Here is a 144,179-nt window from a genome sequence, read left to right as displayed (position 1 = left end):
ATGAGAATACTCTATGAAAAGTCTTTTTTTAATCCAAAGTTTTTAACAAAGCCAGTTTGCATAGTGAAAAGAATCGAGAGTCTTGTTATTCAAGAACAGAATCTCATGAACGTTGCTATCTGGTGGCTCATCACAATGCTTCAGTTAAATGAATCTTTTCAAGGAACCACTCAAGGCAAAGTTTGAAATGAAATGTGTTTACATATCTGTAGACAAACAATTTTTGTAGTGATAAGTGTTTCCACCAGAACTTTCTCATGCGCCATTTTAAAAATGATTTCGTGTTGTTTTTACTGAGCCTTTACTGTCAAAAACCAGCTTTCATCACCAGACTGGGGCCTTCTGTTCAGCATTTTTAGAGCAGTCAGGGGTGAGGGTATGGGACTCCCATGCCTGCATTAATAAATTGCCATTTGCCTCTGCACTACTCTCCATTGCTCCCTCTGCAGCAACAGATCATATACTGATAGTAAATCAGATCCAGTATGTTTTCTTAATTTTAGTTTTGGGCTAATCTATCTAATAGTAAAAACATGTGGTCTAGTTTTGCTTTAATTCTGATCTATATAGCAGGAATCTGATCACCAAGGGACCAGTGGAGTCACACCAGGTCAAGTTCTTTACCTGCACAGAGTTAATGTGGAATCTATGTGAATAATAAGGTACTGCTTTATATTATGTTATGTCATTTTTATAGGAATAACACCAATAATAAAACTTTGATATTACAGCAGAATTAGGCAATAAATTCCAGACAAGTAAAAAAACCCAGACTATGATATAGCCAAGATACAAGAAAGCTGATCAAAATAATTTTGGTGTGAAATCAGCTATCCCTTCATATGAATTTGGCAGAGTTTATGTTATACTAAATAACATAATAAATACTAAAGATGAATACTAAAGATAGTATTAAATACTAAAATTAAATACTTAAATACTAAAGATAGTATTTTAAAAATGTAATCCTTGTAAGAACTTTGCTTGTTAGACACCTGGTAAGCCATGCATCATGAATATCAGTGTGACGATCATGAAAACTGAGGAAAAAAGTTATAACCTTTATAATGGGAAGTTGCTTTTGTTCTGTATTTCATCTGCTTAGATAAAAAATATATGAAAAAGCAAATCTAGTGCCATGAAAAAAAGAAAAAATTGGAAGGAATTCCTCACTGAATGTTTTCATTTCTGCTTTCAATTGAATTTTACAATACTTCCACCTATTTTTGGAAGCCTATTTCAATGATTTCAACTTGCTAGAAACTACATTTTAAAATTTTGTGGCTCTTTCTCTGCTGTCAAAATAGCATACTACTTTGTTTCCTGTGTTTTATAAATCTGAGAGAATCTCAGGGTCATCCTGAGGCAACATGAGAGAATATAAAAAAAATTTTATAGCCTGGGGGTAAAAAAAAGCCTTTCCCAAATCAACAGTATGTTAGGGGATTTCTGCTCCCTAAAGTAACATTACTGTTTATGCACTCCTGGCTAAAAGTTCTTTTTTACTTGGCCTTAGGAAGAGTGCATAAACAGCAACATTGCTTTAGTCAGAAGGAATTAATTATTGAAATCAATTATTGTTCTTTCAGACTACTGCAATCAGTCCACAATGACTTGATGTAAAAAAATAGTTTTCTTGCTTGCTGTTTTTGTGAAGGTCAAATCAAATAAATCAAAAAAAGCAGGTTTCTGGCGTAAGACTTCTATTCCTTCTATCCCCATAGATTTTTTTGGCTTTTACTGTGCATAGTGTTGTGTTGGCAGGGAGTGATAGTCACACTGGTTGTAGGTAGAAAGCAGGTATTGTTTTGGTCAGCTACATTATAGAATACAGCCTATTTTTATCATACAAAACCTTATGAACCCAAATTTACTTCTACATAGCACTTTTACAGTATTCAAAGGCTTAAAATCTGCAATAAAATGCTCCACAGACCTACAGTTGGGGTTACATGCAAACACAGTGTGAATAAGAGAGAGAGCTGGGTACTGTTCAAGCTCTCTCACATGACACAGGATGCCCCAGGGAAGGCATCCAACATCTGATTTATACCAGACCAGAATCTGGCCCTTTGTTTCTTACTAAGGTCACTGTTTTTCTTTCTTTGTTGTGATTAAAGGTATTTCTATCTTATTTCTCTTGCCATAAAAACACTTTTAGTGAAAGAGAAAAGTCTTTTTCCAGCTGTATTTTCTAACATACTCTTACCCACTGGGAAGACTATAAAGCACCCATGATTTTAAAGTTTTCTCTTTAATGTAAGTTAAACTACTGTCTTCTTTGTTACCTTCTTGCTTATTTTTTAGCTCCCTAGAGTCCATGCCTGTCTGATGTTATACTTTAGGCCTTAAAAAATACTTCTTCTGAGTATCTAACTTTTTCTGGAAAAGGTGACTCTACATTTAGAGGCTGCTCCCAGAATGGGTATTTCCTGACACCTGAACATTAACTGTCTGTGAGCAACACATGGCTTCTTCAAAGATATGTCATAGAGGGCAACAGCCAGAACTTCCTGCAGTTACCAAAATACCTCTGTGAGCAATATTGGTGCAGGGTTTTCAGATCCCGCTAGAACTTGAACTTGCCGCAGAGGACAAGAGGTAACAGCACACATGCTACTTTCTTGTAAAATTCAGGAGGAGCTCTGACCTCCCCTAACCACAGGATGCTGTGTGCTGATTTGAGTGCTTTGGCTTCATTAAACTTGGTGCTGCAGGAAGCACACATACACACTGACAACAATGTGTATTTTTCTAATTATTGACAAAAGTTGCTATTCAATTTAATATTATGGCCTAATGGGTTAAGGATTCTGAAACCTCTGAATTAACCACCTCTCTCTTGAGTGGCCTGGTACATAAAATTTATGTGTGTATAGCTACTTTAATATACATATCAATGTGTTGATATGATGCAGTAATTGTGGATCATGTACTTTGATACTTCAAACTAGCACAGCTCCATTGGAGCCAGTTGTTCTTTGTTAATTATGACTATAATCACAAGAGAAAATACAGTTCTCTGTACCTTAAATTGCAACTTTGACAGCTGTTATCATATATCTGCATCTTATCTGATAGATTACATAAAGCTTTCCTCAGCTGGCCACGCCGCTGCTAGGCGTGCTGACAGTGCTGACTCTAACAGACAAAATACATCACACTCATCTGCTCTCAGCCTTCAACGAGCAATTTACCACTTGCAAGCAAAGATTCTGTTCACTCCCTTACAAAACAGGTTCAGTGTTGCTTGAGAATGCCAACTGTATAAAACAGCATCTCAGTGTTTGTGAGGCTCCTAAATCTGATGGTAGAGCAACTTGTGCTTCACTCTATCGGAGCTAATGGAAGATTGAGAATACTTCCTATCCAAATATAAAGTTGCAATTTAGTCCCTCCCTAAATTGTGTGATGCTTTTCTGGAGAGATCATTGTCAGTAACATTTCTAACTCTGAAATCAGAGTTACCTATGTTCTTAAGTCATGATGTTTTATGCTATAAACTTTAGTACAGCTGATAAAACTTGGAGACATTTCTATTTCCATTTACAGAAAGCTCTAAAGATAAGAAAAACTTGTTTAACTGCAAAAGATGAATTCGTCTTCTTCAGCTGATAGAAGAGTTGGTTTTCTGGCCAGAGATTCTGTCAAACACTGGATCTCAAATTAATGGTCATTTTTTCTTCATGCAGTACATGAAATATATTATTCATTTGATGATACAAGAGCTAGTTTAAAAATTCAGGATTGACTGAGTTCTCCTGAGTGAAAAGCTGTCACATTCATATATTCTCAAATAGTCTTACATACGACTTAGTGAAGAAAACTGCATACACTTATTCTGACTATATGGATGCATAGATTTAATTCTCTGGTGTGGTCTGCTGGTGCTGGTAAGGGACAGAATTTTGGTCAGCTCTACACAAACACGCAAATTATTGACAACTCAAAAATATTGTACATGGAATACTTGAAAAGAAGCAGAAAAAATAATTTTCAGGTTTTTACATGTAGCCTTTTGAGTGTGGAAAATATGATGAAATCGAATCAATGACAAAAAAAATCACTGGCATCTCCTAAAGAAATACAAATCCCAGAAGATCTTCATTATACTTTTGAGTTAACAAGAAAATGATCTAAACAGCACTGATAAGAAGGAAGGTTAAGGAATTTTTAAATCAAAAAAAGACACTGCTCATTCTTCATCTCTGTTTCTAATAATATTCATTTACTTACCTTTCATTGTGGCATTTTTCCTGCCCGCTTTCCTTTTATCTGCTTTTTTTTTTTTAATCTGCTTAGTCAAAAGGGAAGAATTTCTGGGACCATATTAGAAAGACTTCAGTAACTCGAGGTGAAAATTCATTTCATTATGATTTCCATTTTATAATTATTTCATTAAACCTAAAACATAAAAGCCTATAAAAAAATCTCAAATTTTATTTTTTTCTTTCTTACCTAGCTCTTAAACTCTTGTCTAAAAAAATAATTTATGAGGTCTTAACGAAGCCTCCTGTATTTTTGATGAATCTTGAGATTTTGCCTTGTAATAAATAAAAAGAAATAATATTGATGCTTAAAAAGTTTCACCTGGGAGTACATTCCCATCCAGAGAGCCCTGCATTTTACCTGGAAGGAGAGGATTTAAATGCAAGGTCACTTTTTATTCTTCGTATTGTCACTGTTATGATTTTAGTGTATTAATGGTCTTTGCCATTTGTGAAGTAACTGATCTCTTAAATCAATAAGCATGCTCAGCTGCTTGCCATTAAAATCAATCAGTGCTACCCTTCTGGCTGATGTCATACTCAACTGTAAATATTAAGTAAGCTGTCACCTGGATTTTCATTGTGTTTCACCTTTCAGAAGATAGATTTCTTCTCTATCACTGATATGTAGAAGTCTTCTTAATTATTTCTGATATTTCCCTGTGGAATCAGGATCTCTTTAGGAACTGAAATGACTGTCCACTGTACTGAAAGGTGTAATATAAGATAAATGGTTTGCAATTACTGATGTTTTAAAAATTAACATAACTGAAAAAATCGCGACATGAAGAAACACTAGAGAAATACATCTGGATATTACTACACATTGTTTCACTATTAGCCAGTAGAATTACCTTATATTTCCATGGTAGAGTTTGGAAAATACACAGGTCAGTTATGCCTAGATATGACTTATTTGTATTGGGATTCAATTTGGAAAAATCTCATAAATGCACTTTCATGATTTTCTGATTGCTGTGTATATGAGAAAAATGAGACAAATTCTGCTTCATTTATTTCATGATAAATGCAGAGAAATTAAAATTATTTCAGAGGAACTGATTTTCAACTCTAATGCCCAGAGGAGCTCTTCATTGCTTACACAAAGAAGAAAAGAACAAAGATATTAAAATTAGCACATGTGGGACTTAATCCTCTCACTTTGACAAAGGGAAATGCAAATTATAATTGAGATAAAATAGACATATGAAAGCATGCTTTTCTTGAAGCCAGCAGAATGTGATTGAGCTATTACTCTTGCCAGGGCTGGTGTAGTGGGTGGGATGATTTGGATTTCAGTGCGGCAAAACCTCGTGAAGAGAGAGGTCCATGCTTAGCCTTTCCCACTTCTTGGGTTACATTAGCCAACTTTAGGATCAATGAGGGTTATGCAGAATTCCTGCTTTATCTTGTCTCTATGCAGTCTTTTTTCCACAACATTCCTCTACTGGACTAAATCTGACACTGTTCTCCAAACTGAAGTTACACTGCTTTGGACACATTCGTACTAAAGTGTGATTTGCTGCACATTTGCATTTCAGGTTTGAGTCTTGTGGCCAAGCATGCTTTTTAAGGACTTTATATTCTGTGCGAAGCCTTTTATAGGATTCTTGATTTTTAGTTGCAGCAAACTTGATATTTAAATAAGATGTTGGAAAAATTAGCAAAAAAATAGTTAATCCATTTGTTATCTCCATCTCAATTATATGAGAGGATCTCAAATAAACTAATTTGAATGAGATGTAATTGAATTTCATTTAACACTTCAGGGTTGTAGACTGATATTTCTACACATACATCTCCTCAAACCTCAAAATACTTGACTATCTTTACAGACTGATTGCTAAATCTTTCTACCATGATCACTGTAGAATCATAGAATGGTTTGTATTGGAAGGAGCCTCAAAGACCATCTAGTTCCAACTCCCCTGCCATGGGCAGGACACCTTCCACTAGAATAGGTTACTCAACGTCCCATCCTACCTGGCTGTGAACACTTCCAGGGATGGGGCATTCACCACTTCTCTGGGCAACCTGTTCCAGTGCCTCACCACATTCACCGTAAATAAATTTTTTCCTAAAATCTAATGTAAACCCACCCTTTTTCAGTTTAAGACCACTACTACTTGTCACTACATGCCTTTGAAAAAAGTCCCTCTCCAGCTCTCTTGCTCTTCCTTTAAGTACTGAAAGGCTGCTATAAGGTCTCCCCAGAGCCTTCTCTTCTCCAGGCTAAACAACCCCAACTCTGATCATCTCTGTACTATAACAGGCATTGCAGTTATCCCTGAAATTAAGTATCATTCAAAAAGTGGCTCACTTATAGCTCCAAACTGAAAATAAGTTACACATCTGACTGAACTTTACTGGAGTCTTATGTCACCTGAATGCAAATGTCCAGCAGGAATTTGTCTACAGGGAATCTTGATGAAGTTGCCCTGGGGGTTTTTTACTAACCTGTCATTTCAAGTCTCAGACGAATTGAAATTTCTGAAAAGCACAGCACCCTATTGTACTTTACTCGAGGACTGATACGGTATAGACTTCATGAAGGTAGTGGAATAAAACCAAATCCCTAAAAGTCTGAAAAAAAGCTGAGTGCTCATGCTATTGGGTTGTGAATTAACTGAAAATTTGAATGGAAAGGAGTTAGACCTGTCACTTAACTATAACATTTACGTTCTCGCCACTTGACGTTCCATTTTGGAACCTTCTAAATATACTCTACCAATGGCAGAAGTACAGTCCAATATTTATACTTGCTAATGTGGTTTTATACTGCTAAGTAGTAGATGATGACTTCTGGCTTTCCTTGAAGCTCATAGGAAACAGTTCCCTGATGTCACAGAAGTTATTCAGGAGATTTTAGCCTGTTTCTTCAATGACATGTCCTTGCAGAGACTGCAGAATCTTCCATATCTTAAAGACAGCAACGCTTAATTTTCATTTTAGCAGCTACTTTTGATGGTGAAATCATATTCCCTAGCTATCCGACAAGGCTTCCCATTTTACCTCACCTTTCTGTTGCATTAAAAGCTAATCTTGACCAGCTCTTTGCCTTGCCCTTTCCCTTTACTCTGATTTTCCCATGAGGATTTCATTTTTCTTTTCAGCTAATTAAAATGAAACAAAAACTGAATTGTCTTTCTGAAATGGCCCTGTGATTTATTAATGTCTTCAACTGGAGCTTCCTAGGCAATTCTATGGCAAACAGTAGTGCTTGCATGCAAAGAGATTGCTGTTTCTAGGGAAACTTTAGATAGATAAGACATCTTCCTTGAATTGTTTCTCTTCAGAGACTAAGGTACATGAAGAAATTCATTGCTTAGGTTATGTGGTGGGTCATATTAATGACTCCCTTTCAGTCAAATCACCCCATCGACTATAACAAATTCCATTGCAGATGTAATTTTAAGAATTATTTCTCATTGAGCCATCTTTAAGTTAGGTTACCACTTGCTCAATAACTCAATTCAATACACTGTAATACAGTTTACTCTATTAATTTCATCACAGAGATTATCCTTCATGAAAAATGAGTACTTTTCTCTCAAAGCAGAACATCTAGAATCATGCCAAACCTCTCAAGTCTTGAGTGAGTTTGTTTCCAAGCTAAGCTAACACATATAAGAAATGCAATACTTAAAATTTTTATTATTAACCACTCAGCTTTAAAGAATACGTGTATAGGATTTTAAGGTATATTACATATTTTTTTGCATTTCATGCTTTTCATTTATTATTCATTATTTTTCACTGAAGTGTTTCTCAATCACTCTGCTCCAAGGTTTAAGACTACTTGTCTCTATTTACAAAAAACCCAAACATACAAACAAACAAATAGAAAAAAGATAAATTCTCACAAATGTCTCATTGTTTCACAGTGAGCAGAAGGTGAGATACCAAAAGTATTTTAGAATTTCAGCCAAATGTGCTATATTACTTCCTTAGAGCAAGTGAACTTGTAAATTAGTAACGGTGAACTTACAAGCATCCTCTCGATTCATGTCTGCATCAATGAATGAGATGCTAACTGTTGAAATCTGTGTTGAGTTTTATTATTAGTGATACAGTCAGGTTTTTTCTCCTTTCAGCTTTATTGTGCTTTCTTGATTTTGTATTGCTGGACCCTGGTTCTCAAAACCACTTGTGTACATGTGTTCTATTGATTGTAGAGTAAATATCCAACGTAAGATCAGACCAATCCAGCTGAGAACACTCTCAGACAGCAGCCAGGAGCCACTGCTTTTGAAAAGACTGTATGCTCAGGCAAGTACCGTGTGGTATCATTTCTCCATTTCTGCCAATAAGGATCAACAAACCAGAGGCTGTATCCAGATCAATAAAATTTAGTAGATCCTATAATTCAAAACCACCATTTAATAAAACATATTGTGCACACATTTTCTAATATTTCTTTTAAACATGCTGCTGGTAATTCGATTGGTGCCTTGTAGCTCTTCCATTATATATATACATATAATCTTCATATATATATATATACATGCACATATATATAGATAGATATAGATATAGATATAGATAGATATAGATGTAAGAATAGTCATTCTTCTCTGGAGTCTATGAACACTTATGATACGCTTCTATCATCTTTTCCAAAATGCAGACTCCTCATCTGCCTAGTTTCTCTCTATGTAAAAACATACCTCTCATCAAGTGTGCTGGTCTTTAATGTCTTTTATTTTCTTCTAACAGTAATATATTTCTCTTGATACTGGGGATCAGAGCTGCTCACATTGTTCAAGTGAGGTAGGTTTTTAAATACTCTGAGGTTTTGGGCTGTAGCCCATATACACTTACTCATGTATCAAGGCAACAGAGTCAAGAGTTTAATGATTTGCAGCAGTTTAAATTTACTAAGAACTTGAAGACAAAGGAGGATCTTACTGAAACCAAAATCTATCAGGCTATGTCCTGGTAAATGCTATATTCACTCAATGCTTTTATATGAATTAAGTCTAACATGTTGACTTGCATGTTTAAAGTTACGTTGAAAATAAGTGCTTTGTTGGACTGAGTCCTGGAAATCTGCCTCCTTGAAAGAGTCCACAGAGGTTCATCAGCAAAAGTTCACTGCTAGTACAGAAGTTGGCTGTATTTTGCAGTGAAACTCTGCTTAGTTTGTCCTTGACCTAGTATATTCTGCTTCACCATTTGGAAACTTGCCCAAAATGTTTTTCAGTAATTTCTCGGATAATGTTGCCTTAAATGTCCTACTATTCTTATCCCTTTTTATTAGAAACTCTAGCTAGTTATAGATGACATCTTACTTTTGCTCTTTCAAGTTTTAAACTATTATTGCCTTTGTCATTCATTATAGTACTTTAAATAAATATTTTAAACTTTGTCTTTTAATTTAGTGTTTAGCATTTAACAAAATTTTACTTCGCACATACTTAGTTTTACTTCTAGTCTTCCCTTCTACTCTGTGTATAATATCTTTTTCACTCTCATTGTCTCTTTGGGAACAGTACATTTTTTAAATGTCTGATACCAAGATTTTTTTCAGTCTAATCTTCAGGGTCAGAAATAGTGCAAAGAAGTCCCTTGTTCTGGCAGGTTTTATAGCTCACCTGCCTGATAGAGTATAGAGTATTTCTCCCTACAGATCTAACTGATATATGTTAGGAGAAAACAGGGGCTAACCTAAAGATGTTCTTTCTCATTACTGCTGATACGTTTGAAACTGCACAAGGAATAACGCACCTGGTAAATCTAAAGACTAATATAGTTTGCTCTTTCAATGAGATATAGTGAAGTAACAAATCAACTTTTTAGGGTTAGAAGCCTCTTGAGCTTTCTTTTTTTAATCAGACTATTGATTTTCTTGCAACATTCATTGTCTAAAACTTGATCACTGCCACTTTTCACCTTCATTCAATAGGATGTACTGCAGCCTGAATAAAATATCTTGAAATTCACAGAACTCCAGATAAAAATAGAAATCTTAAACTATTTTTTGTCAGCAAAAAGCACTCCTGTAAAACAAGGGATGTTGCAAAATATCTGTTGTATTTTAACACTTCATCCTGCAAAAACATTCATTATGATGTTTAGTCACTTTGTGACAGGTATGCAAATGTTACAAAGCATAGTTTATCAAGGCTTAAGCTAGCAGTGATTAACAGAGCTGTTATGGGATGATATGTAAAAGTTCTCATGCATACCATGTTTCCTCTATGAGAGTAGAAAATCTATGAAAAGTAATCAGTATCAACAAAGCCTTCTCTCCTCTGTAGAGCAACATAGAGTCTGAGTCCTGATTCACGGATTTCATACAAAATACTTTAAAACAAGATTACAGAATTTAGTGGCAAAGTAAATATTTTTAAATTAATCTCTCTCTCTCTCTCTCTTTCTTTCTCTGCAATCAGACCCTCCATAGTTTGGTGCCGTTTTCTATTTTGCCTTTGTTGGCTCACGATATTTTTCTGATGTCCTGATATTCACCTGAAGCATCTTGTATACCATCATAAAAACAAAACTACTTCTGTACTAAACCATGAGGATAAAGAAGCCAACCCTGAAAAAGTGTTTCAAGCCCAGTAGTGTACAGCTGGTTTTAGGGGTTTTTTATGGCTGTTATTCAGTTCCAAAGTCCCACAGGAGATGCTTCTTTTAGCTTTTCTTTAAGATCAAAAGATGCACCTCAAAATACTTAGAATCAATTTCAAGGAAAAAAGGAAAGAAAAAGATACATTCATAAGAAACTCTCAAATCCTGCAATGACTCTAGAAAGTCCTAGTCCTCCTCTCTATACACTATGCCTTTTCTGGTAATTTTATTTTCTTCAGATCTGCTTGACCAGATAAAGCAGCAGTCATAAAGAATGGTACAAAGCAGAGGATACTAGATAGAAGAAAGGGATCTATTTGTCCCTGTGGAAGTCCTACACCAGCAGCTAATTTTCACTTGCAAAAATAAGAATCTCTTCAAGAAAGAAAGAAAAAAGAGCCTGAGGCAAACAGCAGGAACTATTCTTGTAAAATTTTAAAATATGTATGCAATCAGAGGGAAGTCTGAGATTAAGTGGAAACATGCTATTGATATGCTGCTGTAGATTGGCGTAATCACTTGGTCTGAAAGCAAATTATTAGTTAGGCAATGGAATCAGAGGACTGCAACATTTTCTGGAAATTAACAACTGGTTGGTATGATTCAATGACCATCAAAGCAATAAAAAGCAAATCCAGATAGTTATCAGCCCTCCAGATATTTCTTACATTATTGTTACTGTATTGTTCTAAGATGAAAAGGAGAAATTATTTTCCTGTTGACATTTCTCATTTGTAATTTGTAAAGCAGTGGATTAAAATTTGTAATAACTCTGAGGTTCTGAAAAAAATGTTTCATGTTTCAGATGAAGAAACAAGCATGTTTAAATGTCAGATAGATTTTGAGGGTTTATTTTCAGGAGGTCTGATCTTACATATATAGATGGAAATTCCTGAAGATGACACAGGAATTGTATGTAAGGATAATAGTACATTCCGAGACTCCTGTTTGTAGTTTGTTTGGGGGTTTTTTGACTTAAAGTTTCAGATTACATAATTCAGTTCTTTCAAGATCTTTTTTAATTAACTGCTACTCTATAAATTAATCAAATATTACCTATATTACCTTGGAACATCTTAGTCACTATATTGCACCAAAGAGTACAGATGTAGAATGAAAATGAGTCGAATAGATATGATGAGTTAGGATAATTCAGATAAGTACTGACATGTTAGAGCCATTGTAACCATAAATTTATAAGGAAAAAATCTTTGGTACATAAAAATAGATATTTACAGCTCTTTTGGTACATCAGTTGGGCACCTTTATTAAGAAGCAATGGAGAATCAGTGCATGGTAATGAGATTCCTAGAAGACAGAAAGTGCCAATTTACACAGGGAAAAGAGGAAGATGAAAGGGAGGTGTAGTCTATTGAAAAAAATTCACATGTTTTAAAACAAAGAATGTAGAAGGACTGTCAGCCTGCACTGATCAGCTTAGACAGATAGAAATTAATTATATTTTGTTTAAGAAGCTGCCTCTGCAAACTTGGTCAATTTTAAAAAGCACATTAGAAGATTTTTCAAACTGGCTTTCCAATTACCTTGGATGGCAGGCAAAGCGCTTTGAAATGGAATTTGTTTTAAATTGGTAAATGCAACCAATTCTGACTGACAGTATTTTCATAATTCATAACACGGTGTTACTGGTCAATGTAATTCTAAGAGGTGCACCAAAAGAACCTTTCTTTTCTTTCAAACACCAGCAAGATGAGGATATCAGGGAAAAACTGCAAAATGTTATTATTTAAGGCAGACTGGATGAAGTAGAAAAGAGGAAAGGGCTTTCCCAAGAGGAAAGCTATTTTGCTTGCAAAATTATATATGAGCCCTTCCAAGCAACACTGTAGTGTGCCTGGAAAATATACCACTTCTGACATTAGAAAATGTACCATCCTGAGGTTGTTTATTGGACCTCATGACGTGTGTGACATCCAGGTAAGTGTAAATCATCTGTCAGAATTGCTAGGCAACAGAGTCCAGTCTCTGGGATGACTGTGCAGGGAATGCTTTCATTGTTTTTTCATTGGCTGACTGGGTTGTCTTTTTTAGCTTGCAGGAAAGCTATATAGGTGACCTAAAATGAAACAAAATGTTTCTCCTTCAGCCATTTTGATAATTATTTTCATTGAATTTAATTCTCAGTAGGTTTATATTCTCAAAGTTCCATTAATATAGCAACACCGATTCCTTGAAATTAATGGTATTCTCTGAGAGTGGAGTCAATAGAAAAACTCATCAAATACAAGGAATCATGAAGAAAAATTTCTTCAACAAACTTTTAAGAAAACTTACAAGTAACAGAGGAACAGAAAGTAGCCAATTTTTTTTACATGACAGATTCTAATTTATATATTTTTATTAAATACATATGGTGTGATTTGTTGCTAAATTGTGTTGCTATCGCTGCCACCTCTTCCTCAGCCAAAAGGGCAATGGTATTTTGTAGGAGGAGGAGATCTATCATATTTGTGTCATTTTTGATGCATATTCTGCAAACTCTAGCTGCTAGAATAAACCATGTTATAATATAAATTCCATAAGGTTATTTTTTAAGAAGCAAAAAATTGAAACATGGATCATAACACAGTAATCCACTCAATTCAGTGGTTGCCAATATGTTGCAACTTTTTCCACTTCGGTGGCAAATAGGCTGTCCACATTTCAAAAAAATGTTAAGGGTTACAGAATATAATTAACACATTCAATGCTGGTGTCATAATGTATATTGATTATCAGTTGCTTTATTAGGCAAAAGAAAGTGATGCCTTAGATTTTAACTTTTATATTTTTCAAATTCTGTACTGCTTAGTGTGTAATTCTGAAGTTTCTTGTAGCCTGTTAATTTTTGCTCTCTCATGCTAGGTAGACAAAACAAAGCCTCTCCAGGCCTGCTCTCCAAGGACACCCAGATGTTCCTAGGCCCAAAAAGTATAAACCAAAGAGCCTCTGAGGGCAGGCAAGTGGAGAGGAAATTACATCATTAAACTGACGCTTTAATTGGAGAATTAACCCTGATATGCAAATGAACCAAACCTATAAAACTGTGAAGAACTCGTGACCTGTTGTCCATCTTGGGGTCCATCTTGGAAAAAGCCTCTGGCTCCCCAGGGGTACCTTTGAAGGCGTTTCAAATAAATACCTACTTTTATTCCCTTACTCCTGTCTAGTCTCTGTTTCTAGGAGGCCTCCTAAGGCATCAAAAGCGCCTCTCCAGATGGCATTTATCAACACCAATTTTTCCTCATTGTTAACAAGTGTACAATTACTGCATAATTGAAGGCGAGAGCACATTAAAAAAAGAAACCCCCCCAAAAATATTATGTATTTTTGGTGATCCTTTGATAAACAAGATCAAGAACACCTTGTAAGAATGCTCCTTCTTTCATTCCCTGAAGAAATATCATCCACCATGCAGATTGTATGCTTACTTGGGTTGTAAAGAAAGCGGTGTCTGTGGTGATACTGCTAGTTTTGCTTTAATCTTCCATACACTGATAAGTAACCACTACCCATTCAAGGAGACATTCTAGCAGGAAAAAAAGAGAGCACCATCACTCACCTCAAGCTTTCATAAATGACCAGTAAATTTCCAAACTTTTGTGAATTGCAGAATTTTATAAAAACAATGTAATGGTTTTAGGTAGATCTGTGTTATGCACACATGCATTAAAAATTCTCAGAAGTCGTAAGTTTTAGGTAACATACACAATATTTAGTCTACTTGGTATTTGCCTGTTACCTCTCGGACTCCACTAACTCTTTCTTATTTTCTAGAGAAAGCAATATAACTTTTGCATACTTCTCCTCTTACAGATATGCCTACATCTAGCAGTCACTGGCAGTTTCCTTTCAGACATGCTTTCACTTGGGCACTCTGTTTTGTATTTTGCTTGCCCGTGCCCTGAGCTCCCTATACCTGTCATACATTGCACTTTCTGACTTTATCCCTGAAGTGGGCAACTTCATAACAGAGTCTAATGTTTACACCAACCTCTTCATGTGTGATTCCCAGTAGTAAAGTACCCTTATTTTGTTTCTTGAAATAATCGAATTTTAATTAATATATTCACTTAAATTGAATATGGAAACATGGAAGGGTATCTGGTAGCAAAAGAATAATCAGATTTAACAGGCCTTATTTCATGCCTTATATATAATTCCAGGAAAATGCAATCATTATTTCCTATGTCTTTGTCTTATAACAGTATCTTACAACATCAACTGTAGTTATATTATCAACACTGATTTATGTTTATGATCTTAATGGTATATAGCAAAAAATACAGCCAGTGGACACATATTTATGCAGTTCATTGAATCTTTAAGTATAGGGAAATCTAGATTTCAATCTTGTCCAAGACAATCTATAGACTCTTCTACCATGAGATAAAACAAGCCCCTTCATTTGTTGATTTTGTAACTTTTTGCAAGGTGGCAACTATCGTCAAGTGAGAATTGAAACTAGTGGGAGTTGCTTAACCTCCACTTTTCCACAGTACTCCAGGAGTTAACACAAAAATAATGAGTCCTCTTTTCTCTGAACAACAACTAGCAAATATTTTAGTTTCAAATTTCACAGAGAGAATATAGTGAGTGCAATTTATAATGGGATTCATCAGGACTGTTCAGTCAGCAGGTGCCTCCAAATATACTAAGAAAAAAACCCCAAGAATAATTAACAGTGAGATAGTTCATACTCATAAACAGTTGTCTTTGCAGCTAACAAAGGAAATTTTAAAAATGTATCACACTGAATGTAATATCATAAATATTTATTTTCATTCAACCTAGGTAGAATTTTTCTAAATAAAAATAAAATAGTTACAGAAATTGACCTTAGAAAAATTTGAAAACACAAAAATGTTTTACTAAATAAAGAATGCTAATTAAAAGAGTAATTCATAATACTGACTACAAGTTCAGAGCTAAGTAGATAAGGCACTTTGTGACTAGCAAACCAGGTTTAGATTTTCATCTTTCCAAATTTAAACATAATTACTTTGCATTTGTACAGTCAATTAAAGGGAGGTTTTGGATCTAGGGATTAGCAATCATGACTTTACCAAAAGAACATCAGTATATTCATCTAATATGCCTGTTTTATTGTGCTTTGCAAGCACAAGGATGTGTCAGTATTCTGATAAAAACTGAAATTAACATTCCTTTTTGTCCTGTTCTTATTTCAGCTAGTAATATCTTTTTTTTTGGAAGGCAGCATAGCCTAATTAATAAAGAACCAGGCCAATCACTGACCAGAATCTAGATCATTAATTTCATTTGTCTTATCATCTTCAAGTATGCAAGAAGATGAAATGCATATTTGTACGTCATTACAGTACAAGCATCAATGATTATTAGAAGTTCCATGTGCAGTATTAGAAACAATTATAGTGTCCTGTCCTGTCCTGTATAATTGTCTAACATAAAATGACTTGGGAACTTATTTGTAAAGAAAAAGTCATCCAAATCAGGTATTTCTTTACCACAGCCCTTTCATTTGCAGAAATACCTCAAAGTTTCTCTGAACACTTTAAGAAGCAGCAATAACTTAGTTGCTTTCTTACAGTTTCTAAAAGAAACTCATACCTCCCTTTTGGGCTTTCTAGGGCTTTTTGATTTCTTTCTCACGTAAACAAAAGTTGTAATTAATCACTTTCCCAATTTCTGCGCTTACAGTTGCCCCACAGTGAAGCCTCCCAATTGGTATATATTGGTTCCTTATTCCTTAGGCATTTAGGAAGAGGCCTCTGTTCTCTCCCTGTCCTGCTTCATAAAGCTCAACTGACTTTGGTTGTAGAAGCCCCGTCATTGGAAACATTCAAGGTCAAGCTGGACCAGGGTCTAAGCAACATGACTGAAGACATCCCTGCTTATTGCAAGTGGGCTGGGCTAGAAAATCTTTAAAGGTCCCTTGCAACCCAAAAAAAGCCTATGATTCCATGATAAACACAGTTGCTTTTACTTTTTCTGTGAGGTTTGTCATGACTTTTATACCGAACCCCATGACCACTATTAAAACCGTCTCCCACTGCTATAACAATCTTTCTGCCCTACGTTGCAAAAAATACTAAACATTTAACTAAGATTAGAAACCTACGTGCATTGCTATCATCAGAAAGGCTAATGTAACGTAAGAGAGTGTGCATGAGGAAATGATGGACTCAGACAACTGCACACTTCCCTGGGTTTGGGAACAGTAGCCTGTTCCGGTGGCTACTGAAAATTGCAACCACTTCTGAAGCCCAGAATCCAGTTTTGGGAAAGGCCAGGATTGTTTTTGAAAGTGCCTTACAAATGAGGATTCAGCGAGGTCAATCTAATCACCTTATCCAAATTAATGGTTGAAAATGTGACTTGACCACTCTTTACCTATAAAAAGAAATCTACATGGGAAGTAGAAATTTAACATGAGTGCACATGAACATGGTAAACAGGTATAAAACTAGTAAACATGTCTAATTTTAACTTAAATTCCAGCTGATAAGAAATAACATCTAACCAGAGTAGTTACCCATGGGAATTGTTTGTCAAATGCCTAAGAGGAGTCCTTATCACAGTATTTTAGCCATGGGAAGATGTTTTTCTATATATTTCATCCTAATTTATGCAGTAATTAATTCAGGAAGGTCCTAAATTCTGTATTATGCAGGAGGAAAAATCAGATGAACTTAATATCTCTCTCTGGCTTTCAGAATACATTATCTAATTAACAGTTATCCTGAAGCCGTGAAGTGTCTAAACATTTGTTTCCCTTAACAGCAGTTATACTAATTTCCCTTTTGAGTGCACATTTGGTTTTTCAAGTAGTTTTCATTACAAGCATAGATATCTAAAATGCACACTAGGGTTAATCTGTCCTCACGCTTGGAGGATTAGTTTGAGATTGCGCAAGCCTAAGCAAAGAAATTACTTGCTTCTTCTACAACAGATATAATGACAACAGCAATTGTAGCAGCTGCTATGTATATTTCAGAAAAAGCCATAGAAGTTAGATGCATGAAAAAATAAATAATTTTTCTGATGCTAACATTTTCTCCTTTAACACAGACATTACTCCAAGACATGTTTCGCCTTTCCTAAATGAGTCTTTTTGTTTTCATGAAATTAATCTTGTCTTGGTAGCCTTAGACTTAAAAGAAAGTCACATACAACAAAGCCACAAGACAGTTTTTTCATTTTATTATTTATACTCTGATCATTTTAATGACCTAATTTAATCTCAATTGATTTCAACATATTTTTCTGATTGCTGGGCAGCATAATGTTCTCCAAAGACTGCAGCCAGTTCAGGGTAGTACCTGCTCCACCATGGAGAAATCTCTGACTTTGATGTTCTCTTCTGTTTCTCATTTCTCACTCTCTTTCTAGTTCTTTCTCTCATTCGTTATATTTCAATTTCAATTTCAATTTCAATTACAATTTCAATTTCTCTCCTGCTTTCTTTCCTTTTCTTTCTCTGTGTGCCCTGATTTCCTCCCCCTTTGTGTTTTCTGCCATTTAAAAGTAGGTTTTCACAGAGGCACCACATACTCTGGCACAGCTTTGGTCTGGGGTGGGTCTGCTGCTGAGCTGTCTGGAATTGGCTGTCCAGCACTGCTGGCAGCCCCTTGACTGCCTCCCACAGAAGCCACCACTGAAGCAACCCCCACTCCCACTGCCAGAACAATTTATCACATATTAATGAAGGGAAGGGAAGGGAAGGGAAGGGGAAGGGGAAGGGGAAGGGGAAGGGGAAGGGGAAGGGGAAGGGGAAGGGGAAGGGAACTGACATTCACAGTTTGTAAAGCCAAAAGGACTGTAATCAATAAAGGAAGAAAAGAGCATAGGAAATTAATTGTAACAATGACAGAAAAAGAGCAAACCCTGTAAAATTCTGTGTAAAGTTTGAACAGAAGATATTTTTCTTGTTCTGAGGCATTCACTCTTTTCAAGATTCGGTAGCCTTATAGGGAGTTACACTACTGGCTAAGCTTGGTATATTGCAGATTCTTGAAAAGTAATTGATGCTCTGATAATGAAATTCTATTTCAAATATCCAGAAATGAAGAAACACTGAAAAATAGCATTCTGCAGGGAAGGCTAAAATGAAGACTAAAATTCTACACTTTTTAGTTGGTTTAAGTAAGCTCTAAAAAAATAATATTTGCCACATGTATTCAATATACAGAAAATGCCAAAATGTAACTGTAAGCAAGCTCCTGCATGTTTAATTCCAGTGGCAAATATTCAAACAAATGATGAAAATTTTTTCAAAACAGATTTTTTACAGATACATGCATTGATGCCTTTCAAATTACTTACATTTCAGGAATTAATACAACTGAACAGAACCAACTGCTTTTCCATAACATTAAATAAAGGACAATTGTGTTAACTCTATTTTATATAAAAATTTCAGCAAAGGAAAAAAACTTCCTTTGCATTAGGCAGAAACATCCAGACCTGCTTTCTTTTTATTAATAAAGTTATAAACAAAATTACCGATATTTTTAGCAATCATTGGTATTTTGGGCCCATATTGATTTGGGTAAATTTGTTTCTTCTAAGGTCAATGGTGATAAATGACTCAATTTCTGCATGATGTGGCTCAGTACTTTGAATTAAAGGATTGCAATTATCAATGGTTATTTTGTAAAGACAGCTGTTAGTGCATTTGATAGAATGATTGTGTAACATTTTTCCTTTAAAATTTCTTAAATTAAATTACACTGAAAACAGAAAACAATTATATAAACTAAAAGTGCAGAATTTTCTTGTATGATTACGCAACTTCCCCTCCATCTCCCTTTGAGGCATTTATTCTAAAGAATAGGTTTGCCTGTTTGTATCCTATGAAATTATACTTCTAGTTTCTCTAGTATGGACAAATATATATTAATAGATAGGACTTATCATCCCTCAAGACCTTTGTCAAAACATTAGGTCTCAGTGAATGGTGACATTACTCTGAATGAAACTACAGTTACCAGATCTAATTCAAATGGTCCAAACCATTGTGTTTTTCTCAGATTTTACAGTAAACCTAGTCCAAGCATGAGATTGCTGAGATGCCACAGGATAGTACAGATTCATCTGGTTCTATTTTTTATCCCCAATAAAGAAAGTATGAGTAAAAGATAATGGAAGGTATGCAATAAAGCAGCACTGTTGGATGTATGATTACATACCATTGTAGAGAAAAGGATGGTAATAGAGCAATAAAGTCCTTCCTCACTTGTGGTTCAGATGTCTTTTTAAAAAGAAACCAAGTTTTTTTCACTGTCTGTCAAGCAGAAGAGTAATACTTTGTGTTTGTGTAATGAGTGTTTGAAATAGTCATATTCATGAAGAAATGTTTCTGTTCCAACATTGTGTTGAGTATCTCTTTCTGGGAAAACAATGAACATCACAAAGCAACTTCTGTTCTTTTTAATTTGTGAGCTTTTTTATCCAGGCTGCACTTAGAAAAGTGAAACTTATCACAACATCAAAAATTAAAGGGAAAGCCTATGTATCTGTAGCAAGGTAAGGTATCACAGAAACAGAGAATTTTTAGGGTTAAAAGGGACCTCTGGAGACCATCTAGTCCAACCCTCCTGACAAGGCTGGTCACTTACATCGGATTACACAGGAATGCATCCAGGTGAGTTTTGAATGTCTCCAGAGAGGGAGACTCCACAATCTCCCTGGACAGCCTGTTCCAGTGCTCTGCCACTCTCAGTGTAAAGTTATTCCTCATGTTGAGGTGAGACTTCTTGTGTTTTCTTTATGGCCTTTGCTCTTCTTCCTGTAGCTGAGCACCTCGAAAAAGAGTCTGGCACCTTGGCACCCACCTTTGAGACAGTTATATGCATTAATGAGATATTTTTGGTTTACAATGTCTTTATAGTTTAAACTCTTTATGATGTACAAAGAAGGGAAACATATTTATTTACTCCTGTAATGTTTGCTGTTTTTACCTTCAGGACCAAAGGAATGCTGTCTAGTCCTTCCCATTTCACAGAGGTCAAAGGAAGAAGTGGAGCCTCCTTTAGAAATAATAACACCTCCACTGAATTCCATGGGACTAGCTATTTTCCAGCTGTTTTAATGCAAAATGTTTACCCTCCAAATTTCATTGGTGGAAAATACAGTGTAAAGAGGTAGGATGGAAAAACAGGTTCTGAAGTGATTTTCTTACTTTTCCTGAGTATAAATTATGAAAAAAAAAAGCATTTTATGCAGAGATATAAAAGCAAGATTAGAATTGTTTCTTGAAAGTCTTATAAAATGTGTTCTTTCTGCATGCAATGGCTGGCTCATTTGCTCAATGTTCTTTTGGCAGTCTGATAGAAAGTATGTTGCAGCCAATGAGATGATACTTCACGAGTTTCAAATGATACTTCCGAAAAGGACTTCTAGAGAACACAGTGAAAATATAAAATAGATATAAAATACATGTACCTAGAACAAGAAACATTAGTCACCATTTTTACCAACAGCACCACACAGCTGTTGTTTTAATGTAGAAGATTGATTTTAAAGAAGCAATAAATTAACCCAGCCCTCATAAGTGTTCAGTATTTTATCCCTGATACAAATTTGCTGAGATAAACATCAGACAGCATACAGAGCTGTGTCTATGACATTTCTGAACTTTATTTTCAGTGGTAAGAGTTTGATAATCAGAATTCAACTACTGTTTGATGTAATTTTTCTTTTTGGAAGATTACTTTTATGAAGGTTGGCTCTGGTTCTATAATCCTTGAGTGTGATAACAGGGCTTGGTTGCTGAAGGACAAGGAGTGAGAAAAGGTTGCAGAGCACAACTGAAGTATGTATGTTATGGTTTTTCTAAACAGATATAAATCATACACTGAAGTGTCACCGAATGAGTAACGCACATGCTTTTCATATCCAGTTGAACTTTAAGAGAATGAAATATGTTTGCTAGTATCAACTCACCCCAGCAGACAGTAATCCACATCACAAGAAACACTTAATTGAGTCCATTTGGCAGTTGCTGCTCAGCAGGGGCCTTGTAATGAAATAACATGTAATAACATACCTCTCATCCCTCGAGAGAGTGTCCCTGCAGGTCAAGGTTGAGGTCATTTCAAGGGCAAGGTCAGGTAGCTTGTGTTGTAGCTGCTATTGCCACATCTAATTACATCTTTTTTTTAACAGAGAAAATTCATTTTATAGACTTTGTTCTAGCTTTTAGCTCTGTCAAACAAGATTCTTATGTCTCCCTGCAAAATCTCTGTAATATTAGAGCACATTATCACTCAAAATTAATGTTTCATACATGTTATTTACTAAACTAATTAATGGATGAGTCTATGATTTTCAGTAAGTTGCTATACAAAATACTTTTCCAGTTAGCAAAGAGTATTGTTACAAACCAGGGCACCAGAGTACATAGATGATGCTAAATACCTTAAAAGAATTGCTGAACAACTGAGGAGATTCAAAGAAATGATAGTGAAAGAAAATGAACCTTACATTTTCACTCTATGATACTATTGTGTAACCATAAAGTATTATAAAAATATAATTAGCAAGGTAAAAAGGTTTTCTTATTGGCTTTAATAAAACCAAATTGAAATAAATCAACAAATGATCAACAATTGACAAGTTAAAGAAGGACCATATCATTATTTTTCTTTAATATAACTTTTCTTAAAATTAGAGTTTATAGTAAAGGACTCAGTTAATGATCTCTTACTGAGCTACTTAGAAAAGTTATGCCTTGATTACTTGACTTGTGGGCTAGAGAAGAGTAGATAAGGAAAGTATAACTTTTGGTTTAGTAGTTTTGTCAATAGGTAGGTAAAGAATCAAAATTCTCCTCTCCACTTCTGAATTGTTTTTTGTTTTCTTGTTTAATCCAATAATGTAATAATGTAGAGCCTGTACACATTTCCAGAGACCTTGATCTAGAAGTCTGGCCTTTTCCCAGATTACTCTTAAGCACAAGGAAAGAGTCAAGCTACCTTCTGGGCCCTGTGTTACTGGCTGACCAAAACCACCTGACTGCATTATAGAAATATGGAAATACCTAAGATTTCCTACTGTGCATTTTGCAATGGCGTAATAGAGAACAAACACCTTGCCTATGTGGACTTGATTTTCTGATGGAGTCCTTATCTTTCCAATGCGGGCTGACAGGAGAGTAACTAAATTCATGCAAACTTCAACCTTTCATGATCCTCTTTTTTTTCTCTTCATTGACTGTAGAGAACCTTGTCAGCTGCATAAGGTGGTCTGGATTTTCTGCCGCTCTGAAAATGGACATCTAGATTAACAGTGAGGATATGCCTCAAGTAGGCATTTCCAGTAAGCAGACTGCCTTCTACCCTTACTTTCCAGGCATAATATTCTAGTTCTAACAGATATCCCAAAATTAATTACTTATTTTTAACACATAGCAGGGAGCTGATTTTATTAACCTCTAAATGAACTCAGACAGTGCAGCCAGAAGCCTTGAATACTTCATCAGATTGCCTTGTTTGTTTGCAAAGCAAGCATCTGCACTCTGCTTCTCTGTCAGCAAAGATTTCAGAAATAAATTATTTTATGGTAAATGCAAGGAACAGTATATGTGTACACCAGCTGACTGAATGAGACAAGATTTTGGTAAGTAACAATGGTAGTTCATTCAAGGAGAACTTCTCAAGGAAACCACACAAAGAGGGACCAGCAGTTATTTTCAGAAGGTGAAAACTGTTGCTAGCATGAACAAATAGATCCAGGCTTTGCTTTTGATATGGCAAAATAAAATAACTTAGCAAGGAGTTCTCCTATTTTTCAGAATGTAATAATATTGTAAATGGTTCAGATCATATTGTACATGATTTGGAAGAGCAAATGTAAATAAGAAGAGCTCTTTATAGAAAAAAGGATTTAGGTTAAAATTTAGTGCATCTGAACAGGAATGAAAAAGAGAGCAAATATGTACTGGGCTGTCAATAAGACACCTGGACTACATTAAATGTTTTTCTCATGCTATAAGCATTCAAGATGGATGCAAGGAGAAACATTATTTTTCAAAGGCATTTGGGAAAATCAATCTCTAAAATAATACTATCCCCACCCCCAACAGATATTTTGAAAATACAGTTTCTTCTTCACCATTTGGGTTGCAGAACTGTGTCGATTTAAGTGGCCAGCAAGGCTATGGTTAATAGGAGAGAACATCACAGTTGCCTCCATTTAAGTAAAAATGTGTAACCGTAGCCTAATTCTACCTTAGGATATAACTCTGGTTACATCTCAATTTATAGAAATAATTGGATCAAATTAGATCATGGAAAGTTTAATTAACCAGGCATAGTTTTGAATTAAAGTTCATTTTCTATGGAAATTGGAAAAGGCCTAAGTAATTCAGTACTCATTATATCATGATTTAGCATCAAGCTTTGTGGGGGCTGTAAGTCAGAGTATATGAAAAAAAGCAAAGAGGATGTCAACTCTCCTAGATTTTAGACAGTATTTGGATGTCCTGCCTCTGTTCTAGAAAAAAATAAATAGGTTTTGAATGCTCAAGGGAGTTTAGGAGGCCAGCTTTGAACAGAAAAAGTTCATTTTGACCATTACTAGACTCAAAATTTCATGTCATGGCTCTTTGACATGCCTCCACCATAAAAAATGTTAAATGTAATTCTTGCTTTTTTATATTTTTGAAATATGCACATAATCTACAACTAATATGAAAGGGACCATTATGAAATATTTCACCCAGTGCAACAGTGTCTAATTATAATTAATTCTATTAACATTCGTTATGATAAATTAATTTGTATTAATGTGGATGTAATCTCATGATTTGATCAGAATTTAGAACTAATTAGTTTCCACCTAATATAAAGTTATTTATTATACAAAGAGCCTCCTTTGCTTTTGAGGTTGCTCTTGAATATAATTTACCACCCTGTGTGTTATAGAATCTGTAAACTAGCAAAAGAGTCATCTGTAATACACCTCCTGATCCAGTATTACCTCAATTATGCAAGTTCCAGTACTCTGTAAGGCTCTGGGCTCCCTTACTGCTGAGTCTGAGTAGACTTTTCACAGGGGATCAATTCAATATTAGTAACAAGGGTAAAATAAATGGTTTTTTTAATCTTGTCCAAAATCCTTTTTTGTTGAGCCAGAAAACCTGATGTTATACATATATTTTAAATCTCTAGGTGTGGTGTTTCCATCAAAGAGTTTTCATTGATCTACATGCATTTAGGAGAACTGATTTTAATGGAAACATGTACATTAAAGATGTTGAGGATGAGGTTTTGTAATGTGTTTATGAAAACATGTTGAAAGGGATGAGGGACAGACTTTACCACTTTGGCTTTTGTTCAGCAATGTTCAAGGAATCAAAGAGTTTCACTGAAATCAATAGGACCTATTACAGATGAAGGCACAGCTCACCATGAGTAAGGGTTTAGCTACTAGGAAAGTAATATTGAGATTGCTTTCATTTTAATGACTGAGAAACTCTAAAACATCCATCCATGCTTTTGGGTGAAATGAGTAATGCCCACTAAAGTTACAAGATTTATGAGGGATGTCCAATTCAATTTCATTACAAAAAAATTTAAAAATTGGTTCTCTGCCTTTGTGTAGTAATTTACTAAAATGAAAACCATATGCAAGGAACAGTGTTTTTCTAAACGGATGCAGCTACTGGGAAAAAATAATCTTTAAATAAGAAGTGTTATTTATTATTTTTCCATCATATTTATAGAACTAATTAGCAGAATTTTCCTTCATGATACTTGCTAGGGATTGTTTTAAGAAAGTTCTAGTCAGTATTTCATAAATGAAACAGTTTTTTTGATCCTTGGGACACTTAAGTGACCCTAGATAACTGTGCTAAAAATGCTCTGACTCGAGTCCCATATCAGCCTTAGATATTCTCCATATCTAGAAAGCGATGCCAGCTCCTTTCCCAGGACAAATCTTAGTGCTCAGCTGATACCTGAGAGACAACATGCTGAAAAGCTGTATTGCATAATTGCTGGGTTGAACATGATACGACACTGTTCTTATAGCTTCAGGTATGTGAAGTGTGAAAAGTCTTTCCCAAATTTCTGTTTTTAAATTAATTTAAAGCTGTATGTTCCCATCTCTACCCTAAATTGAGCAATCTGATGTGTAGTCAACCCAAAATGCACATTTAGAGTTGAGTTGCTTCCTAGGTTATTGAAGTTTGAATGTACAATTCAGGTGGCACATTCAAACAACTGAAAAGTTTAGATCTAGCAGTCATATAATAGATGCTACATATGCTAGGTCTATACCACAAGCAGTGGTAAAAATATTTGACTAATAAATTATTCAGTGAGGCTTTTATCCACCTTTTCCTACTTAAAAATTTAAAAAATAAAAGAGGTACAATGCTCTGCTTTGTGTTAAACGATGCTATTTTCATAACAAAAAATTCTGACCACTTTCTCTAGTTGCATGACCCCAGATCTCACAGAAGAGTGGAGTAATTTTCTAAAACACATAGACTTTTCTTTTTTCAGCATAGGAGATTATATTTACAATGATCTAATAATATTGCCCCAAATGTCAATGATAAATCTGTCTTTAACATAAAAACTGAACATATATTAACATTCACCCTGACTAAGAGATTTTTAAATGCACTTGGCATATTTAAATTTCCTTTTCCATCTAGAATAAATGCAACTTGGAATTTTATTCCAGTGTCTGCTATTTTGTGATTATAAACAGATTAAATTCTGGTCTTTACTGTTCCAACAAATTGTCCCCCAATAAATTGGTTGATGAGTTTAACCCAATATCACTTTCATTTTTATCATTAATTTCTTACTCATTTTTCAAAATAGTCTGAAGATCATAACAGCCAAATCATCAAGAGATTTTCCCCAATGTGATTTGATGCTACCTCTAAACTGTCAAGACAGGCACTTATCTTAAGTTTCAAGACGTGTCCTTCATATTTGCCTGGCAATATCACCTAAAAGAAATATTTTGTAAACTCTTGTTGATAAAAAGATATTCTGGAATATTTTGCACGTTTTGAAAAAACAATTCAGTACAAGGACACAAATTTCCTGATGAGTTGGAGTAGAAGAATTTAACAAAGGTTTCTGTACTGCATTGTCTAAAGTGAATAGGTCTCTGGAGTTCAGAGGCCCAGTTCAAGGCCATGTTTTAGAATGGCATTTATCTGATTCTTTGAAATACCTGGTAGGTTGTGTATGGGTTTAAATCTCTCAGCCATTCCCAGGACTTTTCAGCACGTCTGCATTTTTGATCTCAATGGGTACAACTGCACTTATGACCACAGACACACAGCAGAAGGGCCTCACTAAATTCCATGGTGGAAAAAAGAAGCATATGCATGGTCCCTCAGAAATGGTTTAAACTGATCCTGAATAACACAAAATTGATTGATTTGTACCAAAACTTTCCATCCACCTAAACATTCACAGATTATATGCACCAAAAGGTAGAAACTATATAAAAACTTTTCATTCATTGAATTAAACACTTTTTTATTTACAGGACATATGTGACATTAGACAAATGTCAAAGACTTAACTTCACAGAATTTAAATGCATGAGCTGTAACCCACAGAAAGCAAAATGTAATTCTTCCATTCTGGATTTGACTCTATGAATTGAAGGAGTAATTTCAGAAACACCTAAGGGAGCTAGGGAGAGAATTTCTATTATATTTCAGTGGGATTTGTGTCCATAACCTCCTTAGCCTCGTTTAAAATCTCAGTCAAAGATTAATCTCAGAATGAAATGTATCTTGTGCATACCTGGCCAGCTCAAGACCTCTGCTGGAATGGAAGTCGATGGAATGTCCCTGGTACATCAGGCTTAGACCTATCTGTATGGAAGTAGTCAAAATACGTGCAAGATGCTAAACTACAGCATATCATTCATTAATTAAAAAACCTACAAAAACAATGCTTTATAGACTGAAAAACAGAAGAAATTTCATTGTAAGTGTTTGGGGGCATTTTTATAGGTTACAATCTACCTTCATGGATACAATAGAGACCTAAGTAATTGTAATTTTTATTTGATTTTCCTATTATTATTTTATTTCATAATTAAAATTAAGGTACTAGAAAAACTCAGAGCTGAATTTTGAAATTCAGGAAATTACTTCACACAGTGACTGCCCTATAATTTAATGCTTGGTGCCACTGAGAGTGGATTAGACAGAGCTGCCAGCCTGAGTTGTTTTAAACAAAAATCATTAACAGTAATCTTTTGAATCTTTGTGCACAGGGCAGCTACTGCTGGAAGGAAACAAGACCAGAAGAGGACCTGTAGAGATCTGAGTAAGCAGACACTGCTAGATTAATGACTGGCATTGTCAGAACTGAGTGATGGGGAACTGCAGTGGCTCACCCCTACTAGTGGGTGTTGCCATGGGTACCAGCTCAGAGGTGTCACATTAAAAAAAAAGGGGGAAAAGGGAAAGACAGATGAACAGCAAAAAGGAATAAAGGATATGCACACTATAACAATATAAAGAGACAGTCTATGTACACAACAAAAATAGGGTTTGTTATGATATAGTATAATATGAAAAAAAGAAAAAACCAAGAATGGTTGAATTCTCAATAAAACCCACTGAATAGCATGACCTAATTTATATATCTGTGATTGCACATTTTTATTTATTGTTTAAAGTCCAGGCAATGATAGAAAAGACACTTATTAATCACACATTATCTGACAACAGAAAAGAATTATTTGTGGCATGCAATCACTATTCATAAATTTATTATTATTTAGGGCAACTTGCAGTCTATAAAAAATAAACTTTATAAGTTATTGTCATTTAAAATCACAATTAGGTCCCAATTCAGCAAGTGACATCAACATCCCTAACCATCCCCAGCATGAGGACTTGTCCTTTAAATAGATGGACTCCTTAAACACTTGGTGATTTGTGTCTTATCAAAAGTAATCTTCTGATGTAGCACAGGAGCTGTTTTTAATAACCTAGCCAGGGGGTGAATACCAAGCATGAGGCATGAAACACCTTTAACTAAAAAGAATGGTCACAAGATACAGAAGAAAAGGACAAAAAACCCCAGCAAAACCCCCCACACAAATAAACCATCCCTCACTCTTGAGGCACTTTGAGCAAATGTTTCCCAAAGAATGGATACTATTTTTGTCACTTTACTTATTTCGCTTGTGTTTCAGTCAGATAGATATATGTGAAGTCTTTATCCCTTCAGATCTGTTAAAAGTTTGCATAACCTCCATGTTCAGTGAAATAACTGTGGTGGTTTTGTATCAGGGCACTGCAGTATGTGACAAAACTTCATTTACAGCTGCTGAGAAATAAATGGATATCAATGAGCACATTAAGTAAAGAATATATTAATGCTATGATTATTAAATTGCATAATACAATATATAGAAAGTAGTGCAAATTCTGTTTTGACTAACATCTGTAGCACTAAAATTTAATTAACCAAAAAAAAAAAAAAAAAACCATAGAAAAGATTTGGTGTGATGGGAAAGAAGGTAGTTTAGTCCCAGTTCCTAGTGAGTTTGCCTGTTTCTCATGAATTAGCAATTTCTGCAATGTTCTGGCAAAAGAAAGGTGTTTTAAAATAATATTTGCATTATATATTTTATTTTTATGTATTTCTTAAATATGTTTAAATTTAGCAGTGTTTTTAAAAAGTAAGCTGATCTTTGATTTTTATCTTTAATTGAAAAGCTCCATTGGATGAAACTCGCTGTGAATAGATTCTGAAAACCTTTCATACTTAAAAATTCTTAGTAGGTTATGTGTTATATTGCACTTTTCAGAAAACACAATATGTCTTTTAGCTATCTGACCCTATAAACAATCTTTCAGTTAAACCTTGTAAAAAGAGGGAAATGGAAGTCAGAAAAAAATTATGTGATAAGTAAGAGAGCATGTAAGTGATATAGCTGTGTAGTGCCAGCTGCTTCCCTCTTCCTTTGGACATATCCAAAGGAATGTCTGAGGTTTTGGATAAACAAGTCCTTACATTAAAAATTATGCTACACTACTAAGTATAAATGCATTTTAGGCTAATTTTGAAATTGTTTCGGGTGGGAAGTTTCTCATTTTGTTGGGGACACTAAATGTTTTTCTGGAATTTCCTCTGGAGGGAGTTCCCTTATATTCATTTAAAGAAGTATAACCCACAGAACCAATGCCACTAAAAAAATTGAGTCTGATATGATAAGTAATGTTATCAGACCAGACAGATTCAAGGGAAATTATTTGGCACAATGGGTGTCCCAAAGTTCATTTTCAGTATACTGAGTCAAGTTCTGACCAAATTGATGATGGTTAAACCTTACTATTTGATTGCTCTTGAATGATATCTCTGAACTAGTTTGCTGTCCTTTAGCTTCTAGTAAGTGTAATACAAAGCCATTAATATCTGGCCTTCAAAATCAAACTCTTGACTACAGTAAAATCAAATACAATATTCATTAACACTAATCCAGTCTTCTGTCTGAAGTAGTATTTCTTATTAGACAAACACCGAAGTCTTTCAAAACAACTTTATGTGAACATCAATAAATTCTACTGTGCAGACTTACATGGAAATTATTCTTGTGATGTCTGCATTATTGTATTTTACAAATCAAAATGTGAATTATTTCTTCAGAGCTTTCAAATTTACTTTTTATGAAAATTAAAATCCCATTCTCAAAAAGAAGCATACACACTGAATGGAAACCCATAATGAAACTATGATATGAACAAAGGGGAATAAAGAAAGATCTTGGCATCCAAAGAAACCTATATATTTGAAGGAGAAACTTGACCTTTTAGTTGTCTCTTCATTTTTCAAAAATATTAAATTGAAATTTGGTATATTTCAAATAACTAATAAGATAAATATCTTAAGTTCATAACTAAAAGTCTAATTTACACTAATTCACAAGCTAATGTATCATTACTTGTTGTGGAGTATACTAAGCTATATTATATGCAGAAATGCCTGGACATGTAAGTGGATTGCTCAACATGTACAGGTAGCAGCTTTCTGTGACACAATGTTTAATTCCAGTAGTCACAAGACAAAACAAAATTGTTTCCAAAAAATATATTTTTAAATATAGATTGTAAGGCCTTGGATAGCATCCATTATTCACAAATGGGGTCATCTCCATCCTAAACCTTTTATCAGATAATCAAAACATTTTCACTTTTTTTTTTTTTTTAATAGAGACATTTACTCATGTTTGAGCAAAATCACTTTGCTAAATAGCCCAAATTAGTCGTTCTCTGAAAAACAATCTGCACCTTTAGGATCACATGGTATTTTCAACAATCACAGTAAAATGAGGATGATAACAGACAAATCCCTCCGGCTACTGCATCTTTTCCTTCTCCACCCTCCTAAACACAGAGACCATATGATGGAACACACAGAACCACAAATTACTGTAGTGCACAGTTCCTGCTTAATAATGACATCCCATAAGTTAGCAAAAATCTGCCAACATCTGCAAGCTTCTCTGCAGTGCTGTGAGCCAAAGTTAAAAATCATGTGTGACAGTGCTGTGGAAAATACAATTGATTCCATTCTGATTGTGTCAGTTCCACACACAGACAATATTGATGATGCTGTACAGTAATCTTATTGGACTTGGGCCCAACTGAACATTGGTCTTTGTCAACTCATTATTCCTCTATCAGAGGGATCTCACTAGATTGATCTTGCCAGAAGCTCTTGATGTGTCTCACAAATCACTGTTCTGCTGTTGGCAGGCAGATTTGAGTACTGCACAGTAATTGCTGGGTTTTTTTCCTTTCCCCAGAAGGCAGTGACTACATACTGCAAGTCATTGTCATATGAGAGAATATAACTGTCCTAACAAGATAATGTAGTTAACTGTGCAGTACCTGATTGTGCCAAAAGATGTGGTCATATTATATATGTTATTAAAGGAGCAAAATTATTGCAAAGGTAAACTTTTTTTTTCTTCATCCCTACCGTCCCTTAAATAAATAACCTAGCTTTTTATTTTGTCTGTGTGAAAATTTGTTTGGATAAATTATATTATTTTAAACTGCAATGCAAATGTGGGAAGACCTTAATTGGCCTCTTCCCATTTATGTATATAGAAACAAACCACACATGAGTGTTTGCACAATCAATACTGCACTGCAAAACTCAGACACAGACATTTGAGTATCTGACAAGAAGTGATTACATCTTGGAAACTTCTTTAATGCTTTTAGCCAGAGGAAAGAAACTTGTTGGCTCCTAAACTCTTTGCTTGTCCCTCAGAAAGATCCAAGAAGATTAAGGTTAGTCTTCGGCCTGAGTAAATCCTTTCCTTAAGATACTATCAACATATCCTCTGGCTAGTCTTAGAAGAATACAATGACAAAACCAAATTTAAACACTTGATGCCTTGAGTCAGATAACCTGTATAATAAAAGGGCTGTACTGGAGTTCCTCCAGGAAAGCTTAGGTTTTATGTTGACTGAAGGAGCCACTGGCAGCCAGCTTCATTCCCACAGTGCAAATGGGGAGAATAACAACACTTTAAGAGCTAAACTTAAGCTCTGGCTTCTTGCTCTCTTCATGGATGACTACGTTTTTTAGGCAGGTGCAGGGGCTGAGTAGTAGACAGAACAGATTATGGCTGAAAAGGGCTGTGATTCCTAATTAGTGGAGTGGTTACTCTATTGAATAAAGAAGTCTTGAAGGACTTGCACCTTACATTACCTAATACAAGGAAATTGAGCAAGGCCATTAGAAATGAGTGCTGGTAAAACCCTTAAAAGATCAGATAAAATCTCTTCCTTAAATAATCCAAAGAACTCATCCCTTATCGAAATCACTGTCAAATAGGTATGTAAAGGCCAAGACAGAGGCAGAAATGATGCAGGCAATGAAGCTATAGGAACTATAAAAGGATGCAAAGCCACAGTGATTGTTTTTATGTGACAGAGCCAAAGGTACTTGTGTAAATAATAGGGAAATGTTTAAGAAAAGAAAATATGAAATTAATCCACCTGTAGGCAGCATACAGAAGCAGAATAACATTATATTAAATTACTCAAGACCAAAATACGAGGTTCAAGGAAAAAAAAATAACAGTGTAAGTGCAAGGCCTGTGTTTTCCCCAGCTAGATGAAGGCAAATAAATTCAAGAGCTACTGAGAATTTATGTCATAAAGTTTCAAACCAGTAGGCCAGTTCATTTAAAAATGTACGTTTAATTGTTCAAAGAAACTGCCTATAAATATGTAATTTTTATCATAGTTTTCCTTGGAGGCTTAGTGATTTGCCTCATGATTTTTTATTTAAAATAGAAAGAAACTGTCAAAGCACTCTTATAAATAAAATTTGTATCAAACTAGAAGCAATAAAGTAAAATAAACCAAAAAGTTTAAAAATCAAATTAAGTCTTAGAATAAAAGGAATGATCCTGTGACATCCAGGGACTGACTCCATGGTTATGAGTGGGTGACTCCTGACAGAAATTAGCACATAGTTGTTCACATACCCAGAATAATAAGCATCATGTGCAAACTTTATGTTGAATCTTTCCCCCTGACCTGTGTTTTGGCTGGTGTGTTGATGCAAGAAATTCTAAATATAGCAGAGATAGCAATAGGAAAATTCCAAACGCAGACCAGAGTAAATGTAATTTTGATTTTAAATATAATGAAAATATTGCCATTTTTAACTTTAGATAATCTTCAGATTACACAATAGGCTTTTGTGGTAAATTATTCTGTAATGTGCTAGATGTAAGACTCTCAGAGTAGAACTGGTGTCACCCAAAGTCCTCTACATGTCCTCTCTCGGAGCTGGCTAACAGGAAAAGTCCAGGACCTTGTGCTTCTGAAATTGCCAAACTCTGTGAGTATGCCTTTTTCAGACCTGATGGAAAGACACAGTCCATCTGCTTGGAACACTCTTTTTCACTACTTTTCCATGCTTTTTTAAATAGTATAACATAGACATTTATCATCCGCTAGAAAAGGAGGACGTGGTATTTTCTTTTAATACCATGATCAAACAGTTTTCTTTCTGAGACTTAAAGTCCCCACTAAAGGAAATTTACCTAATTCTAATTGTGGTAATATTGAGTTTACTTAAATGCTTAATAGAATTTTAAGTGGAATGTAACAAAAATATTTTGTCCACCCTTTCATTTATCATTCAAAGGTGGTTCCACTGCAAGTTTATGGATTAGAGCAAATTGAAGACTTCCCACTGATAATGAATCTAATCTGTTGCCTGGAATAACTCAATAGTTACTGGGCCTTGGAAATAGAGAAAGCAAAAAGGTGACTTACCATAGGACTTTTAGCTTCTGTCTTTGAGGGAATCCACACATATTCCAGACTCTGTGCTCTGGGCTGCTTATACATTTACATTATGGACATCTCTTTGAAAAACTTCCTTGTTCAATATAATGCAGTAAATATCAAACTGCCAGTGCTAATGCTCACTGTAGAAGCAGAAGAGCTCTGAGTTCTCAAGAAACAAGAGGAGATTGTTTTCTCGGAGGCTGAGTTGTCTTCTCTGCTTTTTGTCATGATACCATGCTGGTACAAATAGAGTGTAAGGAAATGGAGACTCAGTCTGTTAATATTTACAAGGTCCTCATGTTAAACATTTTATATTAACTATTTCGGAAAATTCAGAGTATGAAAATCAAGCTTTTATGACAAATGCATGCTTTATTGTGCTATAATATTCATGCTATGATTTTACTTGAAATTTCAAGTAGAGCTGAACAATTGCACAAGTGTAATTTTGTAAAAAAGACCATCTCAACAAACATATAGAGAGTGGCTGTTAATTAAAATATTTGGGGAAGGGAAAAATAGACCCCAACCATATCAACTTCTGGGAATTTATCCTCTAGGTGAGATAAAAGAATGATGATAGCTAGCAGCCTTATTAAAGTTCATGTACTCTGTAGAGGGCAACAATTAGAATCTAGCTAAGCCACAGACATACCACTTATCTGATTTAATTCAGACAATGTTGAAACACTAATGGTGGTGTGACCTGCTCACTATGAGTGATAAGGTGAAGACTCAAAGATAGGATAGTAACAAGAACATTGCTAAGCAGTAGGAAGCCTCCCTTACAGACATCAATCCAGGGATATTTATCTTTTGGTTCTAAGTATCTGTGCTAAATAATAATCACATAATAGCTAATTAGCACACTGGCATTTGAGCACTAGAGAGACTGATCAGATTTACCTGATATTTGCATCCCTTGCTCCTCACTTTGTTTAGATAATAATTTTTTTTTCATAAACATTACAGACAATGTGTGGCAGAATTCTTGGTAAATGATTTTATTATATTCTCTTGGAGGAAAAAAAAGCCAAACCCAAAAGCAACAAAGAAAACCCCAAAAGAACTGGAAAGCAGAGGTTGCAGTATGCATGTAAGCAACCTCTGCTGTGTACTTCTATTCATGTCTGTTTATCTCACACTTTCTCTCTGGGGGTATAGTACATAGGGCCATACCAGTTTCTGTAGTCAGATTAGCAGTAAGCTTTCTTTTTATTCTATTTAATAATAAAAAATGAGCAGAATCCTCCACAATCCTTCTTTGGTTTCTTAAATTATGCCTGAGTATCAAAGCACTAGCCAGGAATAACTGGTAAGTAACCACAATCACATTTATATTTAGACAGGAGAGTGGTTAAATTAACCAATATTTTGAGAATGCTAAGGTCTTTAGTAACCAACCAGGCATAGTTTTCAGCACTTCATTTTCTCTTATGGCAATAGACCAAGTACTTTGCTTTACATTAAGATCCATCAATGCCCCTGTAAAATTCTAAGGGATTGAATTTTTAGAGCTCCTGAAAATCAATAGCTTCATTTGTAACTAGAAGACCACTGGATTTCTGAAAATTAGGGTCCTGTCTGCTTTTGGCAATTCTGATTCATGTATGGCTTAAAGGCAAGAGTTTCTGCATCTCCGTTTTGTATTTGTTGAATTTTACTTGTGTCAGGAAAAGGCTGACCAGCATCTCTCCTTCTTCACTGAGATCAGAGGCATCTGCACATTGTCTGTGTTGCCAACTCTCATGATTTAATCATGTGTCTCATATTGGCTCATACTAACTGAAATGACTAGCTCTTTGAGACAGGAGAGTACAGGAGAAAAACAACTTTCATCTTTGTTTAAATAAGCTTCCAATCCCTATCCTTACAAAGAAAAGGGAGAATTATTGTTAAGGTTTCCCAAAATGTTTTAAAATGAGATGGGAAATAAAAAGAATGCAAATATAGTAAATTTTAAAAGTTACTATTTTTTCAAGATAATCTCGTGATCTGGACCTAAACTTTGGCAATTTGGCGTCAGTTACAGTTTGGGCTGACCTTTAAGTTGTGCCTTCCAAAGAAATAATCTCACTGTGAAAAAGACTCTTTTTTAAAGATAGGAACAGAATTAACACAGAATATATTAATGGAATAAAAATATAGGTAAAGTAACATGAAAATCACATTCACATTATTTGATAAGAAAACTATGATTCTTCAATATTAAATGCTCTTAACGTCAATGAGAACCGTTCCTGTAAACTCGTGTATTATTAGTTTATCCAGCTGTGTCCCCAGCTGCAAGCATATAGTATTATAGGTGAGGCTGAAAACTGGCAATGTCAAGTTTCACAGTGAAAACTGGTTTATCTTTTACTAACAATCTTAGCAATGTGCAGTGACCTGACCTTGGAGTAGTGGTTTAACAACCTTTGCCCAAGCACTCTGTGGCTCTTCTTATATCTGTAATAGTTTACTTGATGGACTATGAAGAACTGCCAGATGACAGTTCTATTTCATTTTTGTCACTGCGTGGCTCTCCATTTTTCTCACAGTCTTTTTCTCAAGGGCACAATTCTGTAAGTCAATGTGGCAATGTTCAAGATGGGTATTGCTCTTTCAGTTATTGTACCTTGACGCAGCATGTGCAAGTCTCATACAGGCTGCAATTCCAGGCTTTCAGTAAAACAAAATCCTGGCAAATTTTATATATTCTCATCTCTTTCCCACTGAAGAAAAACTGAAATTGTGGGATGTGGATATTACATTAGGAAATTAGTTTAAAATGTAGTATAAACCATTATGTGGGTATTTTTAATGAATGATCTAGCAAATGGAATCCTTTTATAGATGCTAGATAAATTAGCTTACTCTTTAAAAATGTCGAGGCCTTTACTGACAGTGCATACAGGGGAGCAAATAAAAATAAAGAACAGAAGGTATGAAAGGAGAAAACCAGACTGAGTAGATATCCCAGCCTAGTTTTTCAAAGAGCAGACATTTCATAAATTTCTCTGCATGATGTATTACGTGTACAAAAATACACATTTACAGTTAGAGCATAGTTTTGCCCACAAAGAATGAGCAATTAAAGATAGTGTGTCTGTTCATATACTGCATTTCCATTTATTTGCACAAATCAGTGGATTTTTGCTTTTCCAAATGGTTTCAGGTGTATATGCTGTGTAAAAATATTTTGGTATTTTTTATTGCATGCCTATTTCCCTTTTGACTTTTAGGTTATGACTTGTCACATGGACCTTGATAGCTAACTGCATGTCAACTGTCATTTTATAAAAACCTAGATTGCAGTAAAGCATGGTTTGCTAAGCACAGAGACAGAAAAACTCATATTTAACTACTGAAATGTGATTCATGGGACATCTGTTGATATTCTATGAAACAGAAACAAAGTTAAAATGTTTTTTTCTACAGTTAATTCCTTGTGATTATGTCCATGTCAGCCCCATGCTAATACTTGGCCCCAGCCTTATTTTCAGTTCAGGGCTTACCTCTGCCCTTGTAAAGAGATGTGATGAGTGGCATTTGTCTAGCCCCTGCTCCCTGTTCCACACTGGTGTGGAGGAGGAGAAAAGCAAAGTCCTTTGTCATATGTTTAGAACAGGAAGCACAGCAAGAGAGCAGAGACCTGAAGACTGACATATTATGAGTTTCTCCTTGTGTCATTTACAAAGTGCTTTTCTGAGGTGTTTTTCCAATTGTCTTTTTTATGTCAGATACAAAAAGTAAGTGAAATGTTTCACAAATTGCTATTAGTCATTGTTTCAGGCTGTTTGCAAGCTCATATCTTTTATTTTCAGAACAAAAGGGAGATAAACTTATTTTGTAATATGGAAGTGGGGAGTTTGATGAAATCCTACTCATAGTTTGACACTTAGGAACTGAAACATTTATACTTTTCTGTATTCCAGTATTCTTTTGTTCATCTGAGCATTCTTCTCTTGCTTTAATAACTGGTATGGTATCAGAGACATGGCTTCTTCTCTCTGAGTGAACATCATCCTATCCTTCAACTTAGAGTGGTGTCATAACTTTCCAACTATCCATTAATCTTCCTACTCATCCTGAAGACATCCTGGAAATTTATATAGATGTGCTACACTAAGAGAAGTGATAGTCTATGGCTCATTATGTCCATTAAATATTTTACAAATCTTTTCCTATTACAGTTTATTTTTCCTCAGTGAATATATTTTGTTTCCTGTTGATTATATATATATATATATGTAGCTTTAAAACTTTATTGAATGATTTATTAATGTTTTTGTTTCAGTTGGATATTTTATGAAGTCATTATCTATCTATATATTTTTTTAAATTTTTTTTTATACATTTAGAAAACTCTTAATCATCTGGGGCAGAAAAATCAATCTGAAACCATCTCTAGGCTGGCATCTGAATTTAGAGGAAAATGCCCTAAATCTTCAAGCTTATTTTTTAACATGAATCAAATGGAAAATTTTGGTAAATTAAAAGTGAACTATCAATTTATCTTCTGTGTTAGAATAAAAAAACCCCAGGAAATGTGTGTTGCTCTTCTATATGAATAAGTTTTGAAGTGAAGGTACCTAAAAGACTTGTGAGTCTGCAGTACCGGCTCTATCCTGCATACTAACTTTCCTGAGGCTTCATAATACTCTGAGATTTAAGATTGCTTGTGAGAACAGTGAATAAGAAGCACTTGAGCATATTGTTCAAACACCCCACTGCAGGCAGCAAGACAATACACACAGTACATACTGCTTGTTCTACAAATCACCCTGATGTCAGAACAAGGAGTCAAGAAGTTGGGAAGGAGACCTTTTGGCCACAAGGGATTTCACCTGCTGTGAATCTATCAAAGGCCATGAAAATTAGGAACTGACATCAAATCCTGTGGAAAGAGGAAAGTGGCAAGTCTGGACTGAATGCATTAAAATATAGCCATACTGCAAGGAGAAATACTCTCCACAGAGAGCAAATTTTGGGCAACAGCATGTCTCCTTCCACAGAATGACTCAGAGCACACCCAGCTCATGGGCAAATCTGCCCCTATGGCTTTGTTGACAAGGTGGTTCATTTTTCAGCCTCATTGTGGGACTTCTCAAGCAAGAACAGTTCTCTGCCAGGACCAGTCTCTTTTGTGTCAGTCTACTAATGACACTGGGCCTGAGAGGCTGTCTTTGATTTTGCTGGAAGCCACTCTTTGGAAGTTTCCTTAATACATAACAGTTTCAGGATCTTGCACATCTGCTACAAAATTTAAGCCCTGCCAATATCTTTCCTGTTTCCAAAAAATGGGTATGGAATAATCACAGCAGCTTTCCAGTGTTTGTTTTTGGTCCTTAGACCACAGCAAACATTATGGAATTCACTTGTGTTTTTCTTTGCTTTGACATTAAAATTTTTTTGCAGGATCTCCTAAGTATTTTTACAACTATTATAAATCATGCAATATCATATTCACTAAATCTTTGAGTTCTTAAAGTAGGGTTTTTGTTTAAGTGTAGTATAAACTTAATTGTATGCATCTGAGAAGTCACCATTGTTTGATGCCACTGACTAGAATGTAGCCATCATATGAGTAGTGCTAAGAGGAACTTAATTTGAGCATAGGTTTCTCTGTTTAAGTTTGCAACATGGCACAGTAGCTTACTTGGGATTTCTGTCAATTCTTGTCTTTGTTGGGCTGCTGTGTTCCACCAAGTAAATTTAATGTCACCTTTTTTTTTTTTTCATAGAACTCTGCAGTATAACATTAAAATCTAGACCTGGGATATCACTAAAGATAAATAACTTAAAGAGAACACAGTCAAATCAAGATTAAAATTGTACAGTTTGTAATCAGTTTTGTACTTTTTCTGCAGGAATGAGAGAAGCAATAAGAGTAAAGTTAACAGAAAGAAGCTTATTTTATAATAGCATAAATGCTTTCCATAGTTCAAGTTCTCATGTCAGTGAAATAAATGATACTTCTGAACATATTTTTTCACCTGTTTGTATAGTGCATGGAGTTTTATTGCTACTGATTTGGATCTGTCATTAACTGTATCATCAGTGTCATTAACATTGTTATTTTTATATTTTAAGAAATAGTTTACGTAGTCTTAAGTCTTATCCTCTCTGATATTTTTCTGATTCTGCTTGATATACAGTCTTCATTTTCACTAGGGACCACAAGTTTGATTTATATCTCATTTACGTCAGTAGGGTTTGGTTTGATAGGGAATCCTAGTTATAATTGTACAACTTGGTCACACTAAAATTTGTCTAACCCTTTTTTATAATTGTCACTGGTACAGGAGCCAAGCAGGCATAGTAATATGGAAGTATTATGGCAGACCACATATACTACAGTATTTATTAATGGATTACAACATTTTTTGCCCTAAAAATCTCTAGATTCAGAGACTAGAACTGGTTTGATGGACTTAATTCCACGAACTTGATCTACCTTACCCCACTTATACCTTCATCAAAACACAAAACCCCTGGCTCACCTAATCAGTATCAAGAATATATATTGTGTCTAATATTACAAAGGAATACAGGTTAAATTATATGTCTTTCCAAGAAAAATGAAGATGATACCTGAACTCTGAGATGACACTGAGGCTTAGGTTAATTGTTTATCTAATGAAAAGAGTGTGATGCTTAAGTAACCAGAAGTAAACAGAAAAACAGGATTATAAATCAAATATTCTTCACAAAGAGGTGTTCTTTTTAGAAATAATAAAGTGCATGTCTTCAGAAGCATGAGGAGTTATGATGGAATACTAACTCATAAATAAACAGTAGAGAATAAATGGCTATAAGAATGTTTTGCAAAAAAAATTTAGCATTTGTAGTTAACATTAGACTAGTGTTATGAACAGCATGGCACTACTAAAAAGGGGAAAGCCATAGAAAGCATAAGCTGGACACATAAAACAATACTTTTTTTGTAATTGTTACTATGTGGGTTTGGTACCACAGTCAAAAAGGAATGAATCCTTGGGACAATCTAGAGAAGAGAAAGAACGATCAAAGGTTTAGAAAGCATGCTCTACCAGACCAAACAGAAAAGAAAAAAGGAAGAATTTAGTCTCTGTTGTCCATTGGAGGAAAGCAATCCACTTAAATCACAGCAAATGCGAGTAATGTTAGGTATTATGAAAAATATTTTTAAAGTAGAACATATCACTGTGAAAGATAGCAGCTTCTTTGTGAATGAAAGTTTTCAGGAGCACACTAGGCACACGTCTCAGGAGTAACACAGGTTTATCTGATTCTGCTATGGGCAGAGAATTTGGGGAGAGAATTTTCTGACTTTTTGATGTTTCTGTGACACTCTGATGTTATAAGGCTCATTGAACATACTGTATCTTGACAAATCTTTCCCTGTTATAACGCCATTAGGCCAAAATTTCTGTTTAATTAGTTACTACAGAAGTGCTAAGGGACCATCCAAGAAGCCACATGCTGGGCAAACATGCAGTGCTCTTTCACAACAGCACCAAATAGTTTGCAATTTAAGTGGATAGCACAGATGTGGGAGACCAGAGAGCTGTAAAACATACTAGGAAACATAGATAATTTGAAAACATCCATGTCTTTTAAAAGCAGCTGTGTCCATTTTGAGCACCTGCAAAACGTGATCATCACAATTCTCTGTGTCTTAGAATTGGCATCTGTATGATACTGAACAGCTGCAATGCGAAGAGAAACTATTTTGTACAGATGTCTATTGCTTGAGACCAGCTTCCTTGTTCTGCATTCACACAGCATCTTGGCTGGTGTTTCTCATCATTATCTCAATAGAAATCACACATGAAATGCTGCACTTCTTGAAAGCGAATAGCAATAAATCATAAAATAAGTACTTTACCAAGTAAGTAAAATCGCAAGATTTAGATTTTTAAAGCTTGTCTGAGCAGCCATCCATAACCTCAGTTGTGTGTCTGAAGGTTGTGCAGAAGAGAAATCATAAGGAAAATCTTTTTGGTAAGATTTCAAGTAAAGCCTTGCTTTACAATAGCCTTGAAAGCAGAATAAAACTATTCAATTTTTCCCCACTTTTCATGGCTTTATACAAGTTCATATTTTTAAAGCATTCATCATTTTCTTGCCTAGTATAACAAAGAGGATTGATTCTTTCAGAAAGTCACATATAATCATATAATGTCAGAAAAAAAAAATCAGCTAAGCAAATGGCTGTAATCTATCTAAGCTTTCTGCGTTTTTTAAATGAGAACCAGGTTCTCAAATAATATAACTTGACATGGATGTCATTTGTAAAAATGTCATTTGTAAAACTTTTGCCAAAATACACCCACTATGGAGCTTTCCTTATGTTTTCCAAATTCCTAAGAAAGAGGGAAAGGCTTACATCAGTTCTGAGACTAAGTGATATGAAAGTTTGGAAAGAATTAAGGATGTGGTATGGTTGGGTTTTTTTGTAGTCATCAATAAGAAATAGGTGATCAATTGCCCAGTTGTCATTTTCCTGCAATCAGCAATGCTGTGGCTCACAAAACATGGCATGTGACACCTGTCATGTTGATGTGCTGAGGCAGTTACATGAGAAGGAGCAAGACACTATTAGCATAACATTTCCAGTACATATTTGACTTTGGAAATTTACAGCTGAAGTATGTGGGTCATAGCTCACAGTCACTTGATTTCATAATATTTTACATATCCCCAAGATGTTTGGAAGTCTTATACATTCCTCAAATCAGTAGTTTTAATGTATTTGACAGTCTCAAATCTGCTGTGGACGGGACAACGTTTAATGTGTGAAAATACATATTCATAACACAAAAATCTAAAGTATTATAATTTCGGTTTATTCATGTCTGTGAGAATATGGCAGGTGAAAGATGGCTAGAGGAGGTTAAGTGATGTTCTTGTAGATTTGCTATGATGTGTAAGATAAAAGACACCCATTAAATTATATATCTTATTTATGGAGAAGGAGAAGTAGCCCCTATGGATTGTCAAATACCATATGAAGTATCGCTGAGCATAGTAATGTGTTCTTGCTAATAGTTTCATTGTTTGCCTGAGACCAAGGAATAAAATAGATATTCAAAAGATATTTGTCTATATATATTTATGCCATTTTCTGTGAGTTTTCTCTTTTTATTAAAATAGCACCTCTTCATTGCATGTATCTAGGATTCAAATAATTTAAAAGATAATATATGGAAAATAAGTTATTGTCAAACTGTTAGTTTGGAGCCAACACATTAATATAGCTTTTGGATTATCAATTATATTTAAAAAGATGTTAAGATTCAGTACTTTTTATTCCTTTAATGAAATATTTAAAACACAGTTAGTCAAACTATGTTTTCTGCTGGAAAATACTTCACAGTATAAAAGCACAGCACAACACAACTGACATTATCAGATGGTCTTTGGTTTGAAGTGAACAATTATTTGACCAGTCACAGAATATGCCCCACTTACCTTTTCTAAAAGCAATCTTACAATATCAGGAAAAAATCCAAAAAGCAAAATAACAAACAGCAAAACAACCAAAAGCACTTGAGAAGTATAAAGCAATCTATCTTGCTTTGGTCACCAGTGTGTGCAAAAGGGAACTTTCATTTCCAAAACTATTCTCCCAATACACTTAATTAGAAAGAAAATCTCAGAATAACTGGGATAATCAGAAAAAAAAAATGTTCACAAGATAAAGTATAAATCATAACTGCTCACTGAAGAAAAATCTTAATTTTTTATATTTACTGACCAAACACTTACTGGTTTTATTGACTTTGGGGGTTGGGGGTTTTTTTTGTAAAAGATGTTTTCATATTTGAAATTCCAAAATGTTTGTTTTCCAGTGTCTTACTTGATCAAGGGGTTGATTTTAAATAATCATGATTTAAGAAGAAAACAACAAAAAAAAATAATAGAATTTATGTAAGTTGTTGTGCAGTTGTTTTGTAGTCATCTATTTGCAGAAGCAAACTAACCCCCAGCTTTTGCAACTGCCTTACATATAGGACATGGATTGCATTTGGTAGTGCTAGAGGGAAGCTCTCTATCATCTAGCTCCACACTGCCTTGTGAAATACGAGTTTTTCCACAAATAACAGTCTGGTCTGACACAGCCAGAACCCTAGACTTAAGGTTTTCCTGGTAAAATAGCTCTGACTTTGCTATTCATTCTCAGAAGAAGTCCCAGATAAAAGATAAAGGTTTGTTATTTGCCTCCCAAACTCCAATTTGTTTGTAATTCTACTGAAGATTAACACTGGACAATAAAGCCTATGTACTGCAAAATATTGGACTTGCTGGCATTGAACATTTGTTTTTCATGGGCTTATAGCTTTCCAAGTGCATAGTTTTTAATTCCTCTTCTTCCTACTAAGACACCAGAATCTTCTTGCCAAATCAATCTACCAAATCACTTCTCACTTGGAAATGCAGGTTAGGAATGTGAGAGCTGGATAGATGATTCTACATGAATCACCATAAATGCTGAGTATGTTAAAGCTAAGCATAATCCCGTAAGGTTCACCTTACAGTTTATCTGGTCCCCACCATTTTTTTGATTAATGCACATTGACATTTTAGCATGACAAGTAATACTGATTTACTGCTTTTACTGGCCTTCACATTTGTTTTTCTGTGGGAATATTGTTGGTGTTAAACTTACAGTGCTTAAAAAGTGCTAGACATATTTCTAAGTACCTATCTCAACGTACAATGAGATAGAGGACCAGAACAAGGACATAGGCTCTGATTCTCAATTTAAAAATTAGTTAATCAGCTGAAATCAGCATTACAGATGAAGCAGGGCACTTTGTTATGCCCCTTTTATGGGGGTAATTGTACATTGTCTATAGTGAAAACTGCAGTTTCAAATGCATTGTATGCGTTCAGCTTTGTCACTCCAACTAGTACAAAAAATGGCTGTCAAAGTTGGGTGGCTAAGGTTACACTACAGGACAATTTTCCAATGATGACTGAATAAAATTGATCAATTAGTGTTCTAAAAACCAAAAGTTTCCTTTCCTCTTCTCTCAAAAACTACTGCAGCTGAAAGTTTACTTCTCTGATAATCATACAAGTCTATTAAGTGTACACCTGTTCTGACCTCTAACCTAACATTCAGGTTTATGAAATATTTTAAAAGCATTTCCATATTGAGGTAATTTTTATGACTTAGAGAAGGTTGCTTTTAATCTATTTCCCTCTGTTTGAACCTGTGCATCTAGGTACTTTATTGCAAAATTATGATTCTTGAAGTATGCCCTTGCTTTAGGCAGTACTCTCATGGTATGATTTAGCCTTAAATTCAGTGTCAGGTCCAATGATGAGTTTTTCACTGCCTTTGCATGATCGCATTTTGCTCCTTTTCTGCCTTCCATCTCCCCCTTAGATTTGTATTTATTAACTTCTGCTATTTCACTTCTTTATGTGTGTGGCACCTGTACAACCTCTATACTTTGGATTCAGCTTTCTGTTGGAGATATTTTTAATTTCACTACGGTTTCTTGTCATGTCTAAGACCTTTACCTCTGAATTCTCCTTTGAGTTTTCTTTTATAAGATGTTAGAAACAGTTCCCATGGGTCTTTAATCTCACTTTCTTGCTGCTCTGGAGAATAGTGGGGGTTTTTACATGCTCTTTAAATGAACGATTTGCAGAAGGGAGAGTATAGATATGTAAATAACTAAATTCATATTGTTGATCAGGCCATTTTTCAGCGGACAGAAAAAAGAAAAAAGTGAAGAAAAGAAAAAAAGAAAGAGAAAGAGAGAGAAAGAGAAAGAGAAGAGAAAGAGAAAGAGAAAGAGAAAGAGAGAGAAAGAGAAAGAGAAAGAAAGAGAAAGAGAAAGAGAAAGAGAAAGAGAAAGAGAAAGAGAAAGAGAAAGAGAAAGAGAAAGAGAAAGAGAAAGAGAAAGAGAAAGAGAAAGAAAGAGAAAGAGAAAGAGAGAGAAAGAAAGGGAAAAGAGAAAAGGAGAAATGTGCTAATAATTCCAACTGTTCAGCAATTACTTTAACCTCTATAAATCAGTTTTGTATCTCTGGATTCACAAAAATACCCCCAAAAAACCAAATCAACCAGGCCAAAAAATCCCACAAATCCTAATACTTACAATTAGTATTTATATAAAATATTTATCTTTCTGTCTGGAAGTCAGCTTAAGTTGTGAAAAAACCTTCCTAGAGCCTCACCAGAAGAAACAACAAATTTGCTTTTTATACCTGCACACTTCCTGCATTTAAAAAGATGTAAATATTTTCTTCTCCATCTGCAAACTTATATGCCCATATAAAATGGTGCCATAGTGAATAGAGTAGCAGAATCACACAGGTGGTTGTTAAATTACTTAGGCACTATCCTGAAACTGCTTTATACAAGGCCCACAACAAGAATTGTAGTATTTTAAGCCTCATACAAAAAAATTGTGATGATTATCAGATGCATTGCTTGCCTTTCTAATCTAACTAAGCAAAGTAAACACAATGGTGAGCACAACTGTTGAAACGTTCAAAGCAAAAACTCTCTCTCAGCAAAAAATTTCAGCTGAAACTTTAAAATAGCTTTGCTATTCATGAAATAGGGTGTTCCCAATGAAGCATTAATTTACTTTAACCAAAAAAACTGGAACCAGAAGGCTATTTTTCTCCCTCCTCTATATTTAAAGCCTTACAATAATATTTCTGTTTCTCCATTATTTGAATTTTCATTGTATATATGGCATCTGCTGGCACGTTGGAATGAAACTCCAAGGCACTAGAAAAGAATCAAACCTTCTTTAGTGTCTGCAGCCCAGCTCCCAATGCCTGAGCAAACATGCCATTATACACACAGGGTCCCTGGTGAGAAACCCAGCTCCAGGGGAGAGTCCTTCCCACCGCAAGGTTTTGTGGCAAAATTTATGAGCCTGTCACTCTATCAGTTGAAAGGGTTTCCGTTTTTGGCCAACACTGGGAGTTTAATATCTAAAGTTCTGGAAAGGAAGTGATTGGTTTCATTTTGCCTAGGCCTTTATATATCTGAATTATATTTCGGCAATCCCCAGTATCCATAGCTACAGTACTTTCCCACTGACACAGCAGCACTTCCTGATAAAGTTTCCCCTATAACTCAGCCAGCAAGCTTGTCTGAACTCCAGCTTCTGTTTCTCCAGTTAAAGCTAATTACACTTATATGGCACTGGGATTTCCAATTCCTTCTTTTCTTGGGGTGCACAATTGCCAAGATGATCTATATTTGCCAGGGGAAAAAAAATCCTGAATGTTGGTGCCAATTAACAAAACAAATATGTTGCAACTTAATGAGTACCCAGCAGATCAAACCTGATCTTGCTCAACTGAAAGGTGATGTAGGAGTAAATAAAGGGCAGTGCTTAGCCACTGGCAGAAAGGGACAGCATTTTGTTTTACCAGGGAATGCATTTCTGCTTTGCTCTACTTAGTAGGACCATGCACTTTCTCCCCTCCAGACCCTGCCCACAGTGCCTAATTAATTCACATCAATTTTGAAATAATACATGATTAGCTGTCCTAGGGCTAAGCAGTAGCATATTGAGTCACACACTAGAAGGCCTAGTTTGGGCACTGGCTCAGGATGGCAGGATCCATGCCAACATAAGAAGCTAAATTGGTTGCAGGGCAGGGGGTGGGGGGCTTGCCAACTAACTGCCTTGCCTCATGGCACCATCTGCCAATTTGTAGACTGATGTTGGCATCAGATCTGAAAGAGCCACTTATCCACTTGCACAGCTATAGGCCACAAGAGTGAAAGGAGAAACGTTTGAAAATAAAAAGGAAGTTGACTAAAAAGCGCATCTTGTCTAGCACAATGCCTGTCAGGTTACTGTCTACAGTACTTTATCATCAGATACGGATATTTTTTTAAGAAATAAAGAAGCTAATCCATGATTAGCATATCTTCATACCTCAGATAACAAACATCATGTTATTGGTCCCAGATGTAGTTACCTGCTTCATGTATATAATGGCACATACAAAACTAAAACCTCTCAAATCTCATCCTATGTGAATTACCTTCCAAAGCCAAAAATTAATTCTTTGCTTATGTAGTCTACTTTGGGCCTTCAGAAGTAGACAGATAAGTAGAAAGGCCTTCTTAAAAGAATGTAAATTAATTTCAGACATACTTCAGGGGTAACCTGGATAAGAACCAAGCATTTCATGAAGGATATTGTGTTCTTTGAAACCATTCCTTCTCTTAGGGTCTACCTCAATTTAACATTATGTCAGTGGGATCTTAGCAGCTTGCACCTGGCCAGGAATTCTTCATCCTTTTCAACTTAACAAGGAAACTGAGCCTACGCTTCTGAGATGCTAATTTCTGTGTAATGATTTATGTATACAGTTTAATTCAACCCTATAATATTAAGGGAACAACCAAAAATGATGATACTAAAGGCACAATCATCAACTATTAAGAAGAAAACCTACTTACGAAGACATAAAAAACAAATATGACATTGTTCAGATGCTCCATTTATTACTAGACATGATTCTGACCTTGGCTTCATCCACATGGCCTTTAATAGATTTTGTCCTAAAAATCTGGGTATCCTTCTTCTCTTTGTAGCCCCTATGAAACTATATCAGCAAAAGAGGGGAATGACTGGAGTGAAAAGAGTCTGCAGGAGCCTAAAATAATATAAAATCAGAGAAAACTTTTTTTGTTTGCAACTTCTTATTGTAGAAGGTCAGCATTAAGTGCTGTTTGTCGTTTACTTTCTCTGGAACGCTGTGACAGATCCATTTAGTTGCATAAATAAAGTAGCTTAAGATCAGTACATCCTGCCACCTTTTAATTCCCCAAAATAAAAAGAACTATGAAACTCTACCTGAAAGAGGTAGAACATATTCCAGTTCCTTCTCCTGTCCTGAAATAAGTCCTATGGTTTTACACAAATGCATTCCTTAGTTTTGATTACCTGGTTGATTTCTTGGGCTGGATGCAGGTGGATAAGATCCAGTATGCCCTTGAAGTGTGCACATGCAGACCTAATTAACATTTAGGATCCCACCAAGAAAAACCTTCCCTCATGTGGAGGCACTGCAAGAGTTCTGCACCACTCCATGAGGGGAGGCTATACAGCTCATAGTTCTAGTTGACACCTTACCTATAAATTGGCCCCTAGAGGCCTTTGGTAACTGTCTTAAATTAGAGCAGCCTAGAGCAAAGTGCCTGAGGCTGCTTCCTTTTCCAACCATACTGATCCAGCACTAGGAAAGCCCCGAGACTACAGAAAAACAAAACCACCTTTGTACAATCTCCACCATGCAGTGAGTGCTGAAAAAAGCACTCAAAACTCAGTGAAGGATTTTGGAAGCCAGATAGATAAACAGAATTCCAGAGCACTATTTGTTGCCCTTTTTGTTCCTTTTAGTGACTTTTGTGCATGATAATGTAACCAAAAATCAGGAAAATGTCTAAATACCTTGAACTTGATGTTCTGCCATCTGCTGTCCCACAGTTCATTTGTGGACCTTGTGTGCATTCTCTCATGTGCACACTTCATGTATATTATTTATTAATTAGTAAATGATTTTTTTGGTGTTTTATGCTATACTTTACCTGGACTTATTTACTATGCTGGTTAGAGCTTCTAGGCATGTGTAGTGTCCTAGGAGGATAACATTTTCTTTCTAAGGTATTACGTTAAACCTATTAAATTATTTTCAAAAGACATTCAAAACGGTGGGAAAAGGAATGCGGCCTCTTTAATAATAAATGATAAATATCAATACTTAATGGAGTAAAAGATACATCTTGGTCTATGTTGCTGCTTACGGGAAAATGGATTATATTAATCTGCACTGAGTTACCTAGAGAATAGTCAAAGTGGTGAAAAGTACAAAAGTATAATATGGTGAAATATTTCAACTTGAATCTGTTACGTATTGGAGAGTGAGTTGTTGCTAACTCGGGTAGAAAAAAATAGAATTTTTTTTCCAGATTTATCCAGAAGTTTGGAGGAGACAAACAAGCATCTCTGAATTTGGGTGAAAGTGACTGTCACTGAGGTGACAAGACCAAAGCAAGAAATATGCCACTTATTTTAGAGGGTATGAGAAAGTTATTGAGGTGAAAATTCCTACAATTAAGAGGCAGAAACGTCACTAATGCAATTATTTTTTCAAACAGTGTTCAGCAGGAAAATCTTACTGTCAAGATTTTTATCTTAATGATCAAACCAAATAAAACTAAAATGAGAAGAATAAATGGAAAGCTGGGGAGAAAACAGAAATGTGGAAGCAAACAGGTTTTGGTGCAATGAAGGTGTGTATGTGACCCAAGAAGAAAGTTAGTATAAGCACTGACAAAGCACTCCTCACACAGCTCCTCTGTGCTTTACCAATTGCAGCACATATGGTCCTCTAGCAGAGGGTCTCAGAACAGCGGGTTAGTTTACATACCATATGTATGCAATTGGTAGGCACAACGGGGTTGCGTTAAGGTTATTGCATCTGCCCTAGTTCGGAATTCCCTTGTATTTTTAGGTTTACGTCGGACAGTAATGTTATTTTAACAGCTTTTGTGTTAAATTTCACGTTTTTTTAAACAACATTATAGCTTCCTGTATTTTCTTTTTATTAATTTTGACTTTGTAATAGGGACTCTGGAGACTTAAAATTGAAACATGTTGTGGAATGATGGCTTTTGGAAGTTCCAGACTCCCAGGAATGAATGTCAGCTAAACCTTCTGCTCTCTCACTGCTGTCTATTTAACAGACTACCTAGTATTTTTCATTTCAAATATTTTGAGAATGAGTGTGATCTGTGGATTTATAGGAGAATTCATGGAAATATTTTTTGTTCTGAATCTCTATCAGAAATTGTTTGTCTGTGGGAACTCAGTAATAATAAAACAAGCAGTTTTGATTGGACAGTGCGGTCACCAATTATATCTATTTTGTACATAATGAAACCCTTGCAATCCTGTTGGATATGATTTAATCCTTACAGTCAAGTTGGATATTTTACAATATCATCAAAAATTCCTCTTCTACCAGTAGTTTCAACAGCTGCCTAAAATATTAATGGCAAATATGTGGTACTTAGGAAAAAATACTTAAAGAGATATGGATGACATTAACATGTATTTTAGCAAAACCTTCATAACATTATGAAGTAATTTTGCACTATTTTTACTGCTTTGTAAAAAGGATTCATGTAAAGACAATGCAATGATCTGGATAGAAGGGGTTAATGCTCTCCAACATACACACAAGTTTTCTGATCTGTTGCTTCATTTAACTTTGTTTTTATCCATAGTAGGTTATCCACCACCACACACAGGAGACAAGGAGTGCTCTAATGTTCAGATTGCAAGGTGAAATATACTTCTTGTATCCATTACTGGAACAGTTTAAGCATTGGTTTACCTCTAACTTCCTAGTGCCAGGATTAATAATGTCTGGCAAACACATTAATATGGTGAAAGCAAGAGGAGATGGCAAGCCCTCTCACATAACACATTTCAAGCATAGCTTAAACTCTTTTGTAAATGCCTTTTATGGTAGACAAGCAACGGACAATTTTTATCCTTGTACTGAAAAGCTGTGGTTACTTCACTTTCCTACCAAAGAGAGTGAACTTGTGTAAAGTTTAATGCAGGCCAGTAGTGTACTGTTTAAAAGGAAAATTAGGAAATAATTGGACATTCCATAGCTCATGATGACATGCTAGGAAGCTACTGAAGCTGGGAAATACAGTGCAGGTAAAAAACACCCTTGAGGAGATACCACAGCAGACATGAATGTAAAGAGCACTAGGACTTTGCTGCTAATCAGGTCATCTGTTCTGAGACTGCAATCTATGCAAAGGAGCCTTTCCCACATGGCACAGTTTGTCAGATTCAAACCTGGAGGAAACTAGGTAGGAGTTTGATTATTTAAATTATAGCTACAAATAGAGTTTATGTATGAACCACCAATAGACCTAAATATTTTAGATTAATCCAGAAATTATATAAATTTATATTAAAGGCTAAAGGCAATTATCCAGGGTCTAAGCTTTAATTTCCTGTGAAGTCTGTCAACAAAAGCCAACTCATGCATGGGCTGAGCAAGCATTCCTGAATAAAGGAAGAAAATGTCACTAAAGTAAATGAGGAGAGTATTTTAAGTTTAAATGGAGATCCCTTTAATGTGGAGAAGCAAAACAATATCCCCAAACTTTGACAACCTTAGAGATCAAAGATTTATGCAATAATTCTGTAAAGTGTTGAATCCTCCAAAGTTTAAATATACATCTAAAAGGCAACAATATCTTCATCTGATTTTATTGAGCAGAAACAGCTCCTAAAGTTAACCAGTAGGAAAGTAATTTAAGGTTGTCAAAGGTCACGTATAGTTGAACTCTCTGGAGTAAATGAAGATTCTCATAGTAAAGTGCCAATAAGGAATAAGGGAATAAAAGTTTTTTTATTAACATCTTTCCGAGTAGCAAAATGAAGATTTTTTAAACTTGTAAAATTAAGCTGACTCTACCAAATGCTGCAACTTTGGCAAGTACTCTCCCTGTACAGAAGACTGATCTCTTGGTGGCTTGTGAAAGTTGACCTTGTTGGTTACTCCACTTAAATTATTATAAAAGGATGGAGATGTTCAACATGTTCAACTAGGTGTGATCATGACAGCAGCGATCTCAGGACCTATGTTTTCAATGACAGAATAATAGGTAAAAAGAAAAATTGGTGCTGTGGAACTTTGAATCAAGTCATAGATCCTCTTGGAACTGACACAGCATGGTCCTTGCCATGGATGTCTCTTAGCACAATTCATATTACACCCAAGAGGATGTTAATAGCTCCTGGATTTCTCCCAAGGAAATCCCAAGCTGGACCATCATGCAGTATGTACAAGCTGTGTTCTACAGGTTCTAGATACATATTCTTTATATATATTTCACAATTATACTGATTTATCTGGAATACTTTTGAACTCAGCAGCTCTTTAATATTCAGAAGCCTTTTCTGATGCAACAAGTTAATTTATTACATCAGGATAAGCTAAGCTAATTTATACTAAGAAATTTATACAGCAGCCCACTTAAACTTTTTCTGACAAATTCAGTTCTTTTCCAAAAGTAAGGTTGTATTTAATGCATTTGTTCCATGTATTTTACCTGCATTTTGCAGGTAGGATTCATTCATGATCAGTTTGCCAAAGAGACAGAAATCTTAAGAAAAGACACTGTACAAGCAAATGCTAAGAGAATTTTATGGAAAGGAATAAATGCCCTATAGTCACCTTAAACAGCTTATACCTGCAGCTGTACCCATGGTAAGGGTAAAACAACTATTGACTTGGTGGTGTACAGAATGCATTTTTACAGCGACTGCAGATCTGACTCGTCATAATGCTTTTGCAGGTGTAGAAATCCCAAGCAACCACAGGGATATCTGCTGAATTCTCAGGCACATGTTATTGAAGAAAGTAAGTAATTAATTTCCAAAATTATTCAGCAATCATTTTATGCCTCCCAGACTGATTGTTGAAGACTTTGTTTTGAAAAATGGCGCATTTAAACGCGCAGCTGCTGTTTGCACTGGAAGAATGACTTTTCCGGCATTTAAATTCCTTCTCTGGGAATTTTTTTTTCTTATTTTGGATTTTTATCTTACATTCCAGCATGCATTTAGCCCTTGGCAGATTGAAAGGTGTCTCTGTCAGGAAATATCATCTAAGGGAACACAAGATAATACACTGCACAAAAAAAGGTGTGGTGTAGGAGGAGAGAAAACATCAGAAGCATTGCAAAAATACCTTTTTGTTTTGTGTTCCACAGCTTTGAAACTTTACAACAGCTTTGAGCCATTAAAAAGTGTAACTTGCTGACAACTTTTTACATGGAATGTCAGCTTTGTGTGATCTGAAACAGCTGAGATAATAACTCCCAAATGAGAGGATTATAATACTGAAAGGAACATAAGCAGGTATTGTACTAGCAGCACCTCTCTATTAATGACTAGTGTAGACCAATTGATGGAATACCCAGCCTTTTATCTGTACTCTTCTTAAGAGTTCATTCTGCTAGGGGTTTTTTTGCTAAACTGAATGAACAATGTTTCCTTGACACTGTTATCAAATTTATTTTGACCCATATACTATCGCAAACCAACTAAACAAAGGCTTTTTTTTTAAAGAAATGTAGAGAAAATGATAGAATAGTAGAGGTATGTGAGCTGAGAATGGTTTTTAAAGTTTGCCATGAGGTGTCAGCAGCTCTTTAATTTTCAGAAGCCTTTTCTGACATTAGGATCTCACAGCAATTTGCAGAGCTAGTTGCTCGAACTCTTTCAACAGTGCTGGAATATTTTCCTCAAATGAAGATTTATATTTTAGAAGTCCTTAAATGTTTCCATATGACTAACAGAGATGAGTTTGTCTGTTTGTTATAAATACAGATATACCTGCAAATAAGTTAGTAAATAAATGCAAAATAAATTTGTAACTTTTTTTGTTCTAATTAGCTCAGTTAATTTACCTGCTGTTCATTATGTTCACTGCCTTCATTAAGTTAAGAAGTGTATAATTTCTGTAAAAATTTAAAATGTCACAATATTAAGAAAATCAGTAATAATATACATCAAGAATGTCTTGGAGATAACATGTGAAATAAACTTTAGAAACTACTATGAATTTTAGAGTTAGCATGTTAAATTTCATTGCAATTACTGTATCTTCAGGTTTCCCCAGGTGGCAATGTGTATTAAGAAATGAATGTCTATGTCTGGAAATGCTGTTCTTGCCACTTTTATTTTCCCAACTTAATTTAGCTGTTGAATGTAATACTAGTCTTGGGTTCAGGAATGCCTTCAGAGGGAAAGTAGAACTGGAGAAAAACTGTCACAACTGTGTTTCTTAGTATAGTGGGCTCTGGGTAAAACTAAAGCCTTATCCAGGCTTAAGAGATTAAATCAAAGCCAATATTCAGACAAGATACCTACCACTACCTATCACTGTATTATCTCTGTATCTCGAATACATTGAAATGTAAGTAGACTCAGATAATTTGGTGCTGAAAAGCTCTATCCTAAAATGAATGTTTGCTGGAAATTGGAACATATTCCTGAACTAAACCCCCAAGAAATTGTCAGAATTGACCTTAAGTACTACGGTTTTTCTTTCAGATGTCAGGACTTACCCTTCCTGCTAATCCTGAAAGTGTCTCTTACATTTAGTAATAAACCTTACAGTAGTGCTATTCCACTGATCTAGCAAAAAAAATCCATAATGATCTGCAAACCTGAACTCTAACACTTAAAGCTACCTTCAGTATAGGACGACTGACAGGTCATAGCATTCTGGGTCTGTACTCAAAGCTGCAGATTTCATAATAAGGGTTACAGAGAAACCAGGGTTAACCTGATGTAGGTGCATCTTTCCCCTTAGCGGTGGGTCATCACACCTGATCACCACATTTTTATTCTGAACGATATTTCATGGGAGTCAAGACATGCAATGTGGGGAGAAAAGACTGCAGTATGTTTAATCATTTTTCTTTCTCTTAAACACATGAGACAAAGGAAGGTGTGAGGAGGATATGGCCTGAGCTGGCTAGTCTGTATTACCATCTAGCATGTGTGGAAAGTGATTTAAGATCAATAGGTCACACTTCACTTTGAAGTTCAGATACTGCCACGTCTTTTTGAAGACATGATCCTGAAAAGTGCTGAGCACCCTGGCTGAAGGCCAGGAAAACACATAAACACATGCTTAACTCTAATCATAGGACTAGGCCCCTTGTGTTAAAGTTGACATGTGCTGAAGTGCTGGTCTGGACTAGTGCCAGAAGGTTCAGCATCCTTCAGGATTGATTCCTCAGCCAATAAACTAAGGGTTGCAACTTAGCTGTAAGCCTCGGATTCTGTTTACATTTCCTGCTTGTATTTTAAAAATAAACCAGTAGTTGTTAAATACAGAGTCCTTACTCCTTTGAGAAAACTGGCATAGATGGAGGGACAAAAGTTCATTTTAGTAGATGCAAGCAGTGAACAGGATGTTCACTTCATTTGGCTGTGTGCAAATCACCTCTTTCCCAAACAATCTCTTAATGACCTGCTAGCACATAGCTATTCAACGTCCAACAGAAGTCTTGCCTTTAGGAGCTGGGTTTTGCAATGGTCTCAGGTGGCAGTGCTCTGTTCCTGAACTTCCATAGCAGAACTTAAGTTCATTCCCACAGCTAAATAGGCTATTTTGCCATTTTAGAATGGCCAAACTTTCTTCTGATTGTTTCTGGCAGACGCAGAAGGTAAGAGCTAAAACTGAGGCTGACAAAAAATTGGAGTTTCTTATGGGCTGAAATCCAGTCTTGCTTAGAAAGAGTTTGTATCTTTAAACTGGGAACAGAGACGGTGGACCTGGGGTGCACAGTTATGAAATAGACTTTCAATAAAAGTAGAAGACATTATTACAGACAACTGTGCAATATCAAACACAAACACAAGCCTCCACTATTTAGTCTTCAAGCACTCCTCCTCCCTATCATCCTTTCACCATCAACAAACGTTCTGCACAAGGATTGTTGCAGCCAGCAAAGTTCAAAATAAACACACGTCATTGTCCAACTAAATCAGAACTAAAAGAAGTCCCTAATATGCTTACAGATTATGCTGGTTTCTCCCTGGTACATAGAAAAGATTGGCTTAAATGTGCTTGGTTACTAAGATCATAGGAGAACTATTTTTGAATGGTTTTTTCCTAAGTAATTGGAAACTAAATCAAACAAGTTAAAACATAAACTGTGTTATTAAATAATTTCTTCAGGTTTAACAAATTTAAAATTGTCTAATTGTTTTAGTTCAATAATTTTTCTGGCACTAAATACATTAGAGTACTATGAAAAAAGCCATTCTAACTGACAGTAGGAATTATCTACTTCCATGCAAAATCTGTTCCTGCAAGATGTCTCTCTGTCAAACTCAATTTTACAAACACTAGAGGATGACCTAGTCCTTGAGACCATTAGGTACTTATCAGACGGAACCAAAAGAACTTCCAGATGTTAGTTGATCCAATTTTCATGAATATGAGAATGAGAAATTGTTGCCTCAGTGGTAATGCATCCCTTTCCATGGTTTCCAAACAGTATTAAAAGAGTGATTATCACTGAATGCTTTTTTCTTTCTAAAACTTTATGGAAGTGCTAGCCAAGCACTTGATTTTTGTGTGTTGGAACTTAGTTATTAGAAAATGATAGTAAAACCAGTAAATATTTTTTTGTGTCTGAGACATTAAGCTCACTCTCAGAAGTAGTAGTAGTTCAGAAGTCACATTTTGTTTCTCATTCTTCAGATGCATAATGAGAATTCCCTTTTCTAGCTTAATGTATATTTGAATAGGTGTCTGGTACACAAACCTTTTGGTAGGAACTGTTTGGACTAGATGATTTAGAATGTGCATTCCAGGCACATACTTATCTGTAGACTGTAAGTTCTTGAGGATACCCTTAATATTAGCACCTTAATTGTTAGCACCCCATCATATTTAGGCTTCTCACCTCCAGTCACAATTAGAATAAAATTATTAAATAACATGAGTTTAGTCCACTCACCCCACAGTACTGTAAAATTACATCACCTTGCAGTTAATTCAGAGGCAGAACCCTAAGGAACAGACAGTGCTCTTGCGTCTTCTGCCATCAGTTTTGCCCCGTTGTACTGTGACTCTGTGGTAGTGCCTGAAAAACACACATTGTGTGACTGTACTTGGAACTTCTCCAATGTTACCAAGCTTCACAAGTAGAAGCACCCCTGATTTCTTTGTCCTGGTATTGTTTGGGGGGGGAAGGGGAGAAGGCTGAATCGAAGATGGAATTTCTAAATTTATACAGATTAACTTGATCTGATTGTGTGAAGGAAGTTATTTTAGAGCATTTCCTTTATTTTTCTTAAAAGAGTAGCCTAAAAGGATCTTTTACAGGGATCTTTTTCATATTCTGGTTTTGTTTAGCTATCATCTGCTGTCAAAGGTGTTCAAACAGACCTGAACTATGAGTTGTGGCACTGTGGTAAACTGCCTCCTTTGGAAGATTTTTAGAAGTCCTTCTTTGAAGGTTTGGCCTTTAGCCTATGAAGGTCAAAACACATTTGGGAGCTTATATTATTTGTCACCAGAGAGAGGCTAGGGTAAACCTAGAAGCACATTTCTCTTCAGAATCCACATGATTAAAATTAAAATAGTATGTCTGGTATGTATACAGAAAAAACCCACTGGATTTTCTTCTGTATCTTCAAATAGATCCAGCAGGCAATTAATCCAAAATAACATATATCACGTGTTTAATATGTTTGTATAAATGTGTGTGTATATATATCTGTATATAAAAAACATATGCAAAATTTCGGTGTCAATAGATAACAGCATTAATGTATTAGCTCAACAGAACTCTGCAGGCAAAGTCCTGATTCCATAAGTTTAAAACCTGTGAAACTTGTGTAGCCAGCTCCTCTGGAAATGATGATTCACAGATTTTTTTTTATCTATAAGTTAAAAAAAAGTAGCTTTGTCATAGGGTATTGCTACAGAACTGATAACAAAATTCAGCACACGAATGCCTCAGATGCACCTTTCATATACAGAGCAAACTTTAACTTTCAAATTTGATATCCAAAACACTGACAGACAAGGATCAATCTTCATGAACTGGTCTATGAAAAAAAAAAAAAGGACAATCATTGCACAAGAATAATTTTTAACATCATCATCAATCACTCATCTTCAATACTGCTAGGATTGGTAGGAGACTATAAAGTCCTGTAAAATAAATAACCTTGCATTTTAAAGCAGCCAAAAATTTTGTTGAAAATTTAGAACTAGGTTTTATTAGCATGAGAGAATCTTAGGGATGTGGAGTTGTCTCAATTCTGCATTCATTTTCTGTTCTGTTCAGAAAACTACTAAAAGGAAATGGTAAACCCAAAGATTTCATGTACTTTTATAGATACTATGAGCTGAATCAATTCAAAACTCTGGATCTGATTCTCCATATCTCCACATATTAAAATGTAGAAATTGATCAAGGTGAAGGAAAATTCTTCCTAAACGGATCCATAATATTTATCATTAACTGTAATCTAGGATATTGCCCTGCATGCAAGAGCTAATGAGTCACTAACACAGACAGCAGAAGACTTGTGTTATATTAGGTACTCTATCATTAATCTCTTGTGTAGTCCAGGAAAGTCACTTCCCTTTGTATGTCTTGATTCTCTCTTTCCCCTCATCTTTTCTATATGGAATATAAACTTTTAAAGATTAGACTGGCAGGCTATATTTTGATATGTTAATATGAGCCCTAGGACTCCAAGTCCTGGATCAAACTCATCACACCTGCATGATTTGAAACCCTCCTCCAGTAAAAATTCGCTCTGAAGGTATGGCTTTGGGTTTTGTTTGTTTTCTGGAATGAGCTGGTACTAGCACCCTGTATGTACACTAGGCCTCCTTTGGATGTTTGCATTTATTCATGCTGTGTTTTTTTTAAAGGAAAATATAGGTCCATTGAATAACGCTGAGATTCACATCAGACATTTTTGACAGAGATTATGTAGTATTGACCATATTCATGTAAAATGAAAACATGAAGAGTAACACTTACCAAAAGCTAATTAAACTGAACGCAGGAAATAATTTCTCTTAAACACAGTTACAGAGGCTTATTCCCTTCTTACTCCCTCCCTTCTCTCCCTTCAGAGAAGAATCACCATTACACCTCTGGAAAGAGGTCTAGTGTTCACACTTCATCAAAGGAGGATCAAACAGCTTAAACTGTTCCTGTCTAAGTTAATAGTTTCCAGACTACCATTAGTAATTTCTTTTAAGTGAGAAAAGTCCCAGTACTGAAAATAAAAGCCATATCCAAATATTACAAAAATTTTGTCTGTAATACCTACTAGACAACTTTACTGGGACTTAAAAACTGTAGTATAGAAATCCTACAGAATTTTAATTGGATCCGGTCCTGTTAAACATCTTTATTGATTCTCTAGATGTAGAGACTGGGGCCACCCTCAGTAGATTTGCAGATGATACTGAGATGGGTGGGGGTGTTGATGTCTCAAGGGAAGGAAGGCTCTGCAGAGGGATCTGGACAGACTCCATCAGGACAACAGCACAAGGTTCAGTAAGGCAAAGTGCCAGGTGCTGCACTTGGGTCGCAGCAATCCCAGGCAGCACTACTAGCTGGGGCAAGAGTGGCTGTCCAGCAGAAAGGGACTTGGGGGTGCTGGTCAACAGTGGGTTTAGTTGTGAGCCAGCAGTGGGCCCAGGTGGCCAAGAAGGCCAGTGGCATCTTGGCCTGTATCAGAAGTACTGTGGCCAGCAGAACTAGGGAAGTGACCATCTCTCTGGACTCAGCATTGGTGAGGCCACACCTTGAGTACTGTGTTCAGTTTTGGGCCCTCACTTTAAAAAGGCTACTGAAGTACTGGAGAGTGTCCAGTGAAGAGCAACAAGGCTCATGAGGCGTCTAGAGAACTTGTCTTATGAGGAACAGCTGAGGGACCTGGGTTTGTTTAGTCTCGAGGAGGCTCAGGGGGATCTCATTGCTCTCTACGACTACCAGAGAGCAGGTTCTAGTGAAATGGGTCCTGTCTTTTCTGTTGTGCCTGCAGTGAGAGGATCAAAGAAAATAGCTTTGAGACAGGAGATTCAGATTAGATATTAGAAAAAATTTTCTCTGTTAAGGTGGTCAGGCGTCGGAATAGGCTGCCCAGGGAAGTGGAGTCACCATCCCTGGATGTGTTTTAGAAATGTCTGGATCTGGCTCTGGGTTTAGTGGTTTAGTTGTTTAGGGGTTACAGTGGTAGTGCTGGTTGATGGTTGGACTTGATGATCATTAAAGGTCTTTTCCAACCTTGATAATTCTATGATTCTATGAAATACTGTCAAGTTATGGACATTTTGTGCTCAATATAAGTTTTTGATGTTTCTGTTGTGCTATTGCTTTCATTGCTCATATAAGAAATAATATTCGGTAGGATGTTTTTTGCAGCTCAGTTAAATGGCATTGCCCAGTCTGGATTTAGCAAAGTATTGTATCAAGTTGTAAATGCAAGCAAATGCATGATAAACATTTATTGAGAAGCTGAGTCTTTTTATGCATTCTTTCCATCCCTCTATGTTGCCAAGGTGACCACACAGAGATAAACCAGCTTAAAATGTAAATAACCATATCCCTGAATATTTCAAATTCAGAATGTCTACTGAGTAACATTAGAACTGTCAGACTACACAAGTAATCGTATCTGAAAGATCCTGCAGCTTTCAGTTACATTTCTTTTAAGGTTATCGCCTCAAGAAGGCAATCCACTGAATTATGGTTTTCCTCCTGTAACTTGCAATGCAGCAGTATTCTGCTGTAAGAAACACATTGTTCAGAAAAAGTAAATCCAAGGTAAGCCTCAGAATTAGTGTGATGTCATACTGTGATGACAGCCTCTGACAACCAGTCTTTAGCTGATAACCTTCAATGTACAATTTTCACAGAAGTTCACCTGACACTGTCAGCAACTAAACTGCCATCAAGCATTGGCATGTTTTTTTCTTTTTAGATTTTCCATTTTTTTAAATTTCAGCTTTGTGGAAACAAAATACTTCCCAAAAAGACATAACTGAAACATGTAGCTCCAAGGAGAATTCACAGCTGAAAGTCTCAAGGTCATCATATTTGTTCCTCATATGCTGTGCTACAAATGCTTTTAACCCAGTTAAAAGACCAGATTTCAGAGGTTAGTAGCTGACAGACAATATGTACAGCTTTCAGAAAAGGAGCAGTGTTCTGGTGCAAGAGCTCTACAAACTTTTCCTAAAAATGCCAGAAGACTCCTAAAAATATTTTAAAAACATTAAAAAGTTAGTTTAAAATCCCTACTGAAGAATCAATACTTTTCTTGGTTTTCAGATGCAGAAAAGTGTAGTTTCCAAAAATCACAAAGTAGTGACATGCGTTCATATCTTGATGCTCTTTTAAAAATATGACTCCTTAACGTAGATCAGCCAGTGATGCAGGCAAGATAACTGATACTAGGCTGATTTTTTTTGCAATTTCCAGGCTATTAAGTACTGCTCCTGATGCATGGGCAGAGCATTCACTGCAATCAAGTTCTCACAAAGATATGTGAATTCAGGAAGACAACTTGCACTTAGCTTTTAAGACCTGTGTGGCATGAAAAACAAGATTTCTGTCTTCTCCATGATAGTCTGCTGGCTATGGTATTTACCTGGGATGCAGAAGAAAAAATTTAAGAGTCTTTCTCAGGCACAAATTATCCTTTTCCTGCATGTTGGAACAAAGTCTGATCCAGAAGGTAGAAGGTTTCATGCAATTCAGGTACTCCCACCCATTCTTTTTTCCATCTCTCCTATGCTGGACTGGATTCCACACATCTGGCAGATGTTACCATAACTGTTGCACCATGTAAAGGGACTGCAGGGTTAATCAACCTGTAGGGAGCTGAAGTCTTCCTCACCTCTCAGGAAGAAGGAACAGAGAATTTACCATGTGGCACCATGGTGGCAGTCAGCTCATGATGGTTTATATGGGCATGGTCCACATTCATGCTAACCTTCTCCTTTGGGAGTATCTTATGCCCATCAGGAAGTGTTGGAGCTTTCCACTTACACATGTAGAAAGGAGATTCTGCATTTTTTCCTAAAGTTTACCTATGTTCTGCCACTATTTTAAAGAAACCAGCTCAAAATGAAATAAAAAGTTGTTCTGATAATTTTTTTTCATACCTCTAAGACAATAGGAAAAAAAAACACCATAAGACTTTGAAGGGCAAGGTGAAACAACCCATTCAGAAGTAGAGATCAGGTGCAGAGTAAGATGAAGCAGGACTAGAGAGAGACTAAGAGACACAAGTTAGAAAGTGCAACCAGGAAGAAGGAAATACTGAGGAATGTTGATACAGGTATCAAATACAATGAGAGGAATGTGTCAGTGGTGGCATGACCTTACTGAGCCGATGGAGAAACATCCATTAGTCACACTCACAGCCTAGCTCTCAGGTGGTGACATTTTTAAAAGCCATTTAGTTGTTCTTTGCCAGAAAGACATTTAATGCTTCTAATGTACTCTAGCAATTAAAAAGTATACAGAGAAAATGGGTATGCAACAAATTTTCCTCTCAAAATTAAGGTTATTAACTACTTGACAACATTTAGACAAACAGGTACTGGCCTGTACACTGAAAATATGGCAATGTGTGCCCCCTGGCACTCTTTAGAAGCAACCAAACTTTGTGTCAGCAGCCAAAATAGTTTTCTAATGCATGAGATAGTCATCCTTCATACTGGCTGTGACTTTTGTCTGCTTCAGTGGCTGGATCAGTGCTGCCCGAAAGAGGCCTGTTCTGAGGAATGATGGAAGGGAGGGCAAACAGGGTGGGACAGAATAGCCAGCCACTGCACATCAGATATTTTATAGCAGGAATTCACACAGAGAGGCTGTTGAAATATTGTTCAGTGAATGGCAGTGATTGAAATACTATTCTTATTGTAGACACAAGGACTGATTCAGACAGGGCATAAGCAGGTGCAGCTTCATTGAAGTCAATAGTGCAGCACCCACTGGGCCTGAATTTAGCTCACAGTAGGACTTGCTGTGAAGAGTATTACACTAATGATAGCTATGGCAACATACTGTTTTCTGCATGACCTAGATGCATTTGCCCCACATAGATGTTTTCACACCAAGACAGTGCTGTTTCTTAGTTTTTTACAAGGAAGAAGACAAAATTAAGAGATGAATTTCTAGGCCCTGGATCATGCCATTCTGTAGGTTTTAACCCATTTGTTGAAGGATTATAGAGTGTTCCCCTTTGTGGTTAGTACGCCTTTTGCAAATAGGTTTTTTAAAGCCAGGTCTATATCAATAGCTTCCCAAAGTTAACTGTAATTTTCTAGTCAATTATTCAATCATTTTAGTTCACAATACAAAATATTTAAAGACAGCATTTTTTTTACTAACTCCTCCCCAGAGATACCAGTAATCAAATTACTCATTTCTTTCTCAGTAGAAGATATCCAGGGAATTATGTGTTTCACACTTGGGAAAGAGATATTCCCGAGATATACAGATAGAAAGGCATTTTGCTAGTAAAATTCTGGTTTCAAAGTAGAAATAGATTTGCCACGTCTAAAGTGCAAGCATTTAATCTGATTTTTAGTGTTTTACCTGTATATAAGGGCCTAAAACTTAGTCTTCTTTATAAAGTCTTATTAAGCACTACTTCTGCTTTGGGAGAGAACTCAATCACAAGGTTGTGGTTTCCTATGCAAGCCATGCAAGACTTCACAGTTTATTTTTGTGGGATTTTTTTGTTTGTTTGTTTTGCTTCATTTTAAGCTGCATGATAAATTTATGTGATACATGTTGGCTTCTTTCCTGTAAACCTGATTCTCTCCAACTTACACAAAACATATTGTTCTGCTCTGCTTTCATGTTTTCTTTCTATTAACAAAATAAGGAAAAAATGGGTAAGTTTTAAACAATGCTTGTTTGTTTCCTAAAGTTGCAGCATATTTACCAAGTATATCACAATTGTCAAAACAGTACACCCTTCTTTTTGTTCCAAACTATGGCACTATGAAATAATATTATGAAAACCTTCCATAATGTGCAATGCCAGAAAAAAAATGCAGAGTAATTTTTACTGCCAATTAATTAAGCAAGCATTTGATTTGATTTGAAGTAGACTAATGCTAAATTACAGAACAAGTTGTATCCAGAATTATTTACCTCACTTTCTCAAATTCATCTTATGGAATTGGCTTTTGCTCTTGGACTTACTGCATCCTCTCTAATCTGTGTATGCTTTTCAATCCCTAACAAAATGGCCTCCTCAGCACAGATCATGATTCTGCAACAGGAATCTAGATCAAAAATCAGTGCAGGTGCTGAACAGAAATACGGTCCTCACTGGTGCCACATGAGGTGCGTGATTCTTAGAATGATAGAATCATAGAATTGTTAAGGTTGGAAAAGACCTCTAAGACCATTGAGTACAACTGCTAACCCAGCACCATTGTGTTCACCGCTAAATGAAGTGCCATATCCACGTCTTTAGAACACTTCCAGGGATGGTGATTCCACCATGCCCCTGAGCAGCCTGTTCCAATGCCTGACCACACTTTAGATGAATAAATTTTGTCTAAGAGCCAATCTAAACCTCCCCTGGTGTAATGTGAGGCCATTTAATCTTATCAACCTCCTTTCAGGCAGTTGTAAAGAGAGATAAGATCTCCCCTGAGCCTCCTTTTCTCCAGGATAAACAAGCCCAGCTCCCTCAGCTGCTCCTCATCAGATTTGTGCTCCAGACCCTTGACCAGTTCCATTGCCTTTCTGTGAACTCCAGCATCTCAATGCCCATCCTGAATTGAGAGGCCCAAAACTGAACACAAGATTCAAGGTGTGGCCTCACCAGTGCCTAGTACAGAGGGACAATTACTGCCGTCGTCCTGCTGGCCACACTATTGCTGATACAGGCCAGGATGCCTTTGGCCTTCTTGGCCACCTGGGCACATGCTGGACCATGTTCAGTCAGCACAGGGAAGCATAATATTGCAAGGAGGATCATCCAGAAAAGGTGATACAAATGGTTATACTCGACTCTGGGGCACGGCTAGAACAACTTGGTACAGAACAGTAAGTTATTTAATTATTTTTACAAATCAAAAAACCTACTTACATATATTTTAACTACTTTGGGTTTGATCTGTATATATAATTAATGACTGTGCATCAAACCTACTATATTCCACAGTATTCAAAGATAGCAATCATGTCAACACTTTTAATTGATTGAACAAAATGTTTTAAATGAAAATAAAAAGAAACATCAATGAAATGTAACAATGATGAACAGGAAACATTTCTTTCACAAAACAGTTAAATTTTAATTGTTTTTGCTAAAGAGGATGGACTTTTGAGAAATACTTATTAGTTAAAACCAGTATTTTTTTAAAAAAAATTTATTTATCCTTCCAAACTGTGACCAGTTTGGACCTCATGGACCAGCAGAAAGAAATCACCACAGATTTTGTCAGTTTCATGCAAAATTTATGGTTCCTAATGGTAACCTTTCCTTTTTCAGGAATGGAAGGTGGAAACTTAGGCTTATGAGTTTCAGTCTCTTACTCAAAATTGTTGACATACTGTGAGAAATCAGATATTTGCTTTTAATTAGGATACTTGAGACATTTTAAAAAGTTTTAGATTCATTGAGTTTGTGAAGCTCAAAGTGTTGTGCTGTTTTGGCAGTTTTGTGTTCGAATCTGGAATGCCATCTTGCATCTGTAAGTTGATCTTTCATCAACCTGTGTTGCATTGATTCTTGTTCTTAAAAGCAAGCAAGATTTTCAGATGTACTTGATTTAAATACCAAAGAATTTAGTTCACTAATTCTCTTATGGTCACTTGAAAAAAATGCATGCTTAAAGGGACTAAAATCCAATACTCTATTCAAAGACTTTGATTTTATGTAATATAATTGTGCAAAATTTTGTGGCCCTGTTATATTTATGGAACAATCACATAGCATTTCACATATGCTAATATATGTTGAGATTTGGATATTCCAATGACTGTTGCTGTAAAGTTGGAGACTTATCAGGATGTGCAATGCTAGACTACACAGAAAGCTGTAGCAGAATGGGAGAATCTCAAGTTACAAAACTCTGGATAAGCAACTGGATCTTCCAGGGCAAGAGATCACTTGATGACTAGGATTCATCATGAACAGCCACAGAGGAATGAAACAAGGACAAAGAATATTTATTTATAGGGCTGTAAATAAAATTGCCAGTTCCTGCAGTAGGAAAAACGTCCTGGGGTAACATGACTGCATGATGTGATTTAGGAATCGTACTCTGCAATTTAGTGCCCCCCCCTCCCCACCCCAAGATTCCAAAACCACATGCTGCTGACTCACTTCTCCTCCCCTGCTGATGGCTGGAGAGGATAACTGGGGACACAAAAGGCAAAGATCACAGGCTGAGATAAGAACAATTTACCAGAAAAAATAATTAGATAAGAAAACAAACCGTAACAGCAACAATATTAATTACATAAGTGTACAAAAGAGTGTGAAGCTCAACCCAATCACACAAAAACTCTTCCCTCTGGTCAGGATTAGCAGTACCCCACTGCTCTGTCTGCCACTCTTGCTCCACAGGAAAGAGATGCCCTTCTTTCTGAAGCAAGAGTCCCTGCCCCCTGCCCCACTGCAATGACATGAGATGGTATCAAATAACATTAGGGTCTTGGCCACACCACTTGGCTCCACGGCTCCTGCAAAAAAGTAAGACTTGGCTGAAACCAAGACACTACACTTCAAAAAAAAAAAAAAAAAAAACAAACAACCCAGCTGTGAGGAAACTCATTGCCAAGGAGTTCCTTGGGTAGTTGAATTTCTTCATATTGTCAACAGTACTTAGAATAAAACCACACATCTCAGTGTACTGGTTTTTTTCCTTCTGGTTTATTGAACTTTCATTGTGTGGGTTTTCTTTTCCATCTCTCCAAGTCAGGGAAAATGATTAAGAAAGAGAGAGAGATTTCTCTAATGAGTCTACACATAATGCAAAATTTATATGCCTTTATGTGCATCTGGGCAAAGCATGACATGGTGCACAAATAAGAAAGGAAATTTTCCATGTTTTTTTGGAGGTAAGAATTCTAGTTACTACCAGCCATCATGACCTACTCGTTCATTTTTAGGAAGAAGTGGATACTTTCCATGGGAGAAGCTTAAGCATCAGATTTGCTCCTTGGAGCATTAATAAAGGGTCTCTGTTAGCTTCATCTCATTATTTTACTATGAGTATTGACTTTGGCCTAGAGTCATGTATAGATAAAATGGTGCAAGGGCTTGTCCTAAGTGATTACTCAGAATTACAAATCATTTCACATGTAACTGAATACTGCAGCCTAGCTGGCACTCTGCCCCTTTCTTTTCCCACCTGCATCTTTCCAGCATCCCACTCTCCACTCTTTCCTGCCCCAATAAGGGAATGAATCTAGATTTGGTTAAATGGATAATTAATCTTGCTCACTGAAAGTGGATTTTTAATTTATCAGTGCAAGGAGGACATACATGCCTATCTCACAGCATTATGCCAATGAATATATAAGAAAAATATTTAATGCTAGCCTGGTAGCAGGCAAACAACAGGGAGTGTATAACCATGTGTGTGCCCTTTCTCTAACAAAGCAATTAGACAGGACTGGGGTTTTCTTGGTGTTAACAATTGCCCAATGATTTCTGAATATATAAAAGGTTATCCACTAAATGTGTGTGTTTTAAAAAGGAACGATCAAGAAAGTAAGAAAGATAAATTTTAGTTGCTCTGGGATTCTAAAAGCCCATTATTTTTAAGTGTGCAGAGAGGATCAATAAAATAAAGAGACACATAAAAGCTCAAGATACTCTTGGTACATCCAAATAAAATAAAATAGAAAGTGCAATGTTCAACTTACAGAGTACAAGATGGGAGATGAAAAGAGAGTTTGTTAGGGATATATCATATTTCTTGAGTGCATCTTCTGTGGTATATTACAGCAATTTTCCCCTGAGCAAGATCCTAGCATTTTGTCTAAAGTTTGTTTCATATCTAGATTTTGTGTGAAGGAAGAAGAATCTTGAAACAGTTACTTGGCACAAGTACCTATGATCAAGGATAAGATTTAATATATGTTCCTGCTTAGTCAGGTATGAAGTCCCCATAAGGTCACAAAGCAGATTTTTCTCCCAGTTTTGTACAGGTCTAAACAGAATAAAAATTCTTTCTGTGAGCCACATGGTATATAATATATATAATATAATATAATATAATATAATATAATATAATATAATATAATATAATATATATAATGCAACCAAATGCCTGAAAGTGCCTGTCAGAGAGGAAAGTCAGAGTTCAGTAATTAAAAAAAAAAAACCAAACAAAAACCTTACCAAAACATGCCTAATAATTTTTAATTTACCTACTATGGTAATATGTTTTATGGTACTATTTTTGGTCATCATTACTATTTCTACATTCCCCCCAGACTGGCAAGAAGCTGTTGCAGAGGGAGAAGAGAAAAGATGCTCTAAAGAGTGCTCCAGAGCTTGCCAGCTGGTAAACCATTAAAAAAAGAGGTGTTCAGATGGTAAAATGCCCAGTATTGAATCTCATTAATAAAATAATTTCTTTTTAGCCACTCAACATGCTATATGCTCTAGTCTTTCACTTTCTGTGCAAAGGACTGGAGAACAGAATATCAACTGGCCTCCACTCCCAAAAGATGCACCTTCCAGTGACCTTTTCTTTCAGGGTCTACACCAGGGAGTGATCCGCAAGAGGCAAAAGTAGCTGCTGTTCATGCAATCTTATTCACACAGAGTTTTTGCAAGGGGAAGGCTCTATCCTGAAATACAGCCTCTATCTGATCTGTTTGGTATCACAGTGTCTCAGTACCTCCAGGGTAGTGCTCAGGCACTCCCTGCAACACTCCTCTACTCTTTTCAAGCAACACTGGCCAGTTATGTTCTCCAGGAGACTAAGCACCATAAAAATTTTCATCTCAACTATTTTTTGAGCAGTTACTCTACTTTTGAATTCCAATGCCCAGTGTCATCCTGAATCTAGTCCTGCTTAGTTCTACATTTCTTTTGTTTCATAAATGGAGAAAACAAATAACAAGTTCATGGGTAGAACAGAAGCAGTAAAGAGCACATAAGCATTATTCTAGCAGAGATTTTATTTTCACTACAGATTGCAGGAAAAAATAAAAAGGGCTTCAGCAGTCTTATCTAAAATCTATATCATATTTTCATGCCCGGGTTTTTCTTTATTTTTCTGTGACTAGAAAACAAAAAAGCATGACAATGTGGGTATAGTTAATTCCATTCCCGAAAGTCAGTTATTGACTCCATGGTTGGATTTTGTTGAATCCAATAAAAAGAAAAGGAAAGAGTAAACAAAATTGGTATGTTATTTGCTTTTAGCTTTGATAACCTCTCATTTAATTACAAATAAAAGGCTTCTCTGTATCTATTGTCAAAATGAAAATAGCGGATATTTTCTACTTTCTCCCTAGCCCTTTAAGACATCCTGTGAAACTACAATAGGGTGCTGAAGTTCTGTCTCTGTCTGGGTGACTTCTTTGCAAATGAAGATGGATGGAGTTTTTCCATTTTAATTATTAAGACCAGCTGCTTTCTATAAGAGAGAGTGAGTTGGGTTTTTGCAGGTCTTCCAAGCTAATGTATCATCAGAGTTTTAGTGACTGATTAAATAACTCACTGATCTAAGTTTCTACATACAAGACATCTCAGAAATTTAAACAGATGTCATGCAAATAAAAGAAGTCTTCTACCCATCTATATATATTTATGAATATATGCATGTCTTATAGACAAGATACTAATTTTTGTCCCATTCTGACAGTAGTTTTTAAAGTTTTAAAAAAATAACTTTTTTTTTTCATTAATTTATCCTACTTCTTAAATTGTCATCCTCCACCTTCTCTCCCTGAAAATAGACTTTTTTGTGATCAAAATTATGTTCACACCACTGAACTTGATTTTGCTGTATGATTTGTACTATTTCTTTTCAGACCCACTTATTTTTTTCTCTCAGCTGCTTTTGCAAAAATCTCGCTTTGCTTGGAGGGCTAAAGCTCTGTTTAACTACCAGAAGAGTTTGCTAGTAGAACAAATTAGCTGACCCTTTTCTTGTAAGAGCCCCTCTGCATCTTGATAGGCTTCTACCTGTCCATGGCTCTCTTGTAGTGAGGTGATATCTAGTTAAATCTGAAATTTATCCTTTGCAGTTCAGAAATCAGACGGAGAATTATACTTTAAACTGCTCTTTTCTACTAAGCCATATTAGCCTGTAAGTTTTTGTTGTTTTCCCCAATACGCAGATAGTAGTTCTGTTCTCTGCTTTAAAACCTAGTAAGTTTTAACACATTATATTATAACCCCATAACTGAAAATGTGCAATGATTCTTAGAAAGGGGTGGTTCGTTCCTGTTACAGATAGTCCGTGTGCTGGTGTCATAAATGGCCGTTTTATAGATGGATAATGTACTATCGTCATAATTCTTTATTGCTGATAGTTATTGCACTAGATCATGACCCTTGGATATTGAGAGTCAGTTTTTAATATCACAACCATTTAGAGAGGTTAATGGACTAGGTTTTGCAGCTTTTGACCTTTTGATGGTGAGGGTTAGGAGGTTGCATTTGTGCACTAAACTGAGAGAAAATATCTGTTTATTTATCTTAGCTATAATAGACATGGTTACTGCTTATAATCAAGAAGCTGAGAACAATGTGACTTGCATGAATTGGAATTATTTGAACTGCATCTTCTAAGGTACACCTAGTATGAGATTTTTAATTCTTATTAATTGAAAAATCAGTGTTCATTAACATTCAATCTTTACTATGTTTCATCTACATAAATGAAGTTGAAATTGAATTATGGTAGCTAGAAAATATTTGATAACTGTGGCTTTCAATATAGAATTGTTTTGAGGATCATGATGAGATTTATAACTTGGCTAGGTTACCTGTGGATGGCTTGCTCAGGTGCTACATGTACCGATCTGAAACAGTCAGAGCAGGCTAATCACAAGGGTAAGTTTTCTGGTTGAAGTAAATGAACTCTTCTGTTTCAGAAAACCTTTTTCTTGTGCCTTAAAATGCCTGCAATATGAGGCAGCCATTTTAATGCTTCTGCAACAATGAAACAAGCATCAGGTCTGCAGGGTCGAGAGTAGCATAGACTACAAACATAAATTAAAATTTAGCCCTTTTCTTTTTAGAAGTTTAAGTTAACTTTGTCAGTTACCTAGAAAGTAAAACATGGGGGTGAAGGGAAGAAAAAATCCTCAGGAACAAAAGCAAAAGAATACAGTGATTATTCTGATTCAATATTTCAACAGAAGAACTAATGTCAAATATGGGGAATATTAAAGGACCCTGTCTATATTTAAAATAAATTTACAAAAGCAAGTTGTGATTTGATTGTCTAAAATGCTTATTCAAGTGGAGACGTTTAAAAAACAGATGGGAAAATGTGGTGAAGCTATGGCAGAAAGAGGTGGGAACATCGAATGGAAAATATTAGAAGCTTGGTGACTTGTGTAAGTCTGAAACAAGACCTGAGGCACTGACCTAAGGTTTCTAATTCCTAGTCAAATTTCTATAATTGTCAGAACTAGAGACTTAGAGATTTCATTCATTGTTTCTAGACAGCAAAACTTCACAGCTTCTGATTTTTTTAGCATTATTTTTACTACTATTTATTTTAAAAAATATTTTGAGTACCAAGTAATTCAGATAGGCTCATAGGAAATTTGTGCAACTCTAGCCTGAGAGAATTTGTGAAGCTCTTCAACCACAATTGCTTTTTTACTCCTATTTATCCTTCTTACAGCTTTTATCCTCCCTTCCCCCTCTTCTTTACTCCCTCTTCTTTGCTACCATAGCAGTGTGGGTGGGAGTGCTGCATTTTGTTTGCTGAGCCTGTGATGCTGAATGATTCCAATATAATCAAACTACACTTTTATAGTGTCGCTTTATACCATGCAGCCCAGGGTGCTAACAAAATAATAAAATTAGCAGCTCAGATAATGATGAGCAAGGCAGGTCAAACAAATAATCTTTTAGACCTGGAATTGAAACTAGAATGGTATTAGAGTTGCAAACAGCCAGAGGCAGTGCTGACATATGAGACAGTACTTAACCAAGCCCCAAGCATAGATATGTGGGGAGTGTTTTGGAGATCCGATCATGGATGATACTGAGTGCTTCCTGCAGGCCAAGAGAAAGATAAAGTAAATGGGACACAGCCGCAGTAGTGGTACTGACAAGTACTCAGCATCTCAAAAAATTGGACTCTAATGCCCAACCTGAATTTTTATTTGTAATCAGTATTGTGTTTTGAGGTACCTAGGGGCAAAGGTATTTCTACTCTACCTCATCTGTAGTTGATTATCTCATTTTACCTTCAGCTTGACTCCATTTACAATGAAGAAAAAATAGTATCAGTTAACCAAACATTGCTGATGTGATGAACTACTTACATGGATTTCTTTAAGAGGGTGTTTTGGGAGGTAAAAGCCAACAGTGCTTTTGCAGTTTGAAATCATGTAAATTTCCTCTTTTTCAATCAGGTAGCTTGCAAATCTCACAGCACAAGAGGAAATGTTTCTTATATTATGCAAGCCTAGTCCTAATCTGTCAAGAAGCTGCCCTCTAAAAGTGTGGGGGATTCTTTAAGATTTACACCAGTTAGGTACAAGTGCTTTTCGTTTATAAAATGGGTGATAGTCAGATCGATTAACTACAGTATATAGTACTTAAAGTGATGAAGAAAGACATTGGATGGTCAAATGATTAATGTCAAGCTATCCATTTTAATGTTCGAATTCCTAATTGTGTTTAGCTCTGACCTCCACCCTCATTGCTACCAATATAATTACAGGATCTCACCTAAATGAGATAGATTAAAGAAAAAAAAAGGAAATTGCTGTCTCTAGTTTATCTTCAGAAGATTCTTTTATATCTACACATAGAAAATGGTTAAGTTCACCATTTTTTTAGCTGTCTGAAATATGCTCTTAGGAGATAATAACACTTCATTAAAGTTACACATTTGTATTTCATTCTTTCTCTTCTTCTCTCCCTTGTTCGTTGCCTACTCTTTTGTTTGTACAATGTTCTTTTATCCTGAACCATATAACATTTTAGTTCTTGTAATAAATGCCTTCATGTGAGGCAGTTCAGCTAAGAGAATGTTATTAGACTGTGCTCTCAGGCAGTGCACCTTCACACGATCAATACGAATCCGAGCTTCTGTTCATTCCCTCTTTGCTTAAATTCCCTGCAAATGTGCAAGGGAAGCAGCAGAGGGTGTCATCAATCATGGGCTACTCTGACATGTGCTGAAACCTGACCAATGCTGAGATGTTTTAATAAGGCATCCATTAAAACCCTCAAATAAATTGCAATTTGAAAACAGAACGTAATACCAGCCAAGTTTTCCTCATCCATCTTGTGGCATGTCATGTAATGTAATTGCACTGTTAATTTATCCGAGAACTTTCTCTGTACAAGGTTTCATTGGCATTGCTTAATTTCCCTGCAGACTCTTGTGTGTGCACGGAGGTGAGCGTACATGCATGTGTTGTGCATACATGTATCTGTTTCCACTTTAGGGGGTGATAATGGCTCTGTTTAGCATGGCATTAGCCAGACAAACAATCAAGGATTTGAAGTGTTTGACATTTTGTCAATGGCTCCTGAGCTTTCTGATATTTCCTAACCAGCTCTTGCCTGGAGCAGGCCCCACTTTTCTTGCCTTCCCAGCTTGCCATTGGTTTATGCCCCTCAAGAGTGGGATCACTCAGAGCGCCTGTGGATCCCATCAATAAATATTGACAAAAGGGTTGAGGGACCATTTAAGATCACAAAGCAAAGGCAGTCAAAACAACACAATGCTGATTTCTGTTCCTATGCTTAGGAGGCATGCATGAAGTTTTGGCAAGGGCAGGGAAAGTGAGAAGTAGTATATCAATAGGACAGCATGAAAAAATGCTTGTGTAAAATAATGTTAAAAAAATTACATTTAAATGTCTCTTTTTTAAATATAAGTTCTGGGAGGGTAGATACAGGCAGAAACTCATATAGATTTCTTTTTCTGCCATGCATAAATCTAAAAATAAAGCTATTCCTCATCTATGGCTGCATCAGCAGTTTCTTTACTTTTATTTCTTCTTCTGGGTTTTTGATAATCCTTTGTCTCTCTTTGCTGTAAAAAAAACCCCCATATTCACAAGTGTAAAGCAAAATGTTGCTGCTATGCACAAGCACTCTAAATCTGGGTTTCCATTCTAACTTTAATACAAATTATGAACTTGTTTGTTTTAGTCAAACAATTTCCTTTTTGGAGTCAATAATTGCCATATTAAAAAAACCCGAGCAAATCAAGTCCCAAAACCAAACCCTAGATTTCTTTTTCAGTACAATGAAATTAAATCAAATGGTAATAAAAAACTTTTTAAATTAAAAAATCAGAACAATTACAATTGATTTCTACAGTTTGATACTCTCTTGTATCATTCACCCCATTTCTAAAGAGCTGCTCCTAAATATATTTTTTCACTTCTGTGTTTTCAATTATATTGCAGACGTATAGGGACATATTCTGTATCTGGAAAGGTTCAAAGGCCTGGATTTCTGAGTCACTGAGCACCCCAGTTGCTGAATGCCAGAGAAACTACAGGGATCAGTACTGATGATAATAACATCTCAAATGTGCTGTACAAGGTTACTAAGCACGTAATGGATATTCCAGCCGTTGTAGTGTCAGCATCTTAAATCTTTATGGGAGTAATTTTAAATCAATGGGGAAAAAACCCTAAAGTTTTAACTTTTCAAGCACCTGATTCCATTTTTTATTTAAGAGTTCAGGCATCAGTGTAGTGCATTTAAAAATGGACATGAGGCAATATTGCTGCAACCCCTCACAAAGGCTTTTTTCCATGCTGATGTTCAAACAACTGAAAAAAATGCATGTCACTAAGGCCCAGAGAATCAATTAATATTGCTTTCAGCTACAATGTATCCCACAGACAACATTCAGAATAGTGTGAGAATACCTGCAGACAAATACATGTGCCTAATTTTTTACCATTTTTTGGATAAAATTATTGTAAGTTAAAATTAGGTGAACATTTCATTTCCAGGAGATTTTATTTTGTTAATTTTCTCCCTTATAGAGCAGATTTTTACTTCTTTGTTTCTGTTTAATCAACCTTAAGATCAACACTGCAATTATATGAAGGATTTGGTGAGGTACTTGATCAATTATGCAGTAATCATCCCTGAAATGCTCATTTTGGTATCAAAATGATGGCATTGTAACCATCCTGAGTAATCATTACTTCACTTATGCACTCTTTCTATGTTTAATATTCCTAAGACTGCAAATATTACAGATGAGAAAAATTAACAGAGATCTATTAGTAGTGATTTGTTTATATGTGTAGGTATAAACCGTCATTTTTTTATATCTACATAGAATTAATGAAATATTAATGCACTGAGAACACTGAATTCAGTTCTGTCAGTCTACTTTAAGGAGAAGAAATGAATATGAGTCTTAAAATGATATAAAAAAAAGCATAAAATAGAAATGTGCTTGTTAAATAAAATTAAACAGAGTTTATGTGTCTGTTTCACGGGCACTGGGCATGATTCCACATTCCCTAAGGATACTATACATCACTTTGCTAGTGTAAAGGGAGCATAAATCATATTTACATTTACTTCATGGCTGCTTTATACTGCCAGAGTCATGTAAAACAGTGCAAGTGTAAATGAAGTTTGAAATAAAAGGAAATGCAACAAAATTCTGTAAGCACAGGTAAAGCACAAAAGACACACTCATGTATTTCTGGTACTTGGAACTACAGCCATTATGGAAATCAATGGAGTGATTATTTAGTTTCTTTCTTAGGAAACACAGGAACATTTAAAGAAAAAGGACTTGACTGTCGAGTCCGCTGTGGCCTGCCCCATTTAACCCTGTGATGTTTTTAAAGGAACTGATTTGTTTTACTTTTTGATTTCCTTTCTCTGAGCTCTTTCTTGAACTGATTTATAATTCTTGCATCTATTGCTGCCTTCAGCAATGTGTTCCATAATTCAGCTACCCTTTGTGTAATTAAATTCTGTTTGAATTGCTTATAGGCTCGTACTGCTTGTAAGCTTTCCATCTAGGATCTCTTGTTTCTGAGTTACTAAAATTGTACTGAGTATACCAGGAATAATGTAGCTTGACTACTAAAATACCTGTGTCTGAATTCAGACTGAATCTCAAATAAGCAGGAAAGAAAAATCTCTATAAAATTACATTTGAATTGACATTTTGGTTCTTAGAATTTTCTAATGTTGGTATGTGACAGCTGAAATCTATGGAGATAAAATATGTGACACTATAAACAGTCCATAAAAAATAAAATTTCAATTCTGGTCTGACAACATTTCCCATATTTTCTTAAAAATTCCTCAGTCCAAATTTGAATATGCCTGAATGTTTAAAATTCCCATTTGTGCTATTTATAATATGCATTTTTATGTGCTTTCCCAATGCCCTGATAGTTATGTGTCTCTTAAAGGAACAGGCTTCTTCCCTCTCCTCCTCCCTCCTTCACTTTGAAAAAAGACTCAGGAAAATATGCCAGTAAACCAACATGACCACATGCAGTGATATTTTCAAGAAAACCTCAGGAGAAAAGCATTTCTATTTCATAGCATAAATCTGAGCTCTTGGCCAGCCTTCCGTTTGCAAGTTGCCTGCACAACTCTCATGCTAATTCTCCACCAAACCTCCAGTTTTATGAAAGCTATATTTTATCTGTTTGGTTCTTTGCAATCACATGAGAGTTGAAAAAGGAATATTAGCACCACTCACATTTTATAGTGGGAGTCACAGTACTTGGTTGACCCCTTTTTCAGGTCCTATTGAATTTCCTATACAAAGGAAATGAAAATGTTTTATATTTGATACAGCAGCATATAACAAGAGGTTTAGTTATTACATATAGAGCTGCAATTTTCTGCCTTTTGTTTCAGTTGTCTGATCTGAAATTTCAAAGCACAATGTTTGTTGGGGTTTTTTTAATGTTGAGTCTTCAGACACAGGGAACAAGGAACACTGTCATATATGTAAAATTTACTTGGAGCAGGTAACATGGAAATCAGAGAACACAAGCATTGTGTTCACCTTTTGTTATTTGACTCCAAACCTCAGTTAAAATATATTTGAGATAACTTTTCAGTGAGGTCTCATTACTGTAGAGCTCTTCACAAATAGGTAAAATGATTAGTGTTAAATTATTGTGCTCCCTTCACCTACTTGCTTTTTTCCACTTACTCTGAGAGGAATTTTGACATTGGGGTAATTTTGTCCCCTGAATAATCTCTTCTAATCTGTTAATCTGTATTTCTCTCCCAGTTATTAAAAAACTGCAAAAACGTAAATTGCCCCTCTATAAAACAGAACTAAATTCTACTTTGTGTGGCAAGGAAGCAAAGTATATATCCTCATAAGGAATTTAATATTGATGTGACAAAGTCACTGTTATGACATAATTTAGATTGCTTAAAACCTCTGACTGTGTAATAAAAAAAAAAAAGCAGAAGTGTGAAATTTTAATTCTGGGAATTAAGCCATTAGTTTCAATGGATCAGGATTTCACTCAGAATATTTGAAAGGCCAAATATTTGGCAAGCCTCGAATAGATAGTAGGCTATGTGTGCGTATACGGCTGTTGCACACCAAGTGAAAGAACCCATATTTGGGACAAAAAGATAGTACAAATTCTTACCTCAGGGCATTGCTTGCAAAATGAGTCCAAACAGTTCCAATGGGAAATGGCTAGTTTCTGGCTTATTATGTTAGTGAAAAATGAAGATAAGAACTTAGAACAGGTTAAAGTCCAGAACAATGCCAAATATATGCTCAAGAGGATATTGCAGGCAAAATCTTAAAGTTAAAATAAAGTCTAGTTTAACGAAACCTCACTTCTGACATACTATGAGCACTTTTAATAAAAACTGATGAAACAGAAGATGCATATCTTCAAAGATAAATATGAGATTATAAGAAAAGAGACAAAAACAAGTTAACGGCAGGAAAAGTTAAAGCATCACAAAATAAAACTAAGAAGAAATAGGCTCTAGGTTATTTTTGGTTTGTTGGTTGCTTTCTTTTTTTGTTGTTTTTGTTTGGTTTGCTTTTGGTTTTTTTGTTGTTTGGTTTTTTCCTTAAAGGAAAGAGCAGTAGTATGGATAACAGCTTGCATGCAGAGTTTTCAGTTCAACTGAATTGAAATTATTCCAATCATTTGGAATCCTGGAATTAGGATTCTCTTGAAAAATTGAATGGCCTTCTGTGGTGTTTCACTTATAAACAAAAAAAATTCAAAGTTTTCTGGTTACAAGAAATCCTAAATTATCCCTGCGTTTTTATTAGCGTCTTGGTTCTTTGAGCAGTCACTGGCCTGCTCTTCAACCCTTCTGTGCTTGCCACCAGCATGGATGGATCCCTAATTTAACATCTGTAGTTTAAGGGGGCGAGCCCTGCAGCCATGACTATTGACTGTGGGACCTCCTTACCACAGGACTGGTGCTGCCTGTTTGGTTCAAACATTTTGTTCCCAGCAATGAATTGAATCCTTATCTACGCAATTATACTTATCTAATCTTCATCTATACACTTACATTAAATAATGGTAATGAGCTGCAAGTACTACATGCTTATTTGTTTGGCTCTGTATTGTTCCTTTGACTTACAAAATGCTGAAAAGACTGACAATGGTGAAAATGAGAGAAATCTGGGTCATGTGAACAGCGTAGAAAAGCAAGACTGAGATTCATATGAAGATACAATCAAACATTGGTAACTCTTAGGAATGCCTTTTCTAATAGAGACCATAATGAAAGTTTGAAACCAAAAGTCAGTGGTTTTGGGGGATTGTACTCTGTAGTTTTGTTTCATACTAACTTGAAAGAAATATTAATTTATTTTTTCTTAAATATTGTTTTGAGGGGGTTTCTCTGTCTCTAATAGTAAGTAAGCCACTGCCACTGGGAAGAAACAAAGATTTTTGGTGGTCAACACTACTCCTAACAGGTTCATAAATTTGCAGCATATTGAACCATGATTTTTTTCAGAATTATCTTGCAATGTTAGAAAGTCTTACTAACTTTGTGTCTCAATCTTTTGAAGGGAAAAAACATAGATTATGTAGATATTGAATAAGAACTTACCATTCCAACAGAAACAGCACACTTCACCTTTCTGCCCCTAATATCATGGGCAAACAAAAGCAATCTGCTATTGAAGATATTGAAGCTCATGAACTGAGCTGGGGAAACTGCTCCCCACTGTACAAGTTATTTAAGGGCAAAAGTGAGACAAAGGTAATTTTAGCTGCAAAAAAATTGGGAAGGGAGAGAAAACATTGAAATTTTATGAAGAATGATGGAGGTAAATATTTCTTGGGAATATTTTTTTAATAACTTCTTGGAGGTAATAAAGTAGTGGAATAGTCTCCTCAGCTCCTGCTCTTGTTTGGGGTAGCTAAGCAGTCTATGCAGAACTGTCATCTATCCATTTTCACTGGCAGCAGTTATAACAATATGTCCATCACAGCTGGATTGTTTTTATTTGCTATTCACAGGCAGTTCTGCAGGAGAGAATTTACAACGTCAGGGCCTGATCTGTGGCACACAAGTTGGACCAAACGGGTGATAAACTAAATGTGAACCCATGTAAGCAAAGTAATAGATTTTCTATACTCTGTATCTTCTCTGACAACACTGGCTTTTATTGTAAGACAAACTGATACAGATTAGTAGGAAAGACAACATGCTCCACTCTTAAGGAGATTTTGCTTTCCTTCCTAAACATTTACTTCAGATGAAAATAAAGACAATTCAGAATGTGACTACATGGACAGCACGCAGGGACTTAAGTTTATTGTACCAGGAATAAAACTGATTTTCAGGCCTGACTTTTGTGTGTAGCAAATATAAATTCCAATGTTACATGGTGATTGCTGTCATCTACCATCTCCTTACACCTTTCAATAAAGAGGCCATCTGCTGTATCTGCTCAGGATCCTGAAGAAGCTGAGTGCAGCTGTCTGACTAGGGAATATCTGAACTCTCAGCTGCCTTGTACTGCCTTCTTGGTCAACAACATTCAGTATTGTTGCTGATGTATGAGAAAGTGAAAATTGCTTATTCTCAAAGTCTTTAATCAGAAGGCACATCTTGGTCTTCAGCTGTAATTTCTTGTCTAAAACAATGTCACTCATATGACACACAGTAATTTCTGGATCAAATCTAGCATTTCTTTTGAAATCTTTTAGGAAGGTATTCAGCCTTGACATAAAAGCTACACAGCCCTGTGTGCATCACTGAGAATCCACCTCAGGAAAGTATTCACTGTTATGGGAGATATAGTTTACTTTCAATAGCTCTGTATCTGTTGATACAATCCTGCATAATCTTACTTCTTTATAAAATTGTCACTGTATTTTTTTCTATACAAAAAATCAGTGACTTTAAATTGTTAAATCCATTAAAGAGCAGACAAACATTTGTCTTTCAGTTCACATAAGTGAGTGGAAAAAAAGAAGGTATCTCTCTGCTAAATACTGGTGTAATCATTGAATTGCGATACTTCAAAATAGAATGTAGACACCACATGCAAAATAAGTTAATGTCTCTGATGATATCAGGTTTACAGAGGAAACAGTCACAAATATTTTGCCCAAAACAACAGAGATGACTCAGAAACATGTTAAGGAAAATAGAGATCACTTTTACTAGGGATTTCTGGTTTTGTTTTAGACCTTCTATCTAGGAAATAAAATTACACTTAATAGATGCAACAAAACTTGTGAAGCATACAGGTTTTAATCCAAGGACTTTTTTTGGGTTTTAGGGGTTTTTTGTTAAAATATTTGAAAAAAAGCCTGTGCCAAAGATTAGAACTTGGTTTCTAATGAAAAATACTGCACTTAATTCAAAACTTTGAAATAGTTATCAGCGGCGAGAAGGAAGCATTTAAGGTCATAAGAGTTTGGTAAATATTAGGTGCTGAAGTGAGAGTAACTTTGCATTTTTACTTAAGCCACTCCACATTCATTCTTGTCCCATTTAGGCACAAGTGAAACAATGAAATTTTGATTCCTTTTAAACTTTCCTAGTTGTAGGATTGTGTTTTCTAATCAGTGAGAGCTCTATAAACATAATGATTAACTACTGATTTCTTTCTCTCACCATAGATATATCTTTTTTTCTCTCACCATAGCTCTATCACATCAGCATAGCATTTGCCTGCTAAAGCCAGACTGGAAGGAGGTAATCAAAACTTGAACTTCTACAAGTTTGTTACTCCAGCTGAACTCTTTCCCCAAAAGAGAGGACCTTAGAGACCATTTGAAAAGTATGCTGTCAAATACAAGTGTCATTTCAAGCAGAAAACCTCAACATTAAAAACTGAGACAGATGCCTGTCTTGCTATAAGCAGATGTTATCAGTGCCCATTGCAACTGTTGAAGTCCCTTCTGCAAAAAGGCAGGGGCTGTGTATATCTCCTAAAGTGGCTGAAGCCACTGTCTAAACAGGTGCTGAAGAAAGGACAGTGAGAAGTACGATATTCTGTATGTGGAGTGTCTTTTCTTCTTAAACCAGTTTAATCTGTTTCTGACACATTACACTTATCAAACAATGTATGTACTCCAAGCTATTTGGATGTCAATGTGACGTGTGAGACCAATACATACAAAAGAGATCCTGAGTGGTATAATAAAAAAGGTAGTGATAACATCCATTCTGCAAAATAACATTTTAAAAAATCTTAATTGTGAAATGATGGAGAAGATTAGGCTTGTGATCCTGTGTGCAATAGCACTATAATCCAGTCTTTCCAACCTTAGCATCACAGTCCATCACATAACCAAAAAGCAGCAATTCTAAAACAAATTGAGCAGCTCAGTAGAAATCTTTTGTATGAGAAACTGAATAGTTCTTAAAATATTATTATAATCATGTAGTGATCCATTTCTAAATGCATCTGTCTACTACACATATTCATTAATATCTGTAGCACTGCAGCCCTGTAAAGCACCAGATTATTTTGTACTAAGCACTATGTAAATATGGATAAAGAAGACAACTCTAGCCTCAGAGGACATATTGATTGCAAAGCAGCAGCAGATTATGTGCATGCAGCCCAGAAGAGGAGTTTGTGGAAGCAATATTAGATACTTCCAGTCCTCAAAAGCTGTGCCCCAATCAGCAGTCTAATGTATGTGAAGTTTGCTGTTAAACCCAGATGTCCTCATCTTCAGATTTTTGTCCACCACACATAAAACCTATTAGTTATATTTTCATCAAAGTAAATCATTTTTCAAAGCAAAACTATTTTTAAGAGGTGTTGAAGTTCATTCATTAGCAATCACATCCAAATTAATACCTACCATGCTTTAAAAAGAAGGTAGAAATTTCTAGTGGCGCAGAAAGTAGGCCAGTAAATACTGAATAATTAAATAAATAAATAAGACTGTCAAATATGCAATTTTTCATGCAGAACAATTCCAGGGAAAAATGTGAGTTTTACAACCTTTGGGGGAATACTTTTCTAATTGAAAAAATTTCCATAGAAACTGTTATGTGTAAATTGGAAGTCTAACGGAATAAATCTAGATGTAAGCAAGAATATGAAGTTATGCAATTTTGTTCAATTTTTACATTAAAAACTGCAAAAGAAACTCCAATTACACTGTGAAGATACTCCTAAAAGTCCTGAAACTTATTGGACTAATGCATCTAGACGTTTTCTTCCATGCTTCTGAATTGATTCAGTTCAGGGAAATGCAGTACAGTTAGCATTCAACTTTAATTGCAATGAGGTGACAACATACTGGGTAATGAGTTGTTTATGAGTTGTAGATGTGTTTACAATGAGTTGACAATGTGTTGGATAAAGTGTTCTTCTAAAGTTGTAGATCTATTTACAGTGAGCAGTGGGGGAATGTTCATTAGTTGTCGATTTGTTTGTTTACATTGTTTTCGATTTGCAATTGCTATAAAACAAATCCCAGGCTGATGAAGGATGATTGTTTGTGCGCTTTAATGATTTACTGTAGTAGCTTGTCTGAAAAAGTACTTAACTCTGCTTCATCTGTCAGTTCTCCCTGCAAAAGCTCCCAGTCACAATAGTTTTATTAGCACAGCATGGGCCATTTGTAAGAACATTACACATCTAAAAAATATTAGTGCTTTCCTGTTCAGTCTGTTTTATTTTGGCTGGCTGAGCTGAACAGAATTTCTTCTGCTCCGTACAAGTTTATATCTTTTAATAAGTACCAAGGCATTCACTTGAAACTATACGTATACCATCCCTGGAAATACTTTCCCTGATATGTCTTAAGAAAGGTCACATGCTTAAAGTTAAATTACTAGGTACTTCTTTTTACTGCTGCTACTTTCTCAAAAACAGTTTAAAAAAAGAACCTACCATCAGATTATGCTGGGTTACATGACATGAAGAAAAACAAAGATGCACTGGATGATACTGGATTTTAGATCACAGAAAACCTTTCAGCAGTTTACAGAAATTTAGCAAAATAAACATCATAACGCACTTTGTTCAATCAGTGTATGTTAATGATTTTTGTTCAAAACAGACCCAAAAAGGAATTTTTGATTGTTTTGTTCCCGCACTAGCTTTTTCCAATTACTAGTCCTGTGGTCCAGAACAAGAATGCTTCATGGGTTTTTTCCTTGTTGTTTCCCAAGAAGATTGTATGACATATACTCCCCTTTTCATCTTCCCTTGCTGTGCATCTTTTAAGTATGCATTTTTGACTAAGGTTTTGCATCTCATATCTTATTATTGTTTTTCTCCAATATTCAAATACATTTCGTCCTCAAATGCTTGCAAGAAAGCTCCCAAAAGAGCTGATGGATCAGTCTAAAAGGTGTCTGAGGTTCAGATTACATGGCTATGAAGAAACCTGCTCTACCCAGGCAAACTGAAGAACTTCTGGAACTCATCAAAATATGATTTTGAATGTCCTGAATTATACAAAATGAGCCCCAATGATCTAATTACTAAAATCCAGACATCTGATAAAATCTGTGAAATCTTAAACACATTAGAGAGATATGGAAAGCAAAAAGGGCAAATATATAGCATTTAGAAATGGTACATTGCTGTCTATAAAGTGAATGCATTACCGGTGTCCTGACTTTTTATCTTTCTTCCTCATTATGCTCTTATTATTACTTTGTAATTAGCAATTCAATTATTTGGAATTTATATACTGTAATTCTCAATACTTTTTCTCACAGTGATCATGCATAATGTATGAAAGCTATAACTGCAGGGAGAGGTGCTGGCTCCCTGACATTCCCCCTCCTTGGGGAGCAAGGTTTTGCCACACTGGGGGAAGGAAGAAGAGAAGATTAATAGGAACACTAGCTAGACTCTTCCATAATTCTGTCCCACAAAACCAGAAGTGGCCAAATAGCTAATCCATCTACATTTTTGTTCTGCCTGGGCTTTCCTAACATACCAGTTGTGATGTTCATACACTGAAGCTGGGAGGCTCACAAGCAGGGGCAGCATGTCTCCACAAGAACTTTCTGTGCACACCTCTATATGGCTACAGACCTCGGCTGGTTTTGTGATCTAAATTCTTTGCGTTTTTGAGGAGAAGAAAAAAAGAAAGGGAGATCAGAAGGAAATTAAAAAAGGAAAAGCAATTTCTCCCCTAGTGGCAACTTTCTTAGGCATTTCAGCAACTAGAGCTTGTCCTTTTCCATGAAGGACCTCAGCATTAGGAATGTTGTCCATGTTGATGCAGTGTTAAGTCGGCATTTTTTTATCCCATGAACAAACAATGCCTCTGTAGAACCCAGATACACTCAGTGAAACTTCACAGTATGTCTATTTCTCTAGAATAAAAAACAATATTGAATTTAATGTACTTTTCTATTAGCTGTTTGGGGCAGATTAACATTATAAAACAGGTATATGTGCATTATCTTCTACAAGCACAATATTTAAAACTAGAATATATTATTTTTTTATACCTCTAGATCACATTATAGCACATTTATACTATAAAGGGACAACTTTTCATAGTATGGTTTTTAAAAAATCCCAGTCCTATATAAATAATATTACTTTAAAAAAAGTCCCATTATGTATAATACTTTACCTGTCATGCCTTGTTTTTTTCCGTTATTCAATATTTTGTTAGTGATATTAATTCTAGTTACAAGAAATGGAAAGTGTTGTCACAAAATCAGCTGCAGAAGCTGAAAAACCTAGTTCAGGATTGTTTTCTCTGACTGGGAAATATTTCAGCCTACCAGGCCAGGTTGGATGGGTTCTGAGCAATCCGGTCCAGTGGAAGCTGTCCCTGCCTGTGGCAGAGGGATTGGAGCTAGATTATCTTTGAGGTTCAAATCATTCCAACCCAAGCCATTCTATCATGCTCTATAAGCTGTTACTTTTCGTGTTAGGAAATAAGCAAATAAATAAAGAAATAAAGCAGATTTTTACGACAGAAAAGTAGGGGGTAATTTTCTAGAGCATGAATGGAAAGCACTCATAGAAATCCCATTAACAAATAATCAAAGCTGTGGGTATGCATCCATTCACATTGCTTTTGAAAATACACCCCAAGATGAATAATTTTAGTATGTACAGTAAATTCACAGCTGATGCTTTATTGTCCACTGAGCCATCTTTTTCCTTCTCTGGGAAATCAGCTATGCACATGTTTTTACATCAAGAAGCAAGGTAGTGTTCTTATTTACTAATACACAATGCCATAAAACTTTGAAAAGAATTTTAATGATATTTGCAAATTAGTTGAGTCTAAAACTCACCTAGCAGCAAAGAATACAGAGAAGGTAATAGAGAAGCTGCTGTTCATGTAATTTTCATAGCTTCTTACATATTCATGTTCCAAAAGGATTTCTTTCACAGAAGCTCATGCTCATCTAACCAGACACTTTGTAAGTAAAAATGCATGAAATTTAAACCAGCTTTTCATATGGACATTTTTTTATGGCTGAGTGTTTTAGCAATCCAGCAATGGTAGACACCTATAAATGTATAATGTGATGGATTAGATTGTAATGCAGTCTGGATGCATTTGGAGGTAGTGTTTGCCCTTCAGTGCAAATCCATTTTAATGTCAAAAAGACTTCATTGGAATTAATAGTGCACTGTCCAGGAAATAAGTAAAACATTGCAGTAGTTTTCTCCTTTGAAAAAGAATCCAAATCTTGCTCCTAATTATGACAATTATGACAAGGGATAAAGCTACTTCTAACAAGGAAATACTAAGAAAATCAAAATATCAGTGCACTGGATAGGTTTGGATTTCCGGTTTGAACCTGGTTTTAAAATAAAAATAGGAATTTTAAAGAATTTATTAAAGAAGATTTGGTCTCTTCATGATTTGTCAAAGCACATTGTAAAACCAGCAACAAACTTACACCTTAGACAGATATGCATGAATTTGGGGCACATCAACCTGGGGAACTTGGGAAAGTTAAAACCAAAATAGCTGAAAGGTGTGAACGTAAAGCTTGTTATGTAAAGTGCTTTACCGTTCTGTGTGAATATACTGCCTGAAATCCAAAACCTTTTTGGAGCCTTTCAGCAGTAAGACCACCTTGTTTCTCTGCAAGACTCAAAGGCACTTTAAACTGAGGTTTACATTCACGTGCTTAGGCAACCCAGTTAAGCTTTACTGAAAGTCTTCTGGTAACCATGTCCTAAGTTTAAACCTCACATTAGAAATTATTTTTAATAAGAAAAAAAGCACCCACAATTGATTTCACTTCTGTGACCTATATATACGTTTTGATTATTCATATGTTTAAAATGAGGATTCATATGTTTAAAATTTAATATCATGCTACATTCCAATTAGCCTAAGAAAGTCTTAGTGGAACCTTCAGGATAAGAAGGAACAGAGTGACATCCCCTTGTGATATCTCCACCAAAAAACAGTGCACAAGCAAGTCTCACAAACGACTCAATATTGCTGATACCAAACATCCTGAAAATAAAAGTTCCTGCTCCTCCTCAAATTCCCAAAAATGGTTAAAAAGAAAGATATTTTAAAATATAAAAAGCATTCTATTTTTTCAGCATTCTGGTTTTAATTTTGAAGTTTTTCTTCTAAGATGGCAAAAGTCTTGCTTCAAAAGCAAAAAAAGAATGAATAATTTTACAAAACACTCGTATTTATATTTTTCGTGGCTACAAGTCTCGTAGCAATAAACCGCAAAAAAAATCCTCCACAGATATTTAGATTAGATTCTGTCAGCATATTAATTGGCCATTTCTTTTTATTTGAAACAAGGTTGTCCCAGAATCTAATACATGTAACATTTGGAAAATCCAAAAATTTCATTTTTTCAGAAAGGTTCTTCTGGGATATGGAGAGAGTTTTCCATTACTGTTGTCACAGTTTAACCCCAGCCAGCCACCAAGCATCAAGTACCTCGCAGAATGAGAAGGGTAAAAGCCAGAAAACTCGTGGGTTGAGATGCAGACAGTTTAATAGGGAAAGCATAAACTGTGTGCACAAGCAAAGCAACACAAGGAATTCATTCACCACTTCCCATGGGCAGGCAGGTGTTCAGCCATCCTCAGGAGAGCAGGGCCTCACCATGGGTGATTATTACAAACACCATCTCTCCAAACGTCCCCTCCTTCCTCCTTCTTCCCCACACTTCATGCACTGAGCATGATGCCACACACTTTGGAATGTCCCTTTGGTCAGCTGGGGTCACCCATCCCAGCTGTGTCTCCTCCCAGCCTCCCATGCACCTCCAGGCTCCTCACCAGCGTGGCATTATCAAGAGCAGAAAAGGCCCTGGCTCTGTGTAAGCCCTGCTCAGCAATAACTAAAACATGCCTGTGTTATCAACTCTGTGTTTAGAACAAATCCAAAATACAGCCCCACACTAGCTTGTGTGAAGGAAGTTAACTCTATCCCAGCCAAAACCAGCACAAATGTAAAGTCATAGATGGACAAGAATATTAATATAATGGTGAAAATGCAATGTATGCATTCAGATTGCAAAGACTGCTTGACAATGAAGAGTTTAAATCTTTTTTTACTAACTTTTCAATCTTAAAAAAGTAAATCTCTGCAGTACCTCATTAGTTATTGAAAATATTTTTTTTCCAACACAAACCTTTTCAAAATACAAGTTATATTCAAGCTGTCTGTCAAGTAATACTGTGAGTGCCAACAAGATATTTTCATCTCTTTTCTAATTGGGTAACACAGCTAATTACTGTTGTCTGTGGAATCATGTTTGATTGGCAGCTTGAATGTAAACAGAAACTACAATTTCAGATGATATTGTATAAACATTTGGATAGGGATGTGCAAGCAGTGAAACTTCAACTAAGAGAAATGTATATCCTAGATAATAAAAGTTACCTGTGTATCATAGTTATCTATCTCTGATAAAAATTATTTTAAAATATATGGATTCCTGCCAAATGCCTACAATAGTTTCCAAAAAAATTTTTGGCAAACCATTTATCAAAAAAATTGAAAATGTATTGTAAATTACACAGAAGACATGAAAAATGAATTCACAGCAAAGTAGTCTTTGTATACACTTTAAAGCCCTTCTAGATTTAGGTCTATAAAAAGTTAAGGAAACAGAGATATAGTCCATAGTACAAAAGCATAACAATAAGAAGATGTTAAAATTAAGTTTGAAAATATCTTCTAAAATGCAGTACACAAATTCATTTCAGAAGGGCTAGGATTATTGATAGAAGAGAGCTGTGTCATGAATATTAGCAATATGTCAGATTTCATAATTGTACTCCAGAACTCTCTCTCCAAGTTTAATACTTAATACGATAATACTTTTTGATCTTAAAAAAAAGAAAAAAGAATGGAGTGTGTTACATAAATACACAGGTCAAAAGGCAAACTGCTTGGAACTGGAGAAGGATGAGGAGATTGAGTTCTGATTATTTTCTCCTGAAAATTTTATCTAGGACGTGAGAAGCAGCACAATGCAAAAAACAATCAAAGGGAAGAATATTGGCCTGAAACATTTCTTTAGCAAACTGATATCTTCTGTCACGTTTGTTTTAACTAGTGTTTTACCAAAATAGCTTAACTGCTGTGCCTCAGATGCCCAGATGTTTATTTGAATGCTTGTGTTTCATTTAATGAAGGCTTTTGCAGAATGTTCCGAATTCACATTAACTCATTGAAATTCCTGCTGGACAATTCTAACTGGTTCAAAATGTAACTGAGAACCTGATAAAATGCTGACTTCTTTTTGAGAAGACATTTGGATGCTCTCCCATTTCTGACTATTTTATACAATTTGTTGTCTCCACCAAAAACACCCAGTAAGAGAACTTTGTATACTTTAGCGTCAGGATTTTGTGTTCATGAAACAGACCTCTCTAAATTTCATATTTGAAGAAAAGAAGAGGAAAATACTTATGTAATTTAAATAATTTCAAAAAAAGATCTTTGTATATGTAAAATATTTCAAAAACATTTCAAAATTAAATATAATGACAATCCCAAAGGAAGTCTACTTCTCTTAAAGTTTTCTTTTTCTAAGAGAAAAACACCATTGTGAAATGCTCTGTTAAGTCCAACAAGATATGGTAGTTGAAATTTTGAGTTGTAATTGCCAATTGGAGTGTTAAGCAGTGATATTTTTGTTAAAATTTGTTTATTGAGGCTAATTCTAAAAGTTCTGCCTGATTGTTATGAGACATTATTTTATCAGAGCTGAGAGATTCTGTGCCTTGCACTCTGCTCTGCACTGGGACAACAATGATCTAGAATATAAGGCATTGTCTCTTGAAAGACATCATTTGGGTGCAATGGCATCTGGCAGTAAATGATGCAAAACATGACTTTATGTGACAATTCAGGCATTGAATGGTGTTGTATTACTTTGAATAGCAATTGCAGTACTGAGTGTTTTCTGTTCATGAAAATTTTGAGAAGCCAAGATACTGCAGAATACTGTGTGATTTATCCCTTGTGCTTTCTCTCTTTTGAGTCTGGCTGAATAGTTCTAGCTGAACTGAAGTCCTTGATTTATTCACAAAGTAGGAAGCTCTCACATTGAATTATTCTCTCTGGCCTGTAATGCTTGCTTTCAATGTGACAGAATTTGTACTACAAAAACCCCACCACCATGGTTTTCTTATGTGTAAATGACCACTTGCTTTTGTAATAAATATTTTCATATGTAAAATTATACATATATATATATAATTTTGATTGCTGTACATTAAAAGGGAACATTTTTTCACATATTAAATGTGCAGTTACATACTGTTTACTTCTGAAAGCAAAACCTTTACTTTACTGTGAATCAATACAATCTCATTACACAACCATTTTTAAAGTTTGTGTCATGTACTATTGTTCTTGTCTAATTATTTGACTATGGATAGGCTCATCTCCTGATTTTGAAAATTTATGACACCATGTAGCTTTAGGTTTTTTTAACTTCATGCATTTTTTTAATATATTAGTCTAGATGGAATGGCTGGAAATTGAATTAAAACGTGAATATATGGGAAAAAGCAAACTGATTTATTAAAGGCCAAAAATTACATTACATAATGACTCAGCTGAGCAACAGAAGTTAATGTGATATATCTGCTAAGAAGTGAATTGGCTTTCATGACTGGAGACTGATAGCTCAGCAGGAGGAGGAAGCACATGGGAACAGCTCGCACACGACAGGCAGCAGCAGCTGGTACACTGCAGCTAAGGAGATTGCAGAGGGGTTTCCCACCACAATGTGCAGAACAGAACCATGACCACCTAATCTGCAAAATACCTCCTAAGCATAGACTCACAGGGAGATCTGAGACCTAAAAAGCACCACCCTTATTGGAAACGATTTTCTCTGTAAAAATTTTAAGCATATCACAGAGTTCACAGTTGTACCCTGCTCTGAAAAAGAGCCAAATCCCTCTTCCATTCTCAAATAAGATGTTCTTCCAATTGTCAGCAGCATGCCTGGTCAGAGATTTGGGTACTACTATATGCCAACTAATTGTTTAAAAAATGCAGCACAGAAAAGGAATTTAAATTCCAGCTTTTCACAGTATTACATTCACTGGCTTTTAGTACAACAGCTACAGGTCATCTACCATCTTTGAATAAAAGCTTCTTACTGCTTTTATTAAGCATTGAAAAGAATTAAAAAATGCAAGATAAATAATGCATTGATATTTGAAAAAAGAAAGAAATTTACCATGTCACTAATAAAATTGTACTTGATGTGTAATTTGTATCCTAGATAAGGTCTATGTTAGGATATCTCTTGCTCGCTGATCCAATTGTAATTGGCATTTATATCAGCAAAGATATATCCTCAATATGGATGTTCTACTTCCTTGCACAAGCCCCTTCTTATCCATACAGCACCTCAGAATTTCTTTTTACACACGGATTCTACCAGAACTGACTTTCCTCATGATATAACAAAGACCATTTGGAGGGGCTAAGTGACATTGTGTTCCTCAGTGTAGTAAATACCAACTGCAAGGTGAGCTGACCAGTACTGACACTATAGTAAATAAAAGGGAGAAAATTTAGTGAACCTTGCAGCATGCAAAAGGGGAAATTTTTAGAATGCAAAGTTAGACCTTGCTACCTGGAAGGAAGACTCAGGGCTGATGAATGCATTTAAGTTTTACAACTATGGGTGTAGGTCAGTTAGTTGTATGCTTGCAAGATTTTTAGCTGATAAACATTAATCTTCAATAATCCTATTATAAGTAGAAGTGGATAAATTAAACATATTGCTAAAACCTGTCATGTTTAAAATCTACAGAACAGAAAGAAAAGGTTTAGTCTCAAAAAGTTACACTTATATTCTTATACATTTGGCACTACTTCTTACTTTATCGAAGGAACTGGATTTTCTTTGTGGAGGAGGATTTAAGTCATGATAAAAACAAAGAACACATTTGGAAAACATTTTTGATTTATCATCTAGGAACCCTCCTAGATCAGACATTCTCTGAACAAGGCACTGCACAAAAGATACCAGCATTGTACCTCTCTCCACTACCAAAAAAATTATTTATAGATGTTATGCTTTGGGAATACTAAACCTTTAATAAGAAGTCATCAAGTCAACCAATGAAAACATTTATTTTATATGCATATTTTCTATTTGCAAACTGATAAGTAGTTGCTAGTTAAAAAACCCCAAACCCAAACTAATATTTCAAGCCTCATTTTTCTGCACATAATCAAACATGAGTTCTGAGTATTGAACAACCCTTGGACAAAGAGTTAAATGAAGGTCATATAATATTCAAGGAAATAATTCAACAAGATGTTCAAGGAAATAATTTACTCCCAAACATAAGGTAATATTGGACTTGCTGGCTGGCTAGCCTAACCGTTTGAGCTATTTCTTTGGTAAGCATATTTTCAAGTAGCAGTCTGAAATACAATTTATTTCATTGTATTTGATCACAACTCACCTTTTCATCATTCTATTAGGAAAATTGCTTATTGGGATAGTCACAGAAGTTACAGGAAGACAAAGCACATTTCTGTGGTCTGCTATTACCTAAAAAGAACTTGGTTTTAGACTATTTTTTCATCTTGCAGACAGAAACATAATGTCCAATGATAGGTAGAAGTCAGTAAAGTCCAAACTGGAAATAAAAGGTAATTTTTGATGGTGAAGACAATTAACTATTGCAACAATTTTTCAAGCAATACAGTAATCTTTTTCATCACTTGGAATATTTAAATCAAAAAGGGTGGGTTTCTGAAATACAATCTGTTATGCCTCTGTTGGTTACTGTCTGCTATGGGAAAACTGAATGAAATCTCTAATCTTTTTTGTGCAAGTCAGACAACATGATTATAATGGCACCTTCAAAATATATGTGTATTCATTTAGCTGTGTAAAATTTGAAATAATATTAATAGGTCTTTTAAAAAAATTTTATTTCTGTTTTTTAGTGATTCAGGTCTAAAAATGACTGTCATGTTTGTGACATTGATAGAAGCAGCATTCAAGCACCATTATTTTCTTTGTTAGAATCACTCAAATGCCAAACAGGGAGCAGCTTCTGCCTTCTGCATTGTTGTTGTATCAGCCACCGGTAATTTGTAAATAACAGTGACCGGGTACACCAAAGTTTGTCCTTGTAACAAAAAGCAGACAGCTGAAGAAAGGAGGCGGAGGAATTCTTCACAGTCAATGTCAGACTGAGGATCTGTTGGTGTCAAATTATCATTTCCATTTTGTCTTGTGATTGTAACTTTCATTGTGAATTAGAGCATTCATTCAGCAGCAGAGTCTTGACACATAGTGAGGGACACACGATAGTGTGTGACAGAGCAATCAGCAGCTGAGCTGAACCAGTACTGAGGGGCTGTTCTTTACTAGAGCAATGACATTCAGGCTGTTAGGACCATTAACTGTGAATAGCTACCGAGGAAAGGCAGGGACAACGATGGCAAAGGTTTGGAGCTGAAATCTGGACCTTTCCTGCCCACTTTCGACTTCTAGCATGCAATCCAGATGGGAAAAGAGAAAAAACAATCTTCCCTGAGAAAGACAGGCCATCTAGCAGTAGAGGTAATAAGACCAGGCAAAGCACCACAGGGGATCTGCTTGATCTAAGCTGGATGTAGATCAATCTAAGGAGTCCCAGGTGTAGCAATATCTAGTCTAGACCACAAATCAAGAAAGTAGTGTTCTTCATACAATCAATGTTACTGCAAATGTCCCAATTAAAGAAGATAAGAGATGTTGAGGAAATGATTCATTTTCAGTCAATTCTGTCATTAATTTTGCTACTTCAATGACAGCAATGAGGGGGTTTGTACCCTATAATTGTCACAAGAAGCAACTCATTTAGCAATATTCATCAGAACACATTACAGCTCACTGCTGGAGGGAAGGAAAGTTTCAAAACTAAAAAATGGCCAAGCGCTGTATAACATTCTGTCTTCTGTGTGTTGGTATAACTGTAAAACCCAATCCTAATTATGACTGGGAATTTTTTTGTCAAATATACATTTACTCAAAGTAGCTCACTTGCATGTTTCTCTTCTATCCATTCTTTCTAAAAAAAACACCATTACATATGTAAGATAGTTATTCTAAAGAAACATTTAGTATATTGTATCATCAGAGCTAATTTTATTTTGAGCCAAGTCACCTATGCCATTTGTTTATTACCTTTGCCAATTACATTTATTAATTGGGAATTCAGTGTGTGATATACAGCAAAATGCTTGAAATAATAATTTTTTAATACTGAATATATAAACAGATGGTGACTGTTGAAAACCATATATAAATAAAATGTAAAATAACTTATTAATTAGAAAACACGCCCATATAAATTCCTTTGCCAGCAAAGTTGTTATCTATAGGTTTGTTTGAAATAAATTTTCTAGTAACTGTGATTTGCAATTGTGTAGTATTAAGAATTACAACTGAGTTTCTCTAGTTTCAGCTGAAGATACTGTAGTAAAGACATCGAAGTCCATGAAAATCTCTTCATCTTAGGTGTGTTAGCAAAAATAATTATCCAAGGAATGCGCAGGTAGAGGATATGAAAAGATGAAGACCTAATCACATGGGTTGTGAAGCACAGCAGTCTTCCTTGTTATATTGAGTCAGACCGTATTTCGATGGTTATGAAACCAGCGGTGTTCAACTTCTTTTTCCTTCTACACTAAATCTGGCCTTGATGCATCATCCCTGAAACCAACACTTTTGCCAGGAATATAAAGAAATAATTTCCATTGAAAACTGTGGGTTTTTATTTTAAAACCTGATTTACAAACTATTATGTAGTTCTCAAGTTTCTTAGCAATATTTCCACTGACACCTGAATATATCCTAGTGGCTTTTTTTGCTGGCTACAGAATGAGAAGAAAAGGAAACTCTTCTCCTTGGATCAACAGCCCCTGCTGAGGAATCCATCCATTCAACTGGCTTGATCAATTAGCCATTACAGAGGTAAGTATTTCCCTGCTAAAAAAATGGCAAATTCTTAAATTCTGCAAAACTACTTGCAGAATTATACCCAAGAATACAAATAAGTATATGAGAAGAAAAAAGACCATTTTAGTATCATAGTCTTCTAGCACAGTCAGTGCCTGCTTGCATTTTTTCTACTTTTAAAAGTAAGAAGAATGAAAGTGGAAAGTTGATGGTGTCTGGTGGTTTGTTCGGGAAATTAACATCTTTCATATATCACAGCACAAAAGCCCTTTAGTATAAATGAATGGACTAAATTATTTCTGAACAGTTCCTGAATTATTGTACATCTGATCAGTTCAGTATAGGAAGAGGCATGACTTGCATTTTTGGGTATCAAGTCTATGGTTCAACCTCACATATTAGAAAATACTTTTCCTGTCCTTATTCCTTCCCTTTAACCTATTCCTATGTAAGCATGCTAGTGGCATCAAACTCTGATGCATCTGATGTGGAAACAAAAACTCTCACTGTTAGCACTCTTTTATTGATCAGAGGCTGTATCCTGACCAGGTCGGTTTTTTTTCTGTGTGCAGTAGGTTTGTACCAAAAAAGGCCACCATCTCTCATGAATTTACGGGCTGCTCTCACCACAACCCATTGTGTGGTGAGAACAGGATCATCTCCCTCTCAGATTTCTGAAAGAACTGTACATGACATTAAAAGGGTTTTTAGAAGAAAACTAAAAAGTGTGATACTATTTAATTATGAAATGAGGAAAGGAAGATTTTATGAAAGAAAGCTAAAAATTTAGATATAAAGTGTTAGTAGGTTGACATGCAATGTGGGTTTTCCAAACTATAATCTAACAGGATAAAAAGATAACATACCTCACAGATAAAAGAAATGTGATGCACCTCATTTTCATTAAAACCTACTAGATAATTTTACACTGCAAGATATTTGTCAAACAAAGATTATCAAAGAAATGAAAAGCCTTGTATTTTGAGAGCAGTCTTTCAAACATGACTTTTGAGGCTGCAAGGAAATATGGTTGCTGTCCCCAAATATATCAGGGTGTACATGCCAGTGATGGAAAAGAGCAATTTAGAGATACAATACCCTTAAAGAACGTGCACTGATGCCAAAATCCATTCAGAGGAGAAAATAGGATAAGGTTAACGGCTGTCAGAACTTCTGGGTCTATCTTCCAATGGAAGAACATGGGAGAGTAGCCTATTAGGAAGGTCTTTGCATTTCTGAGAGGAGCTAAATAATGCAGTCCCTGGACAAGCAAAGGGCTCCACTCAGTCACTTAGAAGCTTTCTAGTTTAACTCTCTGAAGAAAAAGAGAAAGAGGAAGAAATTTCGTGGAAGGTGTGAGCCTGGCTTTTAAATGTCTCTTACTTATTTTCATTGTAATTGTAAATATTCTTTCACACACACATGCTTTAGCAATTTTCCTATACATTTCTAATTAGAATTCAAGGCTTTTCTTTCAATCAATTATCCCCCCTAAAAAACATCCAATTTAAGTATCTGAAGCAATACTTGGCTTTAACTGAAATCTCTCCCCTAGCACCTACACTTACATGAGTGGGGAATAGAGCTTCAGTTGATGGAAGCTGTGGTGAATGCAGGACTTTACCAGCATGATAGTTTTCAGTCACTGGGGCTGTCCTGGCTTTATTAGTGATGAAAAATCTCATTCCATGGGCTTTTTTCAGATTCCAGAAATGAACTGTGATTTAATCCACCACCCAGCAGACTTTGTAAGACAGTAAATATGACCTATTTGTGTTGCTTGGCCTTTAGCTTTAACTGACTTCTTACTTATAAAGGTATAAAACTTTGACCAAAGTTAACTAGTAGGTTATTGTTGAAATTTCCATTGTTTTGTGCTAGAGCATGTGTAAAATGTATGTCTTGCAGACAGTATATTCCCTGAGCTATTGAATGCCACCACTGAGGGCGATGTGGAGGCTGCCAGTACCAGTAGCTGATAAGTACGTGAGGGTAGTAAAAGATATTCCTCAGCATGGCATCACTTTCCTGGTATAATTGGCAATGAATGGGTGCAATATTTAAAGAATCTCAACAATTTCCAATGGAAGGATTTATTTTTTGTGGTTTTGTAACTGTGACATTATGATACAGGAAAGTTATGCAGTGTGGGCCTCACGTGACACACCATTAATATTATTATTAGATGGACTACACTTTTGCCTTAAGCCTTTCCACCTACCCCAAATAAGACCCCATTACAATAGGAACTGTATAAACATGTAGCTCGATGAACCTCAAACAAAAGGAAGGCATATGAATAAAGGAAAAAAAAACCCAAAATGAAAAAAGATTGCTTTTAAAATTTCTTCCTTGGTTGATTGTTCTTCCTCCTAGTGCTTAGTTTTTCCATAGTCCTTTACAAATTTCATTGCCCTTGCTAGTTTTAAGAACTTGCCCCAGAAGTCTTTATACTCTGGGGAAATCTTCCATTTGAATACCATTCTGTAACACTTTGAATAGGTTATTTTTCAAGGCAAGTGGTGGAATTCGCAATGCTTTGTTTTTCTCATGGCATGTATTCAAATATTCTTCTCTCTAGTTACCATTGCCCTCATCAATCTAAGTTTCCTACTCAGCTTCTCTGTTTGTTACTTAATAGCCAAGACAAGAGGAAAAATAATTTCTTGTCTATGATGACAGTAACAGACACATAGCCTCTCAACCATATTGAATTGCATAAGTAACCAAATAATGTATCCCTATCCAAATAGTCCTAAATATTTCTAAAGGTTTGATTTAAACAGATTCAAGCCTATTTCTCTTTCTTTAGCAAAGTCTCTCTAAAAACCAGCATTCAATGTCCTGGTAATCTTTTGTTTGAAAGAATGTATGTCTTTATGCAAATATCCTTCAAAAACTGCTTGACCAAAGTGGCTTGCAAGCAGGTTTAGAATTCACTTCACACATTCTGAAGCTATAACATTCTGACATATTAGTTCAGTTAGGTTCTGAATGGTTCACGACTCTTCATTTCCCAGCAACTCGATGTTTATGGCATGTGCTCAATTGTTTTAAGGCATGACTAAAAAGTGTAAAACTGGTCTATGAAATCACTAGTCCAGAAAAAATTCTCTGCTCTGTTGAATTCAATAAGCAGTGTGTATATTCACTTTGTCTATTACTTTTTTTTTTTAACCTTTTGAGTGTTTCAGAATTGTAGGGTTGGAAGAAGTACTTAGAAATACCAATTTTCTGTATGCAAACTTCATGGCGCAGAAAACTCTTATTTTTTTTTTTTTTTATGTGGAAATGTGGGTCTGTACAATAATTACAGCTTTGCAAAGCAATCCACAGAATTTTACCTATTTCCTCAAGACCACTGAGAGAGGGGAAAGATGGGGAAAAATACCCTATCTCTATTCAGCATCCTGCAGTAGGGAAAATAAAAACTGATCAGAGCACTGTAATTTGGAGTTTGAGGACAAAAAGAGAGAAAAGTCTGTTTCCCTAGAATAGCACATACAAAAATACCTTTTCTTTATGGGCTTCTTCAATCTGTACATCATGAAACCACATTGAAATAAATCTTTGAGATAAATTTCTCCTTTGGACGCTAACAGCTTTTTCAAATAATCTGTTTTCCTTAATGATGAGAGAGGTACAAACTTTAAGAAAACCAGCAGATGTTTAATGGCCATTTAAAACTAATTATATTGACTGTATCCTGTTGAACTGAAGAATTGTATCCATTAGAATTCTCTTGTATAACATTCTGCCTTTGCTGACATTTTCTGTAGTGACGGCGGAATTTCGCTGATCATTTAGGTAACATATAAAGTGAGAGATGTCAGATTTCCTTTTTGACTTCAGCTCTCCCCAGTTGTGAGGAAGACATAATAATTAAAAAAAAAAGAAAAAAAAAAGAGGAATTGTATGACTTGTAGGCTTTTTCTAAAAAACCTGCTTTTCAGGTTTTTTTAAAGTGTCAACATTGACTAAATGCAGAAATAGACTTTCTCTTCATGATAGGTTTAAAAAAAAATTGAATGCAAATGCATTTTCAGTTTCAGTACAGGTAGAAAGTATGATGCCTAGTTTTACACAGCTCTGCTAAGCAGGTACGTATGCATCACTTGAAATGGTGTCTAATATTCCACAGATGGCAATTACTTCCAGAGGAATGGCTAGGGACTTAATTAAAAGGGCTGAGAGTTAGCAAAGTAAAATGCTGGAGAAGCACATGAAAAATCAATACATTATGCAAGGAACTCCATAGAATATTTAGGAAGCTAAAGCTGTCTTTTTACATTTTCCCTTCATTTCTGCACAAAAGGTTTACTGTAAAATAAAGGTTAGTTATGCCACATTTAAAATTATATTTTAGCTAACTGAACCTACTACACAACAAAGAAAAATATATTTGACTGCACAATATTGATTTTACATGAAAGCACATCAGTTAGTGAAATGCAAAAACCAATAAAACATCACCCCTGGCCGGGATAGATATCTCTAGATACAATTTATTTTTACATTTAAACCAATTATTGAGCTTGTTGCATTTAAAAATGTGCACCATATATCCTTTCAAGGACTTTTTAATTCAATCAAATCAATTGCATTGATCTCCATATTCCATATTAAACACCAATCTTAAATTAAAGCTGACACATTTTGAAGGCCAAAGTACAAGTTTCTAAGCAGAAATAAATTCTACAAGGCTTTCTTTGTGTGTTTTTATGCCCAAACATGAATACAAATATTGATTATGTTTTAACACACAATTTATAAGCTATTTCAATGCTTATTTCTTCCTAAAATTTGTTCAATAATAATACAAACTTACAGAAACAGAATGCTCCCTGAAGTTCTTTCTGTTGCACTGGAATATGACGATGTTTTTCATAAATAATTAAATGACAGAATAAAAAGAAATCCTTAGGCATAGTTGTTCATGAAGAATCTATGACTAATAGGACATAAAACTAAATTACCACTTGTTGGAATGCAGATATAGGGACAAGGTTTGTTTCTTTTGAGCACGGCATCAAAACAGTTTACATCTACCTTGAGCCTGACCAAGTTGTTTTCACTCCCAAATGGTTTCTACAAAGAGAGGAAGCAAGACTGTAAATTCAGAGAGACCATTCACATGGACAAAGCTATTATGCATAGGACTGGTGCTAAGTATTTTCATGGTCTTCATCCACTGATGGTAGGGGCAAAACTCCAATTTTGTACAAAGAAGCCAGTGTGTATTCATCCAGTTGTCTTTTCCCCTTACTGCATCACCTCCCAATGCCTGGTAGAAAAGCAACTGCATCGCTTGGAAGGGGCTTCTCACTTCTCCCTGGCTCATCAGTTTCCCAGCTTTTAAAGCTCTATTGATATTGTTTGTACTTTGGAATTTCTATCTCCCAATAGTTTTCAATTAGCTTTATATGCATTATTCAACTCCCTGAAGCTTTCCAGAGTTTACACAGAGTTTGCATAAAACTAAAATGGAAGAATCCAGACTTTAGAAATACTATCAAATATTCAGAATGTTCACTGTCCTGTTCACACCTCTCCATCTCTTCATATTGCTATGTGCATATGTTGCAGTCAAATGAACAGCATAAGAGCCAAGGAGGGAATTTGTCAAATACTCCAAATAGCTGCACATCACTACAGATTATGACTGCTTGGATTTAGGGAACATTTTTTTGGCTGAGGAAACATTCCAATGGGATAGATTAATCTGTGTAAACCACACAGCTCAGCTGAAACTGCTGTTCAGCATTCTAAATTGCCACCTTCGTCTTCTTTCAGCACAAAAATGTGCATTTCTTCCTATAATAAAGATATTTTATAATAGCAATAAGGCAACTCCAGGGTGTGTGGTTATCACGAGATAATCATACCCTGGAGGGATTGCAGATACTTGGCTGTGCCTCATAACACCCCATGTGTGTGTTTATCTCATGATAACCCTACTCTCTTTTGTATCTTATTGCCTAATTATCCTCTGCTAATGCAAAATACTAATTTTTTTGTCTGAAACAATATGTGCAAAAATGCATTGCTAACAATCACTGGAGGACATTGACAAATAATGCTGTCACTACTTTGTACTCTCTTGCAGCCAGAAATTTACATAAAGAACCAACTTTGGATATTTTTTTCTAAACCTATTAAAATTCTTTAAGGCAACATCAACTAAAATATTGGAATCAGGCCAAGTAAATATCTCTAAAAATTCCATTTATATTCTTACAGTGATTTATATAGTTTTGCTTACATAAAATACCAAATTTCTTTCTTTTGTATTTATATCTCTTTACATTTCTAATTCTAATACACAGAAGTTAGTTACTTATGGATACTGAAGGGGGTCCTAGGATCACCCATCTGATATTTATCCGAGGATAAATTTTATTTTACTAAATCTCCATATAGGGAGTGATAGCTATGTTTCAGATAACGTTGGGGGATATTCAGGGAGAGTAAAGATTCTGGACCTCTCTTAAGGAGATAGAATTTTTGTTCATTGTAACAGCAACAAATGAGTTAAACCTGTTTTCCACTGATGCTGAAATTTCAGACATGAAAATCTAACAGATAATGTTCAATAACTCCTTAGTTAAATCAATGTCATAGAAATCACATGTAATCACAGTCCGTTGAAAATAAACAAACTAGAAAATTGGTTTCAATTTTTAACTGATAGACTTATTCTGCAATTTAAGTGTGAACATTATAAAACACGGTACAAGGTAACCTAACATAAAAATAGTATGTATAAGAGCTGCCTTTTCCTCTTAATAAAAGCTGTATCAATTGAAAATAGGTTGCTGGTCAAAGGATAATCTGACATGTTAAGATGACATTAAACCCCATTAAATGTAGCGGAAAAATGCCCTCAAAATGCAAAATGAGAGGTTAATCCCAGAGTTTAAGTTATACATGTTCCATCATTCTATATTAATAATATTACTAAAGGTTTATGACACCTAGTGTATTCATATGTCCAAACATTTTATAAGTTTTAACTAATTTCAAAGTTTTTTTTTTCCATGGGCTATACTGACAGAATAGAAAAAGAAACCTGTGGACTATTCAGTAATGATAACGAAATACAAGACAAGTTTTTATGTAAACAGAAATAAGAGAAGACGAACAGTACAATATTTGTAGAGAACTACATTTGGTATAATGCCAAACACAATAAAAAATGCAATCCTTAGAATCGACAGTGACATCCTATAGATCTATCTTATATGTGTGTGTCTGTGTTTGGTTTGTGTCTATGTAGGTAACGTGCATTTTTGGTTTTATCTTGTGTTTTATAATATATCATTATTTTCCATACTGTTTGCAGTGAACAAAATTTTACTTTTAATAGCACCACCTGTGTAGATCTGCAGGCTTTGGACTCTTCCTTCCTTTGTTGTGAGCTACAGTTAATTAAATCAAGATTTTTTCCTTTTAGAATATCTATTTTTACACTCTGTTTTTATGTAAAATTGCTTTCATGTTCCCTGTCCTCCCACTCAACCAGTTCTTCTGAAAAGCACACATGTTTATCTCTCTTAACATTGCTTACAGATCTCATTTCTCAATCCCTTGATTATTTTAGATGGCCTTCTCTGAATTCTAGCTTCCTGGTGCCAGTGGAAGAGAATTGCCTTAATACAGTTCTCCTCAGAAGTTGCTAGCTCTGCGGCTGCCTTGCCTGTAGCATTCCTGGCAGCCCTTACCATGGTATGCTCTTGGAAAAGGAATCAAGGGGCATATTCCCAATGAACATATACCAAAAGAATTTAAAAAAAATACCACTAATACAGGAGGATGCTGATATGCAAAACCCACACTAATCATAGCAGCTGCTGGTTTAGGACAAAGATCTGAGCTCACAGTCTTTTTATCTTAATAGAAATATGCCTACAAATCATGTGAGGCAGGAAGAGGCTCAGAGAAAGCTACATGCACTAAAATTAGCGGGATTTTCTCCTACAGTGACCTCAATACTACTACTACTACTACTACTATTATTATTATTATAACCTTGAACTGATGTGAATGTGCTGCTGTGAAGATGTCCTTCGTAAGTCATAGCTAGTAAGAGCTTCACAAATAAAGAGTAACTGTTATGTTAGCTGTGTCTTGAATTCTCTCCTTTTTCATTATTTATGCCATTAAAATTCATCTTAGCCTTTAAAGTGGACATCAATTTGCCAGCAGTAATAGAAATCATTCTGAATAGCCAGAAAAAAAGTTTTGTGCCCTAGAACATGGCGGGAAATCTACCTGAAATCTTCTTGTTCAAGTGGAAACTAAGAATTGGACTTCAGTTACTACAGTCAGGCTTTCACCTGTTGTATCACCTTTCTTGAAGAATTTTGCTAGCCTTTATCTTGAGACACACCTTACTGATAGACTGCAGGACTGCTCCTTCTCCACAGAAATAAACTTCCTCCTGCCAATATTAACATTAGCTTTCAGCCAATATTTAATTATGACTAAATGAAAATATTCCAACAACTTCCAGAGAAAATGTTTATCATTAAAACTTTCTCATGTGTGTTATGAAAAAAAAAAATTAGATATGAAGTATTTTACTTCAAAGAACATTATAATGCACGTGCAGATCTTCTGTAATCTTATTTCAACTTCAACAAAGATTTAACATTACTGTTTCTTACCTAAGCAATGGGGACACAATGATGTAATAAAGTCATGTAATTTTTAACAGAGAAACCCTGTTTTAACACATGCCATTTTCATTCAGTAGAGTAATAGATATATTAAGAGTAATGCCATATACTATTCTCTGTGATCAAACAATTTTTTACTGCTCTTTGATTAATTAAGCCAATGACTAAATAATCTTCCATGCTAAAAGAGAGCATGCTGGATACTGGTTCCAGTTTTTGCTTGTTTCTGAGTTTTGCATTAAAAAGCTATTGAACTTAAATCAAAATAAAAAGGAGAAAATTATTATTTATTATGTAATTCCATAAGTTCAGAAAGCTAAAAGATCTTATATTTCTTAATTAAGTTCAACCCAACTATGAGTATTTGAAAACAGTCACCTTTTATGCCAACTTCACTGCTGTGGATGCATGCGAAGGACTCCGGGGCAATAGAGCCAGCTCACTGGTTTGTCTCACAAGTATAAGACACAACACAGACAAGCCTTTACCCAAGGTGAAGACAGTTCCACTTTGATCAGGAGGTCTTCTGGATGACCTCCACAGATCCCAACTCGTGCTCATTTCCATGACTCTATAAGAACTTAAAATGGTGTGAAACTGTCATGGCACTAAGGTCTATCTCATAGCAATTTTAACTGATAGCATTTGCATGCCTAATGAGAGTTTACTCTCCTCTTGGCTACTGATAAAGTCCATTTCTAATTGAAATACCTGTTCCCATTTACACTAATCAAGTGTTCACGGTCAAGACCTCATTATCAAAGATCAAAGAAAATTGTGATTACTGCTTAAAACTGTTATAAACAGCCGTAGAAAGCAAGTCAGAATGTCTGATGGACTATGAAAAAAAGCTGAAAAGGCAAATTGAACTGTGTACAGCGTATTCTGTGATTCTAAGAATATATGACATATGTTTGAAGATCAGGTTTTCTAGTCATCATCAAGCAACCTAGCCAGATTTCATCTGTGAACACAATTTTCAAACTAGGATTTTTTTTCACCCTATTAACTTAAAAATATCCATCTGCTGAGATTAAATGCCTTAACATGGATACTGGCAACGTCTATAGATCCAAGAGCTGCACTGCCACAGAACACAAACAGTTATGCTTTTGGATGCCATTGGTGTTTGAACCTTAAAACAAATGGTTGATCCTCCTGTAAAATCTCAAGCATATTCCAGACAGAACTAGGAAGTTGGGGATATACACAAGGAGCACATTCTTGTTTTCTGTGACACTGTTTCATTCTAAAATTATTTGTAGTCAGCATCTCCCAGGAATATTAAAAAAATACATTTAATGTGACTAATAGCAACGGTTTAAGGAAAAGTTTTTAATATTTCCTCTTCAATGTGAAAAATTAGTTTTGAAATATCTGAGTTTCTCATCTTAAAATGTTGTATTTGTCATCATTAATAAAAGGTTATTTAAAAAGAGTAAGACATCTTTACTAAGGTACTTCAAAATATACAACTCTCAATTTCAACTCACCAATATGTACTTAGCCACTTAAAACAGTAAAGACATTGAAAGAGATACACACACATGAAGCTCACTCAGATTTGCCAAGGATGGCTTCTTCTCAGTTTATGGTTTTACCCTCGAATCCTGCAGTAAAGCTACCTTCCCCTCAGGAATGTTGCTTCAGTTTCCGTGTGGCCAGGATTTTCTCCTATATTCTGTTACCTTCACATACATTTACTGGGCTGGCCTTATTTCAACAAAGCACTTAAGCATATATGTAAATTTATTCCTTCCACAAGTATGTGTGGCTTTGTGCTTAACTGTGAACATATCCTTATGCTGCATTTCCTTCAGTGAAATGTAAGCATTTGTTGAGGTGCTGCTGTAGAACAAAGAAGCAGTGAAGGCACTGCTGGCCTTAGTGAGAGATTAAAATCAGAGCCTTAGCTAGGTTTTAAGACATTAAAGTCAATGGAATTTCTGGAAAGAATGAAAAGCATCGAGACCAAATTCTGTCTCAAACACTGTAATACCTGAAGGAAGAAAATTCAGACTGCTAAGTAAATACTTATAAATTAAGACTAAATTAAGATTTTTAAGATTAAAAAATTCCATTCTATATTGCACGAGTTATAACTCTGGGTTAAAGTTGGTCTTTACTTCTTCTGTGGCTCCAAATTTTGCCAGTACTCCAGATATTACTCATTCTTTTATTAATATTCATTTATGAATGTTTCCATTCACATTTTCATCCTGCATTGCTATTAGAATCAGCCCAGAGACTGGATAAATATTTCAATAGATTTGCATACATGTGGTACAAAAAGGATCATGTTTTCATCACTGTTCCTACTCATGCTTCAAAATGCAGGCTTGCTTACCTCCAGGGATTGCCAGAGAGCTTCAGTTGTTGTGGATGCATGATTTTCACAGAAGATATCCTGAAAACATTTGAGTTCATAGAAACCACAGAACTGCTATCATTCCTTGAAGAGATGTGGCCAAACCACATTCCTTTGAGTGAAAAGTGGCTCCTGGTGAGACAAATATGGTTTCAGAATAACAAAACCAGTATTAAACAGTTAAAAAAAATTAACAAAAAAAGCCCAAAAGCCCCCAGTTAAACAGAAACATAAAACCCCAGAAAACTATTTCTAAAAGTTGTGTTAGACACTGATTTTCAAGTCACTCGGAGGAAAAGAAATAAAGTTTATTTTGCACAACACTGCCATTTATAACTTTTCAATAAGTGAATGAGTGGTCAATGAGAAGTGCTGACCATCTGCTCTCTGCTCCATTGGCCTTTGCTAACCTAAGAGTGGAACCAGGTGCTCAGATGAAAAGATGGAGGAGGGGGAAAAGACATGAACAAATACAGCAAAAGTGAATTTCTGTTCCAAATTAAACTCCATAGTTAGAGAAAAATATTTTAAATTATTTTTCAATATATGGATATTTCCTTTAATTCCTAGGATTCACTGGTTTGACTGTACTGGAGAAATACCCTTAAGAGTGCATACTGAAATTTTTCTGTAATTTCTGTAGTGTCTGGAATGACTTTCTACAGTTTGAAAAGGTTTCAATTCTGCATCTAGGAACAATATCTTTTGTTTCCTGGAAAAACTACACCACAACTTGAACTGTCAGTCATAAACTTATTTGGCTTCCCAGCCTAAGATTATTTTTGAACGCTTCCTTCACAAACATTCTTGTTCTTGATTCTTCCTCATAATTTATGTTTAAAGGCTTAATCTGAACAGTAATGCCTCCTTTTTTATCCAGCAATTGTGTCTGAGAGAGGATTAAACTCTGTGAATGTCAGACCCTCCTGGACACATAGTTGCAGTTATTTTCTGCATAGAAACTTTCAAATTAACATGTGCTTTTCTGTGTAAGGTGAGGTTTAGGACATGTCTACTTCAGAGAAAAACTTTTGAAAAGAAAATTACCTTTTTTGAGCAGTGCAAAGCCATTTTCACCCTTAATTTCTGTGATTTCATTTATTTTGATATTTCTTAATAAATTAAAACATAAACAGTTATAGCCAAGATCACGAGGCATCAGAAAAAGGTGTGAGTCATATTCTAATCCCAGAGCAAAACCTTGTTTACATGATGAATCCCTTGCAGTGGAAATCTTGGTGGGTGGAATCTCTTATTGTCAGAACTTTCAACAAAAGAGCAGCTGCAGATACTGAAAGCATTAAATAAAAATTACCAACAAGCTGTCTTACCTGTGTGCACTCCACAGAAAGGAAGGGCAAACATGAGCAGGTAGTGCTTGTACATCAGTCAAAACTATGACAGCTACCGTGTAACATCTGACAACACTGACATGTACTGCACTCCCTAAGATATTCCTCTAACTGAACCATAAAGAGACAAATAAATTAGTAATAGTACCTCGCCTGTCAATGTCCTTTCTTGCAGGCTTCTCGCACTGTTGATTAGCATTGTTTGAAGTGGTTCATCAATACATTTACTTCCAGAAGAAAAAATAAGGTTGCTGAATTTTTTTATTACTTTAAGAAAAAGTAGCAAAATATGGGGGACCTGATTCCTCATGATCACAAATTCATTTCTAGGAAAAGGACAGACAAAAATCAGTATAATGCTTCCATACTAGTCAAACAGATCAGATTTTATCTTCATTCATCTGCTGTGTGGCAGATGAAGTTCTCTTAACCAAATCAGTATTCCCATATAAGAAAAAAATCAGATGGTCAGCCACTACCTGTCAGATTTTGCCCATATGCCTACAGCCTGACACTAAGTCAGCACAATATTTTCCCATAATACTTTACTTTTTATAATATATATATATACTTGTAAGTGAATTTTCTTGCTCTTTTTACAGCTCAAGGCATAATTATTATGAAAAAGAGGGTGAGTGGCAGTACCTGTGGGTGCTAATGATCGCTAATGCCTCTGACATGCTCCACCCAGAGCCTCCACCCACAGCCTGGTCCCTGGGCTCCATCTCAGTTCAGGTGTGGGCTGTGCAGATCAGAGAAAAGGAAATCTGTGCAAGTAGAGATGAATACTTGCACAAATCTTCAAACCTTAATTGACATTTAGTTTTAATGGGAAAATAACTGAATAACCTGTGTTGGGCTTTTCAATTTCATTCAAGCCAGTTTGTCCTGATTTCACCTAGGGTAGAGACAACTTCTTCCCAGTAGCTGTTGCAGTGCTGTGTTTTGAATTTGGAATGGGAATTGTGTTGATAACATACTGACATTTCGGGTTTTTGCTAAGTCGTCTTTGTCCTATGTCAGGGACATTTTTTTTCCCTTGTCTCATGCTCTGCCAGTGAGGAGGTTTCAAAAGAAACTGGGAGCGAGCATCACTGGGACAGGTGACCTGAACTGACCAAAGGGATATTCCACACCACAGAACTTCATGCCCAGTACATAAAATGGGGGTAGTTATCCTGAGGGGCAGCCAGTCTAGGAAGGGGAATCTGGCATCAGTCACCAGGTGGTGAGTAATTGTATTGTGCATGACTTTGGATTTTTTCCCTTTTTTTCTATCATGATTATTATTATTATTTGCCATTACTATTGTATTTTAGAAAAAAAAAAAAAAAAGAAGAAAGGCCTTGAATGGATTGGTCTTTTCTCAGGGTGTCTTCAAACATGGAGGCACAGGCTTTCATACAGACTGTGGCCCTAAAAATGTAGTTTATTGGCTAAAAATTTGTCCATGGAAATCAGGTGGTGCAGGCTTGGCTTTCAGCAAAAAACACAGGGGTTGTGTCCTGGAATTGACACACAGCATATTATATATACATGGTTTACAGACATCCAGTACTTACCAATGTTTTATATCTGTATGTTATTCAGTGGCTCCAGGCCAACAGGAAAAAATTCTAAATCCAGTGTGAATCTGAGACTTTGTCAAAGACATTGATTCTACTTTTCCTTGTTCTACTGGAGAACACCAAACATAGGCAATTTTTTCCTTTTTTTCTTTTTTTTAAAGACCCAAATCCTTCAAAATATATTGCCATTTCAATTATTTTTTTCTATTATATATTCAGCATTTGCTACATATCAGCCTGTTTAATAATGAGTCAAGACACATAAGTAGCTTTCTGTTTTCAGTTTTTCTGCTAATCTGTGGTTTCCTTTTTTATAGCTGGGCAAATCAAATAATCCTGATCTGCCTGGCTTATGCAGAAAAGAAAAATTTTAATGTTATGATATCTTCTATTTTTTATTCTGGTTTTTTTTTAAATTTAGAATAACAACATAAGGAATAGAAAATGTGATCACTAAGATTCATTTGTTAACTGCTGGTGGATGAGGGGAAGGCTGTGGATGTGTCTACCTGGACTTCAGCAAAGTCTTTGACACCATCTCCCACAGAACTCTCCTGGAAAACTTGGCACAGCTTGGACAGGTGCACCCTTCACTGGGTTAAGAGCTGGCTGGCTGGACAGATCCAGGGAGTGGTGGTGAATGGTGCTACATCCAGTTGTCAGCCAGTCACTAGTGATGTCCCCCAGGCATCAGTGTTGGGTCCAGACTGGTTTAATATCTTTATTGGTGATCTGAATGAGGGTTTGAGTCTACTATTAGCAAATTTGCAGATGACATGAGGTCAGGGGGGAGTGTCAGTCTGTTGGAGGGTAGGAGGGCTCTGCAGAGGGACCTGGACAGGCTGGACTGATAGGCTGAATCAAACAATATGAGGTTTAGCAAGACAAGGTGCCAGGTCTTGCACTTTGGACACAACAATCCTGTGCAGCACTACAGGCAGAGTGGTTGGACAGCGGCCAGACAGAAAAGAACCTGAGGGTACTTACTGACAGCAGGTGGACATGAGCCAGCAGTGTGCCCACATGCCCAAGAAAGCCAATAGCATCCTGGCCTGTATCAGGAATAGTGTGGTCAGGAGGACTAGAGAAGTGACTCTCCTCTGGTGAGGCCACACCTTGAACAGTGTCCAATTCTGGACTCCCCAATTTTGGAAGGATCGTGAGATTCTGAAACGTGTCCAGAGAAGGGCAACAAGGCAGGTGGAGGATCTAGAACACAAGTCTTATGAGGAGTGACTGAGGGAGCTGGGATTTAGCCTGGACCAGAGGAGGCTCAGGGGAGACCTTATCAGTCTCTACAACTGCCTGAAAGGAGGATGTAGCCAGGTGGGGGTCGGTCTCTTCTCCCAGGCAACTAGGGACAGGACAAGAGGGCATAGTCTCAATCTGTGCCAGGGGAAGTTTCGCTGGACATTAGGAATAAGTTCTTCACAGAAACGGTGATTGGGCACTGAATGGGCTGCCCAGGGATGTGGTGAAGTTACTGTTCCTGAAGGTGTTTAAGAAAAAGCTGGATGTGACACTTGGTGCCACGGTCTACTTGGCAAGATGGTGTTAGGGTGTAGGCTGGACTCAGTGATCTCAAAGGTCTTTTCCAACCTAACTGATTCTGTAATTCTCTAATTGTCTAATCATCATTGCAGAATTCTGCATCTTTGTGCTCCATGATTTAACTAGTACATCCTGAAAACTCAACTTTTCATCATTGATAAATATCATTCTATATAGCATAATAAAGGTGAAAAATTAGTCTGTCCACTGGGTTATGGAATGCTGTTCGTATGTTTAAGAGGTTGTGCTATTATTTAGTAAGATGTTATTTAAGCAAAGATCATTCAATAATTGCCTGCTTTTCTGAAGTTTTGGTACTTCATGCCTAGTTCAAGACTGTATTTATTATATTTACAGAATCTTCATGAAGCCACACTAAAGGCACTGAAGTAAAGGAATATCATAGCTGTAACTGAAAGCAGGAAGATCACAGTCAGAAAATACAGCTATTTATGGTTTCATATGCACACTACTGACATTTATGTGCCTCCTTGTTTGTAGTCATGTAGCTGACACTTCTACAGTCACAGCCCAAAACATGTATAATTTGCATTTGCCCATTTTGGCTACTTATGGCTCTTCTATATATTCCTTCCCTTTAGTAAGTAACTTCTTTTCAGCGAAAAGCAAGATGCAGTGAACACTTAGGTTTTTCCATTATTTAAATTTGGTGAGAGCATTCATCTAGTTTGGGAAGTGTTTCCCTTCTAGAAATGGGAATGTTCCCAGATTTTCCTGTCATGGGGAGTCTGTGTATCCAGTTCTTTCTTGGCTGACTTATAAAATTTGGCTCCAGACCATTGCATTATGAGATTTTAAGTTTCCCATGATTAACCAATGGTAATCACAGTAGTCAAAATGAACTTGAAGAGCAAGTAGAACACATTCCTAGCCATCATAATAACATTTTAGGAACTTTTAAAACTTTATTTTCAGTTTAGTCTGATCTGCTTCTATTAGTGAACTATCTGTCATTACCTTGTCCTACCAATATGATTTCTGAAGAGAAAATATAGTAGTATCTTACAATCTCTCTCTCTCTCTCTTTCCTCACTTGAACTGTCTTAAATTTATGATGAGTATTCCACTAAGTATCTATCTGCTTCCAAAAGCCTCTGAATCTCAGTCTTTTTTTTTCAGTAACTTACTTTTCCTTTCCGTTATTCTCATAAAATATCAATTATTTTGGGCCTTCTTCTAAAATATTTCTTTATTCATGTTGGTAAATGCAGAAGAAATTCTTCATTGTGAATATAAAGCCTTAATAATGTCTTACTTTCCTTTTTTTTTCATGCATCTAATAAAGTTTTGTAAATCTTAGGACTGATATAAGTCTAAAGCTCCTAATTTGTCAAAGGAGTGTAGAAAAAGTGATAAATATAGTTTTGGTTTTATGGATGATTTAGGTCATTGACATTTATAAACTAGAAAGTTTTGAAAGCCATTTGGTTACTTATACTTAGAAGTATCAGTATGTAAAAATGAGTTCTCCTTTCAAAGAGGCAACGTTGAGGGATTTTGCCTGTCGACCTTATGATCAGCATTTACAACTTTTTTTTTGTCTCTATCAACACTTAAATAAGCTATTTACAGAAACCAAAATAAATAAAGGCACACGAAGGCACACATGTAAGAAATTCATTCCAACCTACCTGCTAAGCACTACTGTTCGAAAATGGAAATACCAGGCTTCTGCCCTTGGACTTCACTTGTCATTGGGGTTAGTAAGTATACTTTGTGTTGCAGTCCTATCAAAAGGAAAAGTTATAATATGTTCTTGTTGAAAGGTTTTCATTGGAAACTAAGCAAAGAGCCAACTCTATCTAGACCCTTTCACCATCATATAGTTATCTCAGAATTTTTCATAAGCTAGACCCCGCACAAAGGAACAAATCCATAGCCTTTTTAAAAGTGGTTGTTTTAAAAGTTTTCTTCTCCTTGAAGCAATCTTTCAGTATTGTGATATTTAATATAGAGGTTTTGAAAATTTTGAAATTTTGTTAGCACTTAAGACAATCATGAAAATATTTTGTAAGTGGATGTGCAGTGGCTCAGTATGTGTGACTTATGTTTCATTAGTTAGATAGAATGGCTTTATATATCTTACCTGAACCTATATCATGGGATTTTGCATGGCCCATAAATGAACCAAAAGACACCTTCAAGTCAGTCATCGCACTCACCTAGATAGAGTGTATGGTACCACAGGACTCAAAGACAAAAATGAAGTACTCATTGAAGACAAAATAAAAGTTCTGTTTCTTTGCCAGACAGATAATGCAGGTATAAAAATTACTGACCACCTAGCACATGTAAAGAATTGTTGTGGTTTAATCCAGCCAGCAACTAAGCCCCCACAGCTGCTCACTCTCCTCCCTCATGAGGGTTGGGGGAGAGGATTGGAAGAGAAAAGTGAGAAAACCTGTGGGTTGATATCAAGACAGCTTAATAAATAAAGCAAATTCTGCACATGCAAGCAAAGCAAAACAAGAAATTCATTCTCCACTTCCCATGGGGCAGGCAGGAGTTCAGACATCTCACACATAAACACCATCACTTTGAGTGTGCCCAGCTCTATTTACTGAGCATGATGCCATGTGGTTTGGGATATTTCTTGGGTCATCTGCAGTCACCAGTCCCAGCTCTCTCCCCTCTCAACTTCTTGTACACCCTCAGCCTTCTCGCTGGTGGGGTGGAGTGAGAAGCTGAAAAGGTTTTGAAGCTGTGCAAGCCCTGCTCAGCAGTAACAAAAGTATCCCTGAGTTATTAGAGCTGCTTTGGTCATAAATTTGAAACATGGCCCCATGCTAGCTACTGTGAAGAAAATTAGCTCTATCTCAGCCAAATACAGTACAAGAATGTAATGCAAAGTACTATATCAGTGATATTTACTTTAGAAAGTGAGTTTATGATTGGGTATTACATTTAACTGGTGTTCTTTTCAACTCTGGAATATGGTGACAGTTCCAAAGATTGAAAGGATGGTAGAACAAATGTTGCACTCATTAGGCGGAAAGAGTAATTTCTAATGAAAATTACAACCAAAAAAACTTTGAGTGAGGAAGAAAAATGAAAGCAGAAAGACTGAAACCTTCAATTGTTTTTACCTAATCTGAGATTTTTTCTGCCAAAATTTAGAAATATTGGACTCAAGAAATTGCTTGAAAGTCAATCCAGAAAAATGGCTCTGTTCATCTCATCTATGAATCTTTGTTTTATTTGTGAAGCATTGTTATTTACCTGACAAAAATGAGCAGTAGAGATCAATTATTTGTGAAGCGCATTTGATGGCCCTTTATTTGAACTCTATTTATATTGAACTCGTTATTTTTCATACCTGTTTTAAGGAGCTTATATCCTCACACCAGAAAAAAAGCAAAAAAAAAAAATACTGTCATTTATACTCCATATTACAAATTAATCAATGAGATATCTATATATATATAGATATATAGATAGATAGATATATAGTAGTCTTAGTAACCAAGAATTTGGTTCTAATAGTTTAGCTTTGATACCATGATAAAACCAGACTGCCCCTGATGGATTTCTGCTGTAAAAATATGAATGTCTGGGGGAAGAATTCAGAATAATTTTGGAAATAAGAATTCTACTGGTAGATTTATGTTCTTTTGCGTCTGCTTGGGTGCATGCAGATATTTCTATAGTTTATTTATTTGATACTTCAAAATCAAACAAAGATGCATTCTCTGTATTCAGGCTTCCATTTCTTTGTTGCTAAAATGCATGAAATTTTCTCTAGTCTCTTTAGAACAGATTTAAGACAGAGGATGGTTAAATGGTTTTCTAGTTTCTCTGTCTTTGTGAGAGAAACTCACATCTGACTGAAAATCTAGAACCATTCAGTCTTGGTCTGCATGTAGTAGACTTCTGTCACCTTCTATTTGACTGTAAAGGTAAATCAAATAGATTTCTTCCACTATCATCTCCCTAACAATTTGAAAAATATGGGCTCCTACTTGGGAAAAAAATATTTTCTTTGCTGTTGTCTCAACAGTTCAAAAGAAATTTTGCTGTCCACTCATTCAGGCATTCTTGAGTGCTAGAGAGCAACTCCATGACATCTCAGTTCAGCTTTCTGTGTGCCACACCTTAGTTCCCTCAATAATCCTCCTAACCTGTTTCTCATCATTAACAGCAGGACAACAAAAGTTTAAAGGAGAAACTAAGAGTGCAAGATTTTCAGCCCTGCCAGCTGGGATTTTCACACAATCCATGGTTCCCCCTGAAATCATGCTTGACATGTTGAAGAAGTTCTGGGCTCTGAGAATATATCCTAGTACAGGTCGAAAAGATCATTTCCAGTGTCTGAGTCTTTGTAGTTCTATATCATGTTAGCAGTAAGAATGTTTTGTCCAGAATAAAACACTGTTTTCTTCCTGTACATTGTGCTATGAACAGTTACCGCAGTAACTGTAATGATGAATAATAATTTTTGGTACTTTTTAATGGGTATTCCCGTACATCCTATGCATTAATTAACCATCAGACACATCTGTATTTGAGGCTGTCACTAGCAGATGAAAAATTGAAGCAGTGAGGCATAGATTCACCCCTGTTGAATGTTGATGCAGTCATTTAAGTTAAAAACAGGTATCTGCTACAGAGAGCAGAGAACTGGGTTCTTCTAGAGGTGATGCAGTCCTTAACTGGCCTGAACTGCAGTTAGGTGCTTCAAAAGGAAGGAAGGAAGGATGAAATTGGGTACTAAATATTAAGTTACTTGACTATCCTTTAATTCTCAAAACACTACAAAAGATATGTAGCTAATCTCATTGTCTTCCTTTTTCTTCTGCAGGTCATTCATTTAGAGGAAAAAGATTCAGACACGGATGGGACAGTCCTATCAAAGCTGAGGCTTCCATATTGCAGCCAAGATATATTTTAATAATAACCTTCCAAACCACAAATTTGCAGAATCTATAATGACAATACATCTGGTAATGAAAAGTAAATCCCTCTTTACATCTAAAACTAATACCTAAGCAGCAAAAAAAAATTTAAAAGGACCTTTTTAATTATTCTCCAAAGTAACCTTTTATTTTAGGATCACCATATGTACCCCATTACCCAGTGATCTCCCTTTAAATTTGTATGACACATTAAGGTCTTACCATTCTGGATCACAAAGAGATACATTAAAATGCCACATATTTTACTATTTATGTTTCCTTGGCAATTAAAAAAACAACAACACACCATCCCATTGACAGTGATTAGTACTAAGGTCACTTAAAATAAAATGCAGCCCAGAAGTGTAACTGGATAGAAGTTTGTAAAATTTAGACCTGTTGGCTGCTGCCATCTTAGCATGAATTAAATGATCACTTACTAAGACAATACCAGAAATAACATCCTCTGTTTGCCATTAGGTTCCTTCATCTTCCACTTAACTTGTGATTATAGGCTTTAATATCGGACATTAGTTAGAATTTTGGTCAATCTGTACAACACCAATACTTGAAGATAAGGTCCTTGGGTTAATCAGATAGAAATAATTTCTAGAGGTTCCAGATAATCAAATTTGTGCATGCAATCTGATGATTATATTGCCACGGTAAGTTTTAGAGCAGATGTCTGATGCTATAGAAACCTCTTTATAGCAGAATTTAAATCGTCCTTGTTTATTAATGACATAGGTTATTAAAACACAATTTTTGTGGTGACCTAATTAAAGCATTCTATCAAAAACAATCAAAGCAGCCACCCTTCCACTGATGAGGTTTTCCAACCTCTAAATGCAGCCCTGATGAAAGCACAGCATGAAAAATGGATAAAATTATGATTTCTGCTGAGAAATTAGCCTTCAGCACTTGTTAATAAAGGAAGATAGGAATTTACACACCAACACATAAACTTTTTAAGTGTGGACTCTCTTCAATTGCCTTTTGCAGCAGGTAAAGTGCACTGTTATAATTATCACCCTGGAAATGTTATTAAACAATTCCTGGGTGATAATTATAAGATATTTTTGTTTTGGAAGCCTAGGAGTTAGACCACAGCTATCTGTCCCCTGGGTAACTAACCTAGCTGTCTGTCTGCTGGGTAAGCTGTGATTCCCTGCAGCCCTGTCAGAATTTTGTTAAACACACTCTTAGATTTTCTGCAGTTGCACAGTGCAGTTTTGAACACTGCTACACAATGGAAGATTCATCTAGAAGCAGCAGTAAGGTTTACTTTGTCCTTTCAGATTTGGATTTATTGCCCAATGACACAAAATAGGATTTTTCTCACAATGCTTCAATAGAAGAGATCCTAGTTAATCCAAAAATTTAGAAATTGCAAAATTCCAGTTCATGTAATGGATCTTACTTGACACAATCATTTATAAGATATACCACTAATTGTAGATAACACTGAATAACCTGTGTTCTATATTTCTTTCCCAACTTCATTCCCAAATTAGATAGTGAGGAAAACATTTTTCAAGGCCTATCACTATATATTTTTAACCTTTTAATAGTACTTGCACTACAGAGGGTAAATCTTGGTTTAAAATATGTTGTAGCTCTGAAATTTATCTATTCCATCTAAAAGATGTGTAGGAAGTCAAAAAGAAAAAATAAACTAGTGATGAAAAAAACTCCCATCATTATTCTTTTCTCAGAACATGTTTTCTGTTCTTACACTTCAAAGATCTCAGAGTAATTTTACAGTCCTTCCTTCTCTCCTTCTGTCTGATGCTAAATCATACACCTCAGTTTTCCTGTGCATATCTAAACTGGGGTGTAAATTTACCTCCCAAAAGGGAGTGGTCTCATCCACACATCCTACCAGGGATGGACAGTAACCCATGCTGTCCCCCAGGTCATGAGCTAACATTATATAGGAGAATACTACCTGGCATGGTAAAGTAACATACCAGTCTGTGTGCTAATACTTAAAGAACAGGGACAAGTGATGGCCAATGCTCAGGCCTATGCCTTCATTGTTCTTTATCTGCTTCTACAGACATAGCCACTGAGGCTATATAAGCCCTGGAAATATCTGAACGAAATAACAGATTAATCTTTAGAATTGCAAGGATTCATTCACTCCTTAGAACCCATGGTCTCTGGGTATTTGCTTCATGGTAATAAAAGAACAAGCATGGCTGTCTAAGCCCAATGTGATCCCTCCTACCTAATATTATGAGCTAATTTTTATTATTATTTTTTATTAGTAGTTTTTTTTAGCTGACTGGTACTACTGCACTGACTGATCAGTAGTAGTAGCTCTTACATTAACATGATATTCTCTTAATGTGATAAGAGACAGGTCCATCTGGAGCCTTGGAGAGTAGAGCAACAACGAACCTCTGTAACTGAAATGCTAGTCAACTCTTAAAGCATCTAATTTTTATTGAAATTAAAGAGAAAAGTAATTCATTAAATTGGAAAATTAGAGCAATTGGAAAATTGGAACTAACAGAAACTAGATTTTGGTTTTGAGAGATGTGATAATTTTTACTGAGTTTATATTCAGCACTGAACAAAAAAACCCCAGTTGAACTTATTTGCACACAAAGCGAAATACAACTGATGTGGCTGCACCTGTATCTTACATTAGGTGAGCAGAGAGCAGCTGAACAGATTGTGCATGAGCTGTACATTTGTAAGATACTGTCATCTTGTTTAATTCATCTGTGACATCGTGCATAGGTATTTCATAAACCACCACATCAATTGTGAGCTAGCTAACATCTCATTGAGAATTTTGTGAAAAAGTTCAAGGGCAAAGATAATTATTCTGCATATATTCATTTTTTCTACAAGGTGGCTTCTCTTCTGACATAGCTTTTTAAAATCTCCTTGTGAAACATCAATGCAATGCTCAGGAGGCATTCAAAATGCCAACTGGCCAAAAAGTGTCACTTTCTAACATCAGTTTTACATTAGACTTGAAAACTGGTTTAAGGGCATTTTTGTTTGTTTGGGGCTTGGTTTCTTTGTTTCACAGAGAGGCAACCGTACCAGTTCGTACTATAAATTAACAGAGAAGACCTTGAGAATTCAAACAGCATTCCCACTCTGGACTAATGGGAAAAATGTCAGCTAGAATAAAAAGTTATGAACTTTCTGTCCATGTGTGCAAGAAATAAAAAAATAGTTAATAATTATTAGCAATAGGCATATAATTTTAAACCCCCCACATTTTGTTGAAATTTGAGAAGATCATTCTCAATAAAGTCACTAATTCTTACAAGGACTAAAAATTTTTATGTCATACTTCAACACTTTGATGTATTAAATTTCAGTTTTCCAGTCCAAAACAAGTTTTAGCTTTGAAAACAGTCCATTAGATTAGAAAATTGTAGAACTTTATGGAGTTCTTCTCTTTTTTTCTCTCCATTCTTGAGTCCCATGCACAGAGGGAATCTCCTTCAAGGTCTCCCATTAGCACCCTACATTTTAAAGCTTTGTTAGTAGAACATCATGGTTTGCTAACGGCTAATAATTATATGAAAAATTAGTGTGGCTATCCTATAAAATAACTTCAAAGGCTTTTATTTCTAGTGAACAGAGTCTTCTCAAGATGGATTTTTGTAATCACTTTGCACATACATACATGGAAAAAATCTAGAGCAGAATCTACTGAAGCTATTTAGCTTGTAATTGTAAAATGTTTGTATGACGCACAGTATCTGTTTTCCTGGGTACAGAATAATCCTTCCTTATATTTGTTGTTAAGTCTTGTGGATTATGCATGAGAAAAGGTGTGCAATTAAGTTGTTAGGCCCTCTTCCCTGATGTTATTAATTCAAGTTAGTTGAGAAGCAAATGGTTCATCCCTTTTTTTCTCTGTCCACATTACAAATGGTCTGTATAGCACCTGCGTGCAAGTTTGGCATATGTATCTATCTGCTGATACACACCCACATAACATGTGCCTTGCACTACATAAATTACTAATAAATAGTAGGTCAGGCTGACCAATACATTCCAGCTGCTTTGTACTGCCCTGTTCAATATAAACCAGCTGTATGCAAGTCTCATCTGGCTGATTCAGATGAATTTACGGTTATTTTGGCTTGGCCACACCATACAAATCAATCCACATATATTGATGAGACTTGGTCAATACCTCCTCTGAAATCACACGAAATGCATAAGAAAATCTAACCTTTCAACAATTATTTTAAACATCCACTTTAAGAATCAGAATCTGAAGAGATAAGGTCATATTAGGAAAGATAGCCAGTAAAGGTTAACCATTTAAATCATACATCTGTAAGAAGTTAAAGTACACTGCAGCAATTAAACTCATGAATATAGGTCAGCACTCCAATCCCATGTCTGGTTTAATCCGATCTGCAGAAAGGACAACTTTTAAACATTTTTTTTTTTTCCAGTGCAAGTTCAATGGGAAATCAAAATATCTGAAAAAAGGATGAAATCCATTTTGCTAACAAAACAAACTTCATCAGAAACAATCTTGTAAATGATCTGTAGCTTAAAAACTTATTTCTGCCTATTCCTGGAAAGAATCTTTGTATGATCAGAGGCCTTTATAAAAAACAGAAATGTCCAACATCTGTTTCTGTGTTTCATGAAGGCAAGACAAGGGTAAATTAATACCATATGTGGAGCAATATGATTCAAAAATCCAGATTTGTTGGAATTTCCAAAAATAGGTTTCCAGGTTCATATAATAAATAAAATCAAAGATAAAGGATCTTTTTAGTACTTATCCTGAAAAGTTAAGAAATTCCTCAATCAAAAATTAGAAAAGTATGGTTTATAAATAATATAAAATTTCTTTAACATTTAAGGAAGAGAACTGTGATGTAAAATAAAAGAGTCTTAAAAGAATCATGCAATGAAAGTATTTAGACTGAATGATGTCTTAGAAGAATCGAGACAAAATAACATTAGAATATTGCCATTTACCTTTGGCATTTGTGCTTTTGCTTATTTTAGAGAGACCTTAGTCTTTCAAAAACCTCTTCTGTCAGGAAAGATTATGTCCTAGGAAGGTTATGTACTAGGCTGTGGCTTGCAAATTTTCTTTACTTTTGCAGAGGAGTCTTCATTTGATTATTCCCAAGAAGAAAGAGACAATTCACATATCATGGGCTCCTGTCACTTTTCATGAGCAAACAGGTTACAGCGTGTAAATAAAGCAAGATGATGATGTAAGAGTCTCTCAAGTTCCATGCTGCAGTAGATACTGGATGTTTGAGATTGCTGATGGGCTGTTTTGTAGATCACTATCTTTGTAGCTTCACATTATGTCCTGATGTAGTGCTGCTTTCCAGATATTTTGCTTCAAAGATACCTCAGCCATTTGTTTTTTCTTAGCTTTGGGTTCTTCCTGGAATTGTGCAGTCATTTATTGCCCCAATATTCTCCCAGGAGGAGGTTAGAATTTAATCCAAGATATTTGTGGAGTAGGTTCTACAGTTCATACCAAAATGGTAGCCTCTTTCAATGGTAAAGGTAGTTCAGGCTCACTCTGTGGCTGAAAGAGCAGCATCAACATCAACCATCAGCATTGACTCTATGTAATCCTAAATGTAATGTCTAGTTGCTGTAAGACAGAAAAGGTGCGGAAGAGATGGTTTCCTCGATTTTTTTTAGCCATGGAGATTAAACGTCCAAATGAAAATGTTTATAGAAAAAAACAGGAACTAAAATATTGCTAAATTAAGGGAAAATCCCAAGATTCTGTCATAAGTTTGATTGATTTTGAAATTTGATGACATTCTAGGTAAAGAGAAAGAATGTTTGGCTCTCAAAAAATAGCATGGTTAATAGATAAGCATCCTCCTATGAAAATGGTGTTCAAAAGCCAAAGTTCACATAGAAAAGCAAAACAAAATCAAAACAAGCAACTCCCCTAAAGAAAAAAACAAACAAATAAACAACAAAAATCCCACAACTCCCCCCTCTAAAAGAAAATAAAAAATAACCCCAAACCACCATCCTCTGATGTTTCTAACAGTCCCATGGGGTCACTGCCACTGCGTTTCAGCTTGACAAGTAAAAGATAAGTGGTTTTCATACTATATTGGTTTTCAAGAAGAGTTGCTCACAGGCCAGGGAAGAATGGAGATCACTGCTCTGGGCTATACCTTGAGACTTCTGCAGGGCTTAGACTAAGCCTTTTCAGCAGAAATAGGGCTAATAAGTCTTGCTCAAAAAGACAAGTTATTTTCTAACACTTTCCCTTCCCTTTTAAACAAAAGACCATGAAAAACAACTAAAAAATTCATGAGAGGCAAGTGGATTTTAATCATTTGTGCAGTGTAAAACATGGAGGAGAGGTGAGCTGTAAAGTTTTTCCTTCCTATTGTTAAACATATGTTTGATGCGTTTCTGTATTTGTACTGAAGAGTCCACACATTAACTATTAAGTGACCCTGAGACTGGCTCAGCTGGTTAGAGCACAGTGTTAATAACATCAAGATCATGGGTTTGGTCCCTATATGGGTCGTTCACTTAAGAGCTGGACTCAATGGTCCTAGTGGGTCCCTTCCAACTCAGAATATTCTGTGATTCTAGCAATCTTTATATAATAATTTTGGACAAGAAGAGGTTAGGAGAGGGTGAGTAATTAGTGGGAGAGAAGACCCTCATGCCTTTATCATTCATTTCAAAGTGGATTCCCAACAATAAGTGTCTCCAGAGGTGTCAATCTGGACTTACGTGAATGTACCTGAGAGTGTTACATGATCTTCTTTTATGAGAACTTGATTAAACAAACTCTTCTCAACAGGTTTGAAGAAAGACTTGGGAACAGTGTGAACACAGTATTAACAGAATTCTCCTGCCATAATACTTGATGTTGCACTGAAAGGTTATTTTGAAATTGTTCATTAAGCAGGCATCAAAATTATACATTGAATTTTCATTTAGAGGTGCTAGATGATTTCAGTTTCAAATAATAAAGAATAGAATTGCAAGCAAACTCTAGAGTCAGAGCTTGAAGATCAGACTGGGCCTCCAAAGAAAATTCATATGGTTTGGTTTACTGTTAATATATAGGTTTTCAATGAATTTCTAAACTCTCATTTTGAGATGGAAGTGCCCTTACTATGACCCTCTTCATCAGAAAAATGTTCATTTGCAGCGAAACATATGGTTTTCTGACTTTTTGAAACAAAATTAAAATTAAACTTTCTCTAGTCATATTTTATTTTAATTTTTGAACTTCAGAGATGTGGAAATCTCACAGGAAGTCCTCTTCAGAATTTATGATACTACCTATATTTGGGTTTTTTTGTGTAGCTGCAAAATATTTTAAAATATTCCCTATATAAATCAGGAAAAATAAGTAGGGAAAGTCAGGTTTTATATGCAAAGTATGATATCAATGTCTACTTATCAGTAGATCATATTAGGAATTTTTATCAGCATGTGGTGGACTTCAGAAAAGAAAATCTTAAGATACAGCAAAAGAAGATGATGTCATCCAAAGTCAATATTTTGGAAGGCTCTATTATTTTTGTTTAGTTCATATTTAATATTTACACTTACAATTTTTTCTCACTGAGAAATTACCCTCAGTATCATCTGATTTTAATGCATTAAATTCTCATCAGCAGTTTGAGGAAGAAGAGACATTTAAATCATTCAAGTCAGAAGAGCAAAATATTTAAAACTTCGGTCATGTAAATGCATACCTTAAGTGTGCTGATGATAATATCCTACTGTCACAATGCGTATCAGCATTAAAAATTTGCCCCTGTGTCACAAGCTCTTACAAAAGTAGGACACAAGGCTGTGTGACTGCAGTGAGTAGTTGAATGCCACTGTGATTCCTTTGCCTACGTTTCTAGCTTTTCCACATCTGGAGGCTCCAGACTGCATCAATTGGCACGATCTCTGAGACTAAAACAACTGCTTTTCCAATATAGAGAAGATTATACAGGGGTAGAGAGAGTAACCCTTTTTGCATCACAAGGGAAGTGCTAGGAAACATGTACTATTTTATATTTTATCCTTCTTTATTGGTTTTGTGCTCCATTGTACTCTTGCAACTTTGATTTAGCCATCAAGTCTTTACTAACATAAAGACAGAAAAGGAAACCAAAATACTGAATAATCTCTTCTATTTTTCAGCATTAAATAAAGAGTACAAAAAATAGTGGCAGAACAATCAATTCTAAGGTAATCACAAAATGCTGTGATGAAAAGTCCAAGTACTTAGTAACAAAGGAACATGTAAGAATAGAATCACACACATGGTGTATATGTACTTAAGAGTCTAGTGTCAATCACGAGATTGATTTCAGTCACTTCACTTTTCACTGAGGACATGGATCCTACCCTTCAGCTGGGCAAAAGCAGCAGCAGTGGAACTCATGCTGCTGCTGCATACATGGGCATCACAACAGCTGCTAGTTGCTCACCTTTATCTACCATTAAATAGCTGTAAAGCACCTAAGCTCACTCTACAGGGAGCAGCCGTTAACGCGTAGCCTTCATCATCTAGGAGAACCATCTCCTTTCCTGACAGTCTATGTGACAACTTAGTCATCTAAGTTCCATTCATTCTCAAAGCACACATTCAAGTTACAGTACTTGAAGCTAAGTTGACTCCTAGGAATGATCCATAGATGGTTTGAATTCCTGCCAAAGACAATACATCTACTGAGGAAAAGAGAAAAAGAAAAAACCAACATAGAAAAGCAATAAAAGAATGAGCTTTATGGGAAGAGCAGCCTCTTTTCCCATAAATGATGAATCAATCCATTATATTTGTGATAATCAATACCATGGATCCTCTTCATGTCAAGGTAAAAAAACCCCAACTTGGTAAAGAGACAAATCATTATTAATTCATTCATTGCAATAACATTAATCACAACGAGCTAATGTGATGTTAATGTGGCTGAAATATGTACTTCCATAGATAGGAATTTCACTGTAATATAGGAATTAACTGCTGTACCATGGTTTTAAGAAGTTGTTATGTAAATTGATAAATAACACCGAAAAGCTTTTTAAATAGGGGTAGGCATGAATCTATTGACATGCTACGTTCTGGTGGAGACGGGAGAGTGCCCACATCCTGCTCCCATGCCCACACTTGCAGGTACGCTAACTCTCTGCTTGGCATTTTCCATGAGTTATTGCCTACAGCAACAGCCAGTCAGCTTTTCAACATTGTGGTCCTGTTCCAGGAAATATTGATGTGGGAGATTAGTATTTCTGGGAATGAAATCAAAACTGTGATGATGCTCACTGGTGCCTAGGAGGAGTTTGGGAGTCTTGTGCTCTGAACACCCTTGCACACCAGGAAAGGGACAGCTTCCCAGATATGCCTCCCATAAGAATCTTCAGCACTGACTTCTGCCACATTGTTCTGCTATGGGTAATAATTCAAAACAGGCACATCCTATGTAACCAGTTGTTGAGTGTGGTGTGGAATGGTATGGTGTAGTGTAGTGTGGTGTGGTGTGGTAGAGTACTGTATGGTATGGTGTGGTGTGGTAGGGTATGGGGGACTTAGACAATAGAGAAGGACCTTCTCCTTACAGTCTTTCTCATTCAGCACAGCACTGAGTTTAACAAGGTACTGCAGCCCTCTGCTGAGGTTGTCAGCAACACTCAAAACCAGATGTTAATGGAGAGCAGTCCAATGAAGGAAGTAGAAAACTGAAATATCAGAATGAATAAGAAAAACAATGAAACAAAAATAGTAAACCACCTTTCTACTTAAAGCACTGTATAGATACACTGTATCCCTAATCACACCTAACATTTATATTCCGTGCAAACCTCCAAGATGATGATGAAAATCCCACTTTGTACAGTAAATTGGACTGAACTTCCAATAGTTCCTTTCAATCAATATGGGTGTATGAGTCAAATTACCTGTAGAAAAGATACAATTTTCTAGTACAATCTACCTGCACATTTTTTTCTCAGAAGTGTTACCTGCATGTTACCAGATATGCTAAATGTATTTGGGCTATAATTAGTATTTTTCCCAAGAAAAAAATACTGCTATTATGCTAAAAATCCTCTATGTTCTGCTACAAAAAATTCATTTTAATCTGTAGCTTTTATAAATTTAATCTTCTAGAGATATCCATTATCAAAACATTTCAGTGTTAAAAACTAAGTTAGTTCTGTAACTACACTTGGAAGCTCAAAACACCTAAGTTTTAGTAAGGATGCCATATTTATGCTTCCTTTGAATGAACAAGCTTCAGTGCAGTAATGAGCTTGTAGCAGCACAAACTGTATCTCTGGGTCTGCAGTTCTGCAATCTTGGTTCATATTTGTAGACACCTTGGGTATACAGAGCACTCATGCTGAACCAGTTTTTCTATAGTATATTAGTCTCAATATTTGTTGTCCACACCAAAATCTGCTGTAGACTGATTTGAAAGATTTTCACAGCAAACTAATAAAACTATATTTGGTATGAATTGTCAGATTTTGCATCTCACAGGTTGTCCCTCCATTCAATTCAGCAGCAACACAGTTTGATCTGCTTTGGTAATTGGAAGTGAGAATTATTCTATCTTTAAAAATATTTTGGAAATTGTCTCTGCCATCCTGTAATATAGGATTATTTTTCAGACTTCTGGATTTTTTTTATTCTTTAAAATCCAATTATGTGCATAAATTTTTATCTCATATGAGAAGGCAAGGGGGAAAACAACAGTTGCACAAAGTCAAATGTAGTTTGGAGCCATCAACAACATTGGTACCCAATACTACAGCCCATTACCACAAGAGATTATTCCTAATATACTTTTAATTAGCAAAATTATATACTTTTAATTAGCAAACTATTAATGACTTCTGTACCTTAGCTGCTTATTGTAAAATTGGCCAGTTAAAACTTCCTGACTTCCATCTTTTGTCTGTCTTGTCTGATAACCCTCTGGGAAAGCACTTTTTATAAGTGCACAATACAATAAGATCATGGCTGACGTCTTTACTGAGATCCTATAAAATGGTCATAAGCAATTACTCAAAAGGAGCTTTTTCAATGAATGAGATTTGTGATAAGCTGGGAAGGTTAATATTTCTGTCAAGAGCATAGATATCTATTCATTGCATAATCTGGATCACCACAGAAATACCTCAGTATTATTTATTACAGAAAAAAGGAGGCACTTTTTAAAGTATTTTTGTTAAAAATCTCTGGTATAGGATTTTCTCCAAGCTTCTGAATGGTTTTGTAGCAGCAGAGAAAATTATACACCTGAAGGTAAAGGAGTACAGTGGACATCCGATAAAATTTGGCTAGTCTTAAGTATCATTTTATCTTCAAGAAATGTCATTTTCATATGCCTGTGGTATTAATTGAAAGTTGTTTTGACTTTATTACAAACCAGGAGAAAGAAGACACAGTAATTCTAAGAACATTCCATATTTTATCAGGGGTTGTTTAAATTGACAGAGGTGGCTTGAAATAATTCATTAGTATTATAGTGTTGATTTTATTTCTGTTACCTGACTATTTCTGTTCTTCTTTTAAAACCATGACAGGCACAGGAAGATAATTATAACAATGGATCTCTTATTGTTCTTTCACCTCGACTGTTTTAGTTTCAAGTATTTTAACATTAGACATGATTTTCAGTATGTTTCCGATACGGTGATGGAGTTGGAAAAAAAGAAACAGAGGATAAAGTATCTGATAAGAAGGTCAGTAACTGTTATTCTCATAATAAATCACCAGCATCTTATATTTTAACCATTTCTTGAATTTTCCTAGCAAATGCATTGGAAATTTTCTTTTTTTTTTTTTTGAGAAAGAAGTCCAAAATACAACATTCCTGAAAGCACTCAGCAAGCCTCCAAATCTCTTGATGATACCCAGAAACATGGTGTTTCTTGGTTTGTTTTCTTTTTAGAAATGGAAAAATAATTATAAAACATATTGTGCTAATAAATCAAAAAAGGCGCTTGAAATAATCTCATAAAATGTTATGGCTTAAATAATGCCCTTCATCAGTATTCTTTGTTTAACATTTTATGTTTATTGATAAATGAAGATGCATTTAAATAATTCAAACAAAACATTAGCTGCAAGCAAGGAATTAATAATTGATAGGACTGGAAGGGCTTTTTTTCACTTGGGAAATAGATAATATTAGCTTAATGTGGGGTTGTAGGAACAGAGGAAATGTAATGGATCTGCCTGCTTTTAACTGATGATTGTTATTGTGGTCTGAAAGTTGCTACAAAGGCAAAAGCAGGACAGCTCTGTAACTGCAATAGATTTCACTCATAGGAGCTGACAAGGCAAATTGTGGTTTGATATGCCAGATTTATACAGGGGAGGGGATCTAACAAACTTAACATATGCTAAAGGAAAAAAAAACCCACATGTTGTTAACTCATGTCTGAGAATTTTCAAAGGACAAAACCAAAACAGTTTTTGAGTCTAAAAATGTTTGGTGTTTTTTTCACCTCAGTTTCATCTCTTATGATTACCTTCATCCAGAGTTTTCTCTAAGTCAGGAATCCACTAATAAGGACACTGTAACACAGAAGCAAAGACATTCTTGAGGATTGCAGAGGAAGACCATTTATTCTAGAAACACTCATCATAAGGTTTTATTTATGTTTGCCTGCAAAGATGCCAAACTCTTCCAGCTGCACATTTGAACACGGAGATGTAAAGAAACAGCTTTGTCAGGTCCTCTCTTAGGAAGGAAATTTCTGTTGGTGATCCTCAGGTTGTGTCTGGTGATAGCAAAACCCACAGAGTTACTTTCAAATCAGTTGTACAACTCCCATTTCCACTTGCTCTTGGAGCTATAAGATTTATGGTCATTCGAAAGTTTACCAAATGATATTTTCATTTCTATATAGAAGCTGTGAATCTTCAATCCAGATGTTTATTTTACACTCTAGCAGCCAGAATTTGCATTTGCACATGTAACCAACGTTTGACTTCGTTAGTTTGATAGGCAGGACAAAATTTAAAATAAATTTTAAAATAAATTGTAACATAAATTTATAATAATTTCATAGATGTTAATGATCCAAAAACATAAGACTTTTTAGGTATTTTACTACTCAGTTAGAAAATAATGTTCTTCTAATCAAAATCTCTTTGACAATCGTAAACAAGAATATAAAATGTGTAATCTGATTTTAAAACCAATATCATTTTTCAGGTTTTAAGAGTAAGTTTGAAAGATCACGGCCTTATTATACTTGATCATGACTACTAGAAACCATGCCATTATGATACCAGGGTTTTAGCTAAAGGTAGTGCTAGAACAGCCAAACACTTCTAATAAAAACATCAAATAAAATATTCTTCATTACTTAAACCGTTGTATCTTGTGTCATCACTTAGGAAAGATGAATGTGCCATATTACTGAAAATGAACAGTTGTGTTTTCTACCTATTTTCTGCAGGGGTAAATGGTCATAAAGGGATCAAGGCAGTGAAGAATCAAGTTCTGTATCTCTAGTTATGTGTGCCAAGTTCATACCTGAGCATTTTCGAGAATAGGTTTTGTGAAGCAGACAGATTGTAAGCCTGCACAAAATTGGTTTCAGAAATGCAAATGGGAGAAAGCAGCTTTGTTTTCCAGCCATTGCAACACTCGACATGACATTTAGATAGACTTGCTTGCATTGACAGTAGGCACATATGTCTACTATTTTGTTTTAAAATATATGTATTGCTTTTAATAACAACATTACAGCTGTTCACAAAATGACGCCTCTAGACAGAAGCACTACAATGAAAAAAGAGTATCAACAGAAGGACTATATCTGCATGCAACTCTGCAGTTGCCAAGAAATGAAGATATAACATATGGTCATTTTGTAAAGGTGAGCTGAACAAAAAACAAGCAGCAACCTAGCCAATTTTTGTCATTTGAATTCTCCTGTTCAAAACCCAATTTACTTTCATACGACTCTTGTTAATTTGAATGATATATTTATTAAAATATGATGCAACCAGCCCTGCAACTGGGAAAACAATTTAAAAATAAATTTGTGGAATGGTACGTTGCCAATTTTTCACTTGTCTAGAGCTATCCTTTAAAAATTAATGTATAATTTTGCAGCAGAAGAATCGAATGCTATTAACAGCTTGCTAGTGTGAAGAGAGGAAGTTGTAACTTATATTAAATATCCCACTGTTGATATGCCTATGAATGTCTTCCCTTGATTTATCTGTTTATTGAACTGCCTTGGAAGGGCCACTTCTCATAGGAATGCATGGGGGAATGTTAACATAACCCAAGACTCTTTGAAAATCTTTCTGGACATCACCCAAAAAATGACAAGATTTAGGAAAAAACTGATAAGCTTGGAAATGTTTCATTTCCCACTGTAGCAATTTATAGATTCTGTAGGGAAAGTGTGGGCTCCAGACAAGCTGCTGTTTTAGGCAACATTACTGTTTTTGTACCCAAATAGCCAACAAAAATTCATAGTTGCGTGGGTTTTTCGTCAACAGAAAAAAAAAAAAAATCAGATCCTTGATCTAATTCTGCTTACTGATAATGAACATATATATCTTTGGCTCCCTGAGTGCCTTAGGAAAATAACAGGAAGGAAGCTTTTTTCACTTACAGCACTATATCCCAAGCTGCTCTTTCCCTCCTTTTTTTTTTGCTATTTCAGATCTCTTTGCAGATGCACTCTAAAGACCCATTCATGCATGGTATTTTCTCAGCATTTCCTCTCTTATTGTCTAGTTCCCTATGTTCTACTTGTCCACAAAGGCAGAACCTTTACAAACAGTAGCCTAAATTTATATATATAAATTATATATATATATTCTATATATATAAAATTATATCTATATATTAAAATAAATTTATATTTTTGGGATTATGAAATATGCCTGTGCCTAGAATAGAAGGCATCACTTTTCCAATTGCCTTAAGGCTTTTGTTATTTAAACTATGTTACACAGAGAAGTTACAGTTACTTGCTTTGTTTCTAATGCATTTCAGCTCTGTCCTTACCAAGACCGTTTACAGTGAAGGGCAACAATATATTGCAAAATTGTTTAATCCCAGTTAAGAGTTATGGTGTTTGTTAGCAAGACCCAGTTATTATTTGGCCAGCAGAGTTGGCTTAAACAACTAATCCTGTCTTTATTGCACCTGAATTCTCAAATCTCAATTCCTGTAATACAGGTTTAAATAATAAAACCAATAAAGGATATAATAAAAAAAAAAGTTCATAACTAGAAGAGCTGTGCATCCCATTTCCCTAGCAAATGTTAACTTAACACATTAAACTGGAAAGAAATCTAACAGGCAGGAAAAATAATTGTCACTGCAGCTCTGTCGCAGTCCTGATGAAAGATGAGAACCTGTGAGAGAAAAATGCCTGTCTGCATTTCAGAGCAACTACATAAATTCCAGGAGCAAGTCAATGGCTGTGGCAGGGATTCTGTCCCAACTATGCTGTCACTGTTTCAGACTCCAGAGTCAATGCCCATGTAAAACTCCAGATCATCATGCTGGCTGATGGTCAGAGTGAGAACAAGGTTTGTTATTACTGCTAACACTTGAATCTGGGTCAATAGGACAAAGCAGTGGGAGGGCTGAGAAAAATCAGGACTCACTAATTAGGACAGTTCTCAGTTATCCCCATCTGAGAAGCATCTTTTGGTTTAGGATAGAGGTTATGGGGAATATCAAAAAAAATATCCAGCAGTGCAATTTTTTAGTTGATCAGGTTAATCACAACATTTTCAGTCAGTTCTGGAGGGAAATCAAATACCGCAGTAGTTCCCCTACAGACACTGCAGAGAGTACAATGAGATCCTCTGTCACCATTAGATCTTCCCAGAAGAGATTTTCAATTTAACTCACTGCTTTTCGTTGCTGTAGGTTGAAGGAAATATAATTTGAGCTGCTAAATTTCAAATATTAAACCGAACCCATGGTACTTTCTGTCCATTTTCTGAGAAGAATATGATGCCCAGAGTCTACTGCACAGCCAGTTGCAGGCATAGCTCTCTTTAACCCACAGCAACACCACTTTCCAACCTACCCACTCAAGTACAGTCACTGAAGTCAATGTACATCTGGTAATTAGGAGGAATGATGAGCCAGCCCTTTCTCTTCATGATAACAGGAAAAATAACTCATGTAATACAACACTGTACATCGATCCTTTTTTGATCAAGGGAAAAAGAATTTGCAGAGGCATCAGATCATCAGGAAAAGAGGCGAGTGTGTATCTCTATACAGGCTTGATGAAACAGTCCCTTGTGCATTAGATACTGCTCTAATCCCTTCAGTGCTCAAAAATATAGACAAATAAAAGTGAGTACAGCACAAGCTGAAGAAATGAAAGTAATACTTAGAGCTGTGATTCTCAATTTAAGAAAAGCTGAATGAAAAAATAAATTACCTCAAGTGAGGATGAAATGATAACATGATAATTATCTTTCAAAGGATTGTTTGGGTTAAAAGAAAATATTTGTGGGGTTAAAAGGCTATACCAGAAAAACATGACAAATTTTAGTAAGGGTAAATTTTTGCTGAGTATCAGAAAAGACTTGCTTAGCTTTCCATAGGCTATGAAATACTGTTTCCCATGGGAAATGGAGAAAGCCTGGGACTTTTCAGAACAAAACTGAATAAAGTGTAGAAAATTTTACTGCAGTGCTGCAGATGTGACCATCTTTTAGTTCTAGTTTTGTGCACGTCTGTTACAAAATATTCGTTGGAGCATCCAGGTTCTACTTTAGCTATTTTATGGTAGCTTTGTACAGTAGTTTCCTTATTCTTATTTCCCTTTTTTTATTAAAAAACCCCAAACCCTCTCCTAGCAGATAATAGTTTTAAATGCAACTTTTTCAATTAGAATATTTCTGGTCTGGAACAATGAAAGAACATTAAAATTATTTGTTATTCATTATAAAAATTTCATCGGTATTTATCATAAGAATTTTCATTCCTTGGATTGTAATATTTCCATGTAATTTTAATTCAGTAGACAAGAAGGATCTCAACTGAAAATTTAATTTTGGAAATTAAACCTGATGTTTTTCCCCAGAATTTAGATTTAAAGTTACTTTAGTTATTTTGTTTAAATTTTGTCTAATTTGGTCCCTACTCCTAAACTTGTTAAACTTCCCAAGAAACAAAATAAACATTTCCTCTTCATCTTACTAGAAGCATACTTAATTATTCCACTGCATAAGGTGATGTTTATGTTATATTATGTTATTTATTCTGCTTCAGTGTATTCAGAGGCTTTCCAAGACACTCACTGTAGCTTCCTGATTTTGAAAGAATGTTCTGTTTCTCTGGTCTGCCTCCTTTCCAGCACTGAATAATGATAAACAGATCTTGCAAAAATCATTTCACTGATGTTTAAACTGAGGAACAAAATTCAGAGAGAGATAAGGTATCACTTTTCACCAAACATGTTACTCTAGCTGTATATCCTACATCTTGACTTGCTGCAATGTTTATAACAACACATTTTATGTATAATGCCATGAAGTGATGACAATCTGCTCTACTGTCATGGTGTGATGTTGAATTAATAGGAAACAAGGTGAGGGCAGAGCAGGCAATCATTGTATGTGTTAACTTCATGATTAACCATTGGGTTCTTAATAAAGTCTTACTGTACAGAACAGACTGCCAAATATTTTTGTCACTTCTACAATATTTTGTCAAAATATATGACCTTGAAAGTCACCTTTGAAGTTATCTTAATATTTCATGCAACTGAGACTAATGCAGCTTTTATGAACTTCAGTGAGAACACACCTGATGTGTAAAATAATCCCTAATAGTGATTGAAATTCCTAAAAATAGATCATATGCAGTGAAGTGTGTTGCAAGAGAATGCACTGCATTTCTCTCAATTTAACTAAACTTCATGTTCATGTTATTTATTAATTATCCCAGAATGTTTCCCCTTAAATGGAAAATGGAATAATTGGGAAATAGCTTTTCCATCACAGTTTATGAAATCAGTTTGGCAGACTACAGAGATCAAAAGCTCTTGCTCAGTTTCAATATCATCAGCTGCCTACTGCAGAATCATTAGTTGCTTGTTATGCTGCACTAGCTCAAGAAGAACCTCACACATGCCCTCATTGCAGAGACTTGTCATGACATGAACTAATCTGTCCTTATCTCTCAATGCAGCTATGTAGACCTTTTGCATCCATGGTGTATAAGATCATCAGCCATTCTTGCCTACAGACCAGACTTAATCTAAATAACTCAGGCTGATTTTCAGTACTTATTGATATGAATTTTTTCTCTGTGATAAGGGAACTAAAGTCAAAACACAAAATCACACTATACCAGGTGAGATAAGAGAGCATAGCAAATAAAAAATTCCTGCCCCATGAAGCTTATGCACCAGGTATGAAAAAGAGACAGAGACTATAGACATATAATAATACTGGTTGCTTAACAGTTAATCATCTCAACAAAAGATTTTATTAAATTTTTATTAGACACCATGTGAAATAGAGTTGAAAGAACAGATTGATTTTAGACAGAAGAATAGTTTCACAGATATTATTTTCAAGCATGGAGATTAGCCAGAAGGAAAGGAAAAAGGAGCTGACTTTAAATTTAACAAAATAAGAAATGAAGCTCTGAAAAGAAGGTTAGCTAGAAGCAGTTATAAATATATTGACAGTAATCCAAGGCAATAAAGTGGGATTAGGCTATGAAGAGTCTGAAGAATCTCAATGGGCCATGCTCAATGGGATAAAGTTTTGTTCAGGGCTTTTTATCAGGAAAATTTTGTCTTTTCATTCCTCCTGAATTTGGTTAGAAGAATAATGAGGGAGTAACGAGTGAAAACACTCAGCCTCAAAAAGGTGCAAGCAATACCTAACCAAGCTGTTCAATGTATAATTTCAGTGCATGTTTGACAGAATGTCCTAGATCAGAGTTACTGATGGTAACACAGTTTAGTGATACTGCAAGCCTTCGGTTTTTGCACATTTGGCAGATATCTGTGCTGTAGTATCTGCATTTGCTTCATATGGCTGAGTTTAGTCTTTGTTAATCAGCATTAGGAATACAATATCTAGAAAGTATATATTCATATATTACATAAGTGTATATTATATTTAGGATATATTTATTGTCAAGCCTTTCAGGTTCATTTTTCTTAGCCACAGAAACATTACTTCACTAATACAGAAGTTAAATTTTGTCACAGCCCCATTGCTATAGACCAAAATTACCCACTTATTGTACCCCCAGAATTGAATCAAACCAAATTTATGCCATTCTGAAATAAAAGCTGCCAGTCATATCCAGAAGCCTACATTTTTAAAGATTGCAAAACATCTGGTAGAAGTCAGATTTTCCTTGAGAAGGTTTTTACACTTGTTTTTATAAAGCCTTTATACATAAATACATATACGGATCTAAGTGAGACTCATGCTCATATTCTCTAGGAATTTACATAGAGAAAAAAATTTATACTCAAGTTTTTATCTTTAGTAGAGTTTATATAGCATCTATTGTGATTAACAGTCCACAGCTACAAAAGAAAGTTAAGACTACCTTTTAACCACAATGCAAAAGCTTTACTTCTGCAGTTTCAGCAGAGACTAAAATGTAAACCGTAATAATGGAAACGTTTTCCTTTTGGACATCATTTATTCACAAAATGCCCCTGGATTTTCTAGAGCATGCTTATAGTACCTACACATACTGATGGAATCAAGGCCTTGAAATTCCAACCTGTCAAGTCTGCCGCTCAGCCACTCTCTGTCTGAAGATGGTGTCATAGATTCACCAGCATTTATCTATGGCAAATATTTATAGTATTGCAATAGTTTATTTATACTTGACCCTGTGAAACAACCACAGGTTTGTCTCACCTATTGCTTCTATTGGCTGCCAGACTGCTGATTTCAAGTGTGAGCAAGCAGGTAACCAGCAACTGAGGAGCAGCTGGGAAACTTTATAGAAACTATGAGAGTGGGGGAGTCTGAAGTTTATTTGCACTGCAGCATGTTCTCCTTATTTTACTGACAACAATTTGATGTCAGGTTTCATTGTTTCTGTGCAGGGAGGCCAGTTTTCAGCTATCTGGCAAAGATAAATTATGCAAAATGCTGCAAAGAATGTAATTTTTACTGCGTGAGAAATTGTTTGAGCTGTTGTGACATATAAGCTGAGCATTAGTAAGGCTGAGAGATCCTGGAACAAGACAGTCATATTGTTATAAAAGAAAAAGAGACTTGACAAAAGATATTTGAAACTTTATATGTTGGATGATAGCTTGTTCAAATATTTTTGTCACAAATGGAACTGAAGTAGGAAGTATTGTAATATCTTTTCTGAGGAAGTAGACGGTCAAAATCTCTATTTAAAGTCTCAATATTTTCAAAGGTTTGTCAGGACTTGTAAGGTCAGGCTCTGGTTGAAGCTTCCATGAAAAATACTCAATCCTATCTACCTCCTTCTTTGTGACTTTTTTACCCTCCATTTTCTCTTTATTCTAGAATCTTTTAGTGATATTGGGTCTTGGGTTCTAAAATAATAGCCTAAATAGTACATATTCCTCTAATGCAATGAACTGTGCACTTATTAGACCATGTTGGCCAAAAACCCACATTTTATTAAATATTAAATATACCTGGTTTTATTCAGATTCTCAATTAATCTAAGGTTAATAGTTCTGAAATAAACTGGTTGGTCTATTTTACAAACAAGACGTATTTTCATCAAAATCCATTTAAATTCTCCATTTAAAAAAAAATATTTACATAAGCATTAACTGCTACTTGATTCCAAGCCTGAAAACAGAAAACAATATTAAGAAAATCACAATCTTTGTGTTTCTCTCACTCCCAGAACATGTCTCTACCTTCTAGCTCTTTTTTTTTTAATGCTATAGAATATATTTATGTGCAAGAGGAAGCCACAATAGTAAAAAAGTGCTGTCTGAGAAAACAAAGAACAATTAATGAAGAAAAAAAATATCTCCAATGGAATGCCTGTTATTTTCCCTTAAGTGATACATTAGGTACAGGAAATCACATTACCATTTGATGTATGTGTCACTTTAAGAGTGATTCTTGGACTGTGGAGGTAGCTTGTGTGTCGTATGATGTAAGTACTTTTATTGAGTAGGTAAATGTGTAATAGCTAAAAGCCTCATAAATCAGCTAAATGTTCTCCCAATTTATAGAGAATATTTGATCTGAGAACATTACCGTCTAGTGAGCCGCTGAGAAAAAGAGAAGACATGAAGAGTGATGGAGATGGATATCTTGGAGAATTTTTTGGATATATGGTATCTGGGGCTGGCTCTTCGTTGCCTGCATCTTTTATACTCATTAACACCTGTGCAAGTGTAACATACTACCAAATTAAAGTTTTCTGCTTACTCACTTTTAACACTTTTATAGCTGCTTCCCATAATAGTAGAGTCACACAGAATGAAACACAGGGTAGGTTTTCAGTCCTAAGGTCTTTATTAAACAACAGTAGCAGTGAACAAACCACACATTTGAGGATTGTTTGAAACAAGTCCAAATTCATCTAGCCATTGTTTTCAGCATTTCAGTCCACTCCTATTAAGGCAAAGAAGGGAAACTTTTTCTAATTTCAAGTACAAATGACCAATGTTCACTCTGTCTCTGCATATTAATTCTTAGTGGAACAATGGGGGACTTTGAAAAACTGTATTTATAAATATATATATAAATATATTAATAAACTAGATATAAAAGAAACAATATCTCATGGATTCACTTTGATTCTCCTTTACAGGATTATTTATATAGTACTTAAGTGCATTAAAAGTATTTCATATTTAGCAGCATCTGTCAGTGGTATCATAATCTGTACACTATGATGAGTGTATGTATTGACTGAAGCTGAACTTTTGAACCTGTTGCAACATCAGACAGCAAAGAATTGTTATTTATTTGCCATATTGCAGTTATAAAATTAAATAACTATTTTCTGTGGTTACTCAAGAACAGGTGTTGAACAAGTCTCTGATTGCTAAATGGATACTTCAACATAGTTTTGAAACTGTGATTTGTGAGGGCTCTGATGCTTTGAGGCATTGCTTGTTGGATTGCTCACCTATTCATATTTTATATAGCTGAATACCTTCCACTTTAAGTCTCATCAGAGGCCTTTAAAAACCTTGTTTCACACAAAGTCATTTTTCATCAGGCAAGTATGGAAGCAGGGACAGTCTAAAGTTTCTTTTCCTTTCTGGGCTACACAAGTGGTGTATAAGGCATCAGTCCCTGGAAAAATAAGCTACCGTAGGATTTATTTTCTGCATGAAATGCTTAAAATTTCTCCTATTCAAAGCAATTGTCTTTGTATGTGGATTCTTTTCTGGACTCTTTTCCCTGAAATTTAGGATTGACTCATTGAATTTTTGGGGAGTTAAGAACAAAAGATTGTCTGACACACAGCTCCCTGATTAAAAAAAACACTGCATCAAGTATCTTTTCTTAGAATGCCTAAAGTTACTATTACCACAAAATAAGTTAAAAAAAAAGTGGGTGGTTTGATATATCTGCCCATGGAAAACACAAGGAACGGAAAAGATGTTAGTCCTAACGGAGTTTTAAGAATAGAGGCATCTTTTCTTCCTGATCCAACTCTTTTGGGTTCACAGACTGCTGTTTATTTGAGCTATTTGGTGCAAAGACCATTCACATCTAACTCTGCTGTGAGATAGGCTGGCTCGAGCATCAGCAGGCTCAGCAGTAATACAGAGTTACAGAATGTTTCTGTGTTTCTTTGAAGACTCTGTCCCTAGGCTCTAGCCCAGTCTTAAGAATTAGATCCAGGCTGCTAATGTGACACCCCAAGATACATTTCTATACGCCATCCCACTTGAATTCTACCTGACCACTTTACTGGCTCTGAATGACACTTAAGTTCAATCTGTACTGGTATATGATCTGCTTAGTAAGGTCTATAAAACACTAACAAGGTTAGTACTTTCTGTTGAAGAATGGTGCTTTTCAATTATCCTAATAATTCCTCTTTGACCTTAACCTCTCTAGAAAAGAGAGCTCATACAATGTGCCTTAATTCTAGCATTTCCTTCTTCAGAGTATAACCCAACTCTTTAAATTATATTTTTCCCTAAGCTTTCTCATATTAAAATACACCTTCTTTAAAACATTTTTTCAGCCCTATTTAACCAAACCAAACTGCCATTTTTTTCTCAAGAAATCTCCTTCACATGCTGAAACACACACGCAGCGAAAACAGCAAAAAAATTAAAGTGCGATTTCTAAAAGAAAGTCAAGGCTTAGATGTTCAAATTTATAGAGTTAGGAAATAAAAGGACAAATTTCTGCTTCTATAAGTATGATGTCAATTTCAAGACTGTGATCAATATGAAATTTCCCTCAAAATCAAATAAATAGCAATGGCAGGATATTCTAATGAAAAGAAATCTTGCAGGTCATGTTGCTGTTTTTCTTTGTTCTGTGTAGTCCTGATGAAAAATCTCAAACACTCATTGTAAAAAAATGCAAATTGCTGAAATGCAGACTAATAACTGCAACTGTCATGGTGATGCCAGCAGTAAAAAGTGCTAATGTGATCCTTCTAATCTAGAAATGAGCTTAATCATAGTATAGATGTTTTGTTATCAGCCTGCTGTCGAGATAAATAATCTTTCTTCACTGTATCTACATGACAAATGTCAGTCAAAGCAACATGGAATCCTTCGAAGTGAAATTCTAATGTATAAAATATATATCTTTGAGAAAGGTGTGATTTGAACATCAAATTAAACCATTTGGCTTTGTACTGAAACACAGTAAATTTTTTCTAAGTGATACTCTTGGGCAGTCTTATACAACTGAAGAATTTGAAGTTCTAGAAGTAAATGTATGATTGGCCAATATAAGAGAAAAGATCATGCTTAGGGGAAAATCTTAGTTATTTGTCCTTGCATTTATGTCTTAGTTGTGCTCAGGGGTCTTCATGCGACTTCCAGTAAAATCAATGAGAGCTGGAAAAGGCCATCATAGCATAAACCTTGTGCCTGCAGGTTTTTTTCATCTTGATGTAAAAGGAATAGGCATATGGCTTTGAACATATGAGAAGGACAGTACTGCAGCTTCAGGAAAGGACTATGGGGATATTTTCTAAGATATAAAAGGAGTTAGGCACCTAACTGTGACTTGTGCCTTTGAAAATACTTGCCATACCTTCTAACAAAACAATGATACCAAATAGAAGTATAGATTCTTCTTGGTGAGCTGATCTTGAACTTATGCTCTATTTTTTTTTTCACTAATAATTCTTTACCTATTTTTAGGATTTTTTTCTTCTATTGTTAGTACTTATTAAATATTCAGTCCTGTTAGAAGTCCAAATTTTTTAAAGCCATTCTTATCTTAGCAACTAAAGATAGGAATGACACTAAATAAATTTAAAAAAGGAAGCAAATTCTTCAGGACAGTTCAGTGTGGCAGCTTTGAGGGCAGTAGAATACCTAGCATAGCATGAAAAACACCGTGGTAGCTTTTTATTTCTTCCTCAATTCTCCTCAGACAGAACACATGGACAGTTTTTCTCCTTGTATACATTGTTCTTCAGATAATAAATGGAATAATATAAACATTAAAATAGTTTTGTATTTTTCATATCACTATTACTATGGTCCTACTCTAGTCACATATCTAGAAAAAGTTTAGTTATTTTCAAAGACACTAAAAAAACACTGAGCCTGTTTCAATACCAAACATATTTCACAAGACTTCCACTTTGTAAATAAATCCATTAATGTAAATTAGGATAACTGGTTTGTGCAAAGGTTTACAGTTTTCAAAAAGAAACAGTTGAGTTCTCTAATCTTAGCATAAAGATGTTGACTGTTAATGAATTCTGACATACTGTCTGATTTTGCAGATGAAACCATCAAGCAATTCTGTTCAGATTCAACAAAAATAACATTACGGACTTCCAGATTATACATGGATTGAAAAATCTTACTTCAGAAAGCAACTATGTTGGAAGAAATAACTAGCATTTAAACTGGCATGAGTGAGAACTAACATCTAAAGATATAAATGAAAATTTAAGAAGCAACTGAATTTTTTTGATAATTGCAAGTTATCTGGACTCCAAGAAAGGCTGATCAGCTCCATACAGAAAAGATTGTTTGGCACTCACAATTCTGAGTTCTATTGTCTGCTTTAAATTTTTTTCCTAAGGTCAGGCTTACTGGTCACAAGTCATCCATTTGCTGAGGAACCTTCAAACCATTCACATGATTTCCTCCAGCTGTATACACTGAAAAACTGATGTGCACACACCTGCATTTCTTGGCTGAATAAAGTGCCTCTCTATATTTTGGTGACATTTCTACATTCACCTTTCGGGAAGCAAACTATCACAATATATGGAAGGCAAACTCTGGCTGTGATTCCTTGTAGATCACTTTTACACTGATGTATTTCTATTGCATCAACAGAAATTCTTGATGACTTTCAGCAAAAATTTTTGCTCGATTGTGTGGTGTGGGTTTGGGGTTTTTTTGTTAAGTTTTTGGGGTATTTTGGTGTTAATTAGAGGTTGGTTAGTGGCAAAATAACACATTTAGGAGACCTAGTTGGCTGCATATATGTACACCATGTGTAAGTATTTCTCTATGTAAACGGACCCTGAGATTTTAGGATGAATGCTGAAAGTCAGGCAGTGTTTTCTGTTCAGCCTTGTCCATCAGCATTTAGGTGGTCCTGAAATCATTGGGGAAGGGACCTTGAAAACAAAGTGTTCTGAATGTCATTTGAAAATTCTTATTGAGTATGGTCCATCATGTGTTTAACATGCTAACAGTTCTGGCAGGAATGAGTTCCATGAGTAGTGCTTTTGTTTTTTTTTTTTTACCACAGCGTTTATCCTACTCAAACTCCAGGGAAAACATGGATTAGCATCCAAATTGCATTTGATTCATAACTGCAATACTGTCCTCCTTATTCTGAAATTTATCTAGTGACAGTAACTCCATTTGGTCTGAAAATATTTCATATTACTCATCAAAAGATGGAAAATTACATATAATGATACATTTGTAGCTCATCACAGAGAATTTTTTCCTCATTTAATATCAGATCATAAAAGTAAAAAAGTTTCTAGACTTCTGTGACTTAGTTTTTTCTAATATGCTCTCAAGAAGCTACAGAAGAGAAATCAAACCCTCACATCTACTAATAATTTGTTTCTTAAGGATTTTTAAAATATTTTTTAAATAAATGAAATGGAGAATGCAAATTCTCTGTGAAGAATGTAAAGAGCTTTCATGACTTGAACCATCTTCTAAAATTTCAAACACAATGTTCACAAGAGTAACACCTATAATCACATATACAAACAACTGTCTCAGTATTTGGTATATCCAGTTACAGTTTTTCAGTCTGTAAATCTAGCAGTTACAGTGTTTGAGATATCTATTTGTGACTCTGTAAGACTGCAAGTAACTTTTAATTTGCTGTTTCTATCATCTTTCTCCTTTACTGCTCAGCTGCTTTAAACTATAGATTTTCTCAGTTCCTCCGTTTTTAAAACAATCTGGATGTAGTAAAATAGTAGAATTACTAGTTGCTTTTTCTTATTACCTCATACTGCCTGCCGTATGTTATTATACTCTCCTTCAGGTCTGACATCTACTTTGTAGCCCACATTAATGAAAATGACAATCCACCCAAGTTCTCTTTTCTTCCTACAGCAGTCCTACAGGGGAAAATAGTTCTTCAGAATAGAAGGGGAAAAAATAAAACAACAGGAAAACATTCAGATTCACTATGAAATAAGTAGATTTAAAACCATTCATACATATCATGCACAAACAAAATACTTTTCCCTTCTATTTTTCTTAATTTATACCACAGACAGGCCAGACAATGCAGTTCTCTGACAACAGGAACCCTGAAGAATAATTTTAACATGCAATCTTCCATAAATAAAATCAAGTGGTGAAAGCCAGCCTATGTCTGCTAACACAGGGAAACAGAGGCAATGCCCCACCTGAGGACCCAGCACTTCACTGCTCTGACTCATAATACCTGAAATGTCACCCAGTTGTCAATACTTGAAAACTTCCTTTCCTAGCATGTTCTTTGATGGCATTTTTAACAGGTCTCTGTTCTTTCTTTATCCTGAGTCTTTCAGGTAATTCTAAATTGTCTCAAAAAATTAGAGGAACATAGCAACAAAAGAGATTGACTGTTGAGTGTCTCTGAGGACCCATACTAACATGGCTTAGTGAGCTCTGGCTATAGTTTACGTATATGTCATTTCAATTACTCTGGGAAAAAAAAAAAAGCCAGCCAGTACTTAGGTTTCATTATATAAATGCTGTCTTTCTGAAAGGTTGCTTTTTGTATTGCCTGACTCTGGCTTTCAATAAATAGTTTTCTGTTTACTCTGTTCAGCAAGTAAAAAGATCTTAATACTGATAAAATAGCATGCTTAGTAATGACTTGTGATAATTATAAAACAAATATGGAATACTTCGTTATTTCATGGCAGGACTAACTTTTTTTCATTTGCTTTTTTTTTTTTTTTGATATTTCCTACTTAAAGCTCAGATTTAAAACATAGGTAAAGTTACAACACCGAATGTGCACCAGTAGTTGGTTCCAAGTACGTCCTCTGTAACCTGTTCATCAATGGCATTCACAGATTGCTACTGTGATAACACCTTAAGTTGTTGTTCCAACAAAAAGATTTTTCTCACTTTATTCGTAGTTGATGTAAAAGAATAGAAAGAAGAAATTTGTACAGTCACCCTTATTCATATGAGTTGTATAGAGAGACTAGTAGCTACTTTACTTCCTCTGTATTAAATTCTAAGAGCAGCCAACATGAGATGTCAGAGAAAAAGGTCCAAAGATCTCCCTCTTTATGGTCTTGTTTAAAAGCCTGACCACAGCTCATGCTTCTCCTGTGTTTTGTAGAGGTGTCTCTTGGTATGAAATGCTTCCCTGAAGAGGACAACGCCAGT

Source organism: Coloeus monedula, assembly GCF_965178545.1.
Source record: "Coloeus monedula genome assembly, chromosome: 6".
Taxonomy (NCBI): Eukaryota; Metazoa; Chordata; class Aves; order Passeriformes; family Corvidae; genus Coloeus; species Coloeus monedula.
This window is presented reverse-complemented; position numbering follows the sequence as displayed.